We start from the raw sequence: 108120 nt of genomic DNA on the forward strand, positions 1-108120 counted from the left end.
CATTGCGCAATCTTTGTCTCTATCATTCTTGCGGTCAACCAATGGCCGAAAGTTGCATTTTGTCAAAGAGTCAAGTGCTCAACACATTGAGCACGATAGACTGCAAGCGACATCTGTCAAACATTAAAATATAAACGTTCTTAGGGACACAGTTATGTAGTTGTGAAGCTGCCTCAATACCTGTATCCCTAAGAACGTGTGTATTCTAATATCTGTCGCGGCTCATTGGTTCAGCACTTGTGTGATGATAGAAAATCCAAGCTGTGCCGAAAAAAATAAACGAATGGCCGCCTATTGACCGCTTCCCTTGCCGCTGTAACAGCTTCGCATACAAACTAGTGGAAATATGTGCGCATATGTATGAGCTTGCATACATATCGACGCAGACAAATGCGGCGAATTCCTTACTTTGAATCTAACAAATGTTCGACATCGAACCTGCACCTTCTCTATACTTTACATTCTCTGGCTGATAACCAGACATTGAGATTACGGCCCTATGAAACTAAATTAAGCACATATTATGCGTCTATATACATTTGTAGTTGTCTACATATGAATGTGTGGAAATATTATGATACCTCATTTAATATTAAAACGATTATTTATTAAAGAGATCTTAAGCACTTATATTATTGACGGCGTCTGTACAGAAAGTGACGCTTCTTAAAACTGTAAACTAAGAATAGGAATTTAGTTGGAAACTGTAAATTTCCAAGAATATACAGAGAATGAAGTAATAGAAAAAATAATAAAATAACTGGCAAACAGTGCTGCTAGATGTGATGCATCTTGTTAGTGTGCCCACAGTACTCCCCCTTAAAATAAAGTCATGCTGGACTTTTTAAGGTGTTGGTTGTGAGTTGTCTGTTAACTCAATGTATGCTGGCTTCAGCCTGTCGAATGAGACTGTTTTGTCTGCTCCATTGATCCTGATGATGTAGGTTTTGTCGTCTACACGCTGGATGACTTCATGGGGGCCAGTGTATAGTTGTTGCAGAGGCTTCTTGATGGAGTCTACTCTCTTGAAGACGTGGGTGCACGTGTCAAGGTTTTTGAGTAGGAACAGCTTGTGTTTGGTGTGATGAGCTGTTGGTGTTGGCCTGATTGCTTGGATGATTTGCCTGTATTTTCTCACGAATGTTTGTGGATCACCTGGTGTGCTTGCTGTATCAAAGAAATCACCGGATATACGTAGTGTAGTCCCGAAAAGCATTTCAGCAGGAGATGCTTTCAGATCTGGTTTGTATGCGGTTGAGAGTCCTGGTAGAACTGACGGAAGCATGTCCGGCCAAGGTGTCTCATTATTGCACATGAGAGCCGCCTTGAGTGTGCGGTGCCACCGTTCCACCAGACCATTCGAGTGGGGATAATACGGCGTCGTTCTGATACGATGAATGCCCAGCATTCGTGAGAGTGAGGTGAACAGTGCTGATTCGAACTGCAGACCTTGATCAGTGGTGATTGTCAATGGTGTACCGAATTGACAAATCTACTGAGTGTAGAAGGCGTGTGCAACTGTCTCAGCTGTCATGTTGTTGAGTGGTATGGCGTGTGGCCATCTGCTGAAGCGCTCAATGATCGTCAGACAGTAGCGAAGGTCCTTGACTCTGGGCAGCTCTATGAGATCCAGGTGGATATGCTCGAAGCGATTGTCTGGTACGTCAATGTGGTTTGGTGCGATTGTGACGATGGACCTTGGAACGTTGACATGGTATGCAGTGTCTGGACCAGAGGAGTGTGCCTTTTCTAATACCTGGCCAGACGAATCTTCCGGTGAGTTCCTTGACTGTGGCCCTGCCACTAGGATGAGAAAAACCATGGATGATGTCAAAGGACTGGCGTCTCAGTGGCTGTGGAAGATAAGGTCGCACAATATTATTGGTTACATCACATCAGCGTTTGAAAAACTACGCTACTCTTGTAGCATTTCATTTTACTATTGCTACCGCTCTCACTTTGTTGGGAGCCATAGCATAGCCATAGCATAACAATGTAAAGTATGTGTTCTACTCTGCTCCGAGTTTTGTTAGGTAAAAAACTATAGCTGGAGCGGGAGCAAAAAATTAAATTCTGCGCTATGCTCTGGCGTAGCGGTAGCAAAAAATTGGGAGCGGTAGCACAGCGGAGCTAATGAAAATTTTCATGTGCTACAGCTCCCGCATGTGTTTGTTGTTTTTTTTTTCTTTTTTGCTATTTTCTGTCATTTACAAGAATGGTACAAGTTGGTATATAAAAGAAAGTCGTTTATAACTCAAGAACGGCTGAACCGATTTGGCTTAAAATTGGTGGGGATGTAGCATAGAAGCAGGGTAAGGACATAGGATCTATCTCTTTATGCTAAAATTCAATACAACTCATAAATACAAAAATTTTATTTCAAATCATAAGCATTTGTTCAAAATTTATGTAAGAATCATTTGAAAATTTTAGTAATTCAAAAATAGAAAGAAATACATAAGTAAAAATTTTCATATCCAAACATGCTTAGTATATGGGTTATACTGCTTTTGCTCCTTACCCAGGTAGTTTTTTTTTAAGACGAACCCGTCCGATATACAGTCAAACCTGTATAAGCGAGAGTTCAAGGGAGCACAATTTTATTCTCGCTTATAGAGGTTTCTCACTAACCCGATAAATTAACAACAAATAAAATCTATTGAGAAGAAAACAATACAAAATCAATGATAAGAAGTTCCACGAAATTAAGAATGGGTAATAAAATAGCAGATGTTAAATTTGTTATTTGTTTTGTCATTTGTTACTGTATATATGTATCTTCTATGTATGTATGTATTTTTATTGTAGCTATAGTTCCTCATATATAATATTCATAAATAAATAAAGCTCGACTGTCGCTTATAGAGGTATAGATAAGTAGCAGTCTCACTTACGGAGGTCTATGAGGCAAAAACGACTCTCTCTTATAGAGGTTTTTGTTTCTCACTATTAGAGGTTTAGGAAGCTTAAAATGACGGGTCCTAGCTATTACTCTCACTTATAGAGTTTTCTCACTAATCCAGTTCTCACTTATCCAGGTTTGACTGTATTTAATATCACAACAAAAAATGGCATTGCAATTTTCATCGTCAAGGCACTGCAGATACTTTGCTGGATTATTGGTCAAGGACGCAAATGCATTCATAACAAACCAAACGTGATATCTAACATAAAGATATAGCGGAATAATTGGAGTGTCTTTTTATCAACACTTTATTATAATTTTAGATATACAGAAATCTTTTCGATTCTTTGCAATATACATTGAAGTATGTATATGTGTACAAATATTTTCTGTTATGTCGAAAAGGTCGATTTGCTTTGAGTACTCAATGTGCGATGCCATAAAATACCTCTGATATGTAGGAATTTAAAGATAAAAAATCAGGGTTGTAGTGTATTTTCTATGGAAAAATTTTACATGCCTCGGTCCAGTTCTTAATGTTAATATTTGGGGCTAAAACTTTCAGGGAATTTTTTTTTTGGGGTATTTCCAAGGAAATTTCGTGACGGGACTGAAAAAAATTAATAGTTCAAAAAAAAACACCCAATGTATATAAAAAGGGGGAAAGTATATGTAGTTAAAATTAATTTCGAAAATTCATAGTAATTGAGTATTGTAATACATTTGGAATAGATGATGTTTTTGGTAATATAAAAATGGTAAATATTTTACATAATAAAAAAAAATTGTATACTTTATTCAATTATTATTTAATTCACTTTATTAATATATTTCTTAAAATATTTGATTTTAGATTTATAAAGTCACTTGACGCAACAAGTGCCAAAATGATTTGCATAACATTTTTTTTTTGAATTATTCAATTAATTCAAATACTATGACAGAAAATAGCAAAATAGTAAAAAAGAAAAAAAAAAACAACAAACACATGCGGGAGCTGTAGCACATGAAAATTTTCATTAGCTCCGCTGTGCTACCGCTCCCAATTTTTTGCTACCGCTACGCCAGAGCATAGTGCAGAATTTAATATTTTGCTCCCGCTCCAGCTATAGTTTTTTACCTAACAAAACTCGGAGCAGAGTAGAGCACATACTTTACATTGTTATGCTAAGGCTATGCTATGGCTCCCAACAAAGTGAGAGCGGTAGCGTTAGCATAGCAATAATTTTAGAAACTTTGCTGCTACGGAGTAGTAAATGAGAACCCTGCATCACATAGTATATCATGACCTTCAATGTTCAGCAGGTGCAGCTTGAGAGATGTGCTTGATTGGAGATCATTAAGCTGGTCATCTTGGAATTGTGCCAGTGCAATGTTTGGTTGGCATGGTTATGGCATTAATTCTCGAAAGCGCATCAGCTACGACGTTTTCTGTGCCCTTGGTATGGAAAATCTGAGTTGAGAACTGTGAGATTGACGTAGTTGGCGAGGTGATGCCTTGTCTTGTGGTCGGTGAAGATGCTGAAGTTTCTTCCCTCGAGAATGTGCTTGAAAAACTTGATGGCAGCAAAGATGGCTAGAAGTTCACGATCGTACGTGGAGTATCTGGTCTCTGCTGGACTGATCTTGCGGGAGAAAAAGGCCAGTGGTTGCCATGAGGCTTTGTGTCGCTGTTCAAGAACGCCCCCAATGGCTGTATCCGAGGCGTCGGATCTCAATGAGAGGATGGCGTTTGGTGCGAGGAAAGCCAGGCGCGTGGCTTGGATGACACTTGAGGTCAAAGTCATATTTAGCTATTTGCAGTTTCTCGCCGGTGAGACGTCGTGGGCGCTCAAATACTGGTGGCCCAGTTGTCTCAATGTGATGAGCGACTTGACTGTCAGTGGCTGTGACAGGATTGGTGCTGGGATGAGTTATGTCGATGAATTGATTGAGTAATTGCAGGTATTGGGCGTCATGTGCACCAGGACAGATTGAGCGATCGATTGTTGAAATGCTGTGTACCGTGGCCTCAGATAGTGTGCCCTGAGTTGTGCATGACGAGGATGTATCGATGAGACATCGTCCTTTGAGATCTAGAAGCAATGCAAAGTGGACCAGGAAGTCTGCACCGAGAATGGCTGACTTGACATCTTCGATTATAAAAGACCAATTAAATGTACGGCGAAGATTGAAATCAAGGGTGATGACTTTTCGACCGTATGTTCGGATAACGGTCCCGTTGGCTGCGAAGAGAATCAGATCATCTTCTGTGAGAGTGTGATTGATGGCGAACTTGGGCATGAGAGAGATCACTGATCCAGAATCGACAAGAAATCTCATGTTTGAGGTGCGATCATGAATGTGAAGGCTATGCTCTCTGGCCTCTATGCTGCCGCCTGAATGGTCGACAGCGAAGTTAGTTTTCCGCCGATGAGTCGAAGGTGCAAGGACGCTCGCACTTGTTGGCTCTGAACCCATAGAGACGGTGATAGTAGCAGAACTTCTTCTTGTCTGAGGCTTGCTCTTCCTTCGATGATGACTGCTGGAAACGGCCAGATGCAGGTTGGGGTCGGTCTCGAGTAATTCCCTGGTCCTTGATACAGGTCACCAGGTCGGCTATGGCAAGTTTAAGGCCTGACAAGTCCTTTGCCGTACTGGTGAGCAGAGTATTTGTCGCCCCTGTGTGCTGCCTGGGCAGGCTGGTGATGTGTAGCCAAAACGGAATGGCCAGCCTGGTTTTCCACTAGCTCATCTGCAACTTCAGCAAGCTCATCTGGAGGGGCATCTCTGAGTAGTTTGAGACACCGGCTGGTCGTCCATGAGAATTCTAAGCTGGCGCAGGAGCTGGCTAGGTTTTTTATCATCGAGTTGAACCTCCGTAAGCGCTCGGTGAAGCTGGCGGTCGCTGGATTCTGAAAACCGCTTCAATATCTCGTCCTTCAACTTCGCGTACTTGTCGGTCTCTGGTGCATTCTGCAGGAAGTCCGCTAGCTGTAACATTGCATCAGTGTCCAAGGCACTAAAGATTTGATTGTAACGTGATGCGTCATTTGTGATACGGGCCACCTGTAACACTGCTTCAACCTGAACAAACCACAAACGAGGCTCGATGGCCCAGAACTGCGGGAGTTTGCAACTGGACACAGCTACAATTGATGCAGTGTTCTGGGCTTCATCGACGGCGTCACCGATGGTCAGAGTTGGGTCGTTTGTGGTCATGTTCGAGGAGATTGATGTCAAGACGTTTGAATTACTGGTGGACGTGTTTGGCGAATGCTCTAATGGCATGTCAATGAATCGATTGAGAGCACGTGGTCACTGGTTTGCACAAATTTTTGGACACTGATGAGTGAGAAATTGCAACGAGCGTGAATTTGCAGTTAATATTAACGATTGCACTCATTTGTACTTTAACGCGTGTAGAGACAAAGTTTGATCCAATTTAATCACGTCGGGGTCACCATAATGTGGAAATATTATGACCCCACATTTAATAATAAAACGATTATTTATTAAAGAGATCTTAAACACTTGTATTCTTGACGGCGTCTGTACAAAAAGTGACGCTTCTTAAAACTGTAAGCTAAGAATAGGAATTTAGTTGGAAACTATAAATTTCCAAGAATAGACAGAGAATGAAGTAATAGAAAAATAACAAAACAACTGGCAAACAGTGCTGCCAGATGTGATGCATCTTGTTAGTGTGCCCACATATGTATGTACATATTAATCTACACTAATATTATAAAGAGTAAAGATTTGTACCTATTTTTGTATGTTTGTAATGAATAGGCTCAAAAAGTACTGGGCCGATTTAAAAGATTCTTTCACCAATAGAATGCTACATTCTTCCAATTTGACACAGGATACATTTCATTTTGAAAAAAGTTAGGGATGCTTGGTAAAATTTGAACAATGTAACCGAAGATGTAGAAAAATGAGTCTTAAAACGTCATTCGTCGAATGCGCTGCCGAAACTATTAGCGATAGAACAAAATAATGTACAACAATATTGAAGAACATCATAATGTCTACAAAAATTTCCCCGGTAGCATATGTCCAACTATTGTAGTTATGTCACTACCACAACTTTTTTCATTTTAAACATTAATGAAAATGCTAACCAAATACAAACCATGCTATTTAAGTGAGAGACTCCGTCGCCGAGTACTATCATTCACTCCGGTGAATGAACGTCTAGCCACAATCCGCATCAAAAACAAGTTCATCAACATATCGCTGATTTGCGCCCACGCCCCGACGGAAGAGAAGGACGATGTGACCAAAGATGCCTTCTATGAGCGCTTGGAGCACACCTATGAGCGCTGCCCCCGCCACGATGTCAAAATCGTGCTTAGCGACTTTAACGCCAGGGTGGGCAAAGAAAGTATCTTTGGCACGACGGTCGGTAAATTCGGCCTCCTCGAAGAAACATCCCCAAATGGGTTGAGGCTGATCGACTTCGCCGGGGCCCGAAATATGGTTATCTGTAGCACTAGATTCTAGCACAACTACCAACCAGATCGATCATGTTGTGATAGACGGAAGACACGTCTCCAGTAGTTTAGATGTGCTTGCACTCCGAGGTCCTAATATCGACTCGGACCACCAAAAAACGTACGTCAACAACTCGACTTGCACTCCTGCTCTCTGAGAGCACTCGTCAACAATTCGGTATAAGGGAACTGTGGGACGGCATTACAAACTCCTTATGTACAGCTGCAACCGAAACTGTTGGATTTCGGAAAATGCAAAAGAACAGCTGGTACGACGAGAAGAGCCGTACTGCAGCGGAGAGAAAACAGGCTGCCTACCTCGCAACGTTACGATAGACCACAACACGTGCGGGATGGGATAGATACCGAGAGTTAAGGAGGGAAGCAAGACGCATTTGCAGACAGAAAAAGAAAGAGGCCGAAATGCGTGAGTATGAAGAGCTTGATAAGCCGGCCGACAGGGGTAATGCTCCAAAATTCTACGACAAAATTCGGCAGCTAACTGAAGGTTTCAAGACCGGAGCATACTCTTGTAGAACATCCAAAGGTGATATAGTGTCCGATGCCCAGAGTATACTTAATTATGGAGGGAACACTTCTCCAGCCTGCTGAATGGCAGTGAACGCAAAACGCCGGGAGAAAGCGAACCCTATTCGCCAATCGATGACGATAGAGCAGACATTCCATTGCCCGACCATGAAGAAGTTGGAATAGCAATTACCCGCCTTAAGAACAGCAAAGCAGCGGGGCCGATGGAGTACCGCCCGAGCTATTCAAACACGGCGGCGAAGAATTGATAAGGAGCATGCACCAGCTTCTTTGCAAAATATGGTCGGATGAAAGCATGCCCAATGATTGGAGTTTAAGTGTGCTCTGCACAATTCACAAAAGGCGAGACCCCACAATCTGCGCCAACTACCGTGGGATAAGCTTCCTCCACATCGCGTATAGGGTTCTATCGAGCGTATTGTGTGAAAGATTAAAGCCCACCCTCAACAAATTGATTGGACCTTATCAGTGTGGCTTTAGACCTGGAAAATCAACAACCGACCAGATATTCACAACGCATCAAATTTTGGAAAAGACCTGTGAAAAGAGAATCGAGACACACCACCTCTTCGTCGATTTCAAAGCTGCTTTCGACAGCACGAAAAGGAGCTGCCTCTAAGCCGCGATGTCGGAATTTGGTATCCCCGAAAAACTAATACGGTTGTGTAAACTGACGTTGAGCAACACTAAAAGCTCCGTCAGGATCGGGAAGGACCCCTCCGAGCCGTTCTATACTAAACGAGGTTTCAGACAAGGCCCTATCGTGCGACTTCTTCAACCTCCTGCTGGAGAAAATAATTCGAGCTGCAGAACTTAATCAAACAGGTACAATTCTTTACAAGAGTGTACAGCTGCTGCCATATGCCGATGATATCAATATCATCGGCTTCAACACCCGCGCCGTTAGTTCTGCTTTCTGCAGACTGGACAAGGAAGCAAGGCAAATGGGTCTGGCAGTGAACGAGGGCAAGACGAAATATCTCCTGTCATCAAACAAACAGTCGTCGCACTCGCGAGTTGTCTCTCACGTCACTGTTGACAGTCATAACTTTGAAGTCGTAGATAATTTCGTCGATCTTGGAACCAGCGTAAACACCACCAACAATGTCAGCCTAGAAATCCAACGCAGGATAACTCTTTCCGATAGGTGCTACTTCGGACTGAGTAGGCAATTGAGAAGCAAAGTCCTCTCTCGACGAAGAAAACCAAACTCTATAAGTCACTCATTATTCCCAACCTGTTGTATGGTGCAGAGTCTTGTACGATGACAACAACTGATGAGTCGACGTTGCGAGTTTTCGAGAGAAAAGTTCTGCGAAAGATTTATGGTCCTTTGCCCGTGGGCCACGGCGAATATCGCATTCGATGGAACAGTGAGCTGTATGGAATAAATGACGACATTGACATAGTTCAACGAATTAAAAGACAGCGGCTATGCTGGCTATGTCATGTTGTCCGAAGGGACGAAAATACTCCAGCTCTGAAAGTATTCGACGCTGTACCCGCCGGCAGAAGCAGAGGAAGAGGAAGACCTCCACTCCGTTGGAAGGACCAGGTGGAGAAAGGCCTGGCTACGCTTGGAATATCCAATTGGCGCCACGTAGCGAAAAGTAGAAACGACTGGCGCGCTGTTGTTAACTCGGCTATAATCGCGTAAGCAGTGTTTACGCCAATTAAGAAGAAGAAGAAGATGTATGTAATATTATTATATATTATTATATAGTATTACTTATTTGTTTAATAAATTTAAAAAAGAAGATATCCATATGCATGGATAGAGCAATTTTTGTGAAAAAGGGGAATTTCAGCGAATTGCCTTATCATCACATGGCAGCGCTCCATTTCGTCGTAATTTTTTGTACACAAATGATGTTCACTACGAGCGTAGAATGTAATTTTTAAAATAAAGATTTCATAGGTAAAAAACCTTTAAAAGTGTAAAATGTGGATTTATTTAAAAGTTTATAGTTTAATTTAATTAATTTGAAGTGAAAAATGTAAGTAAAGTGTGTTTAATGTGGTGAAATAGCTTTTTGAAATGTTCGAATTTTGCGAATCTATAACCCTATATATTTTTTAATCAGGAGGACTTCCTCTTTCCAACGGTTTCTTCAAATCAAAGAAATCGGAATTGTACCCACCGCTATGCATGGTTCTGGTCCCATCATCTTGGACGCTGCCGCAGAGCGGGCCAGTTCGTCGGCCCCCTCATTTCCTTTTATTCCTTTATATCCTGGCTCCCAGATTAGGTGCACCCGGTTGCACAAAGATAGGTGGTCTAGCCTTTCTATGAATTGCTCTACTAAAAGCGATTTGGTCTCATATGCTGAGATCGCTTTTAGTGCCGCTTGACTATCGCGATGCGCTGGTTGCGATAGTTGCGACGGAGGTTGACTTCTACGCTCTGACATATGGCAAAAACTTCAGCCTGAAAGATACTTGGGAAGCATCATATTGATATGGACAGCTGAGTGTGCGGTCCCGCAATACCTGCCCCAATACCTTCCGGTGTTTTTGAGCCGTCACTGTATCACTGGTTGGTACTGTTTTCCAGCAGCATTTCCAGCATGGAATCAATCCACTCCGTCTTGCTGCCCAGAGTAACTCTGAAGTTCTTTTTGAAATTTATCCTCTTCGTGGTGCCGTCCTTTGGGAGGACCGTCTGTCGAGAGGACGTTAGCTTCCCTCTTCCGCAGCCCTCTGCTGACATTAGCAGCATGGTATGTTTTGCAGCAGTGTGAGCTCCAGTGACACCGTGACACATCGTTAAGTCCAAATGCCTACTCCACCGTAAGAATGAGTCTAAAGTGAGGCCAAGGGATTTGACCTCCTTCGACATCTCCACCTCCATGCCTCCAATTGTTAGGAAATTCAATCCCCGAAGAGATCTACGCTTAGTGAAAGGAATCACGGTAGTTTTTGCTGGGTTGTTGTTTAACCCTACCGTGTTGCACCATCCTTTCGCTAGGTTTAAGCCCTTTTGAACAAAGTCGCAGAGAGTGTTCTCAAATCTACCTCACGTCATTATGACATGCTGGTGAGCAACTCAAGGAGCTCATCTACTACCAGGCTCCATAGCAGAGAGGTTAGTACTCCACCCTGTGAGCAGCTCCTTGTGGTGCCAAGACGGATCTTGTTTTCCCCCACCGTTGTTTCCGCTACCCTAGTGCGCGGTAGAGCTTCTATCCATCTGCATACCGGAGCTGTTACGTTCCTTCTCTCAAGTGCCTTGATCACGCAAGTGTGAGACGCGTTATCAAAAGCACCCTCAATGTCTAGGAAAGCGCAAATCGCAACCTCGCCATTATCCAGCGAATCTTGCAACTCAGACGTGAGTTGGTACAGAGCAGTGTTAGTGGTTCTACCCGCTCTGTACGCGTGCCGTCTGGCATGTAGGGGTCCGATCTTCAACGCTTCCGATATGATGTGGTTATCTATTACTTTCTCCATCCCCTTTTGGATGAGAAGGATGTGAGACTTATAGGCCGGAATGATTTGGCTAACGAGTAGTCTCTCCTCCCTACCTTGGGGATGAAGATTACTGATTACGATTATAACAAATAGATACATACATATGTAACTTTACTTAAACGTTGGTAATCACTATGTGCATATGAACATATATATAAACTGATTTGGGTTAAATCGAATAGTTATCCCGCACATATGAAATAAAACATACCCGTTTATTGTGTAACACACTTGTATAAAATACAATGTAATTTATTTGGAAAATATTTAACTTTATATAATAGATATAATAATATATAGATAAAAGGGCTGGGAAGATGCCATCCACTCCCGATGACTTATAGTTCGAAAAGGAGACCAGTGCCCACCTGACTAAATCTGCAGTGAACAGATTCTTTGCAGTCAGCCAGTCCAAGCGATCCGGTCTGCGTGTGACCGATGCTGGAGTTAGGTCAGCCTGAACCGTCACCGGAAAGTGCGCTTGTAGGAGTATTTCTGCTCTCTCCTCCGCGCTAGTTGTATAGGTCCCATCCTGTCTTTTTATGGATAATACCGTGTCCGTCTTACCTCTCGACAACGCCTTGTGCAGCCGAGCTGCCTCTGGGGTCGAGGAGACGCTGTCACAGAATTTCCTAAAACTATTTGTCTTTGTAAGCCTAACCTCCTTGTTTTAGATTGGGGACCAACCCTTAATGAAAGGTTCCGGTCCTACCATGTTGGTTGACGCTGCAGAGCGGGCAAGCTCATCAGCCAGTTCATTCCGGCTATATCTTTGTGACCTGGTGCCCAAATAAGCTGCACATAGTAACGTTCTGCGAGACTATTGAATCGTGCCGTGCTCTGATTTTTCGCTTTGAGTGCCGCTTGGTTATCGCTTAGTATAGCTATTCGTTCATTGCGATAGTTGCGTTGGAGGTGCTTTCCTAAGCAGTGAGGGTAATCTTAAACTTCCTATTGAATTTTACCTTTTAGGTAATGCTATCTCTAGGGAGAAGAACCAGTGCTATGATCCCACTTAACTCATTCATACGTTGGGAAGAGATTACTTTCCCTTTGCCAAACCTCTATGCTGTCAATTGGAGCAGAATGTGTTTGACGACTTGACCGATTACTGGGTGTAGCGGGTTGAGCTCCAGCAAGACTTTAAGTGCCGCCGTTGGACATGTGCGCATGGCACTCGACATGCAGATAAGGGCGAGTCTTTGCAGCTTCGATAGTTGAAGTCCTACCGACATCTGCGAAACTTTTGAAGCCCAAGCCACCGCTGGATAAGTGATAATTGTTCGCACTATCATGGTATACAACCATCTTATAACCCTTGGTTTGCACCCGCACGATTTACCAGCAAGCCGATTCCACACCTTCAGTGTCTTCGTGGCTTTGACCATCATGGTCAGGTCAACATGGTGCTCCCACCGCAAAGTGGAATCCAGCGAGAGGCGAAGGTAATTGACCATATTAGACACCTTTATCTCTCTGTCAGGCAGAGACCTGCTTCTCGTAAAAAGGGCAATGGTCGTCTTCAACGGGTTTAATCCGACACACTTGCACCTTCCCTTGGCCAGGCCTAGTCCCCTTTGTACGATATCGTAGAGAGTGTCCTCAAATTTTTGTCTAGCTATGATAACAATGTCGTCCGCATATTATTGTCAGCGGCTTTCATTAATAGTTAGCAACAAAGTAGTTCGTCCACGACAAAGCTCTACAGCAGGAGGGATAGCACTACTCCCTGAAGGCAGCCCCTTGTAGTGCCTAGACGAATACTGGTATTACTTACTGTATGCTGGTGCGTAGTACGGCCTTTGTGTATTTGCGCACCGGTGGCACTACATTCTTTTTTTCCAGTGCCCTAGCCACGCTTGTGTAAGACGTGTTGAGAAAGGCATCTTCGATGTCTCCAGTTTCCAGCGAACTCTGTATCTCGGAGGTTAGAGGTACATAGAAGTGTGGATCGATCTGCCTGCTCCGTGAGCATGCTGATTCGCATATGACGTTATCAGCGTTTTCGATCTTATTTCGTCGTCCACGATCTTTTCCACATTCCTTAGTAGGAAGGAGGTTAGACTAATCGGTCCAAAGGATTTAGGCAGTGAGGCGTTCTTTCTTCCCATTTTTAGTATAAAGAGCATCAGCGCTTTCGACCTTATTTCGTCGTCCACGATCTTTTCCTCATTCCTTAGTAGGAAGGAAGTTAGACTAATCGGTCTAAAGAATTTAGGCAGTGAGGCGTCCTTTCTTCCCATTTTCGGTGTAAAGATCACCTTCGTTCGCCATCTTTTCGGCTTCCTCAAGAGTTCTTCCCTTCTGAAGGCGCCTTAGGTACCATTTTAAACACCACTCATTCATCGTCTTAGAGGGTCATTATGACCACCCGGACGACCTGTTGGTGGTGGAGGGGGTAGTCTACCCCTGCGTGTCCTCTTCATTTTGTCACCGCCTCCAGCAGTGCAAGTTCGTTGTGACTCCCCTGAGTCCAAGCAGCTGAACCTGCTCTAGGGAGTTGCGAAGTTTTTCGCTACGTTTTTAGCGGGTGCAGTTGATGTTGTTTGCTGAGCGCCGCTGCATGAGGGCATGTCGTCATCATCCTCCCTGGCGATAGGGCCTCCATCCCTTACCTGCATCAGTACCTCTGTTACTACCATTGTCCTTTATCATCTGCGTTTGTATTTGCCTGGTCATAGCTGTTGTTTTCGTTTTCGTTGTGTCGCTATTCATCATTTTCTTACGACATTTGGCTCAACGAGCTGAGCGGTCGGGTCAATGCAAATAAAGGGAAACTTAAAAGTCCGCCGCTCCAGAACCCCATGACGCGATAAGATCACCGATACTACCTCCTGGCTGAAAATCATCCAAAGGGCGCGGCAGTCGCATAACACCCTGGATTAGGAGGTCGTAGCTCTTTCTAGGTTTCCGCGCGCATACGGCATTCTGCCTGAGCAGTGCAAAGCAATACCTCCCACACCGGTTGGGAGTGTCGAGTAAGCTTTGCGACTTAAGCCCCTGCACCACGACACGTGTTTTACCATTCGCAGGGGTAAAACAGGAAAAGTAACACCTCGTCATTTGATGTTCAATGGTTTTCTCGCCCAACCAATTGCAAATATGGTACGCTGTCTTGTTCTAACTTACCCTTATATGCTACCTTGTTTTTTATGTTTAGGTTAACAGAATGACATACATTTGTTATTAAATATCTTACCAGTCTGTTAGGCGTAACAAATACTTTTGTTAGCGAATAAGTTACCCATATGTTACCCATAACATATACATCAGTTAGGGAATGGGCTACCCATGTGTTATACGTAAAAGTACACAAATTTCTGTTATACTATGTTCGGACCGACATTGAAAACACATTTGTGGGTTGTGGAATCTAAGTCGTTCGGACCGACAACCGATGGGTTTTCACTGACAGCAATCAATAGCGGCATTCTCTTGCTCTTGCAAGATTGCACGATGACACAAAATGCAAAAATCCTATACCGAAATATGCAAGGCCAAGAGAGCACCCATTGGAGTATCTAGTGACATATGACGGCACGAAAATAAACATGGGTTTTGGTCTGACATATTTTACAGACATTGCAAATAATTTTCTGTGTGTGTTTGTTGTTGTGCCGTTGCACCAAGAGGAAAGTTCTGCAATTCGTGCACCGTGCCAGGGTTTTGCAAGAGCAAGAGAATATCCCTAGTGACAATTTTGGGCCGGCATATATGTCTTCCAATAAAATCGATTAAACTAGAGCAGGCATCGATTATAATGAGTGGAATGTGAGTTTTCAAGAAGTTTTCAGCGAAAACTGGTTTTCAATGTGTATTCGTTTAACAGATTTTACATGGACAGAAACACAAGTTTTAGTGCGAAAACCAGTTTTTCCCACGAAAACATGTTCTCATTGTCGGTCCAAGCATAGTATTAGTTTTATTATTTTGGTTAGCAGTTTGTTACCTTTATGATATAAAAATGTTAGCGTGTTTGTTACCCATTTGTTAGCAGTAACAAGCATATCTGTTATCTCGGAATGTCATTATCAGCCCTATTCTCATACCCTCACAAAAACCACCACCCTCACTAATGTGAGGTTTTCGAATGCTGGGGTGATTTCAAAAGCACAAGTCTTAGAATTTCCTGACCAATTTGAAATGTCTGAAAGCAAACATCACAATAGGGGTATTCTCCTACTCTTTCAAAAACCCTGCATGGTGCACGAAATGCAGATTTTTCCACCTAATGCAACGACACAACAACAAACAAACGCAGAAGCTGGGCTGTAAAATATGTCAGACCAAAACCCATGTTTATTTTCGTGCAATGACACAAAAAATATAATTGCAACCCTGTTTTGGCTGTCATTTTACATAAAGACATATTTTGATGTTAAATTTTTTGAGGAAGGTAAATTTTAAATAGATTTTATAATTTCTATTTAAATTATAAAGATTTGTTACAGTTTTTTGTTAAGAATAATGCAGAAGATGCGCCAATTCACAATAGTCATTTACAATAAATTGACCGAATCAGCCGATCATATATCACTTGATTCTGCAATAGGTGCCCTCACGCCCTTTCAGTATAGGATTTTTGCTATCTGCAAACCTGCAAGATCAAGAGAATCCCCCTAATGCAAAACTTATGGTCTTTGTACATTTTACTTCCTTCTAAGTATGAATAAAAATGCATATGAATATATATTTATGTTTAAATAATCCGGACAATATTTTGTTTTTAAATATGTATGTATGTTTGTATGTATTTTATACATGCATGCAAATAAAAAGTTATTTATGTTTAAAAATTATGCTGTAATGCAGAACCTGCTACTGAGTTGTTCTTCGCTAAATTTAATAGAATTATCTGATTCACAGCAAAGTGCTTTTCACGTCATATTGTGAGTTTTCTGTGGCTTTTTCAAGTGAGGTTTGAGCAAGAACAACCTCACAAAACTTAAATGTTTTTTCTCACAAATCAGTTGTGAGGTTTTCTCAGAATAGGTCTGTATATTTATTACTTCTGACAAATTCAATTCGTTTAAATAAAATTCAGTATTTTATATATTATTTTTCTTTATTTAATTGTAAAATCATGCTTACTTAAACTAATTGTTAAAATTAATTAATACCATATATTTATGCATATACTATAAGTACATATACATAGCGCGTGAGGAAAAAACAATTTTCTAATTACGGGTTGTTAATACAGACTTTCAAAGTTATTAATAGATAACTGTCTTGTCATTTTTAACGCATATATACATACATTATTACAAGTTATATAAACAGAACACAAAACGCAGATATAGGTTTAACTTTAAACAATAGCGATATTAAATTTCTTTCTATAACTTTTGGCCCTTGCCACTACTGTGAGCTCTTTTTGTAAGTTTCAGTATTGCTTTTTTTAACACATTCGCGTAAATTGTGGGAATTCCCGCCATTCATGTTTCCTTCAATAAAACAATTGCGGGAATTCCCGCGCTATATTCCCGCAATTTCTTCCGCACATATAAAAATGCTCTTGAAAAATTAAATGCGGGAATTCCCTAATTTGTTCAGACTATTTAAAAAAATTAAATGGAAAAATTAAGTGATTATCTGGCAGCCACCCGCTAAATTTAAATGAACGCGAACGTGTTAATATTCTTCTTTCATACAGACATCCAAAAATCATCGCGATCCTTTGCCATCTTAGGCAACATAACATGACCATATATTTTCGCTGTAGCCGATATTCAAGATGAATTTAAATTTTCTGCAAATTAGAATACTTTTTATATTTATCTCTGTGTCATTTTTTCATTTGTAATAACTTACCGCTAATTTATCACACGCGCACGAAATGCTTGTACAAAAAACACTGACCCAGCGATACCTTGTCATTCAACTTTTATTAATTGCGATTGAAATAGCGCCTCAAAGCCTTTATCACACAACCATCGGGTAATTGTAGTAAAAACAAGTAAGGAAGAGCTAAGTTCGGGTGTCACCGAACATTTTATACTCTCGCATGATAAAGTGATAATCGAGATTTCATTATACGTCACTTACATATTTTTCAAATACCGTATTTGTGTAAAGTTTTATTCCGCTATCATCATTGGTTCCTAATGTATATACTCGTATTATACAGAGAAGGCATCAGATGGAATTCAAAATAGCGTTATATTGGAAGAAGGCGTGGTTGTGAACCGATTTCACCCATATTTCGTACATGTCATCAGGGTGTTAAGAAAATATTACATACCGAATTTCATTTAAATCGGTTGAGTAGTTCCTGAGACATGGTTTTTGGTCCATAAGTAAGCGACGCCACGCCCATTTTCAATTTCTAAAAAAGGCCTGGGTGCAACTTCCTTCTGCAATTCCTTCCGTAAAATTTAGTATTTCTGACGTTTTTTGTTAGTCGGTTAACGCACTTTTAGTGATTTTCAACATAACCTTTGTATGGGAGGTGGGCGTGGTTATTATCCGATTTCTTCCATTTTTGAACTGTATATGGAAATGCCTAAAGGAAACGACTCTGTAGAGTTTGGTTGACATAGCTGTAGTAGTTTCCGAGATATGTACAAAAAACTTAGTAGGGGGCGGGGCCACGCCCACTTTTCCAAAAAATTACGTCCAAATATGCCCCTTTCTAATGCGATCCTTTGTGCCAAATTTCACTTTAATATCTTTATCTATGGCTTAGTTATGACACTTTATAGGTTTTCGGTTTCCGCCATTTTGTGGGCGTGGCAGTGGGCCGAATTTGCCCATCTTCGAACTTAACCTTCTTATGGAGCCAAGAAATACGTGTACCAAGTTTCATCATGATATCTCAATTTTTACTCAAGTTACAGCTTGCACGGACGGACGGACGGACACACGGACGGACAGACAGACATCCGGATTTCAACTCTACTCGTCACCCTGATCACTTTGGTATATATAACCCTATATCTGACTCTTTTAGTTTTAGGACTTACAAACAACCGTTATGTGAACAAAACTATAATACTCTCCTTAGCAACTTTGTTGCGAGAGTATAAAAATATTACATTAGAAAAATACGTTAGATGAAAACTATTGGCGACAAACACAGTTGTTTCCAACGCTACTCACTGTTCCATCTCGGTGGTTTAAGTTATATAGCAAAGTTTCTCTTCCACCATGCACAATTTCAAAGATAGCGGTATGACTAAACGCATAACCACCAAACAGCTGCAACTATAAAAAAGTTATTTAATAATTTTATTAAGCTTCTTTTGTCTAACTTTAATATAATACTAATGTATGTACTAGCGTCACTAAACTTAAACAGATATCGGGGGATATCACGGCCAGGAATGTCCAGTCGCTTGTGGTAAACTTACTTCAATATTTTTTCTCGATTCTTTCGTCGGATGTCCTTTTAGCAGAATTTTGGTGTTCTTTACCACACCATTTTCCATTAGATAGGAATCTTTTAAAAGCGAGCGTAGATGTGAGGCTTCATCATCCATCATAAGGTTCTGTAAAAGTTTTATTGTGCGACATCAAAAATAGAAGTATTTAATTAACGAAGCATGCTAAAAATTAATCGCGAACCAATGGCCTATCGAAATCAATTTATTGTATAGAAAACTTTTGTATCTTAAAAGATATCTTCATAAAAAATTTAGAAATAATCAATGTACTAATTTACGAGTCTTTCCCGGTCGATAGTTTTATCTTTCTTACTTCCGCTTTCTCTCGTTCAATTGAAAATTGCACGAAATGTAGCAGTGTTGGTGAACAGTTGGAAATGTTTCAATGGGTTTGTGCAATCTGTTACCTGCGTCTTGAAAGTGGACTGTTAAATAAAAGTCCCAATTAAATTGTTATACACTTATTTTAATTTCTAATTGGAATCTGTTTTATTCTCTTATTGGTTTTCGTCACATTTGGTACAAAACAAATAGCATTTATGTCTTTCATTTCGTCTTTTAGGATGTACTTGGAGCATTGTGCAGCTCGCTCCTCAGGATTTAACCGTCGGAACAATCAGTCTTCTGACTGTTCTCTTTTTGTGATGCTAAATGCGTCCCGCGCGCCACAAACAGTGCAGATATGCGTGCATCTTGCGCTTACGTTGACAGCCGCTTATCCAACTGCGCCAAAATTTGTGATGAAACCACTGCCATTTGAGAAGTTGCGTAGAAATCTGCTACATTGCAGCCAAAATCTCCTTGAGAATTTGGAATTTATTTAACAATCCCTCTTTTGACACCAATTTTATCGACAAATCGTTTATCTTGTAACTCACTCTTCAGTTCGATTACTGGATTTTTAAAAACTATACACTTATTTATATTTCTAATTCCAACAATTTAGTGCTCATAATCTTAGCTTACAACTTTTTAATGCTTTACCTAGAGCTGTGTTTGTTGCATAATCCGGCAGCCGTCATAATGTGCATTAGATCGTTAACAAAGTTTCACTACTCGAACATTCTGGCAACTACGAATATCGCTGTCTAATAACTATAAAAATAGAAAATCTTGTAGAATCCCTGCAAGTCGTGGTTTTTTAAGCACGGGGAAGCATCAAAAGCCAGAGTGCAGAACTTCAATCCGCTAAACATGGCTTACTCCCAACTCTAGACTCCTACGGAACCACCTGATTAAGTATTACTTCGTGGAGTGATAGGAGCACGGGCAGACGGACGCTTAAGGGGGAGCCTGCTTTAGAGGCTTCAAAAAATCGATTTTTTTGGGAGGAAGAAATAATTGATTAAAGCGAAATTTCTAGGGTTTATAGTTATATATTTAAACATCATTTACAAATTTTTTAGATACGAAATCTTTGATAGTCTGCCTTTGGGAAGCAATTGTCTGATGCATCTCGCATGTGCATTTGTCGGACGGCGGACAGGATGCAAGTCGCAATTTCTATCGGAAACAAAAAATTCAAAGAGATTCAGATTTTTTAATAATTTATCTTCTAGTTAAACTAAGAAAATTCCAAAAAAAAAGTTTGTACCAATTTTTTTAAAATTGAAAAAAGTGGTTCCCACGGGTTATGAGAAACACACTCTCCTTTCTGTATAAATCCCTTCTTGAACGCATTTAGCTATTTATACTTTGCGGCGTGTGACTTTTCACCAGTTACAAATGCGCGAGCTGGTGCGTGACAAACAAAAAGCCTACCACTAAACTCTTTTAAATTCTGCCTAGATCCTACTTTAAATCCCTTTTCTTGCAAAAACTTTATTTCGTCAAAAAATTCCCTAATAAATTAATTTCATTTTCTGGTGTACTCATTCCTGAGAAGTAAGCGATTGTAAAAGGTCTTGTCTTAAAACATAAAAAAAAACTACGTTTTTGCCAAAATGTTACAACTAAGCGAAAAAACATCAAGATAAGGAAAAAATTTAAAAGGCCATAAAAAAACATACGAAACATACGAAAGCCAAACCCTTTGAGGGTTTCACTATACTGACCTAGTACCATCACCCTGACTTGGAATTTCTCACCCCCCAGATTAGCTGTTGTACTGAGTTATATCTGTACTATCTCGCAAGTCTTGGGGAGTCCGATTTAAAGCTTTTATAGCCTTCTTGTGAGACATTGTACTTTCATCCCACACTAAAAGCTGGCATTCTCGCAGCATCCTACCTCGTGAACTATTTTTATTAAAATTGCAGATGGGCGAATTTTCCTGTGCCAAATTCAATGGTAATTTTAAAACGGAATGTGCCGTACTATTGCCGTTTAATAGCGTCGCAGCAATACCTGACGAAGCTACACCAACTGGATGTAGAGCAGGTCGACTCCGCGCTGGTGCATCCTGGGTAACGCTAAATGGCCTGCGGCCTCCACGGCCTTACAACTCCTTTACGACTTTAGCATTGAACTGGTTTCTTTTTAGAGTAGGTAAACTTATTTGGATCTGGTAGAACCATGGGCTGGTGGTGGCGACATTCTGGCACCTGAGTATGATGGGGTGACACCCATCAGAAATGGCTGTTGGGCCAATGTCGCAACTGCCTCCGTCCCGTTAAAACCCTGGCAGGCCTCAGAGTACGTTCTCCCCCTGTCGTCGTTAAGTTGGCGTGGTAGGTGTAAGTTGAGAGGACTCCTTTACGCTGGTCGGCTCTGAACGTAATGCCTCATGAAGGTGTACGTCAACCCTCGCCTTGGCCTCCTCACTGAGATAACCTTGGGACCATAAAAGGCGGCTACTTTCCGGGGGACGGATAGCTGCTCTGAGGACCCTTTTAGCATGGACAAGTCTATAACAAACATCGACGGAAAGGCGACGAAGGGAGATGAAGGGATGCCGAATTCGACACCCAGATTCGTCCCAGGCGGGGCTGCTGCTCCTGTGGCGACGAAACCTTTGCTGAGTAGCTGCAGCGATAGGACAAAGAGCCGGCTCAAAACCGCCGACAAAAGAGGTAGTATTGGGTGGAGCCTTCGTGCACGGCGGAATCGCTAGCACCAGCAGAGGAACTTCTGCTAGAATTATGAAGGGATCCACAGGGGGCATTAACAGGGGAACTTTAGCTAGGAAGCTGAAGTCGGACCGTCGACTGGCGGCAAAAATCGTAGAGCGCTACGGTGGCAAGCATGCTGGTCAGGTAACTGAGCAGCCTGCCAATACTCTCGAGTGGGCTAAGAAGGTTCTGAGTGAGAGCGAACCCGATAGGGCACGACTCGAAACGAAGGGACCAGAACCAGCGGTTAAGCGGCAAATGTCGCATGAGGGAGAAACCTCCCTTGGTAAGAAACCGCGAACGGGGGCTGCGTCAACTTTTAGCGAAATCACTAAAAGCGCTGGCGCAAGAGTACTTGGTGTGCTCGACCGCAGTAGAGAAGACGGTGGCATCTCCCACGAAGAGTAGAAGAGAGTAGCGGCGGCTACCTCTTCAGTCTTCCTCAAGGTGGTTAAGGGAAACCCGGGGCCACCCCCAAAATGTGTAAGTGCTGGTTGGCACCATGGGTTGCACAAGCTGAAAAGGTGTGCCGATGAAAGATCGGTCATCTTATATAAGGAGGCAGTATCTCAGGTGGGGGAGGTTTGGAAGGGAGCCAGACTGGAAGCCGTGGACAAAGCGGACCTTCCACTGCAAATGAGATTGAGGAAATTCTCAAGTAGTGCAACCTCTCACTTCCCACGCATGACTGGAGGGTTATAAGGCTGGAGAAAACCGATGAACCATATCGGCAGGTGTCGATAATGCTTAACGAGGAGTCCATCGGTCCTCTCAGCAAAACTAAGGGAGCCATCAGCTATGGTTTCGAAATGGTGGTGCTAAAGGTACTCCCAACGGATACCAGGACTGATGGCACTCAAGCTGCAGATGCATGGGAGAAGGCAGACGGCGGTAGCGATGGTCAAACGACCATGGAAAACGACCTAAATCTCTCGGACGTGGCGGTAATTTTAGCAATGCTGACATGACAGCAAAACTGGAGTGCGATACCAGAAATGTCCGGATTACCTCCGCGTATATGCCGCACGATGATGCGGTGGAGCCGCCTTCCGTACTGCTAAGGAGAACCTTGGCTGAAGCGTCCCGGAATGGTGCCAACGTCATCATCGGCTCGGACGCCAAATCGCGACACTCGATCCGGGGCTGCTCGGATACAAACAATAGAGGTGAGTCGATTTTTTATTTTATTGTAAGCGAAAATCTTCGGGGTTCTTTCTCCTCTTCTATGGATCCTAGTCGTTAACGACCTTCTTAAGAAACTAGAAGATCTGGGCTGTCGGGTGATTGCCTATGCAGACGATGTAGCACTTATGGCCGAAGAAAAGCTTCTCAGCACCGTATACGAACTGACGCGGCGTTGTAACAAAGTGGGCGGTCGGAAGTGGACTCGCCATCAACCCGAATAAAACAGAAATGGTTTTATTTAGTAGAAGATATAAGATCGCAGTGGCACCGTTGCCGCGAATGGGAGGCATTCGCAGGAATAATGGAATGCCCAACTTATTCCAGTGTGAGAGCGCCTCAAAATAAGCGTTTTTTATAACATTTTCCATTGTGGCCACATCGAACAAAATAAGAATTTTTGGGCATTTAAATTAAAACGCACAACGTTTATTACGATTGCAAATTGTTATATATTGGACTTTTAATATACGGCGAAACCACTTAAATCCTTTTTTATGATTTTATGATATATTAAAACAACTGACTTTCGATCTTTCAATACTTAATAAGGTGAATTAAGCCTGTTAGTTGTCAATTAATGAATGTTTTTAATCATTTGTAATAGAAAACGATTTCTATTATGCATCAAATTACAAAACGTTTCATGAAATATGTTTAAATTTCGCATTTTCTTTGATTTTTATTGTTTTAAATTTTTATTTAACGATCTTGAACGGCGGCAACAAATTTCTCCGTTCACATATATTTTTGGTATAATTTCAATCTGGCCGTTCCAGTCATTCCAATTGCAAAACGTCAAAACCTACCCAATCCAGTCAACTGTCAAAGTTCGGTAGGTGAGCGGCTCTCACATTTCCAGTGACAGGAGAGTTGGGGATCTCTTTATCTCTGGGCATTCGCCTGCAACCGGCGGATACAGTGAAGTATCTAGGGCTCATCCTATATTAGAAGCTTTCATGGAAGCCGAATATCGAGGAGAGTGCCAAAAAGGCATCGATTGCCTTATACTGCTGTAGAGGAGCTATTGGCAAAAGGTGGGGCCTCTCACCGAAGGTAGTCCTCTGGCTCTATGACACCATAGTAAAGCTAACAATGTTCTATGGAGTCTTTATGTGGTGGAAGGCTTTACAGAGGACCACACTTGCTAAGAAACTCGAAAGCGTTCAACGGGCTGCGCTCATCAGCATGTGCGGTGCATTAAGGTCCGCCCCAACCATGGCACTTAATGCAATTCTGAACGTAACGCCTGTGGGCATTGCCGGAAGGTGCATGGCTGCAAGAGTGGCTATTAGGCTCAGGGATTCTGGGTTCCTAGAGGAGCGTGTTTTTGAACACTCAGATATCCTTAAAAGCTTTGACTGCATACCGGATCATCTGGATCATAGAGTCGCCATTTCGAACTCCCGCGGTTCCTTCTCTGCCCATATATCGAATAGGGAGTTATGGGTGGGAATAAGCTTCATTACGGATGGGTCAAAGCTTGGGGGAAGGTTGGTGGAGGGGTTTACTGTCGGGAGCTCTCTATCAGCTACAGTTTCAGACTTCCCGACTACTGCAGTGTCTTCTTGGCTGAGGTTGCAGCCATCAAAGTTGCAGCAGATCTGCTACTGCAGAGGGCATCCACCTTCAGGGAAGTGACCTTTCACTCAGACAGCAGAGCAGCGATACTAACCCTGAAATCATTCACAGTGCGTTCCGGGCTGGTTGAGGAGTGTCTGGCGGCACTGTCCCTGGCGGCGACAGTATTTATTATAAGACTTGTATGGGCGCCGGGCCACAGTGGAATAGCGGGTAACTGCAAAGCTGATGAGCTAGCAAAGAAGGGCACCCTAGAGTCACTATCGGTAGAATGGGAACGAGTCGGTGCTGCTGTGTCCTACTACTGGATAGTTGGGCCTCGCGGATGCTTGGCCAACCTGAGAAAGCATTGGTACTTGCGCGGTTGCAAAAGCATTCCTCTTGTGTCCTTCTACTGGATAGTTGGGCCTCGCGGATGCTTGGTCAACCTGGGACAGCATTGGTACTTGCACGGTCGCAAAAGCATTCTGGCCCAAGATAGATCACAGAAGATCTAACGATCTCTTTGCCCTCAGTAAGGCTAGCCTCTCTTTAATAGTGGGGCTCTTGACGGGCCATTGCCCTATTGGCACGCATGTTGTAAGACTGGGAATCTTACCGGATGCCGTATGCAGAAGCTGCTTAGAAGAAGATGCGGCCGAAACTAGCCAGTACTTCCTTCTTGACTGTCCCGCATTTGGGAGGTTAAGACTTAGACACTTACGGTACATACCTTGAGACATCCTACCGAACCTGTCGGTGTAGATATTAAGCGCCTTTGCAAATTTTTATTGGCTACTAAGCGATTTGCGGATCTGTAAATCCGAACACAGGAGTTCTATTTTCTATGGCATCACAAAGGGGTACGTATAGTCCACGCGCGATCTTTGATCAGCCATCTAACCTAACCTACAGCAACTGCTATTTTTGGTCTTTTCTGACGGACATTAATAATAAGTTAAGCAAAAACATTTTTCCAGTTCCTCCTCGTGCGTCGATAACGAATAGTCCACCACTGCCCGTGTCCACTTTACGTAAAACTTGATTGAAAACACCATTTTGCTCTGGAAGTAATTGAAGGGCTAATTCTGTCACTTGATAATGCAGTGCTATGACATCATAATCTAGCTCTCGTGCAATTTCATTATCAAAATCATCCATATTGTCTCGTCGAGGGCTCGACATTCCAAAATTATCTAATTTTTTTCCAACCATCGTAAAAACCTTGTTTTCGATTATAACTAACGTTTTATTGTAGACATGTTCATTGAAAGTAATATCTGTGTGTACTTGCTGCAGTTGATGAAAAATATCTTCCATGTATTCTTTGTACTTATTCCAAAGAGTTTGAGGGTTAGAAAGACCGCAAGAAGATAAAAGCGTAGCGTAAAGTTCCCTGACCATGAAGAAATTCGAATAGCAATTACCCGCCTTAAGAACAACAAAGCAGCGGGGGCCGATGGATTGCCGGCCGAGCTATTCAAACACGGCGGCGAAGAACTGATAAGGAGCATGCATCAACTTCTTTGTAAAATATGGTCGGACGAAAGCATGCCCAACGATTGGAATATAAGTGTGCTATGCAAAATCCATAAAAAGGGAGACCCCACAATCTGCGCCAACTATCGTGGGATAAGCCTCCTCAATATCGCATATAAGGTTCTATCGAGCGTATTGTGTGAAAGATTAAAGCCCACCGTCAACAAACTGATTGAACCATATTAGTGTGGCTTTAGACCTGGCAAATCAACAGCCGACCAGATATTCACCATGCGCCAAATCTTGGAGAAGACCCGTGAAAGGAGAATCGTCACACACCATCTCTTCGTCGATTTCAAAGCTGCTTTCGACAGCACGAAAAGGAGCTGCCTTTATACCGCGATGTCTGAATTTGGTATCCCCGCGAAACTAATACGGCTGTGTAAACTGACGTTGAGCAACACGAAAAGCTCCGTTAGGATCAGGAAGAACCTCTCCGAGCCATTCGATACCAAACAAGGTTTCAGACAAGGCGAAGATGATATTAATATCATCGGCCTCAATATCCGCGCCGTTAGTTCTGCTTTCTCCAGACTGGACAAGGAAGCATTGCAAATGGGTTTGGCAGTGAACGAGGGCAAGACGAAATATCATCAAACAAACAGTTGTCGCACTCGCGACTTGGCTCTCACGTCACTGTTGACAGTCATAACTTTGTAGATGATTTCGTCTATCTTGGAACCAGCGTAAGCACCATCAACAATGTCAGCCTAGAAATCCAACGCAGAATAACTCTTGCCTTCGGACTGAGTAGGCAATTGAGAAGCAAAGTCCTCTCTCGACAAACAAAAAAAAAACTCTATAAGTCGCTCATAATTCCGTCCTGCTATATGGTGCAGAGGCTTGGACGATGTCAACAACGGATGAGTCGACGTTGCGAGTTTTCGAGAGAAAAGTTCTGCGAAGGATTTATGGTCCTTTGCGGGTTGGCCACGGCGAATATCGCATTCGATGGAACGATGAGCTGTATGGAATATATGACGACATTGACATAGTTCAGCGAATTAAAAGACAGCGGCTAAAACACTCCAGCTCTGAAAGTATTCGACGCAGTACCCAGCGGGGGAAACAGAGGAAGACCTCCACTCTGTTGGAAGGACCAAGTGGAAAAGGACCTGGCTTCGCTTGGAATATCCAATTGGCGCCACGTAGCGAAAAGAAGAAACGACTGGCGCGCTTTTGTTAACTCCGCTATAATCGCGTAAGCGGTGTCTACGCCAATTAAGAAGAAGAAGAAATTGTTACTTGATATTTGTTTACATTTCATATACAAATACAGCTGTCGCTTGATATCCTCATATACAGGGGGATTCTCTTGCTTCCGGCATTATATGAAACATGTGTCGAAAAAGTGAAACTAAAAGTGGCGAATGGTGTTAAAGTCTGCATTACAACCGATTGTTGGACATCTCGCAATACAGTGAGTTACATAGCAATTACACTACATTTTGTTAGTGAAAATTTTGAATTTAACAATATTTTATTGGATTGCTGTCCGATGAGTGAGACACATACTGCCAAAAACTTAGCCGAGCAAATACAAAATGACACAACTGAGTGGGGGGTATTTGATAACATAATATTTGCAGTGTTTGATAACGTGAATAATATAAAGAGCGCCTTACAAAATGAGCTCAGACTACGCCACTTCGGCTGTTTTGCGCATACCTTAAATTTAATTGTTAAAGCAAGTATAAGTGGCCATTACGATAATACTGTTTTACAAAAAGTAAAACAAATTGTCGCTCATTTTAGAAAAAGTACATCTACAAACGAAAAATTTATGAGTTTTCAACGCAATGCTGGTACCGAACCTTTGAAACTAATTCAAAGCGTTGCAACTCGCTGCAATTCTACATTTTATATGATTGAACGCTTTATGAAAGTGGAAGATGCTATTAAAAGTACTGTCGCTGTCATAGATAAGGAATTACCCCGAATTAATCCTGACGAATGGTTGTTGCTAAAGGATTTACTTACTGTATTAAAACCTTTTGAGTACACCACGAAAGAAATAAGCGGCCAAAAATATTGCCCCGGATCAATGGTTATTCCTATTGTAAATGGTCTCAAAAGCGTGTTTACTAGGTGGACAAAAGCCAATACTTATGTAGATCCTGTAAAAGCAATGGCTTTTGAATTACTAAATGGTATAAATGAAAGATTAGGAAATACCGAAAGGAGCAACACTTCTTTCATCGTCGTTTCAAAAATTTCGCCTAACCCCACAATAGCCGACATATTTAAAAATCGTATCATTGCAGATGTAGGTTGAATAATTCAAGAAGCCCAAGCAAATGAACCCCAAGAACCACAAGTAGAAAGTTTTCAATATGGAGCTATATAGACTCCACTATTGTGTCAAACAAGTCGCGAGGTACTTGTAATTCAAGAGCCATTATCGAGGTTCAGCGTTATTTGGAAGAGGTAGTATTTGCTCGAAATGCGGACCCCTTCAAATGGTGGCAGCACAACAAATATAAATATCCATATCTGTCTCCCATAGCTCGGATAAAATTAGTATGTTTAGCGTCTTCGGTTCCCTGCGAACGGCTTTTTTCTCAAGCTGGACTTATTTTAAGTGAAAGGAGAATGCGCTTGGACGATGAAAAGACAAACATGTTGATTTTTTTAAATGCGAATCAGTAATAGTTAATAGTTTTTTTAAGTGTCGAGGAATTAAACACTAACACCGACCATCAACTCCTTACCTTTGCGGTGTCAGATCGCAACGTATACCCAAAAATAAAAAGGTGGAAAGCTTTCATAGAAGGATATAACGCAAAACTTCACTATAAGCCAGGGAAAGATATATTGGTAGCCGATGCTCTATCACGCCAATTTATAAATTCTTTAGATCCTGAACCTGAGTCAGATGCCGCCACTATTCACAGTGAGCAATCACTTACCATAGAAATAGAAACAGTCTCTAAACCGGTTAACGTCTATCGAAACCAATTAATTCTGTAATCAGGTGATCTTCCGTCGAAGAAAATATTTGTACTTTTTGGAAACAAATTACGTCACTTCCTTACATTTACTGATAATGAGACTTTGTTCGAAATGCTGCCAGAAGAAATAAAATCTGATGTAGTTAATGGTATCCATTGCGAGCTACCTCTGCTAGCACAGATTCAGCATTGGCTAATAATCACATTCCCAAACACCAAATAGACATTTTTGACCTTAACGCGCAAATGGAAATAATCCTACAGGAGCATAACAGAGCCCACCGTGCTTCTCAGGAAAACGTTAAGCAAATACTGCAAGATTATTTTTTCCCTAGAATGGAAAAGAAGGCCAGGGAAATGGCAGTAAATTGCAAAACCTGCGCAAAATCCAAATACGTAAAACACCCAGTTAAGCATCCTATAGGGAAAACTCCCAATCCAATTTTTCCCGGGGAAACTCTTCACATCGTCATCTTCTCCACAAATTCTACATACTTTCTTACCTGCGTGGACAAACTATCTAAATTTGCGGTTGTGCAATCAATCCCTTCCAGACCCATAATCGTTATTAAACCACGCATTTTGCAACTGGTCAACCTGTTTACTGGAACTAAAACCATATACTGCGATATTGAGAAATCGCTTAATGCAAACGCGATAAGACCTTGTCTTAGAGACTTCTTCAGCATTGATATCGTAAATGCTTCTCCCCTTCAGAGTACCTCCAATGGGCAGGTGGAGAGGTGTCATAGTACCATTGGAGAAATCGCTAGATGCCTGAAATTGGATAAGGGCGTTGAGGATACAACGGATGTCTTCCATTCGCAGGTAGAAAAAATCGAGCAGCAAAAAATAATGTGGAAATACAAGGTGCGTTCCAAAGTAAACAGGACTTAAAAAAAACAGAAAAAATGGTTTTTTCGGCAAAATCAATTTATTTTGTTCAAAATAGTCTCATTCTACTTCAATAGTTTTGGCCGGTATGGCCGCCAGTATGCCGGTGCAAGTCTTTTGAATGGTCTCTACGTCTGCATAACGCTTTCCTTTCATGGGCAAATGCACTTTTCCGAAAAGAAAGAAGTCGCACGGTGCCATATTAGGTGAATACGGGGAGTGGTTAATGGTTAAAATGTGATTCTGAACAATTTTTGGTCGTCAGTCAAGTTGTGCGGAACAAACCGTGCACACACCTTTCGTAAGACCAAATGTTCGGTCAAAATGCGATAAATCCATGTTTACCAATTTTAAAACAAAATTTAATGTTGACTCTTTGTTCAAAGCTCATTTTCACACCGATAACACAAACATACTGACACTTAAAACGCAATAACTTCATTTCCAATAGACGAAATGTCATGAAGTTCTAACGCACCAATCGACATATAGATGGCGCCACCAAGGGCGCTAGATTCAAAAAGTCCTGTTTACTTTGGAACAAACTTTGTATGTGGAATAATGTGAGAGGCAACACAAAGAATTCATAACAAGAACCGCGCAGAAAGAACATTCGGTGTAGGCGAAACAGTTCTCATTAAGTTAAATAATCGTCCAGGAAATAAACTCACTCCCTTGTGAGAAAATTTGGGCTCCACGGTTAGGGTAAATGGTAGGATAGTTCATAAGGATAATCTGCGTTAGTTTAAGCTAATAACTATAAGTTCTCTCCTCATCTCCACCCGCCTTTCTTTATCTAGAATCTTCCAATCCTTGCGCTCACTTTGGCTCCGACCCTTGCCATTGGCAAAATTGTGGACCACTCTCACTCGGACTGTTTACCGAATACGGATGGTGACATGGTCTTGTGGGACTCATACAGTTACATCAGGCACACAACAAATCTCACACAGTCACATGACAAAATTGATGAAGGCCGATCTCGAACGAATTGACAAGCTCCTCCAAACAGTAACTGGACCAACAAGACATCAACGAAGCTTGAACATCTTAGGAACTGCCCTCAAGGTAGTAGCAGTTACGCCTGACTTTGACGACTTTCAAAAGGTAACGATAGAACTTAATAAACTTAAAGACAATAACAATAGGCAATTAGAAATCAATTCCCAATTACAACAGCAAGTTAACAAGTTAACTAATACAGTAAATAGAACTTTGAATACAACAAAAATAAAAGAAATAGATATCTGGCATTTATGACATTCTCATCAAGCTGGACTTCCTTGGGCCAGTCAAATAAATATAATCGTGCACGACGATATAATGAGTTTACCTTACTTACGTCACCGCACTCTAGAAAATCGTCAACTAATGGACCATTTAACTTACGGTACAGGATGGGCAACAACATTATTGACCCTAAAAGCATTGACTGTCATTGCCGTGTCTCTGCCAACAAGAGGGTCCGCGGACGTACCCCACTTAGGAGGGGAGAAGTTATCATAAGACTGTTTAACAGTCTAATGTTACGGCCTAAGTCTGCAGAAGTTAATCAATGTTACGGAAAAAGTTGCGCGTGGCCTGCGACAGCAGAAGTTATCGTAATAATGTTTCCAAAGTTCAATGTTACGGCAAAAGTTGCGCGTAGCCCGAGTCAGCATTCTTACGTCGGTAAAAACAGGAAACTGAAGAGCAAAGATACTTGTGACTATAATATATATTTTCATTAAACATATTGCAGTTCCATTTAATGAAAATGCTTTTATAAATATATGATTTGTGATATTTTTCAGTTTGGTTATTTTACCAAAATATTCAAAGAATTGAGGTTTCTTCTATAATTGTTTTATTAAGTTGCCTCTTGAAATGTATTAAAATAATAATACGCACTTTAGAAAGGGAACTCATATTTTAAAAAAATAAAAAATCATCAAGTAAAAATATATTTGCGCGGTATGGCATTATTAATTGAGAGTGGCAAATAGAATACAAACGTTAATAGGTGTGTGCTGAGCGCTCATTTGTGCATATGTTTTTGAAAAAACAGTGGTTCATAAACTGAAGTTATTATAATTTAAATGTGCAGAAATGTTATCAGCGCGTGAAAACAGTGCCCAAAATTAAAAAAGAAAAATTAATTCATTTAATGTGGAATGGGAAGAAAAGTACTTATGTCAGGAAAGTTCTGGCAGTATACAATACATATATGCCATGTAAAAAACATGTTCAGATGAAGAAATACAAAATTCAAAGGCATTATGAAGTGCAACACGAATAATATGATCGGTATACAAGAGATTTCATTAAAGAATTCATTTTGGAAGCAGCTGGAACTTTAACCAAAGAACATTCTCCGAAATATTTTTTACAGTTTTTATTATTTGTCTTACATTTTATAAATTTATGGTATTTATAAAGAAACTTAAAATTGTTAGGCAATTTTACAATTGTTACCCACAGTGCAACTACCCATATATACGCGCGCCCTCATTAGTAAACAAGGAGTGGTAAAATACGTTGCTATCAATTCCCTCTTCATGTTTACACGCGGTGATCCCCTCATCTAGCGCTCAAAATTTGCTCGCGTGCCCGAACGGTGCAAAGTGCCACTGAGGGCTAATATGCCCACCTCTGGCTAATAACAATTGAAAACAAAACCTCATCAAGCCTGCATTTAAACGAAGTCATTGATTCTTTTACGAAAACTAAAGCTATTGAAAATTGTAAATACGATCGTATAATTGTTATTTAGTGTGTTGGTAGGCCCGACCTTTATATAATTAACTCTTGAATCTGCTCTATTTCGTTACACCTAGTTTTAATTGTAATTTATGTTGTTACTGTTTAATATTTTTATTATCTGTCACAAAAAAGAATAATAAATACTTGAATCTTTCATATTTTTATTTGTTAAAACCTAATCAGTTAACATAGCAGTGGGGCCTCATTTTTTAATTTGCCCCAGGGCCCTTGGCTGCCTAGCTACGCGACTGGGTGAAGCGCTGTCAAAAACGATGGGAAGGCAGCTGAAATGGAAATTCCGATTAGTCCCCACCATCGAACTATGACTAAATAGATCGCACGGTGAAGTAGATATTCATCTAACCCAAATTCTCACTGGACACGGCTGTTTCAAACCATATTTGAAGCGATTCAAACACGAAGACAACGATATATGCAATTATTGCAGAATCGAAATCATTGAGAACGTGGCGCACACATTGTGCAAAATACCTCGAAGAAAGCAAATTTTGGAAAAAGCTTTCGGGATAGACCCAACCCCAGAAAATGTAATGTTTGGTGGAATCACTAGATAAGTGGAAAGCCATGTGCGAAGTGGCAACCAAAATAATGAAAGACCGAAGAGCTGGAGAGCAACAAACAACTAAGACGCGACACACAAACCATGGCTGGAGCAGACAAGAAGGGTTGGGGGGGGTTATGAGACAAACCGAGGTAGGGCAAAGCAAATGCAGCTTGTTACTGACTGCATTAGGACCATCACGTACGTATGAGTAATACTCAACCCTCCTCCCGACGTAATATTTGACTGTGAGACCGGGGCACAAGACAGTAGGAGGTTTAGTTCGGATTAAGGTTCCACAGTGACATGGGGTTCAGGCTTTCGATACTTCCCCATCATAAAAAATATGTATATTTAGTTATTTAAGATAATTTGAAAAATTGTATGTATGTATATAAATTCTTGAAATATGAAAATAAAATCAGAATGAAATATTTCTCACTAGATAATGTGTCTATCAATTTTACTCCCTCAACAAAACTAACCGAAAATAATAATTTTTCATGAAACTTGATATGTGTTTCATTAATTTTGTGAATAAATGCTTATATATTACGTATATGCTCATGATTTAATGCCAGCCATACACATATAGTGGCCATACCCCTTAACTCATGTATATAATATTAGAAACCGATTTCAGACCCATAGTGGCTTAGACAAAGAAATATTTTCCGGTTTTTTGGCTCCCTTTAAATTAAAAATTAAATCTTAACGCATACCTACCATTTTAAATTAATAGCATTAAGCAAATGCTGTGTTATTCTAGACAAAACTATTCTTATGTATTCAATATATTGGCAGTCATCATTGGGCAATACCACAATTCAATAAAGAAATATTATATATTGTTTAACTGTTTCCAATGTTATGAAAAATAAATACGTAACAAAATCACATAATAGTTAAAAAATAACAAATATTTGTTCTATTGTACATAAAACAAATTTTATCTAATCAAACTTCTTAATATCAATTTATATTAATATAAAGCAGCCTAACTGAAAAAATACACAGAGTTCAAAACGTTTCGAAGATCAAAGTCCCCCTTTTTCGGCATCTCTCCCAAGGTTCTGTTGAGCCTCCGTTTTGAAAGGTCGTCCGCAGATCCATCATTAAGTAGGTCACTATATATATATGTTAAGAAATAAATGTTACACTAAAAAATAAAAATTTACATAATGTTTTTAGAACTCACCATTCTCGAAAGCTATATTTCGATCTCATAAATGCTGACAAATCTTCTAAAATAGGTTGAGAATGTAAAGAAACAAATTGTTCTCTGCAAATCTGATTCATTTCGGGGACTGTGCATGCATGGGTCCAAAAACAGTCATGTACAGAAACAAATGTAAGCCCCTTTTGTTCACAATTAAGGGAAGTGAGCATCATATGGGAAGAGTCTAGAGAATGTATGAAGTTGGGCGGAAATGCATTTTTTTGTTTCATAACATTCGGCTTTTCATACATATCCATAGCCATAGTTTCAGAAACTCGTGCACCTGTACGCATGGTCTGTTTAACTTCCTGTCGATTATATGGTTGCACGACTGGTAGACCAAGCGGAGTTACCCACTCTACATTTTGTCCACAAACGCCTGATATTAGTCGAGCGCATTCCGTAAACCAATCCTGTATTTCACGTGTTGATGTAAACATTTCTCGTAAGCTTTCGAAAGTCTTCGATGTTAAATATGTGGAAGCCGGCCATACCCATTCTTTAGGGAAACTTTCAATATCTTTTAACTGACGTGCTATTTGCAGTCGTGCACCATAGCGGGTAACTCCATACACAGTAGTCATAACAGTTTGCTTAATAACCTTGCGGCGGACAAAACCCTCTAATGCTTGCGCTACTTGGACTCCGTTTGATGCATCTGATTTGCGAGATTTCTCTACAAGTGCAGCAACAGCACTATAAACATCTTGCGGTAAAGGTGAAGGAAACAGATTAACACTTTTGGCTCCAGCTTCATCTCGTCCTAGCGCAGCATAGTGTTGCAGCCCATTACAAGAACCATCCTGATGAATTGGAAACCGGCTTAGGAAACCTAAGATATTTAATTTTATGGATTTACAACAAATTCAGTATTAATAAATGTAAAATGTATATGTATATTTAGCGGTATATTATTATCATTATTATTATTTTATTTGTAAATACATATATTTTTTCTTTAAGGTATTAATGGCGCTTTTACAAATACAATATCATAGCTTTAATAACAAAACGTTTACGAAATTCTTTATGATACAGATGATTCTAGCAGGGAAGAGCATTGTTTCCTTATGAAAAAATTTTGATTCGTGTTAGTTAAAAAGATTCTAAATATAATTTGAATCGTTTCACGATTTCGTCGAATAACGAGTCTCAACAATAATTTAACACTTTTTTTTAATATAATATCGACTTTAAACAACTGAAAATATAATATTTCCCCACAAATTGAGATAGTACCTACGTATTTGGTAAACTCTCTAGCCACGCTTGAGATAAACAACCTTAAAGTCGATTTAAGGTTTCTTAAAAAGAAAAAAAGTTCGTTTATGAAGAGCTTTATCTTTATTTGGATAAATTTCTTGATTTCGTGATATCTTGTCAAAAAAAAACGTTAGTTAAAAGGAATTGATTTTAATCGATCATTAAAAAAATACACCTAAAATAAAATTTCTAGCGTATGAAATATTGCCTCTTTATATGGCAACATTATAACGGGCTTTTTAATAAGAGCGCTTTTTTAAATAAAACAAAAACGGTTTGGGATATCAATGAAATTCTTTATTTCCTTGAAAGTACATTTGATGCCATTATGTATGGAACTCGATTTCTTTTGTATGGCAACCACAGGTACGCTTGCAGAAGTTCAGACGTTGGACCCAATTTCGACGGGTTTCAAGCATAAAACGCCCGATACTGCTGCAATTTCACGTTCGATATTCGAACAAAGTACATCAATCGTCGCTGGCTTGATGGCATAGAAAATAGACTTGACGTAGCCCCACAAAAACCCGCCCTCTCCCTATATAAGAGTTCTGTCGAAACTTCTAAAAGCTCGACAAATCAACAACTAAATGCGCCAGAGTCATTAAACTTTATAGCAAGGATTGGTCTATTTGTTGTCGCTAAAACTATAAGGCGCATCAAATACAAATTAACTAACTAACTTATGATTTATGTTCTGAAGCTATGAATGTGTGAAGAATATTTTCTCACCTTCGCGATTATTTGTGCGGTAAACTTTAGCTATTTCCATACAACAAGCTAATGTTTGCCATGGTTCATCTGACTGGGCCCACCACATTCTGCCAGTTAAAGGATTATCAGCAGAATCAATAATATCATCCATTATTTCCTCAGCAAAAAGTAAACGTTCATGGACTGAATCGCGCTTCATTAAGCCCGTTAAGTTAATACAATGCAATTTCAACCAGCTGAAACCATCATGTCCAAGAGGTTGTGCTTGATCAAAAACAAGCATGGACCGTGCTAAGTCTGATCCCAAATGATTAAGATGAGGTGGTATCGGATAAACTCGGCCGCGAAAGTCCATATTATGAGGCAGCCAAAAAACCCTATCTCGATACTAAAATTAAAAGCACAAATCAATAAATTTTAGAAATTTCAATTCTATTTAAGGATGCTTACGTGAGATGCTAAAGAAAGACGATATAAGGTATCACACCATAAACTATACATCTCTCCTTGTTTTCGGCGATGTGCTAGTTTGTCTTTAAAAAGTTTCGATCGTACGGCCGTACTTAATGCTGTGTTTTCTTCATGGTATAAAGGTAATGGAGGCAGTGAGCTTGGAGGTTGAGGTACATCAAGTTTATCGTCGCCACCATTTTGAAATACTTTTATAATAACGTCGAGAATCTAATTTAGAGGAATCAAAAGTTAAATTTTTTTTTTTTTATATCATACGCTGCACCATTTAATTTTAAATACCGATCAAGTGGCTAAAATAAATTTCCAATATTCAAAGCAATTTTTAACTAATTCCGAGCAACTATTGAAATAAAAATAACCATCGTCATTTTATAAAAATAACGAGCCATTAACATTTTCAAAACAAAGAAATGTAAATCAAAGTTAACAGATACACAAAGTCAGAGGAAATTTGATTACATATCTGAAAATTAAATTAATTCCTCGTTGTTGTTGTTGCAACAGGAACCTAACCCCCGTTAGGATGGTAAGGATTAGATAAGTTGTCATCTAACGGTAGGCCCAGGGAATGTGCTATTTCGACGAAGTCGGACCCTAGGGAGAGGGGTGTCAGATGTCTTCACATCTGAGGTGATTAGTGTCACGCGGGGACTCATTGTGCGCTGAACATATGTTTGATATGTCAGGGTAATTTTTGGATAAGTAGGAGTTTAACCTGCTACAGTAGCCAGAACGAAGCTGCGCAAGGGTCACTCTCGATTCTCGCGCTCTTCTTCTGCAAAGAGTCTGACTCCAAGTACGCCATTCACTGAGAGGGAGTCGGTTAATGGCTCCACTGTGAATGGCGGTCAGTGCATGTCTGAAGTTTGTTTCGTCCGAAGTCTGGTCGACGTATTGTTTTATGTCATCGACGAAGTTGGGGAGCATCACTCCTAGGAGGCGGTTATTAATATTATTAATTATATTGAAATAGTAAGGTCAAGTCGAAGAAGTATAGCCCAGTTACTGAATATGATCGCTGTAGATTTAGTGGCGGAGAGAGTTTCCGTGCAGCGAGGAAGCGAGAAAAGATTACTTTTGAGCACATGCACGTCATTATCGTGCATTCTTCGGCGTACGAGGTGACAGAAATTCCGTGTGATGATTGAGAAAGCTGCGGAATTTAGACAGTAACGGGGAGAGGGTATCACCCTGCGGAACTCCCCGTTTAATTCTTCTCAATTTAGAGTTGTTACGTCGAAACAGTACCGCTGATTGTCGACCGCTCAGGTAGTTCATGGTCCACTTCTTCAACCCTGGAGGGAGCGAAGATTTTTCGATGCCCTCAAGTAGCGTTGTGTGCTTAACTGTGTCAAAAACTTTTGAAAATTTCACCGCTACGAGGATCGTCGCAGGCTGGTTTTTGATAGGACTCCGCTTTTGTTGTTTCCCAGGTTTCAGTAGTGGCACCACTCTCCGATTTTCCACACATCGAGTACTTGAAGAGTGGTCAGCGACAGGTTGAAGACCTTGATGAGGAAGTTAACTCCCGCCGACCCTAGGTGTTTTAGCGTCAACATGTTTATTCCATCAGTTCCAATGGACTTGGAAGATTTTGCCTTACTTATGACACTCTTCTCATCGGTAAAAGTAAGTGGTGCGCCATCTTTCGGTATGTTGCGCAGCCGTCGGGTAACACACCGACTAAAATAGCTCGATTGTGTCCAAAGAGGTATGTACATTGAATTGAAATTCAACTCTGTCATCATATTTCTTCGGGTTAGATAGTCCAAAGCTCAAGGGCTTGGCCCAATGCTGGCTGGCTTTACTTGCTTTGCTGTGTCAAAACTGAATAGAACTATGCTAGAGCATATGAAACGAGACCAAATGTACTCTTGCTTCAAGTGCTTGAAGTTTCAAATAGCTGTACGTTCTATTTGCCAGCGCTTTTGACAATAGATTTTGTAACTATGGCCGCCAGTCGGTACTTTTTTTCTATTTGGCACACAACATTTTATCACATAACCATTTACGATAATTTAAAATATTTAATATATATATATGGGATTGCAACCCTGACCTGACCTGCGCAGGCATGCAACTCTTGACATACACCCTGAATAAACGGACTCAACGTATAATGACCTGACCTGCGCAATAATGCAACTTTTAACAGACACCCTGAATAAACAGACTTAACGAAAACAATGAACGCCAACAGAGACGATTCTGAGACTTCACACAATACGGACGCGCACTCTTAAAAGAATATAAAACAAATTGGTCAATAAACTAATTTTATAAACAAAACTAAGATGTTTAATTTCGATATAATAAATATATATATAATAAATTAACGTTTTATAAAAAATTAGTTAAAATTAAATTAAAAAAATACGATTACTCATGTTTTGTTTGGCGTTTTGTTCCACAAGATATTAAGTAAGTGGCAACCGTGCTTCGACAGCGTTCAAATCGCTTATTTGGTCATACAAATATTCAAAGTATGAAAAGGCAATGAAAGCAAGTAAAGCCAGTCAGCATTGGGCTTGGACCGTGACTCACGCCGTTGAAGAGGCTTCAAGATTTCAGATGCTCTATCCATTTTGTCCGCCAAATGGTAACCGAATCTTCAAATTGAGATCCCTTATTCGATGATTATAGGGATCGGCATGGCGTAAGGTGTCGCGCTCATTAGCTAAAACAGCTGCTTCGGCGGTGTTCCGCGATTCTTCCAACCGAAGGTGCGGTTGCCCACAGAAATAAAGTCGGGAGGTTTCTCGATCGAGATGCTTATAGGCAAATGGTGTGATGCGAGAGTTAGCATAGATCCCCAGGATATACTATTTGTCAGACCACCACAAGCAATAGTAATATCAGGTACCCATTATTCTAGTGGGGGCTACGCCATGCCTTTACGATCATTTCAAAGACAGGAATGCCAACGTGGTCGGATTATTATCGCTGTTATTTCCAAGGAAATTATCACATAGCACTACAAAACTCTTCCATACATCTTTCTCAGCACAGCTTAACTTGTTCACAAAGTTAACGTCGCTTTATTTTGCGATTTTTTGATTTTGAGGTCCAGTGAAATTACCTATGTATATACATATATTGTTCAAATTATTTGAACAATAATATACAGTCCACTATCAGTTGACTGCATACAAAAATGCAGCAAATAAAAGAAAAATATGTAATAAGAATACAATACAGAAAAACAACCCTTATGGTGGTATTCTTCATCATAAATATTTAAGTGCCTTAGTCACACACTCACACACACACACACATACACAAAAATTAACATTAAAAATTAACTCAGGGCTAGCTTGGGCTACTCTGGAGGTCAGCAGGTGGCGGATAGTTGAACGGCCTCCAGATATGAAGGTTAGCTGCGAATATTCAATAAGCAGTCCCCGACCAAAGCAGCAGAGGTGGAGGGTGTAGCCTAAAAAGCTACATCTGCCCGACGAAGTCTCTGTGATGGGGCGAATCGACACCGCCCATAAATAAGTGTCAAACCAACAAAAATCCCGGAAGCGTCTGACTTAGAGTGAGCGGCTTACTGGGCAGCGTCTGTCTCCAGGTTAGGAGCGGCAGAGCAAATCACCTCCCAGTAGGAACAACAAAACATGTCTGCGAGTACTAAATTGAGTAAAGTTACGGTGCAGGGTGTAAAAAGCCCAGTGCCGGCGGTTGTAGGGGGTGAGCAAGCAGGCTCCCGGCCGTCGATATCCAACGACTGCAATGATACGGTGGTGGCCCACTTGGCCAGCGTATCAGATAAGGCTACAAATATGGTTGATAGCGCAATAATAGACCCCTTTAAGCGAGGATCAAAGTTAGCTCGAACGCCAGAAAAGGTTCTTTCCATGGAATCATCGCCGCCCTCGCTAGAAATAGGTAGTACGCCTCCAATAAAAAGTGTGCAAGCGGGTAGGGACTATATGGCAGAGCTAGGGGACAGCATCAATAAACTCATAAGTTTGATGCGTCCACCTCAACGTTCCATAAGTAATGGCATGCGAGAGCTTATAAGTGCCATTTCGTGGCTGCATTCACGTGCACAAGAGCAAAATGCAAGCTCTAGAAAAGCAGATCGAGCAACTAACCTTGCTAAAAGCGTGACAGAAGTAACACCCAAAAGATTGCGGAAAGAAAAAAATGCCAATCGGAGAACGCCACCAAAAAAGGGCAAGACATCCGATCAATTGGAGACGGTGAAAACGGAATGAAAGGCAAAATAGAGATGGGCCCCTCCGTTGAAAAGAGAAAAGAAACGCCAAAAGATGGAAGCTGGATGACAGTCAGAAACAAAGGAAGGAAAGTCATCAAAGAGCAGAAGAAAGTTAATCGCAGGCCCCCTCCGAAACCGGATGCGCTGGTGATCACGAAAACTGGGTAAGACATGTCCCCAGCGAGTACAAGCGGTTAAAAAAGAAGAAACTATCCAAAATTTGGGCGAAAACGTGTCGCGTATCAAAAAAACAACCAAAGGAGAGATCTTGTTGGAGCTGGCGCGAGATCAAAGAGGAAACAGCAATGGATACAAGGAAAAAATTTGCAAAGTTCTAGGCAACAAGGTGGAAATTAGAGTTTTAACGCACGAGAAACTAATAGAAATTCGGGACTTAGACGATGTTACTACAAAGGACGTTGTAGTTCAAGCAATTCGGTCACAGCTAAAAGAACTCAATGTGGAGAAGAGTTCTATTCGAAATATTAAAAAAGCGTATGCAGGAACACAAACAGCAGTCTTAAGCCTCCCAGAGAAAGATGCAAGGCATCTACTGACGCAGGAAAAATCAAGATTGGCTGAGTCGTGTGCAGAATACGGGAAACTGCGAACCTTAAAAAATGCTACAGATGCCTCGAATATGGCAGGCAAGTGCACAAACCCAGAAGACAGAAGAAAATGCTGCATGAAGTGTGGAGAAAAGAGACATTTTGCTAAAGCATGTGTGAAGGAACCATTTTGTGTATCCTGCAAAATCAATGGAAGGCCGAATACCAACCATCAAATCGGCAGTAAAAGATGCCCAGTTTACCTAGCAGCAAGCAGCAATAGGAAATGAGAATCCTCCAAGTAAATTTAAACCATTGCGAAGCAGCGGAGGAACTGCTAAAACAAAAAGTGTACGAAAAGAAAATAGATGTTCCTATAATATGCGAGCAATACAAAGGTCTAAAGGCAGGAACATGGGTCTCAGATTGCACAGGTAAAGTGGCAATATGGGTCTGCGGCGATAAGGTGGTGCAAGAAAGAACACTGACTAGCCAATCGTTCTATGCCGGAGCAAAAGTTTGTGGTACCCACATCTATAGTTGCTACTTGCCACCAAGTTTATCGCCGGAAGTGTACGAAAAAATTCTTGACGAGATGCCCAAACAACAACTCCGAATCTAATTGCAGGAGATTTCAACGCCTGGGCCTTGGAATGGGGAAGCAGGAAAACAAATCTACGTGGGAATGCCTTGCTCAAAGCATTCTCGGTACTTGATGTGGTGCTGCTAAACACGGGAACCCAGAATACATTTGGAAAAAATGGATATGGTTCCATAATCGACATTGCATTTGTGAGTATATCCCTATCAGGAAAGACGAAGTGACAAATATGTGATATATACACACACAGTGACCACCAAGCGATAATAATAGACAATTGCAATAGTAATAAACGCCAAAAGAGAACTGGGTGGCCAAGAAAAGCCCAAAGTAGAGAATGGAAAGACGAATCAATAGATGAAGATTTATTTAAAATAGTGATGGACGAAAAATTAAGCAGGTGTCTCACGGAGCCGCAGGAGTGATTGCAGGCATAATGCCACCTGAAATAATGGCTAGTGAGTTAAAGAGAGTGTACAATAAAAGCTAAAATATCGGCAAGCCCCTAACAGCTAGAGAGCGCGAGGAAGAAAGACAGCAGAGTCTGAAAGAATGGCAATCAATGTGGGACTCAGCACCCAAAGGACGATGGACGCACAGGTTGATTGCAAATGTGGAAACCTGGGTTAGCAGAAAGCATGGCGACGTTGATTTTTGCTTGAAGCAGCTATTAAGTGGTCATGACTGTTTTAGGGAATACCTCCACAAATATGGCCATGATGAGATAGAAATATGCTCATCTTGTGGTTATGGAAAAGAGAATGCCGAACATATCTTTTTCCATTGCCCAAAATATGAGGAGGATAGGACATTTTTAAAAACGGAAATTTTTGAAAGAATAATGCTAGATAACATAGTGCCACACATGCTGCGGTCAAAGCAGGTATGGAACCATGTTAAGCACTGGGCTGCTAAGGTCTTCCAAGAGCAGCGAAGACTAGAGCGACTGCGATATAGCGAGGCAAACAGCCAAAACCAGCTCGAAAATCCCTGAGACGTTATAGTCAATAGACTTAGCTTGCTCTGCGATGTAATACTTAATCGGTAGTTTCGCAGGGCAATTCACCAAAGCTATGTGTCGGTAATGAGATGTTTTTTTAGTGAGTTAAAGTCCCACACTACTATTGTAAGGGCAACAGTGTCTTTTAATGATTTTTTTACATCTCGCCATAAAAAAAACACAAAAAATTAAAGAATTGGAGAGCATGATGGACGGCCAAAGGCATATTAACCAGGCGATGCGCGAACTTTTGAGCAACATTGTGACATTACACGCCAAAGCTGAAAGAGTGGAAATCCTATCGAAAAGAGTGATAATAGGAAAATCATCTCAAGCCCCAATTGGTAGAGATGATAATACCCCAAAAAGAATGAGGGACGCATCAGGCCTATTACCACCCACAAAAAAGCCAAAAAACACAACTGAAAATGCGCATCTATCGTATAGTGGAACAGCAAAAACAACCCAAAATTATACCACGACTCTTCAAAATGGGAAATGAAGGATGGGTAGACGTGGTTAAAAAGAGGAAACAGACGGAAAAGAAAATTAGAACAATGCCATGCCATCATTATTACGAAGAAGGAAGGAGCGTCGTATGCAGATATTCTGCGAAAAATAAAAAGTAACAGCAGTTCGAAAAACACTCAAAGGAGACCTGATTTTAGAATTGAAAAATGGAGCAGACACGAAAGCAGAATCTTTCCAAAGCGCCTTGGGGGGAGTGGTTGGAGAAATGGCTATGATACAGCCCAAAGCCCATTGTTTGCAAAGATCTGAACGAAATAACAACTCCCGAAGAAATCTGCGCAGCATTGAAAAGGGAGTGTGGAATCCAAAATCTGGAGATAACAAGTCTGCGAAAAACGCGAAGTGGCACACAAATAGCACTTGTATGCATGCGCGCTCAAGATGCTAAGGCTGCACTCAAACTGGGAAAAATAAAGATTGGGTGGTCGATCTGTCGCCTTCGAGAATACTCGCCTATTCTCAGGTGTTATAAGTGTTTCCATCTGGGTCACATGGCTCGTAAATTCTGCAGTTTAACAGACAGATCTTCCCTATTCACACGTTGTGGAACCGCAGGACATTTAGCAAAGTCGTGTACAAACGCTCCGAGCTGCATGCTCTGCAAAGGGGAGCACTCTGTATTGAGCACGACTTGCCCAAAGTACCTCGAGTCTCTGAAGTTTCTAAGTAAATGAGGATACTGCAGTTGAATCTAAACCATTGCGCAGCAGCACAAGATTTGCTAGATCAGACAACCATAGAAGAAAACATTGATGTCGCCATACTAAGTGAACAATACTCCCACCGTCCGGAAAGCACATGGATTGCAAACAAATCTGGTCCTGTAAAGGGCAAGCTTTTAAGGCCCGCCCCAGAGAAGCCCATAATTTTTTCACATGGGCGAATATTCAGGGGATTTATTTTGTAAGCTTCTATGCTCGTCCCAGCGCTTCAATCACAGAATTCGAAGACTTCCTCTTAAGGCTGTCTGTAGAAACCAGAGGCAAAACTATTATAATAGCGGGTGATTTTAATGCTTGGTCAACTGCTTGGGGCAGCAGATGTACAAACCACCGCGGGCGGCTAATTCATGAATATCTGAGTCAAACGCACCTAACAATAACGAACACCGGAACTCGAAACACTTACCAAAAAGGCAATAAAGGATCTATAATTGACATTATGCTTGCAAATGATTCGCTGAGCAGGCATATTAAGTGGGCGGTGTCTGACATATACACAAACAGTGATCATATGGCAATTTTTGCACAAATTTCGTACTCCCGAGAGCAGGCACCTCCTAGCAGAAATACTTCCTGAAAACGAAGCTGGAAGCAACATGAGTTCGACTCAGACCTGTTTGAGCTAGTCTGGGGTGCATCAAAGGCATCAGGTGACGACGCCGCCCACATGGTATCGGCAGTGCAAAAAGAACTGGTCGCAGCATGCGATGCAACAATGCGTAGAACGTCACATCACAACAAGCGGCAGCCTGTATATTGGTGGTATGAGGAAATTTCCACGCTGAGAAAACTCTGTCACTCAGCTAGAGGGCGTCTACAGCGTAACCGGGGCGAAAAGAACGAAAATCGCCTTAAGGAAGAATTTAAAAGCCACAAGAAGCTCCTGAAGTCGGCAATTACCCGAAGCAAGAAATCATGTTTTGAGAAGCTCTGTGAGGAAGCAAACATTGACCCTTGGAGTACTGCTTACAAAATATGTATGCCGAGATTTAAAAACAAGCAGCAGCAACCTAAAGATGCCTCTTTTATGGGGAAAGTCGTCGAAACCCGACGGTATTTCGAATGCCAAGCGACGAAACGAAGCTGCAGAGTCACCGTCGTTAGTCACGGAAGACGAACTATTGGCAATAGCAAAGAAAATCAAAAAAACCAAAGCGCCTGGATTGGATTGCATACCAAACAGAGCTCTGAAGGAAGCCATATGCTCAAAACCTCGAGTATTCGCTAAAATGTATAAAGCTTGTATAAAGGAAGAGGTATTCCCCTACTCTTGGAAAGTACGCGTTTGGTTCTGCTCCCAAAACCAAAGAAACCACCTGAAGAACCTTCATCGTACCGACCTCTGTGTATGCTCGACACGATGGGTAAAGTGTACGAGAATATAATAAGAAACCGCTTGGAGTTAGCAATCTAGAAAGCCGGCGGATTATCAGAGAGACAATAAGGCTTTGTAAAACAGAGATCCACTATTGACGCACTACGAAAAGTCGTCAATACTGCGAAATGTGCAGTAAGTGGCAAAAGATGGAAAGGTGGCACAAAAAAGTACTGCGCGCTGATTTCCCTGGATATCAAGAATGCATTCAACTCCGCAAAATGAGCAGACATAATCAAAGCCCTGGATGAAATAAGAGCCCCTGAATACCTCATAAACATAATAACGAGTTATTTTAAAAACAGATGGCTGATTTTTGACACGGAAGAAGGCACCAAGAGCTACTCTATCTCGAGTGGAGTACCCCAAGGCTCAGTGTTAGGCCCGCTATTATGGAACCTTATGTACGACGGGGTGCTAAGAAGACAGCAACCAGCAGACGTGAAACTAGTAGCATATGCGGATGATCTCGTGGTGGTAGCAGTGACCAAACAATTCGCCGACCTGAGAAATAAATGTAATGAGTGCTTAAATGGTCTACGCCAATGGTTCTCTTCTGTGAGTTTGAAACTAGCGGAGGAAAAAGCAGAAGTTTCACTCATAAGCACTAGGAAGATAGAAGAACGAATAGAGCTCACCATAGGGGAGTGCAAGATAATTTCACAGCCGCAACTGAAGTATCTGGGCGTAATATTGGATTCCAAATTAAAATTTAAAGAACACCTGGCGTATTCTTCCGCGAAGGCAAACAAAATTTATAATGCCCTATCGAGAATGATGACCAATAAAGGCTGCGTGCGTTCCAGCCGGCGATTCTTAATAGCGAGAGCAATGAGTTCCGTAATACTGTATGCGGCGCCTTTTCTACTTTCAGATTCCACAATGACATTAGTCCGAACTGTCCGACGTGTACAGAGCATATTAGGGTTTGTCATTCTGAGGCAACCTTTTTTTTCAACTGAAAAACAGGCTAAAAACTTTCGAAAATGTGAAAAAGAAAGTCACTCAAAAGATGAGCTCTTAATATTAATATTAAGAGGTGCCTATTTCAAATTTTCTGTTTTCCATATAAATTTCATGGAAAAAAAATCATTTTTTTTGTGGTGGTTATTGTGCGGAGGTTATTATATGTGCACGTGATGGCTGCCAGTAGGGATGGTAAACTCGATTCCGATTATACTCGAAAATCGAGTTTTCTCGTAAAATAATCGATTTTTCGGAATCGATCTTCAGTAGTCGAAGTCGATTAAAAATTGCCGCTGCACCCAGGCTCCTGCAATTTCTTCCGTAAAATTTAGTGTTTCTGACGTTTTTTGTTAGTCGGTTAACGCACTTTTAGTGATTTTCAACATAACCTTTGTATGGGAGGTGGGCGTGGTTATTATCCGATTTCTTCCATTTTTGAACTGTATGTGGAAATGCCTGAAGGAAACGACTCTATAGTGTTTGGTTGACATAGCTATAGTAGTTTCCGAGATATCTACAAAAAACTTAGTAGGGGGCGGGGCGACGCCCATTTTTCCAAAAAAATTACGTTCAAATATACCCCTCCCTAATGCGATGCTTTGTGCCAAATTTCACTTTAATATCTTTATTTATGGCTCAGTTATGACACTTTATACGTTTTCGGTTTCCGCCATTTTGTGGGCGTGGCAGTGGGCCGATTTTGCCCATCTTCGAACTCAACCTTTTTATGGAGCCAAGAAATACGTGTACCAAGTTTCATCATGATATCTCAATTTTTACTCAAGTTACAGCTTGCACGGACGGACGGACAGACAGACATCCGGATTTCAACTCTACTCTTCACCCTGATCACTTTGGTATATATAACCCTATATCTGACTCTTTTAGGTTTAGGACTTACAAACAACCGTTATGTGAACAAAACTATAATACTCTCCTTACCAACTTTGTTGCGAGAGTATAAAAAAACACACACATACTTACATAAACAAACAAATAGAAATGCAATAGCAAATGTATACAAATGCATTTGCTGATAAAATATGCGAGTACTTTTAGATAAGACCAACGTACTTATTATATGTTATGCGTTGGTCTGATAATTAATTTAAAAACGTAGGCTAAGAATTTTGTGTAAAAGGAGCTGCTCAACAAAAATAAAATCAGATTTGAAATACAATCTCCACATAAAGGATTCTTTTATTGATATATTTTACTTCTCCCCACCAGTGGTAAGGGGTAAAAGAACACATAAAAAAGCCTATCACTTACATCGAGCAGAAAATTGTTCCATCATTTCATACGTTTCTTTCTTGTTAACCCCATATGCGATTGGAACTGATGATAACAGATTTTCATTGTATATAACACAGCCTTTAAGCCTAAGGGTGACATTATAAACTATATTAGGGAAACACGAATTTATTTACTCTTTACTTTATTTTTCAAAAATGTTGTTATATTTTTACAACAATAATATTATTTTAAAGACCACGCCGATGATTTTAATCCATAAATAAGCCACAAATATAGCAATTTATAGTTTGTTGCACATTTTACTTTTACTTTATAACGATTTTTATCGAATTTAGCAGCAAGCACACAAAAGATAAACAACAAGTATACTTTATTGGTAAATTAAGTTCGTGGCAATTTTTTGCAAAAATTTTGTTTTTTAAAAAGTTGAATAAATTTGTCGATTTTTTACCGATTATTGAAAATAAACATTTGTTCAACTCGGCATTAAATGTACTCTTTCGTATTGTATCGGAAATATTGTCAAATTTAAAAAAAGGAGAAAAAGAGTAACAAAATTTAAGTTTGTTGCGGAAAAGTATGAAATATAGGTTTTTAAACTTAAGTAAAAATTTTGGGGGTGTTTGGCAAATTCCAAAATTGGCTTCTCGTTCTAATCGACAAGACCTACAAGAAAAATAACCCACATATTTCGGACTTCATTCTTTTTTCTAGCACTGTGTTATATATAAATAATAATGTTGGTTGATCGAAACCAAGGTAAAGACAATAGAACATCTGGTACGATGAGGAGTGCCGTGTCGCAGTGGAGAGAAAGCAGATTGCCTACCTCGCAACGTTACAATCGACCACAATGCGTGCGGGATGGGATAGATACCGAAAGTTGAAGAGAGAGGCCAAAATGCGTGAGAATGAAGAGCTTGACAAGCTGTCCAATAGGGATTATGCTCGAAAATTCTACGAAAAGATGCGGCAACTAGCAGAATGTTTCAAGACGTAAACATACTCTTGTAGAACCCCCAGATTGACTCTAGCGACTAATGCCCAGAGCGTATTAAAATTATGAACACTTCTCTAGCTTGCAGAATGGCAGTGAAATCAGAACACCAGGAGATGGTGAACACAATTTCCCAATCGATGACGATATACCTGAAGTTCCATTGCCCGAACATGAAGAAGTTCGAATAGAAATTACTGTCTGAAGAACAACAGAGCACGGGGGCCAATGGATTGCCGGCCGAACCATTCAAATACGTCGCGGAAGAACTGATAAGATGCTTGCATCAGCTTCTTCATAGAATATGGTCGGACGAAAAAATGCCAGACGATTGGAGTTTAAGTGTGCTCTGCACAATCCACAAAAAGGGAGACCCCACAATCTGCGCCAACTACCTTGGGATAAGGCTCCTCAACATCGCATATAAGGTTCTATCGAATGTATTGTGTGAAAGAGTAAAGTCCACCGTCAACAAACTTATTGGACCTTACCAGTGTGGCACTAGGCCTGGAAAATCAACAAATGAAGACCCTTGAAAAGATGATCGACACACACCACCTCTTCGTCGATTTCAAAGCTGCTTTTGACAGCACGAAAAGGAACTGCCTTTATGTCATTATGTCTGAATTTGGTATTCCCGCAAAACTAATACGGCTGTGTAAATACACGTCGAGCTCCGTTAGGATCGGGAACAACCTCTCCGAGCTTTTCGATACCAAACCAGCTTTCAGACAAGGCGATTCTCTATCGTGCGACATCTTCAATTTTTTCTTGAAGAAAATAATTCGAGTTGCAGAACTAAATAGAGAAGGTACCATGTTCTATAAGAGTGCAGAGCTGCTGACGTGATAAGGAAGCGAAGAAAATGGGTCTAGCGAGGACAAGACAAAATATATCCTGTCATGAAACAAACAGTCGTCGCACTTACTCAGGATCCGCCCCCCTCGTCATTGTTGACAGTCATAACTTCGAAGTCGTAGATAATTTAGTCTATATGGGAACTAGCATTAACACCAACAACAACGTCAGACTCGAAATCCACCGCAAAGCGGTTTCTAAGCCAATAAAGAAGAATAATCTCAATTTCGATATTCGTAGCCAAATATTTCAACTTCGAGAAAAGGATACCTTAGTAAGTAGTTTGTTGATCAGTATTGAATTGATATCTCACTTACCTCTGTGTTTACGCGCCATGGTACACTAGAGAGTTGATTCAGAGAATCAAGAGCAGGATAAATTTGCTGTTGGCTGCTTGAATTTATGCGATTCCATTGCTGAATGGCCTTTTTGTAGTTGTATGAAATTTTTGTATTTATTTAAATATACGAAATACATTTTAATGTGAATATTCAAAATACACACTTACCTGTTGAGGCAAACGTATCAGTTCTGATTTATTGAGTAAATAGCCTCCATTATTGGGTGTACTCCAAGGTTGTGGTGGGCATAGGATTGGTACCAGACTCGAATCAAATGTTAGTGTTTTCTGGCGTGACATGCGCAACAATCTTTTTAAAGAAATCATAAATGTAAAAATTTTCAAGTTGGAATTCAATTGATTTGAATAAAGATTTACTTCGCTAAAACAGGAAGAGGTTTAACTTCTTCTTTTACTAAGCGTCCTTGGTTTCGGAAAAGTGTATAGAAGGCGGGTAAAAGATTCTGTTGTTTGCTTTTGGTTTTTTGACGCATAATATGAGCATCTATTTTAATGTCACGCATCAAAATATTGTACAGAAAACGGCCAACACCAGACTGCACATTGGTAGGCCAACCTACATATTTCACATCCATGCTGGGCCCACTATTTCGGTGATTGTGCACCAGCCGTTGCCACATTTGCCGAGCATTATCTTTAGTATTTCTCTTGCTCAATATATCACAATAACAACTATATATTTCCCCAATTTTTTCCAATATACCATTTTTCTTTTTCATTTCAATTTGATATCTAAATGAAGATAAAATGCATTTTATTATATTTAGAATTTCTGAAGTGAACAAACTAGACTGAAAACGACTAAAATTTACCAATTACAAAACATTTTTTAATAAGCTAATTCAGCGATTAACTACACTACAAATATAAAAGCAATTAAATATGCAAAAGAAATTTGGTAACTTTGACGCGGAAAACATTGCTGAAATAAGCCCTATTTAGATATTTGTGAGCTGAGGTATCTTATATGTATGATTATCGAAAATGAAAGTTAATTGCATTTGAAATATGTCTGAAAGTTCATTTAAATAACTAAATACTTATACCGAAAGAAAATATTAATAAATATCATATAACATCATTTACAATAATACCGTAATACTATTATTACCTTTGCTGTACTTTTTGGCCAAGTTCTTTATAAAGTTGCCCTACTGTTGGGCTAAACGTTTCCGATCCTTCTGCCAACTTAAAGATTTCTTTTATTAAAATATCAGTATATATAGAGGTATTTAGAGCTTTAAGGTATGTGTAGTAATTCATGAAATTATTCGGTTTGTAACGGATTTGAGCTCGTAATGTATTTAAGTCTCGCGTGATAGCAGCATTTATTTGAACACGCCATAGCTCTTCAAGATCTTTAAGTTTTTCACGCTGAAATTTAAATTGAAATACCAAAACAAATTGATATATAAACAAAAACAAATTGATTGTATCTGCTAAGTGTAATATCTTACATATAAAAATGAAAAGCTATTTCGTTATTTACCATAAGAACGTCCGAACCACAGCGCGGTTGTTGTGTTTGTCAATATTGGCTGAACCGATTTAAATGAAAATTGATGAGGAGGTAGGTTACAACCAGAGGATGGGCATTCACTAGCTACTTTTTATAGTTTTATGTTAAAAGTTAAAATATTTCATTTATAAAAGAAATTAAATTTCAAATCATAATCAAGTGTTTAATGTTCGTATAAAAATCATTTGAATATTTTTTTACTTAAAAAAAGAAACAAAATAACATCACACAAGCTACTTATAGGGTATAGTAATTTTTGTTTATACATGTGAATAGTGATTATACGTATTGTTGTTATTGAATAAGACGGTTTGTTTACACACTATGTGAAACCGCCAAGACTTTCATAATATTACAACAGAAAACTGCATTGGCAGATGCATCACATCGCTCAATGACGGATGGAGCTATGTTTATGCAAGTGTGAAAAGTTCTCTGAGCGCTACTCACTTCGGAGTGTAAAAAAACGATTCTTTTACATATGGCTTAAGCAGCTCACGACGATTTTAGACCAAGTAGCCTCTGGATAGCCAAAGGAGGCGAAACATCACTTGCCACGTAAAAAACAGTCTAAGATCCACTTTTGATGACGACTACTGCAAACGTATTAAGGATTACGATTTGAGGGCATGCACCAGTAATGTCCGGTCCCTTAATAGAGAAGGTGCTGCTGCCCAGCTGGTTGATGTCCTCCTAAGAGTAAAGGCTGACATAATCGCCGATCAAGAAGTGCGATGTACGGGACAAGGACTGAGACGAGTAGATCATTGTGATATTTTCGCAAATTCGGTGAGGAATTCGTAGAGGGAGAGACGCTCAATCGCCTTGCCCTAGCATTCACTCCAGTGGATAACGTCTAGCCGCTTCGCTTCAAAGTGAAGGAACATCCCCAAATAGTTTTAGGCTGATCGGCTTCTCCCTATCGAAAAGCTACCGACCAGAACGATCATATTGTGATAGACGGAAGACACGTTTCCTGCATTTTAGACGGGCGTACGCTTCGAGGTCTTAGCATTGACTCGGACCACTATCTTGACTCAGCGAAGATGTGCAAAAAAAAATTCACGTCAAGAAGGACAAGGAATGTTGTACGTCCGTGAGCTGCAATCACAACATACAGCCGAACGATTTTCTACTCGACTTGCCCTCTTGCTCTCTATCGATTAAATATTTTTTACATATAAATACTAAGTACAAATTTTATTCCGACTGTTTATTTACATAGCGGTGCATCTTCACGACATACTTTAAGAATTTGACTATAAGCAAAAATGTAGGAAGTAAATGAAAGCGCTGAGGCAGCTCCGTGTGACTTCTGGCTATTCAGCAAACTCAAACGACCGCTCCGGAAAAACCGTTTTGCCCAATTGAAGACATTAAACGAATCACTACGCGCATTGAAGGCTATTCCGAAAATTGACTTTAACAACTGTATCGAGGATTGGAAAAAACATTGGCAACAAAATATATTGCCGCCAAGGGGGATTTTGAGTGGGAGGACATAGATATCTAAGAAAAATGTAGAATTTTAAAATTATGAACAAACCCTTATTAACAAATGTTTGTTCTTGTTCTTTCACAATGTCGCGCTTATCTGAATATAGATTTGTTGGACAGCACTTAGGGGCTTGCGGTCAAACCAGCTTCAGTTTTTACACTCTCTACAATAAAGATATACGAACATATAGGACTTTAATTTTAATCCGCTTTAATCTTCATATGGAATGTAAATAAAGCTCGACTTCACGCCGGGCATCCTTGATAACGCTAAATCACCTGCATTCTTCACGGCTCTTTTAAACTCATTGGCTTGACACGACAAAGCATGGACTATTAATTGGATCTGTCGCGGTTTTCATCCACCTAAATATGCAAGGATGACACCCTGCAGAAATGCCAAGGTTGCTTCCATCCTGTTAAATACCCGGCAGGCCTCCGAGTATGTTACGTTCGCTTCCCAACAATGACGCTAAATCACCTGCATTCTTCACGGCTCTTTTAAACCCATTGGCTTGACAAGGACATAGCATGGACCAAATGCCAGGGTTGCTTCCATCCTGTTAAAACCCTGGCAGGCCTTGGAGTATGTTACGTTCGCTTCCCGTCATTATTAAGTTGGTGTGGTAGGTGTAAATTGCGATGACTCCTCTTTGCGCTGGACAATAATGACGATGAAAACAAAGCAGTAGAGCATGCTGGCTCTCTTACCTCGAGTGTAATTCGTCAAGGTTTAAAGAAAGCAAATGATTTAGAAAATCACTTCTAATTCATGATACAAATGAAGAACACGCAAAGTTTCAGTGAAATATTAAGAAGCAATTGAATTCTATAGCAAATAAACTAAACAAAAGATGCCACAGTGTTTTGCACGAAATTTTCTTTTGCCCGCGATTTGTATAGAAATTGGATTTTTTATACTATATATATTTGATCCCGACAAACCGTGTAAAAATAGAATCACCTGTATATTATCTTCATATCCTTATACTCTTATACTTAAGGTGAATACATATCCACGAAACGATTTACGAAAGTGAAAAATAATTAAACTCTTTTCAATAGAGGTGACCAAAAATTTTAGCTTCGGTGCTACACGATTACAACATCAATCAAGTTATAACAGTAGATTCTCAGAATGACAAAACGTCCTTTTTAATTTTTTTAATCATAAATGCCTCTCTCCATCGTTTCTAACACTTGGTTTTATTTGATAAGAGTGAGTAGAAACTTATCTGTGAATTTTAGCCATTTTATAGAAAAATTTAATTGGCATTGACAAGCGAGATCCGAAATGCCAAAGAAAAATTACAAATAGTCCTTTACTTGGAAATGGAGCATGTTATATACATATGTATGTACTTTTAACAAAAGCGAATACATTTTCATCATAAATAAATCGCCAAAAACCACCTAAAGAGCGATAATATTCCTTGCAACAATAACTTGAATTATTATTTTTTATCAAGGATCAAATATTCCAAAATTATAATTGGAATATTACAACATATGAAATTAATTAGAAGTAATTTACATGCGGATTGATTAGTTTACTTGCTGTCTATTTAAGCTGTTAAATCTTGTTATTTATATATTGGCATAAGTACTTACACAATATTCAGCATTAGCAAATTCATTTGAACTTTCAATTGACTTTATTGTTATGCAGCCATCTAATTCAACTTTCAGTTGTTCACGTGCCATCCTTTCTAGTTCAGCACTATTATAAACATATTTTGATTTCATTACATTTGTAATTGATGAATGTACAACAGATTGGTTTAAGTTATTAAGGAGTTCGTTATTATAACTTAGAACTGGCGGTGTATATATAGGAGTAAAATCTGGTCGTATTCGTCGAATAGCATCTAAAGCAATATCTCTTTGATCAGCAATAAACACTGATCGATCCATTATTTGATTTAACGTTATTCCCTGTATAAAAAGAAGTTTTGAAGAACTATATAATAATTATTTCAATAATTCTTACATTTTGGTTTGCCATTTGTTCAAACTTTTTAATTTGATATATATTTTCTTCCGATGATTCAATGCGTCCCAGACATTCAAAAATAGCGGCATATGTTTGTTCATTAAATTTCAACTGATCTTCTTCGATCAATGCAAAAATATCGTTAAATCGCTCAAATGAAGCCTTTTCGGCTAGTCCATGTAATATAATATTGTAAAATTCAATTGTAATAAGACTCTGAGTTTCCAACTTTTTTTTTGCTCTTTGTCTATATGCTAACAATGTGGAGATTCCCCGATTAATCATCCCAGCTGAAACACATACATTAAGGTATGACTCCAAATTGATTCGAAGAGCTTTTTCCTTTGCAAAGCGTTCTTGCTCCTCGTCATTATGTATTTTAGACTTGAACCTAAAAATAGTCAAAAGGTTAAATATTTTAATAGCTGGAATAAATAAAAGGATAGAAATTACCTAGATTTTGGCTTTGTGATAACAATACTTTCCGTACTCTGAACGATGTGACATTTAGAAGCGTTAGTTTCAATATTCTCTGAAGAAATATAATGTTCGCCAGACTCTAAGGTACCCAAGGGCTCTTCCACGTCGTTTGCCTTTGGAACCATACAACTGTTAAATATATTAATTTCTTAGTTTGATTGCTAAATATAATGAAAATTGCCAGAAACTTATTATTATCACTGTTTACTAAGTAAAGCCAACCAGCAACGCTCGACGAGTTCGAAGACAACAGTCAGTCAGCGCAGTATAGCCGAAATGCTGCACTGGGTAGTCGAAAATTTACGTAAAAGTGTGGAGATATGCAAACGGAGCCGTGGTGACCATTTGGTCGAAATTTTGTTCATCATATATGGGCTTAAATTATCTGCATATAAAACAAACAAATCCATTCTGACTAAATTTTAGTTTTTTATTTCATTTGAACATCACTTCGTTCTTATTGGTAGACTATTTATATTAATTAAAATAAATGTAAATGAAAAAGTAGTGTATGCTCATGATATCGCACTTTTTAGTTGTGTTGAATTGATTAATAACACTATAAACCTCATCATGAAACGAACGGAAAACTATGAATTAACCGATCGCTTTTGGTCGTACATATTAACTAGTTGTTCTCGACTACCGTAAAAAAATTGATAACTTAGAATTTCTAATGTTTTCCCTCAAAATAGTAGGTTATAAGTCCTAAAGACGAGGCAGCAAATGACTAACTACAAGTATATCAAATAATTTACCTGAAAGTATCAATTGGTGTTTCAGATACTTCTTGACATTCATTTCCCATACTTTCAAGTATGTCGCGATAGCTGTTGAAACTTTTTATTATATTATTAATGTCTTCAGTATTATTTATAACATGTTTCGTATAGTTTTCCTTTCCGAAAAATATCAATGGCTTGTCATCATATATTCCCGATTCCAATATTGTACGATCCATTTCATCTATATTAATTTGTTTGTAAATTGCCGGTTCTATATTTATTTTGGGTATCTCAGCAACTGTTGCATTTTCTAATATAGGTGTCAGAGGAATTTTGGTTTTCAGTTGCTTGCTTTCCTTAGCCCATTTTTCAATTATTTGAGCCTGCGTTCTAGCAATAAACTCTTGTAATTTTTTCGCTTTCAGTCTTTTAACACGCGATTTTCGCTCACTGGCTGACATATCTGTCACTAAAAGGTAAAATAAAAAAATTATAATTATTTTATAACAAGTTGATGTAATTTTAACAATGTTAAAAAATTAAAAAAAAAAATACGACGTTTGTATAAAAAGTAAAAAATGTTGGTCCTCATTTCGAATGTTGAGTTAATTTTTAAACTCTTTCAACATGTTTCGACAGAGTATAAAAGTTTTGCTCACTTGATGGTTGTTTATATGTCCTAAAAAGAATCGAGTCCGTCTTGGTACACGTATTTCTTGGCAAAACAAAGTGAGGACGAGTAAATGAGGGTAATCGGTCCAGAGACACACCAAAACCCACCAAAAACCATTAATCGAAAACTTATAAAATGTCATAACTCGTCTCTAAAGTAGGTAATGAAACTGTAATTTTGCACAGGTAATTGCAGGAGGAAGGGACATCTGTAGGTTTAAAATTTAAAAAAGAAGTGTGGCCCCGTTACGTCCATATTATATTTTCTTTTTTCAGTACAACAACCATTCACTGATGAATATATTCGAACAAAACTTTGCGAAAATGTAAGATGAAATTAAGAACTATATTTACTTCGAAAAACCGTCTAATAAATATTTGGAAAACTATAAATTTACAGATATGCATTCAAATTGTATATTCATATGGCATTTTAATGAGCATTAAAACTTAAAATACATAATTCATACAGATGAAAAATTGGTAGATTAAGCAAAAAACAAAAGAAATATATAAAGTTAATCCAGAATTAAGAACAGAAAATTGGAATACATAGAAATAAAGAAAAAATATTTACATAGCTACATAATTATTTGTCACTACTTGATAACAAGCGCAATAGTTTGCGACGAACTGGACTAAAGTCGGTATCATCGCTGGAGATATCGATTTCAGCAATTTAAATATCATGCGAACAAAATGTGTAGGTAAGAATTATCGAATAAGGTTACTACTATGTATGTTCATTTCAGCAAAGGAGCTAAGTGTGGTAAAAACAATAATTACAAGACAGTGATTTCGAAACCGTACTAAATTAAAAATTTTTTACAAAAAAAAAAAGTATTTCAACCGTGTAAAAAAAAGAGTTGGGTGTACATGTTCTTTGATCCATTTTTTTGGAATAAGCAAAAATCGATGACGAACCAAAACGTTTCCAAGCAAACAACTGTAAACAAGTAAGGAAGTTCCAGTGTAACCGAACATTTCATACTCTTGCAACTTTGCCAAGATGAAAGCCTGGTAAATAGGGCTGAAAGAAATATTGAACGGATTTTTGATACAAGAGTGTACTATTATTGTAATTAATTCCAAGAAGAATTTTCTCCGAATTTCAATAACACATCTCACAGTAGATTGATACAGTCGGTGAAAAATTCAGAAATACGCACTGGGATCCACATATTCGGAATGTAAGGACTTGAATAGCAATGGTCCGATTTAGGCAATTTTTATACGATACTCGAAATTGCATAAGTACTATTTTCGCACGACCGACTGCTTATGTTGTCATAGATGCTCATAGATGATCTTCCTGATGAAGAGACAAATGACGATGTTGAATTTAAAGTCTTCAAAGATGGTGGAACAACAGCAGAAGATGATTGGCATAATTTTGGTACCGCAACCAAAAAAAGCGTTCTCGACATAGTGCTGATGGTAGACTAGGTAGACGTAAATCAATGACCGCAGCACACAAGTCAAGGAGAAGAAGTATCGATATTACAAGCAACAGAAAATAAATACAGACCACGAATTACAATTGTTTCCCTCGGCACGTTACTGTGAATGAGAATTGCTACCCCTCAATGATAACCGAATACTTTTGGCCCCGAATTGGATGATATGGACTTGGGCAATATGTGATTCCAACAGGACGGCGCCACAAGCCACACAGCGAATGTTACAATCGATTTATTGAAAAGCAAGTTAGGTGAACGTGTTATCTCTCGAAATGGCCCAGTCAATTACTTCACAGGAATAAAGAATTTCATTGATACCCAAACCATTTTTGTTTTATTTAAAAAAAAAAAAAAAACTTTTGTAGCGCTCTTATTGAAAAACCCGTAATAGCTAATATTGTACGTTTATATTATTTTGCTAAAACACATTGACCCATATAAACGGTTTAAATTAAACCGGAACTTGGAAATTAGTACATTATCTTCGTTGCTTCGTGCGAAAGTTGTAAAGCGAAAGTTTTAGATGAAATTCAAAATTGTGAGATACGGTAAAAAAGCCCATCCAATTTCGTAAATTTTCGTATTGGGACATAAGGATACGCCCCATTGTCTAATTTTTACATAAGCAGTTTTCTTAAAAATTCTAGGTGCCATCTTACCTATAAGATTTGATGCTTTCGACGCATTTATTAGTGCTTTATCGCACTTTTAGGGACCATTTTATAGTAATTGGGCAAGCTTATTATACTATTTCACTGATTTTCACTGTATTAGAAGATACTAAGGAAATCATTCTCATTAAGTGTGGTCGATAGACAATAGCTCGTTGGTTTCAAGTACTATATTACATTTAATATATTCACTACTCACTGCCGTTGGAGTTTTATAAAACAGATGACATAATAAAATCATATCGTTTAATTTGTATTACAAGAAAACATTGTAGTGTCGTATAAAATTATTGTTTTAAATATTTTCCATTTAATGGAGATATTGGACGCATTTTTTTGATATGGAGAGTGGATTGCCAGGTGAACTCAAATGCGTTGCCTTCAATTTATATATTTGCTCTTGTCTAATACCGGAATTCTGTAAGCAGTCTATAGTCAATATTTGAGAAATTTTTTCGTAAAGTCTCAATTCAAATTTGAGACAATATTTTGTGACTAAACACTAGAGATCGTGTTTACTATTCACAACATCATATAGTGTTTAGTCACAAAATATTGTCAAATTTGTCACCAGATAGTTAGCAGGTCACAAAACTAAAAATAACTCTTGTTTGCCATTTTGAACATACTGATACTTCACTTACAGAGATCATCATAGCTATTAATCGATATACAGTGTAAAGCAAAAGTCTGGATACCCTACCACTTCGAAAACATTTTATAAAATATATCACAAAATTTCTTGAATATTTCCATTTATTAATTAAAATTAAATAAATGCATTTTTTCTCATGTGAAAAATATAAAAAATTAGATGAAAAAGTATTTCATTATTTAAAAAAAATCAAAAAAAAAAACAAGGATATTCTAAAATTCGCACAGCAAAAGTGTTGATACTCCTGCAAAAAAGGAGGAAATGTATAAAAAAAAAGCTTAATAATAAGTTGACCAAAAATACCTTTAATGCCTAGTGGGGATCCTCGTAATCGAATAACTTCTTTTAATCGGTCAGGCATAGAGTGAATCAATTTTTTGTGTAATCTGAACTGATATTTTGCCATTCAACTTGGAGCAAGCTTTTAAGTTGATTTTTTGAAGTAATATGGTGTTTCCTTAAGCGGTTTTGTAAATGATCCTATAAATGCTCGATGGGATTGAGATCTGGACTCTGTGGAGGTGTTGGTGTTAATAACAAATGGGGTACCTTGTGTGTTAACTACAACTTCACTATGTGAGCAGTATGTTTTGATCGTTGTCCTGCTGGAAATAAAATCCGCCAGACAGTCCCATTTTTTCCGCACTTTGTAATAAATTTTCTTGAAGAACTTTCAAATATACTTCTTTTGTCATAATTTCACCGATAAAAACAAGGTTGCCAACACCCGATGTGGACATGCAGCCCCATACCATGACACCTCCATCTCCATGCTTGACCGTCTTAATTGTATTTTTTGGGTTTAACTCTTTGTTTGGCTTCCTCCACACTTTCAAGTCGCCCATCATATCCAAAAATATTGTATTTTGATTCGTCGGAAAAAATAATATTATCCCAGAAGTCAAATTCTTCGAGTTTATACGTTTTTGCAAAATCCAGCCGTTTATTTCTATTGACGTCACTGACACAGGGCTTTTTTCTAGCAATGCATGACTTAAATCCATTTCTATTTATTGATCTGCGAACTGTATCCGATGAAACAATGGTATTTCTGGATTGGAATGGAATGGATTTTTCTCTATTGTTCTCTTGATAAATCGTTCATCTCTCTCATTAAGCTTCCTAGGGCGTCGTGATCTTTGCTTATTTTCGACCCTTTTATCCTTTTTGAAACGTTGTATTACCTTTTGAACCGTTGCCTTACTTCTACCGATGTATTCTCCGATTTCGGGATATGATTTTCCATTTTTATGCATACGTACCACAATTTCTCTCCTCTAATGTCAATTCTTTTCGAAACATGATTGCACACGAAAAATATTTTACTTCGATGCGAATAAATGAACGTATGAAGTTATACTGAATATGGTCTGCAAGCAATATGTTTTTCCCACACAACACAAGTCAAATATACCGTTATTCTGCGCGCTAGCTACATCGGGGCTCGAGCGTATCAACACTCTTGCTGTATCAACTTAATACTTACAGTTACATTTTTGACTACCGTTATTGATGCAGCAGCCAAATTTTGCTGTTTCATTTCGATTAAGAATGAGTACAATGTAGATTTTTTAATTATTGTCGAAGTTGCCTAAACTATTTAAACTTGTTTGAAATATCTTAATAATAAACTGAAAAATGAAAGGGTATAAAGACTTATGCTCCATATTGTATATACTTAGATGTAAATCAATAAATTATTCTGAAACAAACTAAGCTTTTTGACTGTGATATAGAAAATTTAATATTTGTTATCGACATATTCATTTTCCTCAAGTTTATATACTTTTCTAAATAACGAAATGTAGCAACTGATTAGACCTGTTCGTTTTCAGTTGAGAGATTTTTGTGACTGTTACGTACTGAGTTGCAAAACCGTCTCAAGTTACAAAAATTGTATAAAATCTCAAATTTAGAGACTTGTGACTGTATCACAGTAAAGAATTCCGGTACAAATCAGCTGTGATAAAAAATGTGATAAATTTCCTTATTGATAAACAGATGGCGCTAAATCATAGGCGTACAGGGAGATTTCGAGTAGATCAGATTGAAATATCCTCGGGGACGAGTGTCATGGCGACATCTTGCTAAATCTAGTAGATTAGTGAAATAATCTACTTGACAGTGTAAATCTCCTGATTAAGTGTAGGTCGGAACATGGTATTAGTCATTGCACTTTATATGTTTTCGATTAACGACATCTTGTGGTGGGGCTTTATTTCACCCATCTGCAATGTTAACTTCCTGAGACATTTACCCGGAATTTAACTGGTTATCCTAATAATTTTTATACTCGATAATAGCCCTGACAGACGAGCAAAATTAATACGCATTAAGCAACGCTAATACGGATTGAAATTTTATGATGACAGGCGGCAGACTTGTGCATTTAGACAGCTTATTGTGAAACTTGTTTATTTATTACAAAAAAAAAGTGAACTAAAAATGAATAAGGGAAATTATTAATAGAAATTCTGGTATTTTTAGAAAATCAAACGAAAAAATTCGTTTATTATTACCTATGTTCAAAGATAATAGAGTGTAATTAAAAGCAATAATTGATAGTAATGCGAAAAAAGTGTGCGAAAAAGTTATGAATATTGGAAAAATGGTTAGCAAACTGTGCGCTGTTTGTTTTCTGCCATCTAAAAATATTCAAATTTGTTTTTGTTAATATACTTGCACATAATTTAATTAGCAATATAAAACTGCTTACCTCTGATGCTGTAAACGCAAAGGAGGCGGCAGACTTCAAGCGACATCTGTCAAAAAATAGTTGCCTACTTAAATTTGGTAAGTTCAGCTAAATGCACGAAATTCTTATGCATTACAAATTGGCATTAACATGGGTCAAATGCGGAAGTAAATGTAAATTAAGCCCACTAATGCAAATTAGCGCTGTCGTCTGTCAGAGCTATAACTATATCTGTTCATTAGTTTTAGTTGTCACAAAAACCGTTAGATGCACAAAACTAAATAGATGAACACACCTATTACACCCAATGCAACAATGTTGAGATACTATAAAAGAAAATGCAGACAAAGCGGTTTTTTATCGACACTCTAAACGTATAGACAGAAGAGTCATCGTTGGGCTGTATATCCAAAATAGTAAAGAAAAATTTAAAATAGTTGGAAAGTTAAAAGTACCACATTATATCTAATGAAAACAAATAATTCGAGTATATATTTTTTTAACAGCTGGGTAGCAGCCAAGCAAAAGGACGAACTTTATGACCTTACCGAGTTTATACCAAGTCATCCAGGTGGATCATTCTGGCTAGAATGGACAAAGGGCACCGATATAACCGAAGCATTTGAATCACATCATACATCAAAGACGCCAGAAAATATGCTAACCTAATTTCATGCTCGCATTTCCCCTTTTGTTTGCTGTGTAAAATTGTCGAATTTGTTTAAAGTCCGCTTTTACATAGGATTCATCGTCCATTACAACGCAGTTAAAATTAGGCAAGAACTTTTCATATAATTGTCGATCACGTCGTTTTGCCAAAAAAATGTTGGTTATCATTGCGGTTTGATGCTGCATTCACTTTGAAGAAACGTAATCCATTTCGTTTGCGTACTTTCTGTATACGTACATATGAAGGTGACATTTACACTTTTTTGGCGACATATCCTCTGGTAAGTCCAGGATTTCGTTTCGGGTCGGCTTTAGTATACGATCCCACGATTTCAGAGTTAAAAGTGGTATGGTTGGAAAGGGCTGATGCTCCAGATTAAGAAAATGTATAATTGTTGCCGCCGCAAACTTATAGTTTTCGAGATATTTGCATTTAAATTTGAAAATTTTGCAAATTTTATCTTGCAATTTCTCGATTGCTAGTAATTATTTAATTCATATTATGCACTTTTTATGCACTTACACTTCACTACATTGTTTCTACATATTTTTTTTCCAGTAGTTATTTAGTTATTTGCTTAAAATAAGCATTTTATATTTTACACAATTTTCATTTCATGCACAATAACAAAAGTATTCCGTGTTGACAGATAATAAGTGTTACACATTTATCAAACGAATAAAAATGAATAAAAAATAGGACTATACCCCAAATACAGAAATCATTGCCCTTTTTCTTGATATATCAAGATTTTTGATACACCTCGGTGTTGGATCGGCCAGAGCCGCCAACGCGAAAAGGAGTTTTACTTAAAAACAACTTAATACATCCCGGTGTTGGATCGGCCAGGGTTATTTTTTTGAAGCGCGGCCGAAGGCCGCCAACGCGAAAAGGAGTTTTACTTAAAAAAAACCTGATACACCCCGGTGTTGGATCGGCCAGGGTTATTTTTTTGAAGCGCGGCCGAAGGCCGCCAACGCGAAAAGGAGTTTTAATTTAAAAAAACCTGATACACCCCGGTGTTGGATCGGCCAGGGTTATTTTTTTGAAGCGCGGCCGAAGGCCGCCAATGCAGAAAGAAGTGGGACGGTTCCGTGTTTCCCATTTTTAAACTACATTTTCTATAACGGGTATTGTTACAACTAAACAAGGTACCGTTCCTTTTTTCCCGTTTTGAAATATTTATTAATTTCATATTTATTTCATTTGAATTCCGCGATTGGATGCAGCCATATATTCAGGATACAAATTTAAAGAGCATAAAATTTAAAATATATATAAATACATATATAAGTATTAAAAGTTGAATTTTAAAAAATGAGTGCAAATTCATCAGGTAAGTAACATAAGTTTTAAACTGAAAAAAATATAACTAAGGTATTTAAATAGATTGTGTCGGAGCGTCAACGAGCCGAGGTGGCATAAAGCGAGTGCGTGCAAATTCATCAGGTAAGTAATATAAGTTTTAAACTGAAAAAAAATAACTTAAGGTATTTAAATAGATTGTGTCGGAGCGTCAAACAGCCGAGGTGTTATAAAGCGAACCAATGTGCTTAAAGCGGCGGAAGTGAAGTCAATGTGGAATATTGTAAAAATATTCCAAACATTTGACACAAAAGAGAAATGTATTTCCTTTGCCGAAGAACAAGGTTTGATTTTAAAAGCCAAAATTTGCCGTACGCATAAAATGCCAATGACGCTGTCGTTAAAAAAAAGTAGCAGTGTTGGGGTGTTCCGATGCCGGAAAGGGGGTTGTCGGAACCGAAGTGCGTTGGCAAGGTCGAGCGATACCTGGTTCGAAAACGTCAAAATCCCACTTCCGCAGGTATTTTATCTAATGTAAGTATGCGTATGCGTCTCATTGGTCACATGCGGAAGTGAGGAAAAACAGTTTTATCAGGGAACCAGTTTTATCTAGCGCTACTATATGTGACCGCGAAGCCGTAGTATTATACCAGGTTGACCATCAGGTAGCGGTAGGTAAAATTGGTGGCCTTGGTAAAACTGTTCAAATAGATGAAAGTAAATTTGGGAAGAGAAAATACAACAAAGGTAATAATAAAAATATAATTTTTTTTTATGTAATTAATATATCTTTTCTTGTTTTAGGGCGGAGAGTCGAGGGCCACTGGGTTCTTGGGATGGTTGAGGATGGGAGTGACGACCTTAGGCTGGAAGTATGTCCCGGCAATGTCAGGTCTGCTGAGGTGCTCATACCTTTGATAGAAAAGCACGTGGCAAAAGGCAGTATTATATGTAATGATTGCTGGAGGGCATACGACTGTCTAGCCGCTCAAGGGTATGAGCACCGACGCGTTAATCACAGCGACCCCGATAATCCGTTCGTTGCCGAGGACGGGACGCATACTCAACGCATCGAGTCCCAGTGGCGAGTAATTAAACGTTTTTTTATTAAGGACAATTACAATAATAGCGAAGATTTTTCTAATTTAATTTATGAATATACTTGGAGAAAAAATATTGCAAATAATCATCACGATCCTTTTGTAAAATTATTAGATGCAATTAAATATACATATAAGCCTTAAAACTTTTTTTATTACAATGGAAAATTTATTTCAGATGGTATTTGTCTCTTGGTTTGAGTTTTTATATTCATTTTTATTCGTGTGATAAATGTGTAATTATGGCAACACTTATTATTTGTCAACAAGGAATACTTTTGTTTTTGTGCATGGAATGAATATTGTGTAAAATATAAAATGCTTATTTTAAGCAAATAACTAAATAATTACTGGAAAAAAAAAATATGTAGAAACAATGTAGTGAAGTGTAAGTGCATAAAAAAGGCATAATATGAATTAAATAATTACTAGCAATCGAGAAATTGCAAGATAAAATTTGAAAAATTTTCAACTTTAAATGCAAATATCTCGGAAACTATAAGTTTGCGGCGGCAACAATTATATATTTGCTTAATCTGGAGCATCAGCCCTATCCAACCATAACACTTTTAACCCTGAAATCGTGGGATCGTATACTAAAGTTTCCCCTTCGTTTCAAATAGGTCAACATTTTTTTGCTATAAGTGGAGATTCAAATCCTTGTTTTCTAAGAAAATAATTTTCTTATATTATATATCTTACAAAGTCAACTATAGGTATTGGCATAAACATACTCAGTACCTAGGGCCTTGAACAGTTTGGGTTCGATTTGGACAATTTTTGTTATAAGGTGGCATACTTCAAAGGCACTACTCGTGCAAAGTTTTTTCTCGTTGTATTAATAGTATTTTGATTTGTACATCAGAAAATGAAAGAATCAAAAGGAATTTAGAATTGTGTTACGTGGGTAATACGGGTCCGATTCCGCCCATTTTCACTCTGTGACATAGGAATGTTAAAATAATGTCATGAACCGAGTTTGGTTGAAATCGGTCTAGAGGTAGCTAGTCCTGAAAGTATTTAGTTACTGCTTTATCGCGCTTAAAATATGTCAGACCAAACCCCATGTTAAATTTCGTGCATCTACACTTAAAAATATAATTGCACGCCTGTGCCATCTGTCATACTACATATAAATAAATTTCGCAGAAAAATTGTTGAGTAAGGTAAGTTTTAAATAATTTTTGTAATTTCTACTTAAATTATAGAGATTTATTACAAATTTTAATAAAAATGAATGGAGAAGGTGCACCCCCAGCTAAAAAGGAAAGGCAGCATCCTAATAAGAAGTAGAAGGAGAGTGATTAGATAAGATAACTGTAAGACATTCATCCTCAATTTTTCAATAACTATCGAGGTCTAAAAAGTTCAAATATTTGATTTTTAAACAAGTAACAAGTAAGGAAGGGCTAAGTTCGGGTGTCACCGAACATTTTATACTCTCGCATGATAAAGTGATAATCGAAATTTCATTATACGTCATTTATATATTTTTCAAATACCGTATTTGTGTAAAGTTTTATTCCGCTATCATCATTGGTTCCTAATGTATACATATATGTATTATACAGAGAAGGCATCAGATGGAATTCGAAATAGCTTTATATTGGAAGAAGGCGTGGTTGTGAACCGATTTCACCCATATTTCGTACGTGTCATCAAGGTGTTAAGAAAATATTATATACCGAATTTCATTGAAATCGGTATAGTAGTTCCTGAGATATGGTTGTTGGTCCATAAGTGGGCGAGGCCACGCCCATTTTCAATTTTTAAAAAAAGCCTGGGTGCAGCTTTCTTCTGCCATTTCTTCTGTAAAATTTAGTGTTTCTGACGTTTTTTGTTAGTCGGTTAACGGACTTTTAGTGATTTTCAACATAACCTTTGTATGGGAGGTGGGCGTGGTTATTATCCGATTTCTTCCATTTTTGAACTGTATATAGAAATATCTGGAGAAAACGACTTTGTAGAGTTTGGTTGACATAGCTATAGAAGTTTCTGAGATATGTACAAAAAACTTAGTAGGGGGCGGGGCCACGCCCACTTTTCCAAAAAAACTACGTCCAAATATGTCCCTCCCTAATGCGATCCTTTGTGCCAAATTTCACTTTAATATCTTTATTTATGGCTTAGTTATGACACTTTATAGGTTTTCGGTTTCCGCCATTTTGTGGGCGTGGCAGTGGGCCGATTTTGCCCATCTTCGAACTTAACCTTCTTATGGAGCCAAGGAATACGTGTACCAAGTTTCATCATGATATCTCAATTTTTACTCAAGTTACAGCTTGCACGGACGGACGGACAGACGGACGGACGGACAGACAGACATCCGGATTTCGACTATACCCGTCGCCCTGATCACTTTGGTATATATAACCCTATATCTGACTCTTTTAGTTTTAGGACTTACAAACAACCCTTATGTGAACAAAACTATAATACTCTCCTTAGCAACATTGTTGCGAGAGTTTAAAAAAAGGAGGATGAAGTCACGTCTAGAAGTTCACGCAAGTGAGGAAAGTGATTGTCATTCACTTGGGAGTGGCCAGAAATGATTCTTGTACATATGGCTCAAGCAACTCAGTACTTCCAGTCCAAGACCAAGAATCCTCTGGGTATCCAAAGAACATACGTTTGAAGGCAAGCTAAAGTGACAATGCGAAACATCCCCTCCACAGGGTTGTACGCTGGATTTGGGACCCGCCACGTAAAAAACACCCCCAATGAAAAGGAACAAAAAGCTTCGGAAGATTACAACCATGGCAAACGAAATAAGGATTACGATTTGAGGGCATGCACCTGCAATGTCCGGTCCCTTGATTGGGAAGGTGCCGCTGCCCACCTGGTTGATGTCCTCGTGAAAATAAAGGCTGACATCACCGCCGTCCAAGAAATGCGATGGACGGGACAAGGACTGAGGAGAGTAGGTCCTTGTGGAATTTAATACAGTGGCCATATAAAGGAGCGCAAGTTCGGTGCGGGAGAGAAACTCAGAGAAGCGAGACGCATTTGCGTGGAGAAAAAGCTAGAGGCCGATATGCGTCAGTATGAAGAGCTTGACAAGCTGGCCGACAGGGTTAATGCTCGAGAATTCTACGAAAAGATATGGCGACTAACAGAAGGTTTCAAGACCGGAGGTACTCTTGTAGAACCTCCAGAGGTGATCTAGTGACTGATGTCAAGAGCATACTAAAATTATGGAGGGAACACTTCTGCCACCTGCTGAATGGCAGTAAAAGTATAACGACAGGGGAAGATGAACCCTTTTCTCTAATCGATGACGATGGAGCAGACGTCCCATTGCCCAACTATGAAAAAGTTCGAATAGCAATTGCCCGTCTGAAGAACAACAAAGCGGCGGTCGCCGATGGATTACCGGCCGAGCTATTCAAACACGGCGACGAAGAACTGATAAGGAGCATGCATCAGCTTCTTTGTAAAATATGGTCGGTCGAAAGCATGCCCAACGATTGGAGTTTAAGTGTGCTATGCTCAATCCATAAAAAAGGAGACCCCACAATTTGCGCCAACTATCGTGGGATTAGCCTCCTCAACATCGCGTTCCGTAGAGTGTATTGTGTAAAAGATTAAAGCCCACCGTCAACAAACTGATTGGACCTTACCAGTGTAGCTTTAGATTTAGCAAATCAACAACCGACCAGACGCCAAGTCTTGCAAAACACCAGTGAAAAGAGAATCGACACTCATCACCTTTTCGTCGATTTCAAAACTGCCTTTGACGAAAAGGCGCTGCCTTTATGGCACGATTTCTGAGTTTGGTATCCTCGTAAAACTAATACGGTTGTGCAAGCTGGCGTTGGGCAACACCAAAAGCTCCGTGAGGATCGGGAAGGACCTCTCCGAGCCGTTCGATACCAAACGAGGTTTCAGACAAGGCGATTCCCTATCGTGCGACTTCTTCAACCTGCTGCTGGAGAAAATAGTTCGAGCTGCAGAACTAAATAGAGAAGGTACCATCTCCTATAAGAGTGTACAGTTGCTGGCGTATGCTGATGATATTGATATCATCGGCCTTAACAACCGCACGGTTAGTTCTGTTTTCTCCAGAATGGAAAAGTCAGCGAAGCAAATGGGTCTGGTAGTGGACGAGGACAAGACGAAAGATCTCCTGTTATCAAACAAATTTAATTTTGATTTCAAAGATAATTTCACCAACACCAACAACAATGTGTGCCTAGAAATCCAACGCAGGATATCTCTTGCAACAGATGCTACTTCGTAGGCAATTGAAAAGTAAAGTTCTCTCTCGATGAACAAAAACAAAGCTCTATAGGTCACTCATTATTCCCGTCCTGCTATATGGTGCAGAGGCATGGACGATGACAACATTTGATGAGTTGACGTTGCGAGTTTTCGAGAGAAAAGTTCTGCGAAAGTTCGCATTCCATTGAACGATGATCTGTATGAGATATACGACGACATTAACATAGTTCGGCGAATTAAAGGACAGCGGCTACGCTGGCTAGGTCATGTCGTCTGAATGGATGAAAACACTCTAACTCTGAAAGCATTCGACGCAGTAACCGCCGGGGGAAGCAGAGGAAGAGGAAGACCTCCACTCCTTTGGAAGGACCAGGTGGAGAAGGACCTGGAATCGCTTAGGATCTCCAATTGGCGCCACCTTGCGAAAAGAAACGACTGGCGCGCTGGAGTTAACTCGGCTATAACTGCATAAGCGGTTTCTACGCCAGTAAAGACGAAGAAAAATACAATTAATCTTGAGTGAATTTGGTTATTTTGGATTGAATGGTTTGAGACGACTAGTGCATTTAACCTACATACATATGTACAACATGTTGCGAGCGAATAATAAAGATAGACCTTTCACATCCTTATTGAGTAAGGCTACTGATAATTGGAGATTGATGATATAGTAGTCAATCTACATGTCCTGAATCTCCTCCGATTTAAGCATATAAACCTTATTTCATAAAATGCTTATATATTTATATAATACTCACCTTCAAGAAGCTCTACATATTTAGAATAACGAGGTTTTACTATACGTTTTTTCTTTCTCCTAAGAACTTCATTTACAGTTGTCGATTGAGAACGAACTCCTGCATTGACAAGCAATTTTTCCCTCTTATGTACGCTAATATCTGGAATGATAAATTTTTTTAAATAAATAATTAAGTGTTTAATGCACTTGCAGAGATTTAGAATAAATATCCCCCAATTCAGGGTTAATATATACATTATAACACTAAATACTTATACTCATATAGTGTATCTCCCACTGGAGCCCAAAGCCTCATATATGTATACTTATTTATAAATATTATAGAGGAAATTTTCCAGGTAATGATATCTATTTTTAGTTTAGCTTATAAATTTTTAAATGTATGTTAATAAGGTTCGTAAATATTACAATTTTGAGAAACTTAATGAACTTAACTCTTATACTGTGTACTTTTTATCCGTTAACCATAGCGGAAGATTAATCAACTTTTGTCGTCCTAAACTTTTATGTTGTATTTTCTATCAGTAAAACTCACTCTAAAATTATTACAGTAAATATATTAGTTATTATAATATGAAAAATGTAAAGTTTGTTCCCGTGGATATATACTATTTTTATTATTACTCATGCAGTTTAAAAAGAGTACATGTTCAAATATCATTAAACATGCTTACTTATTTAGTTTTGCTTTTTCGAAATATTCAGGGGTGTTGTGGAATCCAAGATAGAATTGCTTAGCTGTCAGAATTGCAAACCAATTCTGATTTTCAATGGTGTCACAGAATCTGATTGGATTTTCGTCTTTTCGAACATACGCAAAACCAATATTCGAATCAGCTGTTTACTAATGTGACAAAATCTGCAAATGAATATATATGGAAGCAATCCTATTAAAGTTTTTAATCCGACTTAAAGAAAGATTTTAAGAGACAAAATTTATCGAATGAATAAAGACGCATTTGGATGCTAAATTACGTTTATTACGTTTTGTAAATCTTTTTTAAGGGGGAACCTGCTTTAAAAGTTTCAAAAAATTTAATTTTTTTTTTTGCTTAATTCTTTTTAAAAATTATTTAAATATAAAATAGAATATTTCCCAAAAGTTATAGCTGGGAACTCGAAATATTGTCGAAGCTAGAAGGGAAATAGGGACCGAGCGTCTAGCAAATATATGAGCGCTTGGGCAGAAAGCGAAAACTTTGGTGCGCGATTTCTCGGTTTTTCAGTTCTACGATTTTTCTTAATAGGCGGGCAGGATAGAGAAAACTAAACGTCGTATGGAATTGCGGCAAATCTTTGACATTAAATTATCTTCTATTTAAACTAAAAAAACTAAGAAAAGTTAAGTTTGAACATATGTTCAAGTAAAATTTTTTGAGTCAAAAACTACTTTTTTTCAAATTTTAGAATTTTTCATTTTTTTTATTAGTTTAGCTTGAACATAAGTTATTAAAAACTATGAATATCTTTGAATTTTTTGTTTCCGATAGAAATCGCGACCTGCATCTTGCCCGGCATATGTATATGCGAAAAGCATCTGGCAATTGCTTCCCAAAGAAAAGCGTTTAAAGGTTTCGTATAAAACAAATTTGCAAATGATGTTTAAATATATAATTATAAATCCAAGAAACTTGGCTTTAATCAATTATTTTTTCCCTCCCAAAAAAAAATCAAAAAAAAATCAATTTTTTAAGCCTCTAAGGTAGGCTCCCCTCTTAAATATCCGCATTTTTTCCAAAACTCAATAATTAAGACATTTCACGTTTTATTCTTAATAAGATAAATCAATTCGTAACAATAAAATAACTTGATTTCTTAACTTACATTTCAAATCTGTGTGCGACTATCTTCTTGATTTGTTTCTGACAGCAAAACCGACAAAATTGGTTTCCGTGACACCGAAAACCGATACAAATTCTGTTTCGAATATCAAACCAATAATATCTGAATTCATGACACCTACTGCTTTTTTTGATCGGTTTCAATTCTGATTCCGACAACCATCAGATTCCACAACACCCCTGATTAACTTTTCCAAAGGGTTTTGAATTTGAAAAAAAAACACGGAAATTAACATAAATTTGCAATGATTTTTTCTGCTTTGGCTACGTTATTAACACAATAACTATTAAAAACTCACAAGTTCAAACGTTGATGACACCGAGACGATCTTTTACATAAAAATTCGGGAAATACATAGCAATTGTTTTTTTTGCAACAGTTAGGTTTAAAAAAATAAGCTCAAAAAAGTTAACCAATAGTTAACTTTTTAGAGCGGTACGTGGACGCTCAAGATCGATCAACTTAGCCGAAGGTTTAACTTCCAAGTTAACTTTGGCGCGATTCTACTGTATATTGAACATACATACTATATATGTATGTATGTATATGTATGCATCCAATAATAATAAAAATGCATGGAAAAGGCATAAAGTTACAGATCAGATAACATTAAACCCACACACATGTATTGAATTGTACACTTAAAAACCACCCATACAAACATATACACATACACACATATTTAGTTATTTAAGGTAGTTTCCGAAAATAGTATATATGTAATGAAAATATAAAATAAAAATTAGAATGAATGTATTCTCATTCAAAAAAGATCTTTGCTTTTCCCCTACAAGCGGTAAGAATTTAAAAATTCTTTTTTGAGTTCAATGTTTGATTTGTAAGAGATAAAGAGTTCGGCCAAATTAAAAAGTGTTGTATTAATAAAAAAAAATATATAAAAAAGTCCCGTTCAAAATACAGGCAAATTAAAACAAAAAAATTGTAAGTCGGGTGTATTTTCCCGCATATTAACAATTAAAACAAATTGAGAATACATAATGCTTTCTTTTAATTTCCCCCACCATTGGTAAGGTTTGATAGAATCTTCATTGAGTTTATAAAATTTTTGGTCCTTCGAGTCGGATAAAGAACTCGGCTAAAATTAAAGTCCTGTATTAATAAAACAGGCAATATATAAAAAAGTCCTCTTCAAAATATAGGCAAATTAAAACAAAAACAATTGTAAGACGGGTGTATACTTGCGCATATTATACTGATCACATAAGCCGTTTTAGCAGAGACTAAACGCAGTCATCTAACTGCCATCCAAAGGAATATTCTGCAGCAAAGTCAACAAGGCGACCAAATCAATATACCTACAACGATTTCTTTGGAGAACACCCAGCAGTTACACAAATACGAAAGGTGTTGCGGAAAAAATCATGGGAATAACCAAAAATAACAAATTTTTGTTGCCCAGGCAGATTTATCCGAAACGGTGTTGCACACGTCCAAGCCATTGCAGAATGTCATGACAAATGGCCGAATAAATTCAGATACACTTGATTTTGATCGTGGAATCTCCATATTCAAGAGGAAAATTCAACAAAGTAATGGATGATTTCCACAAAACCATTACAATAAAAAGTGATGACATAAAACTTTTGAAATTTGTGTTTCTTCAAATGCACAATTTCCACACAAAGAAATTTCTCTTGAAGTTGACAATTGATACAATTTGTACTTTGAAATAACGGCGAGTATTTCAAGAATCTGGAACATAGTAAAACGAGATTACAAGAAGAAGAGCCCGAAATTACTTATAGTTCTCTTCAGCGTGATGTGCTGTTAGAAGATTTTACTATAGAAGAACCAGAAAATTTTTGGTTGGCTGGGATTTAAAAAATATACAAAAATTCCAATCTTTTATCTAATATCTATACATCTATCTTCTGAAACTAAGGAAGAAACAGCAGAAGTATTAGAGGAAGACAGAAAAGAAAATGAAGTTGGAGAATAAACCTTTGAAGAATTTCATGAATCTTCAATAGCTGAGGAAAAACCAACTGAATTGGTACCTTGGCATTTATCTCTTCCGGCAGGCTCACATTTTGGAGAAACGTGGGAAAGTGAAGACCAGGTTAATTCTCTTAAAGATAAGGACGAAGCTGAAGTAATCGACCACATTTTAGAAGATGATGCTGAAGCATGTGTGAAGAAAGAGGAAGTTCAGGTTATGGACAAACCAACACAATTGCCGAAAAAGTCCAAAGATATTTTAGTTGAGCCAAATCCTAATCTCACCAAAAAAGGAAAAGATTTTGTAAATTTGGAAAGCAGCCCTGATGACATGTACGAAATATGGGTGAAATCGCTTAACAACCACGCCTTCTTCCAATATAACGCTATTTTGAAATGAAAATACAATTCAATACTCAAAGTACACAAATTGATCTAATCTAATTAATTTTACAGCAAAATAAAAAAAAATATGTAAATGACGGATAATGAAATCTCGATTATCACTTTATCATGCGAGAGTATAAAATTTTCGGTGACGCCCGAACTTAGCCCTTCCTTACTTGTTTTAAATTATAATTGTTTTCCCTCGGCAATATGTTCAAATATAATAAATCATGCTTACTTATTTAGTATTAGCAAAGCTGAAATACTATTAAAAATAAATATGTACATATTTTCAACTATATTGAACATACTTGTACATATGTACATATCAGAGATCTGCAACGATCACAATTTTTTCAATCATACCCGATCATTGACTCGGATTTTTTGTGACGAAAAACTTTGCTTCAACAAAAATGAATGATCGTAAGCGAGCGTGCTCAAAGCGAACATTCAGTTCCAATCACTGTTGCTTGTTTCGTAATGATTTTGTTCGATCGAACGCCTTGTGTGAGCAGTGAAGAATAGTCGAGAATGTTGTTTGCATTCAGCTCGATCACAATCATACCGTTTGGTCGTTTCGGGTGGTTCCTGCCAGCAGCGCAGCCGCTGAGCGTTCTTTTTCTTTAGCTGGAAATATTATAACCGAAAAAAGAAATAGGCTCGGACCATGTTCAGTTGATAGCTTATTGTTTTTAAATTCATTTTATAAAAGTTTTAGCGATTAAGATTGAAACCAGAAAATAAACCTTTTTTTAATTTTAAGTTTTTGTTGATTTCAATGAAGAAGTAATTAAAATTTGAAATTTGTGTTCCCTAATATTTTAAGCATTACCTTTGTTTATTAATTTTAAGCATAAATTGAAATTTAGTTTTAAACGTTAAAAATGAAGAAATACATATATGCAGTAATGTTTTGGTTAATTTTATGCATCGCAACTTGTTTTCGTTAAAACACACAAATATGTACATACAAACTATGCACATACATATTCGCAGAGCAATTCTCGATCTGATTGGTTCCATCACAATTCAAACGCACACTTGATCGATGTCTGAGTTTTCGTGCATCGTTGGACTCGATCGTCTTTTTCTGTATAATCATTTCCAATCATCATACCGGAACCAAAGAATCAGTTTGAATCAGTAAGCAAAACAATCAAACCAATTGATCGAACTCGTTCGCTTTGAGCACGAAACTCGATAGAACAATTTTGTAGCAAACCGCTGTGTTGAGTAGTGACCGTTTTGAGCGAGGCTGATCAGACCGAATCGATCATACTCAATGCTACATGCATACACATTGTGAAGTAGACGTGTTTTTTGTGTTCTTCAAATTTCTGAGTATATTGTTGTTTATTGGGGGAAAATTAGTTTATTTTTTCGTGTGAGACATTCAGAGAAATTGGAAATATAAGTACACTTTGATTTTTAATAATATATAACCATTCGCACTTACCTTTTGTGTTTTTTCCGCGCCAATTTGTAAAAATAAATACAATTGTTTCCGCTTACAGGAGCGTTCAGTTAATTTGTATTTTTTTTTATTATTCTGCATTTTTTAGTTTGTCATCGATAAGCTGTTCCCTTTTTTCTTTTGGCATTGCAAACTATTTTAGTTTTATGTTAGACAGTAAAGCTAGGGACTGAACGTACACATCCTTATATAACCCTTTTCGAAGGATTTCTAAAATTATAAGAACGCCGCCTAATGGTAAAAATAAGGAATCCGCCGCGACCAAATAAAATGTGATACCGCTAAACAAACTGGGCAAAAAAATTAAAGAATTGGAGAGCATGGTGGCGGGCCAATGGCACATTAACCAAGCTATGCGCGAAATTGTAAGCAATATAGTGACGTTACATGCAAAATCGGAAAAAACCCATCGAGAAGAGTGATGATAGGAAAATCATCTCAAATCCCTATTGGTAGAGATGATACCCCAAAAAGAATACGAGAAGCATCAGGCCTTTTACCACCAACAAAAAAAAAACAAAAGACGTTATTGAAAAGGCGCAATTACTGTATAGTGGTGCAGCTAAAACACTTGTTCGACATGCTTTTGGACCGTGAAAAAAGCTGTATTGAAGCAGAAGGAGGCTATTTTGAATAAAAGAATAAAATAAATTGATTTTCCCGAAAAATCCATTTGTTCTGTTTTTTTTTTTTATTCCTGATCACTTTGAAACGCATCTTGTATATACACAAATAGTGAATAAGTAATGAAAATACAAAATAAAAATATAAAATAAAAATTAGAATGAATATCTCACTCAAGAAAGATTTTTTTCTTTTCCCCCCCAGCGCACAGTGGGAGAAATGGTCAATCTAGCGGCTGTCTGTTTTATTGAAAATTTATTTCCTAACGGGGTCTTTTCTGTTTTCGTTTTTGTTTTGTTCCAAATATTCGCATATCTGTGAGCTTTCGAATTTAACACATGTTTTATCAAGTGCAATAATTACTATTTACCTATTTTTAAGTGCAATTTTTGTTGAACTGAAAAACTTAAATATAAAATTTTGTAATAAGATTTGTGACTAAATTATTATTACTTGGTATGTGTTAAATAAAAAAAAAAGTCATTGTGGTCTGTTAATATATGTTTTAGATCTTTACAATGGAAAAAGAAATTGTCCTATATCAAAGTGTTTTTATATGTGTAATCCAATGTTCCGTAGAAAATAAGTGTGGTGGATTCGATGGGATTCGATTCAATGTTTGTATAATTTGTTAAAATATGTTGTGGTCTACGTCTTGTCCAAAAATTGGCTGCAAGTATTTGCAAGTTACTGATTTTTTTCCTTTTTTAGATACTATGGCAGAGTCTAAACTCACGTTTTTTTTAATATGGCACAGTGAACCAGTACCAACAAAAAAATTTCTAATGGTTGAAAATCATATATTTTCTAACGTCATTGATCGCTCAAAGTATAGTGAAGAGCAAACTCGCAAAATTCAAAAACAATTGCGAAATAGAATAGAAAAGTGGAAAGAATGGCATAGGGTTATGTCAGTGTTCGAAGAGCGAAATAAGAAATGGTTGGATGAAAATATAATTTTTTCTAAGCCAACTGTTCATCACCGTATACAAAAACCTTTTTCAGAGTGTACAATGAAAACTCAAAAAAAAATTGCATCAGTTGTTAACGAAACACCTAACCAAGAGTTAATGGTAGCGGCAAGCGTAAGTCTTTACAAAGCTGGAAAAAGAAATGCTTCACAGGTTGTTTCAAAATTGTTTGAAGAAAGTTCGACTGCTTCGAAAATGCTTAAGTCTGTAAGCTCTGAACAAAAAACCCCAATTCCGTATACACCTGAGGAAGCTTTATCTCTTTATATAGATGGCGGATACTCAAAAAGGTCATACAAAATAATGCAATATGGTGCCAAAGAACGAAACTGCAATATGCGTATAGTACAAGGACTTTCCAAATCTTTTGAAGGTGTTTTGACTGCAGGCAATATTAATGACAGCATAGAAGCAATATTTAAATGGGGCTGTGACGGCAGCAGTGGTCACTCCACTTACCGTCAACGTTTTAGTGCTTCTGATTGTGAAATAACTGATGAGTATTTATTTACTGTATGTATTGTGCCTTTACAAATTAAAAAAGAAGACGCTGTTCTATGGCAAAATAACAGGCCTTCTTCAACTCGGTTCTGCAGACCCATTAAAATAATTTTTGAAAAAAAGTCAGCGGAGTTAGTTAAGGTTGAGATAGATAATATTAAAAGGCAAATTGTAAGCATTGTTCCGACAAAGTTGAGTTTTTTCGAAGTAGTACATGAATTCCATTTAACAATTATTGATGGGAAAGTTTTTAACACTTTAGCGGGCTCATCATCGCAGGCCTGTGGAATTTGTGGAGCAACACCAAAATTCATGAATAGTCTAAATAATGTTCAAATGAGACAACCACAGAAGCGCTTGTATGAGTACGGATTGTCAACACTCCATGCTTGGATACGGTGCTTTGAGTGTATAATTCATATCGCCTATAGAATACCCATGCAAAATTGGCAAATTCGTGGAGAACATAAAGAAATCGCTCAGCAAACCAAAAGAAAGATTCAACTTGAGCTAAAAGAAAAAATGGGTATATTGGTGGACATTCCCACGAAAGGATCAGGCAATACAAACACTGGGAACACTGCAAGAATATTTTCCAGCATCCAATTTTAGCCTCTACAGGACTTGGCGTAAAAGTAGAACTTATAAAAAGATTTGGTATAATTTTGTGTACTATGGCATATGGGTATGCAGTTAACATAAAGGCTTTTCGCATATATGCTTGGAAAACAGCATAATTATTTGTTTCCGAATATCCTTGGTTTTATATGCCTCCATCTGTACATAAAATATTAATACACGGAGCAGATATTATTGAAAAAGTTTCGCTACCAATAGGAATGATGTCAGAAGAGGCACTTGAGACAAGAAATAAAGATTTTCGCAGTTATAGAAGGAATCATACGCGAAAAAACTCGAGGTTGAATACAATGGAAGACTTAATACACACTCTTTTAGTTTCTTCAGATCCTATTATTACATCTAAGTCTAAAAGCACCTCCAAGTACTCCAAAAATCTCATTGAAATAGATGATGTCAAAAACCTTCTTTTACATATAAATGATTTACCTGACGGCAGTAATTCTGAGAGCTTCGACTCTGAATAGTTTTTTTTTTTCTAATAAAGCATAAAAACATATAAATAAATAATTAACACATATTTTTAGTATTTTTTCATTGTATTTAAGAAGCTATTAAGAAAGCGCCGCTAGATTGACCATTTCTCCCACTGTGCAGCGGTAAGAATTTTAAGATTATTTTTTGAGTTCAATGTGTAATCTTACAAATCAAACAGTACAAGAACAGAACAGTACGAGACTTTAAATTCGTAAAATCATTTACGACCACTATCGTAAGAAATTTTGTTCATTAGTACTAACTTTATGCAAAAGGCATAGCTTTTCTTGACTAAACGTACATCTTTACACTTTTAGCAAAAAAGGCTTCTTTCACTTGAGCAATTTTTGGTGTACATACTTGTATAGCCATACGATGTTGGAAAAACGTATACTAGATTATGTTCTTGCAGGAATAAACACAAACTTTCAGAAGAAATATAGCTTTGAAAATGTACGCATTCCTGAACTAAGTCTGTTTCGAAATCGTTATAATAAATATTTTCTAAAAAAAACACTGAATTGTTCCGTCAGAACTGATCCGTTGCTAGCCTCTTGCCTCTTGCAACTCTTATTGCATAAGAGTTATTAAAAACTCATCGTATAACTATTATTCTGTAAGCAATAAATAAAAGTTATGAAATACATAACTCTTATTTTGTAAGCGGAAACTATAAATCAAAATATAAAGATTATTTGGAGGAAAAAAATTATATTTTAAAGTTTTTGACATTTTTGTATACTCCGCAAAACAACAAAAATCCGGCTCTTTTCTCATAATTATTTTAGTCAAAACTAATGCAATAACTTATTTTCTATTCCTTGTTTTTACCGTTGATTAGACCTCAAGGCAAACTTGCTTAAGAAAAAATTATAACAAGTTGTCGGAAGCTGTACAATGTATGACGTACGCTATTTCTCGTACGTCTCTATTTATCATATACAGTAGGGTGGGTCGATTCCGGACTTTTTTCGATTCGGGATTTCTAATAGTGCGGAAAAGTTGCCTTAGTACTTCCTGATTCCAATGCAACTAAAATCAGATTTTGTACTAAACTTTGGCACTTGTTGCCTAGATTTCAGTGTAGAGCGTATACAACGATCACGAGATTGGGGGCCAATAACTTTAGAAGATGCCTCTGTCACCAGTTTGACGGTTCTCTCGACTGTCACGGTGTGAGAGGGGAATTCACTAAATTTCCATACCTCTGCAGTGTCTCCCGACAGCCCTTTTATGAGTTCTTCGTTAGAAACTGAACAAAGAACTGGTGGAACAGTCAAGGTAATAGTCTTCCAGTTAATCATATCGTAATAATTATTACCTTTGAAATTCAGCTTTGGCACTTTATTACATCTAACCATTCCATTAACAGTGTCATACTCTGCTTCTCTGGCTGCCAGAAGACGGTCAAGGGCCAACTTTCTGTCTTCTATCCGTTCGTCAGTCATCATACTAAGGAGAATGTTTTCTGGAAGAGCAAAAAAAAGCATTCTGTTGAATGGATGAATCGACAACCTTGCGCAGTTTAGCAGGTAAGTATCTCGACCTTTGAATTGCAGCATAGAAATGGCGCAAGCCATCTTTGATTGAACTGTTGAATCTTATTGAGAACCACAATGGTGAGTAAACTGTAAGTATGTACTTGACCAAAATCATTATTTCCTTTGTTGGTTTGTCAGTAGAAATGTATAATCTCAGAATCCTATTTGCACAGGTGAGCCAGCGAGATTTGCACATGTTACCTGGATCGACGCTAAATCTGAGGAACATTGACCGGAAATAACAGCTTCTGATATTTTATAGAGATAAGCTTGGTCTGTGCTAAGTTGGGTCGGATTAATAACCTCAAAGGTAATTGGCAGGATGGAAAACTTTCAAATTTGACAACAGGCAACTTCTCACAATCAGGGAGCAGTTTACCTATGTCGCCAGAGAATGTATTTGGACTCTTTCAGACACCATCTATGTGTTCGAAAAGAGCACGAAATGGAAGTTCGTTGAAATGTAGAAGACAAACAACCCACTGTAATGGCCTACCTATTCTTTCTTCTAGTTTCCGAATGATTCCACCTTTCCAACCTGTGTTCGTGTTGGTGCCATCAGCACCGACAACTTCTAGATGTTCCACATCAATTGAATTGTCTTGTAAATGTTGCCATATAGCTTGCGTCTCATCCTCAGCTGACCCGGAAGGAGAGGTGACGTGGCCAGAGTAATGACAATCAGGTTCCGCTATAAGAGAAATATGTTCCTCTTTGACAGTGTCGCGGTAGTACTTTTCACCTTCGCTGACTTGTGTAAGGGTATTGTCTTAGCGGCCGTCAAAAGTCGGAGTCGCCCTATACGAAATATTTCAAACTGATAACACAAAAGAACATCCTGGTAAGTAGGTAACTGGGACTCAGAGAGATTGTACGGATATATGCTAAACACAGGACATTTCTGTCTAAATTTAAATTTAGATACAGACATTTTGAGTTCTGTGTTCTGTTGAGAGAATATAAGTGATAGCACTTGGCGAAATCAACGACAAGAGTGAAGGAACTCGATGAAAAAATATTTATGTAGAGACCAGTCCGAACGTGTCGTATGGCGCAGGGAAATGAATGTAAGTGATAGAACTCGGCGAAATCACCGACAAGAGTGAAGGAACTCGATGAAAAAATATTTGTGTGGAGACCTATCCGAACGTGTCCTTTGGCGTAGGTGAATGAATGTGAGTGATAGCACTCGTCGAAATCAACGTCAAGAAGTGTGGTCGCAAGCCGATTTTCATCTTGCGCTGTGGCGCGCCGTCTTTTCGCTCGTATCTCGGGAACGGTTCGTCCTACGGCCATGATCACATGTACCATTTCGGTAGCAAATGACGTGACAAATAACTTTTGTTTTATACATTTTGCCATGAGATGCGTATTTCAGGCGCTAGGTAGACAATTTCGCGATTTTAGGCGAATTTCCGAAATTTCAAGGCCGGAGTTGGGGTTGAAGATGCAATTCGATCTCAAAATAAAAAGTTGCATTGGAATCAGGAAGTACTAAGGCAACTTTTCCCCACTATTAGAAATCCCGAATCGAAAAAAGTCCGGAATCGACCCACTCTCTTGTGGGTTAGCGGCCCCTTTGTAGGGTGATCCGGGGTAGCCTCGAAACAAATTTTCTACTTGTAATAAATTTTTAATGAAAAGAGATATTAAACTTAATCTTTTTTTATTTTATTACAAAAGGCTTTACTGTTAGAAATATAAAATTATATTTAAGGTAATGTAGAATAAAGCGTATTCTACAAAAACTGAGCTAAGGTTATTTTTGCGCCTCACATTGAAAGTCGGGCTAGACTTTTACAATTACTCAAAAGTTTTGAAACAAAAAATTATTTTACATATTTTTCCGCAGCATCTTTTTGATTTTCTAGTGCTTGCAGTTTTCTCGGCATTGATTCAACCAGATGTTTGGATACATTCGGACTTGTTCCACTCTTGCTTTCTTCAAATGGTGCTTCGATGTGCATATCCTGTTCTGTTTTATGCGTCCTAATTCGTACCACAAATACTAAATTGCATTAAGGTCGGGACTTTGGGAAGGCGTTTTGATAACTTTTGGCCAGTTATATAGCAACCAACTTCTTACATCAAGTGTTGAATTCTTGGGGTCGTTGTCCCGATATAACTTAAATCTATAAAATGGAAATTCCCAACTCCTAACGTTGCCATACACCCCCATGCAATAACTGAGCCACCGCCGTACTTCACTATTTTCCATATATTTTTGGAATTAAGACTTCTGTTCCATCCAAATAAATTTAATTTACTCTCGTCTTTAAATAATACCTTTGAATCATAGAAGTGTTCATATTTTCAAATATTTACCGTTCTTGTTACTTTTTAATTTTTTTGATAATCAGGGGTTTTTTCCTTGAAACCATTTTTTTCGTAAAAATCTTCTTATAATTTCAAGGTTAACCTTGGTACCAGAAGATTTATCGACCATTGCAACAAGTTTAGGTACAGAAGTAAAATGTCTTTGCTTAATTTATATTAAAACAAAATTTTCATCTCTGGTGAACAATTTCTTAGGTTTGGATTCGCGCTGCTTATTTGAAAACAATAATAGTATCGTGAACTGTGAATGTGCTTTTCTTTACCATAATCGCTTTTATAACAAATATTCAGGTTTAAAATTGAACTTCGAATAGATATAACAAAATATTAAATTCACTAGAAATACGCTTTGATCGACTTTCAATCTGAGGAGAAGAAGTGGCGTTAGCTCAGTTTTTACTTCATGCGCTTGATTTTCGTTAATTCGAATGTATATTTGGTTACAGAATAATTTCTAATAATATATTCTATGAAAATTGAATTGTGTAAGCGAATTTCAAAATATTTAGGTACATCGAGGAAAAATTAAAATAATTATCAGAGACGAAATTATGGAAAATTTCGTAAATTTCATTTCTAAAAATTCATAATCATTGAATTATTCGATTTAGGTGAAATATGCAAGGTTTGTTCGAAAACTTTTGGCATTTTGAATGTAATTTTATATTTTCACTGTCATAAAATCTTCTTCCTTATTGGCAATAAACTGGGACGTTCGATATTCATAAGGATCTATTGAAGTAAATTTTGCACCTTTCTTCAGTAATGTGGTCTGACGTTGTCCCAATGAAACACAATTACACTTCTATTAACAAAAGCTGACTGCTTCTGGGCGATTACTTACTTCAGACGGTCCAATGGTTGACAGTACAGATCTAAATTAGGGATTTGGTCGTAGGGAAAGAACTCATAGTAGATGATCATAGAAGTCATGTTTACTTGGCCACCTTGTTCGTCGGCTCACCTCAATTCGTTGACATTTAATTGTTTAACTGACGTTGTGGTAAGTGACCCAATCTTCATCATCTGTAACCATTCGCTTTAGAAATTGATCGAATGTGTAGCGATTCAGCAGGGATTCACAGATGGAAGTTCGGTTTATGAGGTTCTTTACGTTTACAGCGCACGTAGAAAACGCGAACACTCAAAAACGTGAATACGCTTTTGCGCTCGCCAATTTCCAATTATTATGCGGTGTTTTAGGCGACATCCACTGCACCCGCAAAAAACGCAGCGAACATCTCCCCAACTCCCCAAAGCAGGATCAGCTGCTCGGACTCAGGGGAGTCGCAACGAGTTTGCGCTGCAGGAGGCGCAGGCAGAAGAAGGAGGAGGCGCAGAGGAAAACTGCCCCCTCTACCACCAACAGGTCGTCCAGGTGGTCGTGATGACCCTTGCACAAAGGGAATGAGTGGTGCCAGCCTAAAATGGTACCTAAGGCACCTCCAGGAGGGAAGAACTCCTAAAGAAGCCGAAAGAATGGCGAGGAACAGGGTCAGAGTGCCTCTCCGGCTTCGAAGGTGCGTAAAGGCGCAAATACCGCATCCAGCAGTAAACAGAGCAGAGGGGTTCGCACCGGCGGACTAGTCAACGCAAATCCAACTGGGAGGACTGGAAGCGTGAAAACGGCGCCTCCGACAGCCAAGCACAGGAGCAACCAAACTCCAAAAGGCAACGAGATAACTATGCCCAGGTAGCTGAAGGCCATCTCTCCGTACCGAATCCTCTTCGGGCAGCTGAGGGACAGCGCAGATATGCGGACGCCTTAAAAGACCTCTGAACTACCCGTCGGAGACTCTGAGGGCAGAGGAGCTCACCGCTCTGCAAGATCTTCTCATGGAAGAGGTGTACAGGGGATATAAGGACCTGGTAGCCTTCCATGGGGTGTACTTCAAGGACGGATTTATGCAGGTCGATTGCAAGGATGAGGAAAGCATTAACTGGCTACGGGCGATCGCTTCCAACCTAGTGGGCTGGGAAGGCCCCATCCTATGCGGGAAGAAGGGGAGGATATTCCGATCATGCACTATATGACGGTACTCCTTCCAATATGTGCGGGGAAAACCGTACGAGTTTGCTTTGAGGGCTCATCACTAACCAAAACAGAGGGATTAATACCTCGGCCTGGCGAGTAGCCGATAGCAAAGTGGAGGGTTCCGGATGGATGTTGAACTTGTGTGTGTACGACGAGTCCTACAAATTCATCCGTCTGAGCTATCGGTTTAGCACGGTAATCATGAGGCCCTACAAGCCGAAAGGAAGGACTAGAAGATGCAGGTAGACGAGGTGGCCACTCGTCCAAGCACCAGTCTGGCCGAGCAGGTTGCAACTGCGGAGGCCACAGTGGAAGTCTCAGCGGTGGAGCCGACCGTAAAGAGAGGGACTTCAGGACCTAAATGGTAATGCAAGGGACGGGGCAGATGAGAACCAGTTCCTCATTGAACCGATCCTATAGTGCTCGCAGGTATGGAAGTTGCACAGGTGAACCTGCATCACGCAGCGTCAGCATCCGCAGTAATCGCGAGCAGGCTCTCGGCGGATAACCTGGGCATCCTGTTAATACAGGAGCAAAGGATCCACAAAGGAGAGGTCAGGGGCCTCAACTTGGACTGCAATAAGGTCATTTGGAATCTCTCCAGTGTGAGACCACGAGCTTATATAGCAGCTAGGAGAAATATTGATTTCTTTTGTATTTTGGAAATCCTAACACAGGACCTGGTCCCCCCGAGATTGCGCAGGGCCTGGTGAATAACTGCAGGAGGAACAAACTGCGCACCACACTGAATGGGGGGGAGTACGGACTGCAATGCACGTGGTGGACATCACCCTGAGTAACGAACTCATGTCCGGGGTAGTCTCAGAGTGGAGGGTGTTGTCAGAACTTTAACTGTCAGACCACAGAATCTTGAGATTCGGGCTAGGGGCAGAGGTCACGCAAATCTTCAAAAGTATTCCCAAAAACACAAATTGGGCCACATATCGGAATACGTTAGAGCTAAATCTGAAAGGGGAAGCTATTCAGAGGTACAACGGCCTTGGGACTGGAGAGCAGGCTATCTGCTATGAATCAGGCCGTCACAAGCGCGTATCACTGCAGCTACCCCCTAAAGACGATCACCAAAGGACGCAACTGCCCCTGGTGGTCATGAAAACTCTCGGAACTTAGATGAAAAGTACGTAAGCTCTTCAACAAAGCCAAGCATACTAGGGACTGGGAAGAGTACAGAAGCAACATAACTGCCTTTAATAAGGAGATTAGGTCTGCAATTAGGTAGACCAAACTGCTCTATACCAGCTAACCTCCCAGACAAAAGGAATGTGGTGGCACCGGTACGCAGATGGAATGAGGCCGTACTGCGCACCAGCATAGCTGAGACCACAGTAGGAGATACCAGTATTCGTCTCGGCACTCCAAGGGGCTGCCCGAAGGGAGTAGTGCTATCCCTCCTGCTGTAGAGCCTTGTCGTGGACGAACTACTTCGTTGCTAACTTTTAATGAAAGCCGCTGTCAACGATATGCGGACGACATTGTTATCATAGCCAGAGGAAAATTTGAGGGTACTCTCTGCGATATCGTACAAAGGGGACTAGGCCTGGCCATGGGCTGGTGCAGTAGCGTTGTACTAAACATCAACCCCTTGAAGATGACTCAGGAACCTAACACTCGGGTTGAGAGAGATTGATATAACAAATATGGTCAAATACCTGTGTCTCACACTGGATTCCATGTTGTGGTGGAAGCAGAATGTTGACCTGACCATGGTCAAACCCACAAAGGCACTGATGGTATGCAATCGGCTGGCTGGTAAATCCTGGGGGTGTTAACCAAAGCACCATGGTAGTACGAGCAATTATCAGTTATGGAGTGGTGGCTTGGGCTTCGAAAGCATTGCAGACGCCGGTAAGACTTCAACTATCAAAGCTGCAAAGACTCGCCTGCGCCTGTATGTCGGGAGCTGCGCGCATGTCCGACAGCGGCATTTGAAGTCTTGCTGGAACTTACTCCGCTACACCTAGTAATTGGTCAAGTCACCAAACACACAACAGATGGGACTGGCAAAGGTAAGGTAATCTCTTCCCAACGTATGGAAGAACTAAGTGGCGTCATACCACTGGCTCTTCTCCCTAGGGATAGCATTACCAAAAAGGTCAACTTCACTAGGAAGTTTAAGATCACCCTCGGCAGCAAGGCCGAATGGAGTGACTCTGCTCTCGAGCTACTGCGTAGGGACAGTACAATCAGGTGCAACTCCGACGGCTCGAAAACGTCGGAGGGAAATGGCGGAGGGGTCACAGGACCACGCGCAAAACTCTCCATACCTATGGGTAGATTTCCGAGCATATTCCAAGCAGAGGTATTTGCTATAAGTCGGTGCGTAGAGTTAAACCTTCAACGCAATCATGGCAATGAACGTATAGCTATAGTAAGCGATAGCCAAGCGATTGGTGCAGGAGTGTATAGAACGACTGAATAGTCTATCAGAATGTAACCAAGTGCACCTGTGTGGGTGCCAGGTCACAGAGGTATAGCCGGGAATGAACTGGCTGATGAGCTTGCCGGCTCTGCAGCATCCACCAACATGGTAGGAGCGGAACCTTTCTTAGCGGTTGGTTCCCACACCATTAAGGAGCTGTTCCGTAAGGGTGAAGCAGTGGATAGGGAGAGGCATTGACAACAACTCCCAGGCATGCGCCATGCAAAGTTGCTAATGAATGGTTACAACCTCAAAAGGTTGAAATATGCAATCAATCTCCCGAAGGAGAAACTCAGGCAACTGGTCGCATTTTACACTGACCATTGCAAGCTCAAGAAGCACTTATTTAATATGGGCCTAGCTTCTTGTGCAAATTGCCGGTTCTGCGACTTGGAGTCTGAACCAGCAGAACACCTGCTAATGGTCTAGACAGCAGTCTGTAGACGCAGGATTAAGGTCCTTGGATCTATGTTTCCAAATAGGAATCACATCGCCTCAATAGCACCTAGCAGTATACTGGATCTCATCAATTTGCTGAGGCTAGTTGAGACGTTGTGAATTAGGAGAGGGCACAATAGACCATAGGTCGCGGTGCAACCTCATTTATTTATCTAATCTGGCATCCGTTGGCCCGTAAGTTAGTGTTCCGGTCGATACAAACTCACACTCCGTTTCTTGATCTGCCTGGAATAAGTCTCGCCCTTTAGCTGTCGATAGGCGCGATACACAGTAAACATGCTTCGCATTAAAGACGACATAACAAATTTGTGTAGGTGCGTATTGAAAAGTTCTTTATATTCTTCAATGAGGATTTTGTATCTCGGAGGGCAATATATTGCAGTAATTAACAAGGGTTGGTTCATTTCTTTAATGTAATAGTTTTAACTTGAATATTGTGAGTATTGATTTAATTCATTATCCTTATAATGTTTAATGCTGTTTTTTACAATAACAGCAGTGCATTCCCTATGGAAACTTTTTGTTTTTTCAAGGCTTTGTTACGGATGCTTTGAAGCCCCTTGGCAACAATGCATCCTCTGTAGTTTGCCGGATGGTTATCGCCACAGTTGCAAGATTTTGGTTTTTGGCATTCGATCGTTTTCTGCTTACCACCACATTCAACGCACTTTGACATTTTGCCGCAGAAGTTCTTGGTGTGTCCAAATGCCAGGAAGTTTTTACATTGCGGAATAAGTTAAGAATTCCTAATAGGCTCAATGAGAACAACGGTGTGAAGAATGTGTTTGATTTCATATATTTTCTTGATGTCTTGATTAGGGCTTTAAGCCTTCTTCTGCAAATTGCTGTACAGCCCAGAATTTGGTGTGCTGGTGTTTTCTGTTCCAAGTCGCAGAACCGGCATTTAGCTCAGAAGACTATGCCCATGTTGGACAAGTGCTTCCTGAGGATGCAGTGCCCTATGTAAAGCGCGACGAGGAGGCGGACTTTTGGAGAGGTTGTACCCCCCTATAAGCAGCTTGGCAGGGCGCATTCCTGCTGCCTGCTGTCAGTGCTGATCTCTCCCTGCTTTCTCCTCCGTGCGGAGCAGCTCCTTAAGAATATGCGATCCCACCGCGATGCATGGTTCTGGTTCCAGCATCTTGGACGCTGCCGTAGAGCGGGCTAGTTCGTCGGCCCTCTCATTTCCTTCTACCCCTTTATGCCCTGACACCCAGATTAGGTGCGCCCGGTTGCACAAAGATACGCGTTTCAACCTTTCTATGCATTCTTCTACTAAAAGTGATCTGATATGCTGTGATCGCTTTTAGTTCCGCTTGACTATCGCTGAGTATGGCGATGTGTTGGTTGTGGGGAAGGTTGATTTCTACGAACAAGCTTATAGCAACACCTTCAGCCTGAAAAATACTTGGGAAGCGTCCCATTGGTATGGACAGCTTGGTGCAATGTCTGCACCAATTCCTTCCGGTGTCTCTCAGCAGCATTTCAAGCATGGAAACCTTCCACTCTGTCTTGTTGCCTAGAGTAACTCTGAAGTTCTTCTTCTGAAATTAATCCTCTTTGTAGCGCCGTCCCTTGGGGGAAGGGCTAGCTGTGTGCTTTCCGCTAGTGCTTTCATCTGTTGAGACGACATTAGTTTTTCTCTTCCTCTGCTGACATTAGCAGCATGGTATGTTTTGCTATCTGTTTGATCACCAGATAGGTGGAGGCCAAGAATCATACTTCGGTTTATCATTTTTAGTTGTGTGGTTTCCACCGTTCTTTGATAAAGTATTTGCTTTTCGGTCACTTCTGGTGAAGCTTCGGCTTTACATTTTTTGTTAGGCATTTTGTTTTTCTTTAAAATCCGGTATGTTTTCACAGCCAATTCTTCTTCATCAGTTTCGTATTGTATTAGGCATAAGTGGGCGATTATTTTGTTCTGTAAGCTTTTGATTTTTACTTTTTAATCATTTGCATAATTGTTCTAATTCTCTCAACTTTTGTTTCAACTCATCTGTTTCGGAAACAAATCTTTTCGGTTGGCTTGTTGGTATTTCTTGACAAGCTGACTAAAGACTAGAAACCCCATTAAACACTTTCTTTTAAAGAACAGTCATTCTGACTGGTTTGGTATAAATAGGTATACTTCAATCGCTGGTATATCTAGTGCTAAATCCCAAAGAAAATGTTTTTATACTTACACACATAAGTATATTTTCTTTGTTTGTTTTCTCTTGCTCTTCTAATGTGCATCATTCACAATGCGTAACCTGCTGTCAAATTTACTTGACTACAGCTCAAGATATAAGTAATTTTTTATTGAGCATTTACTTGAGAGCTGGAAACCAACCTTAAGCTTAGTACGCAGCTCGCAAGAAACGTAAAAACTTCATATAAAAAAACGCTTAAGAAACGGTCAAGATACTTTCCTGCGACAAACTTACTTGTGCTAGTACGCAGCTCTCAAGAAATCTAGTACAAATTTTTGATACTTTTTTTCAGTAAAATGTGAATATGGCAAACCTTGTTTTGCGAAGAAACATCAAATCAACAATTGTTTCTTGAAGGAAATTCGAAGTAATCGTCAAATTCATCCTAAATTAGTTGAAATCATTATTATGAAGTATATTCCATTTTGAAATGTTGTATAAAACCTACCAATCATCAACAACATTTCTTAAATCTCAATGAAAATATTTATGTTACCATATACATACACACATACATATTACGCACAAAATTTGTTTTCTTTGTTTATTCTCTCTTGCTCTTCTAATGTAGATCATTCACAATGCGTAACCAGCTGCCAAAATTACTTGAGAAATAATGTATTTTTTTCCTTGAGCAATTACTTAAGAGCTGCGTACCAACCTTTAAATCGGAGAAACACGCGTTTTAAATAGTTGAATTTTTGAATATTAAATGCAAATATCTCAAAAACCATAAGTCAGTGGCATCTATATATATATATTTTTTCTTGATCTGGAGGACCTCCTCTATGCGTACATACCTATTTTAACCGCGGATCGGGGGATGATATTTTAAAAATTATTCTAGTTGAATTCTTTAACATTAAATGCAAATATTATAAAAACCAGCGACAAATCTACATATATATGGAGGTCCACCTTTATCCGTAGATACCAATTTTAACCCCGAAATCGGGGGATGCTATTCTAACACTCCTATTCTGTGCACTAGACAAATTCAACATATTTCTTATTTATCAAAGTTTGAAAATTATCAAGCATTTCGTCTTCTGTGTCTGAAATAAAAAGCTCTTTTTTTTGATAAGTTGTTAAGATGTCAAATGCTCTTGACAGTGCTCGCTATGAATTAAATGTCTGTGCATCTTTTTGTGAAAATGGAAGATATTTTACTTTTGTCATTATTGTTAAACGAAGATGAGAATTGTGAGAATAGGAATCGCTCGCGGCATTTAAAATGTTTACGTGACGATAGTAATCCATTTTTTTTAGAGAGAATACCTTTGAGCAAGATGAAACTTTTATAAAAACGGGGCAAGTATTAATCATATACTAATTTAAACTAATTTATTTTAAATATATTCCAGATTTTTTAGAAAATTCGGGGGTCGGCTTTAGTATACCAACCCACGATTTCAGGATTTAAAGTGGTATGGTTGGATAGTGCTGATGTTCCAGATTAAGAATATATATAATTATTGCCGCCGCAAACTTATAGTTTTCGAGATATTTGCATTTAAAGTTGAAAATTTTGCAAATTTTATCTTGCAATTTCTCGATTGCTAGTAATTATTTAATTCATATTATGCACTTTTTATGCACTTGCACTTCACTAAATTGTTTCTACATATTTTTTTTCCAGTAATTATTTAGTTATTTGCTTAAAATAAGCATTTTATATTTTACACAATATTCATTCCATGCACAAAAACAAAAGTATTCCTTGTTGACAAATAATAAGTGTTGCTATAATTACACATTTATCAAACGAATAAAAATGAATAAAAAATTGGACTATACCCAACATACATAAATCATTGCCCTTTTTCTTGATATATCAAGATTTTTGATACACCTCGGTGTTGGATCGGCCAGGGTTATTTTTTTTGAAGCGCGGCCGAAGGCCGCCAACGCGAAAAGGAGTTTTACTTAAAAAAAACCTGATACACCCCGGTGTTGGATCGGCCAGGGTTATTTTTTTGAAGCGCGGCCGAAGGCCGTCCAACGCGACAAGGAGTTTTACTTAAAAAAAAACTTGATACACCCCGGTGTTGGATCGGCCAGGGTTATTTTTTGAAGCGCGACCGAAGGCCGCCAACGCGAAAAGGAGTTTAACTTAAAAAAAACCTGATACATCTCGGTGTTGGATCGGCCAGGGTTATTTTTTTGAAGCGCGGCCGAAGGCCGTCCAACGCGACAAGGAGTTTTACTTAAAAAAAAAAAACCTGAGACACCCCGGTGTTGGATCGGCCAGGGTTATTTTTTTGAAGCGCGGCCGAAGGCCGCCAACGCGAAACCGAGTTTTACTTAAAAAAAACTTGATACACATGGAATATTGTGTAAAATATAAAATACTTATTTTAAGCAAATAACTAAATAATTACTGGAAAAAAATATGCAGAAACAATGTACTGAAGTGTAAGTGCATAAAAAAGGCATAATATGAATTAAATAATTACTAGCAATCGAGAAATTGCAAGATAAAATTTGCAAAATTTTCAACTTTAAATGCAAATATCTCGGAAACTATAAGTTTGCGGCGGCAACAATTACATATTTTCTTAATCCAACCATAGCACTTTTAACCCTGAAATCGTGGGATGGTATACTAAAGTTTCCCCAAATTTGGAATAAAAAGCACCATTGGAGCAATTGACTGCACGCATATTGCTATCAATATAATTTGAATAGAAATCGCTGTTTCTATTTACATTATTTTATTCACCACACGTGTGGAGAAAAGCTTTGCGAATTTAAGCTTTTACTTTTGTCAAGACCGTCCCAGAATATAAAAATATTTCTCGCTTGATAAATATTTGAGTTCATTTTCAATATTTTATTAATTTGTCAAATGCACAGAATAGGGGTGTAAACTTTACCCAAATATTTGATTAGTTTCACATAACTCAACACAGGTATTTGTCATAAATGGAAACACAAACTGTGAATGTTTATTTCTTTTATGAAATTGAAATACAATTATCTCAAAAACTAGAAATCTGTGATGGGTATATGTGTATTCAATTTTTCATCCTGAGGATCTCCTTTATCTGCCCATACCCTTAGATTGCGGCGACAAAAGAAGCGTAATCGTGCCTTGCAACTTACCAAATGCTTTACTTTCAATCGCTATTGTAAGTAAGGAATATTTTCTGGAAATCTCAGTTTTCTGTACACACTTTGTAAACATCAATTGGAAATTCTGTGAACTTGTCCACTTTGTTGGGCAAATCCGGTACATTTCTTACTTAAAAATACGAATTGCCGTAAACACGATTATTTAAAATACTACAATATCAAAAAACTTCTTGCATAATTGAGTACATGCGAAACTCCTAAGTTAACGTTAGACAGAATCACATGTAATAATATACTGCACTTAGCTGCAGTTATAACAATAATCTGGTTGGATTAAAAATTATCGATAATTAATTGTGATACCCACATGTAACAACCGGTAACAAAAACCGGTAATAACAGCCCTATTCTGAAAAAACCTCTCAACTGAGTTGAGAGGAATAATTTGAGAGATTTCTTGTGAGGCATATTTTGTGAGGCTATTCTTGCTCAAACCTCATAAGAAAAAAGCTTAAAAATGTCACCACGTGAGGTAAAAAGCTTTTCGCTGTCAAACAGCTGTTTTAATAAAAATAAGCATACAAAAAGCCACCTACTACGTACATTGCTTATCATCTACATATGCATATCGCTGATAACCAATAAATAAAAATAAATCCAATATTTGTTTATGCATTCATAAAAATAGATGGAAAGAATTGTTGCAAACAGTATAAGCGATAGTAGAAAATCCTAAAATTGAACTCTGGTGCCTAATGAAATATTTTATTTAATTTTTGTTCAATTACCAGATGCAGTATATTTGAAAATGCTTTCTAAAATTTAAATATTTTTGCTTTAATTAGGCAGAGTTTGATATTATATTTCACACGCTGTTCTAATTAACTTATTTCACATCACATTACATTTTGTTATTGATGAAATTATACCTAATCAAACTAGATATATGTATGTATATGTTGGCTTTATTTTAAACATATGTATTAATAGAAAGATTGGTAAATAGTTTGTATAATATAGAACATTACATACTGCTTCTACATTAAAGCGCCCATACACGAGCACACAAGTGCGTTCGATCGGTATGTGTGCGCTTGCGGTTTATCGTGTATGGGCTTGTTCGCGTACCGATCCATGTTCGCGAAAATGTTTGATTTTTTACGATCGGTGCGCGAACATGTTTATCGTGTATGGCGTTGTCGGCGCACAAAATCTCATTTCTCTCGTGTCGCCGAACAGTGAAGATCGCGGACAATGCCAAGAGTAAAGGGGAGAGCCTCGAAAAATCGAGGCTTCAAAAATCGATTTTTTTGAGGATTTTTTTGGGAGGGAAACAAATTATTGATTCAAGCGAAATTTCTAGGCTTTATAGTTACATATTTGAACACCTTTCACAAATTTTTTGGATACGAAATCTTTGATATTCTGCCTTTGGGAAGCAATTACCCGATGCATTTCGCAAGAACATTTTTCGGACGGAGGCCAGGATGCAGGTCGCAATTTCCATCGGAAACCAAAAATTCAAAGAGTTTCATATTTTTTATTAATTTATCTTCTAGTTAAACTAAGAAAATTCCAAAAAAAAGTGTAAATTTAAAATTTTATTAAAAATTTAATAAGTAGTGGCTTTTGATCAAAAGAATTTTACTTTATGCTGTTTAAAAATATGTTAAAACTTGACTTTTCTTAATATTTTTTTTTTTTGAGTTTAAATATAAGATAATTTTATGTCAATGATAATAAACTTTGCCCTAGTTCCATACGACGTTTAGTTTTTTTTCTATCCTGCCCGCCAATTAAGAATAATCGTAAAAATGAAAAACCGAGAAATCACGCTTCAAAGTTTTCGCTTTTTGCCTAAGCGCTAATATATATGCATACATAGTGTAAGAAAAATTAAAGTTGGAATAACTTATTAACGAAATAGAAGAATAAACAAAGCATACATGACCTACTATACTTGTAAGAAAATCGTCAACAAGAATTGGGGCCTTAAACCAAGTATAATCATGTGGATGTATACGGCTGTCATAAGACCTATACTTACATATGGAGCTCTGGTATGGTGGCAAAGAGCAGCATGTGCGGGTGTTACGGGTGCAATCAGGTCATGTCCGACTGATGCGCTCAATGTGATCCTGCATCAACTGCCAATGGACATTTTTATTCACAAAACAGCAGCTATTGCGGCGATAAGAATAAAAGAATTGGGAGGTTGGAATCAGCAGAACTACGGACATAGTGTAATTCTAAAGAAGTTCACTATTAATAAATCAGACTACATTCTCCCAAAGCTGCATTTCAATAGACACTTCCAGGTGAGGATACCATCTAGACGAGAATGGAGAAGAGGTTCAATGGTAGAGGAAGATACCACCTCAATCTGTACCGACGGGTCCAAAATGGACTGTGGAGTAGGCACGGGGGTATTCTCCGCTGATCTAGGCATATCTCTCTCTATACGTCTACCGAACTCGGCTAGCATCTTCCAAGCAGAAGTACTAGGCATAGAAAAATCCTGCGAAGTTCTATTAGAAAACCACGGGAATATACATAAAGCAACTATATTTACGGACAGCCAGGCGGCCCTCCTGGCACTGCAAGAGAGCACTAAGCTCAATAAAAGACAAGCTCCAGCTAAACTTGATTTGGGTTCCCGGCCACAGGAACATTTTCGGTAACGAAAAAGCAGACGAGTTGGCAAAGGCAGGAGCTTTCCTCAATGAATCCAAGGCGGAGCTAATACCAAGCCCGCTAGGATCGATAAAAGGAGAGATCAATACACAATTTCAGCAAATTGCAAACAACAGGTGGAAAAACATTACAAAATGCGTCATAACTAAACAATTATGGCCAACATATGACAGGAAAAGAACCAATGACCTATTAAATAGGTCAAGAAAAAGTATTTACAGAATAACAGCTACCACAACAGGGCACTGGCCATTTGGGGAACATGCGTCCAAAATGGGATTGCCCTACAACGACATCTGCCGTGGCTGCGGAGTAGCAGGGAACAAGGAAACAATCTTCCACTTTCTCTGCGAATGCCCAGCTCTAGCACAGATCTGACACAAAACACTCGGAATCCACCAAGCACCAAACCTTGAATGGATTTCCACCAAAAGCATATCGGACATAAGTAGTTTCATCGAAACCTCAAAATGGTTTGAGAGAGAAGGTGAAACGTAATAGCAGATACAGGAGGTTCTACGAATAGTGTATCAAAATGGCACATCAAGTGCTAATTGAGCCCGATAGGGCTGCACTCCTACCTACCTACCTATTAACGAAATTCCATGAAATAGATAAAAATGCTACATTAGAAATAAATTCCAAGAAATGTTCCGCTTGCCTGTCGCACATGTTAACTCTGTGAAGAACGGACGCAAAATGGATTTGTGTGTCGTGTATGGGCAAACGAATTCATACCGATCGAACGCACTTGTGTGCTCGTGTATGGGCACTATTAAGGCTGTAAAATCCTTTCCGTTTCATGAAAAGTGAGAGAGGAGTAGTAGCGTCTTTGCTTGAAAGTGAAACAATACCAATATGGGTACAATCGATTGCGCCGATTGTGCCCTTGAACCCAAAGCATATAACTATTACCAACGTATTTTTTGTAAGAGCCATGCCCGTAAAAATACAAACACGCCAGGAAACGCAGATCAAAAGATATCCTCGACTTCTGCACATCATGCGGCACCTATTCACCTATAGGTACTTTACATAGCGATTTTGGGAATCGAAATGTATTAATAAATGTTGTGTCCTGCATACTAAAAGGATCGCTTTGTCTCGCAAACTCTTTAACACTTTCCTCCTACCGCCCGATTCCTCCTCCTCAACAATTGCCGCATATTCAAATAATAGTTCCTCCATGCTAATTATAACACTCAATTCTCAATTTTTTAAAAGATGTAAAATATTGATTTAAAACAAAACAAACACAGATGTTTTCTATTATGATGGCTGCTTTCACACGTCACAGATATTTGTGATAATAGTGAGCATTTGAGCTTTTGAATTTTGGCCAGAATATGGTAACCCTCACTATAGTGAGAAACATTACTGTAGTGAGGTTGGTGACTTTTGTGAGGGCATGAGAATAGGGCTGTAAAATATAAACATTTATTTTGGATTAGTTTAAAATAACAACACCCTGATTCGTGGATAGGTATATGTTCAGGAGAGCGGCTTTTCCGAAAACGTGAACCAATTTTCACCGAAAATGTCTTAAAATTCGTGATTTTAATTCCAATTTACGAATATATATAGCGCGATACCTACTTTTATGTTTTTTTGTAATAAAAACATCAAAAAAATATCAATATTTTGCACGATATTTACGCTATAATGGCATCGCTGTTCGCAATTCAATTGGGTACTAGTGATACAAGCAGTGATCGGTTTCGAAATATGGATACTCTCGATATTTAAGGCTAAACAAGAATTGATAAAAATGAGAAATATATAATAGGAAAATAAAAATAATTGGAAAAATAAAAAGAAATTAAAATATCGATTTTCTCAATATTCTTGTCTGAAAGAGAATTGGTAAAAATGATAAATACATAATAGAAAAATTTATAATTCATTATTATTTCGAGCGCTCGAAAAAAAAATAACCCTATTCGGTCCAACACCCTGGCCTTCATAATTCTTCTGTGTCCAACTTCTTCTTCTGGTAAATGTTCAGCAGAGCGGCTTTTCCGAAAACGTGCACCAATTTTCACGGGAAATTACTTAAAAAATTCGTTTTTAATTCCGATTCACGAATATATATGGCGCGTTATCCATTTTTATGTTTTTTTGTAATACGCACGAAAAATCATAATTCTAGCGCATCAGTTCGATTTTCGATCTAACCATTCTACGATTGATCAAATCCACAGAATTACACATATTATTGAAAAGGCATTTGAGGAAAAACTCTGTTCTACCGTGTTTTTGGATAATGCAAAAACGTTCGATAAAGTTTGTCACAAAGGACTGCTTTCGAAATATCATAAAATTATATTTACTAGGTCGCTACTTCCGCGCTAAACAAAGAGACAAATCAGTGTTATTAATCGAAAACAGGTTACTTATCTACAAACAAATACTCAGACCGATATGGAGCTATGGTGCACAACTCTGGGGATGTACTAACGCAAATAATAAAAAAGTCATTAAATAATTTCAAAACAAAGTACTAAGACTAATTGTCAAAGCGTCTTGGTATTGTAGATGTGCTGATATACAAGTAGATCGCGATCTAGGCGTAAACTCGTCTAACGCAGAAATATTAAAAATTGCAGCAGCACACAGCGCATGATTGCTACGGCATTGTAACGAAGATGTAGCAGTGAGTTTTTCGTAAATTTTGCAAACAAACTTAAAAGGCCGCTTCGGGGAACCCGTATTGAGTCAATTGACTGCATTAAACGTGTATTCGTACGCGCATTAAAGGTTATTCCGGAAATTGATTTAACAACTTTGAAGACAACGTCATAGAAGAATTAATAAAGAGTTTCAAAATTATGAACAAAGTCTAACTATTTTTTGATCTTAGTGTATACACCCAACTCTTTTTTTACACGGATTTGAAGTTACACGGTTTAAAATTTTTTTTTTTTTGTAAAAAACTTTTAATCTAGTACGTTTTCAAAATCCCTGTCCTGTAATTATGTTTGTTTTTAACACACTTAGCATCATTGCTGAAAGGAACATACATAGCAGTAACTGAGAAGTCCCCTTATTCGATAAATCTTATCTACACATTTTGTTCGCATGATATTTACGAGTACATTGCTAAAATGGATTTCTCTAGGGATGATACCGACTTTAGTCTAGTTCGTTGCAAACAATTACTCTTGTTATCAAGTAGCGATGAATAATTATGTAGCTACGTAAATATATTTTCCTTATTTTTATACTCTCGCAACAAAGTTGCTAAGGAGAGTATTATAGTTTTGTTCACATAACGGTTGTTTGTAAGTCCTAAAACTAAAAGAGTTAGATATAGGGTTATATACACCAAAGTGATCAGGGTGACGAGTAGAGTTTAAATCCGGATGTCTGTCTGTCCGTCCGTCCGTCTGTCCGTCCGTCCGTCTGTCCGTCCGTATTTCTTGGCTCCATAAGAAGGTTAAGTTCGAAGATGGGCACAATCGGTCCACTGCCACGCCCACAAAATGGCGAAAACCGAAAACCTATAAAGTGTCATAACTAAATCTTAAATAAAGATATTAAAGTGAAATTTGGCTCAAAGGATCGCATTAGGGAGGGACATATTTGGATGTAATTTTTTTGGAAAAGTGGGCGTGGCCCCGCCCCTACTAATTTTTTTTGTACTTATCTCGGAAACTACTATAGCTATGTCAACCAAACTCTATAGAGTCGTTTCCTTCAGGCATTTCCATATACAGTTCAAAAATGGAAGAAATCGGATAATAACCACGCCCACCTCCCATACAAAGGTTATGTTGAAAATCACTAAAAGTGCGTTAACCGACTAACAAAAAATGTCAGAAACACTAAATTTTATGGAAGAAATGGCAGAAGGAAGCTGCTACCAGGTTTTTTTTTAATTGAAAATGGGCGTGGCGTCGCCCACTTATGGACCAAAAACCATATTTCAGAAACCACTTGACCGATTTCAATGAAATTCGGTGTACAATATTTTCTTAACATCCTGATGACATGTACGAAATATGGGTGAAATCGGTTCACAACCACGCCTTCTTCCAATATAACGCTATTTTGAATTCCATCTGATGCCTTTTCTGTATAATACGAGTATATACATTAGGAACCAAAGATGATAGCGGAATAAAACTTTACACAAATACGGTATTTGAAAAATATGTAAATGACGGATAAAGAAATCTAGATTATCACTTTATCATGCGAGAGTATAAAATGTTCGGTGACACCCGAACTTAGCCCTTCCTTACTTGTTATTCTAATTTTTCTGTTCTTAATTCTGGATTAACAGATTTCTTTTGTTTTTGCTTAATCTACCAATTTTTTACCTGTATGAATTAAATTTTTTAAGTTTTAATGCTCAATAAAATGCTATATGAACATACAATTTGTATGCTTATCTGAAATTGTATAGTTTTCAACATTTTTTTCACGGTTTTTCGAATAAATATAGTTCTTTATTTAATCTTACATGGTTTTCAGATGACATGAAACATTTTGCTAAGTATAGAAAACGCCTCTTTTTCACGTTTTTTTTACACGGATTTCTGAGGAACGTATCTATCGTATAAAAAAAGAGTTGGGAGTATATACATAAATGAATCAGGAAGACGAATTGAATCCGGATGCCTGATAATTGATATATCACAATGAAACGAGTATCAAATGTTCCTTAGCAAAAACAAGAAAAAACGTTAACTTCGGCTGGACCGAAGCTAATATACCCTTCACAGGCGCATTTTTTTTAGTAACTATGTGTTCAGTTTGTATGGAAGCTATATGCTATAGTAATCCGATCTGAACAATTTTTCAAAGATTATATTATTACCTCAAACAGTAATCCATGTCAAATTTCGTGAAGATACCACGTCAAATACGAAAGTTTTCCATACAAGCCCTTGATTCCGATCGTTCGGTTTGTATGGCAGCTATATGCTATAGTGAGCTGATCTGAACAATTTCTTCCGATAATACATTATTTCTATGAACGATAACTCATACCAAATTTCGTGAAGGTATATCGTCAAATGAGGAAGTTTCCCATGCAAGCATTTCATTACAATCATTCAGTTTGTATAGCAGCTACATGCTATAGTAAGCCGATCTGAATAATTTTTTCGTATATTACATTGTTGCCTTAGAAAATAACCTGTGGCCACTTTTGTGAAGATACATTGTCAAATGTGAAAGTTTTCCATACATACTTGTTTCCGATCGTTCAGTTTGTGCGGCAGCTATATGTTATAGAGGTCTGATATCGGCAGTTCCGACAAATAAGCAGCTTTTTGAAAAGAAAATGAGGTTTGCAAAATTTCAAAACGATATCTTAAAAACTGAGGGACTAGTTCGTATATATTCAGACAGACGGGCTTGGCTAAATCGACTGAGCTCAACATACTGATCATTTATATATATGTATACTTTATATGGTCTTCGACGCTTCATTCTGGGTGTTCATATACCCTGTTCAGGGAATAAGAATGGATTTCGTAAAAGCGTGTAATCGGACGCCACCTAATACAAAGTTTTGCGAACTTCCGATTTACCTTATATCTCATATATCCGTCAATATGTGATTCATCTCAGTGAAAATGAAAGATCTTCTTTTATCAATAACAGTGCATGTTTTTGGATGAAATGAATAAGATCGGCTTGAAAACTTGTACTAGCGCCTATAAAATCAATATTATATTTTACGCGCATACGGTTTTTTTCTCCTTTACAGGTTTAGAAACCGCTTACGCGGTTATAGCCGAATCAACAACGGCGCACCAGTCGTTTCTCCTTTTCGTAAGGTGGCGCCAATAGGAGATTCTAGACGAAGCCAGGCCCTTCTCCACCTGATCCTTCCAACGACGTGGAGCTTTTTCCTCTTCCTCCGCTTTCCCCGGACGACATGGCCTAGCCAGCGTAGCCGCAGTCTTTTAATTCGTGGAAGTATGTCAATGTCGTCGTATATGTCATAAAGCTCATCGTTCTATCGAATGCGATAATGAGGAACTTATAGAGTTTTGTTTTTGTTTGATGAGAAAGGACTTTACTTCTCAATTGCCTACTTAGTCCGAAGTAGCACCTGCTGGCATGAGTTATCCTGCGTTGGATTTCGAGTCCGACGTTGTAATTGGTGTTGATGCTGGTTCCAAGATAGACGAAATTATCTTCAACTTCGAAGTTATGACTGTCAACAGTGACGTGGGTACCTAGTCGCGAGTGCCACCACTGTTTGTTCACAGGAGAAAGCAGAACTGACAGCGCGGTTGTTGAGGCCAATTATATCAATATCATCAGCATACGCCAGCAGCTGTACACTCTTATAGAATATCTCTGTTTAGTTCTGCAGCTCGAATTATTTTCTCCAGAAGATGGTTGATGACGCCTTTACTCTATATAAATTGTACCTTTAAGAAACTTATTTTAATAGTTATAAGTTTCGTTGACACCATTCAAATATTAATGTAACTAAGGAAGTAAAAGACCTTCCACATTAATAAGATACCAAATTTGGTTGTAACATATTCATGGTTTTGTCGAATTATCATCTAATGGATAAAGTCATGTGTAGAAGAGCAAGTGAGGAAAGGTCTTTGATTGCCATTCAATTGGAAGTGGCCAGAAACAATTATTTTACATATGGCTCAAGCAGCTTCGGACTACTGGACTTTGACCAAGTATCCTCTGTTTAGCCAGAAAACATCCGTTTTAAGGTGAGCTAAAGAGAGGAGAAACATCCTCTGCACTGGGTTGTGCGCTGGGTTTGGGACCCGCCGTGTAAAAAACACTGCCAATGAAAAAGCGTAAACAGCCTCGGATTAGAGACCCACCATTTGATGACGACTATGCCAAGCCCACTAGTGATAACGATTTAAGGGCATGCACTTGGGATGTCCGGTCCCTTAATTGGAAAGATGCCGCTGCCCAAATGGTTGATGTCTTTGTTCGAGTGAAGGCTGACATTACCGCCGTCCAAGAAAAGCGATAGATGGGACAAGGACTAAGGCGAGTAGGTCATTGTGGCATTTACTACAGTGGCCATATAAAGGAGCGCAAATTTGGTGTGGGATTCGTGGTGGGAGTTCTTGGCAACTTCAACGCCAGGGTGGACAAGAAAGGTATCTTTGGCACAACATCGATAAATTCAGCTTCCACGAAGAAATATCCCCAAATGGGTTGATATGGTTATCTGTAGTACTAGATTCCAGCATAAAAAAATTTATCAAGCTACCATGCTCTCTCCGGATCGAAAAGCCACCAACCAGATCAATCATGTTATGGTAGACGGAAGACATGTCTCCAGTGTTTCAGACGTGCGTATGCTTTACTCTAACATCGACACGGTCCATTATCTTTTTACAGTCAAGATTCGCACCCGCCTCTGCGCAGCAAAAAACGCACGCCAACAAACACAAGGAAGCTTCGACGTCGACAAGCTGCAATCACAACAGACAGCCCCACGATTTTCTACTCGAATTTCACTCCTCCTCTCTGAGAGCAGTCGTCAATAACTGGGTATAAGGGAAAAGTAGGACGGCATTTCAAGCTTATTACGTACAGCTGCAAACGAAACCATTGGTTTTCGGAAAATGCACAAGAACAGCTGGTACGATGAGAAGTGCAGTGTCGCAGCGGAGAAAAAACAGACTTCTACCTCGCAACGTTGTAATCGACCAACAATGCGGGATGGGATAGATACCGAGAGTTGAAGAGAGAAGCGAGACGCATTTGCAGACAGAAAAAGAGAAAGGCAAAAAATGCGTGAGTATGATGAGCTTGGAAGGCTGGCCGACAGGGGTAATGCTCGAAAATTCTACGAAAAAATGCGGCTATTAACAGAAGGTTTCAAGACCGGAGCATTCTCTTGTTGAACCTCCAGAGATAACCGATGCTCAGATCATACTAAACTTATAGAGGCTTGCTGAATGACAGTGAAAGCCTAACACCAGGAGTAGGCGAACCCGATTCCCTAATCGATGACGTTGGGGCAGATGTTCCATTGCCCAAGCATGAAGAAGTTCGAATAGCAATTTCCCGTCTGAAGAACAGCAAAGCGACGAGATGAGATGGATTGCCGGTCGAGCTATCAGGCGGCGAAGAACTGATAAGGAACATGCATGCAAGCATGCCCAATGATTGGAATTTAGGTATGCTCTACCCAATCCACAAAAAGGGAGACCCCACCATCTGCGCCAACTACCGCGAGATAAGCCTCTCCAGCATCGCATATAAGGATTTATCGAACGTATTGTGGGAAAGATTAACACTGTCAACAAACTTATCAATGTGACTGTAGACCTGGAAATTCAAAATACCGACCAGCTATTCATCAGAATCGACACATGCCACCTCTTCCTTGATTTCAAAGCTGCTTTTGATAGCACGAAAAAGAACTGACTGGATTTGGAATCCCCGCAAAACTGATACGACTGTATAAACTGACGTTGATAAATACCAAAAGCTTGGTCAAACGAGGTTTTAGACAAGGCGACTCCTTTTCGTGTGACTTTTTCAACCTAATTCCGGAGAAAAGAATTCCAGCTGCAGAAATAAACAGAGAAGGTAAAAACTTCTATAAGAGTGTACAGTTGCTGGCGTACGCCGATGTTATTCATATCATTGGCCGCAACACCCGAGTCGCTAGTTCTATCTTTTCCATAATGGATAAGGCAGCAAAGCAAATGGGTATGGTGGTGAACGAGGGCAAGACGAAATGTCTCCTGTCATCACACAAACAGTCGTCGACGACGACATTGACATAGTTCAGAGAATTAAAAGATAGCGGATATGCTGGCTAGGTCATGTCGTTCGAATGGACTCAAACACTTCAGCTCTGAAAGTTTTCGACGTAGTTTCCGCCGGCTGGAGAAGTGATCCCTCCATAATTTTTGCATGCTCTGGGCATCACCTCAGGGGTTCTGCAAGAGTATGCTGCGGTCGTGAAACTTCTGTTATTCCCCTCATCTTTTTGTAGAATTTTCAAGCATTACAAAAACAGCTTTGAAATCGACCTTAAAGAGTCTCCCTTTTTGTGGATTGTGCAGAGTACACTTAAATCCTACTCAGCGGGCTTGCTTTTGTCCGACCATATTTCATCCATCTTTATCATTTCTTTGCCGCCGTATTTTAATAGCTCGGTCGGCTTTGTTGTTTTTCAGACGGGTAATTGCTATTCGAACTTCTTCATGGTCTGGTAATGAAACATGCTGCTCCATCGTCGTACCAGCTTTTCTTTTGCTCTTTCCGAAAACTAATGGTTTCGTTTGAAACTTGAAACATCAGCCCAGAGTTCCTTTATACCGAGTTGCTAGTGAGTGCTCGTAGAAAGCAGGGGTGCAAATCGATTAGAAAATCGTTCGACTGTCTGTTGTGATGTAAGCTTAACGTCGAATTTTTGCGTGCGTGTGTTTTTCGCTGCACAGAGGCGGGCGCGTATCTTGGCTGCAACAAGAAGTGGTCCGAGTCGACGTTCGAATCTCGGGTCGTACGCCCCTCTAAAATACCGCATAGGTGTTTTACGTACATCACAACACCATCAATCTAGTTGGTGCCTTTTAGATCCGGAGACAGCCAGGTAGTTTGATGAATTTTCTTATGCTGGAATCTAGTACTTCAAATAACCATGTTTCGGCGAAGTCAATCAGCCTCAATCCATTGGGGGATGTTTCATCATGGAGGCTGATTTTACCTTCTTTGTCCACCCTTGCGTTAAAGTTGCCAAGCACAATTTTGGTTTGCCTTCTCAATTTAGCTCGCTTAACTGATGTCCTTCGGATACCCAGAGGATACTTGGTCTAAGACCTTATGTAGTGAGCTGCTTGAGCCATATGTAAAATAATCGTTTCCGGCCACTTTAAAGTTAATGCCGCAGCTGCGTGAACTCTTCCAACCTGCAACACGTCAGAACCCTTATATTACATATACGGATAATGGAATTTGCATAAAATTTGGTCAATTTGCGTGGCACCTTTATTTAATTTTCTATATCTCAGAAAGTTCACAACGGATTACAGTACTTTTCGGATTTAAGCCCCCCGGTTAAAAGATTTCCCCGCTTATAAGGAAATAAAATCAGGTCACAAAAAATTCCACATAAGCAATATACAGAACAATCCCCGGTTAATGTGTTCCCCGTCTAAAAGGTCTCCCCGCTTATAATATTGAAAATGTGCGAGCCATTTAAAGAAATCCATACAAAAATCCCCGGATATAAGAATGAAAAATCTGACAACACTTAACACCAAGACTTCGTTTTTAAAAAAAATGTAATTTTTTAAGACTTCGTTCTGTGCAAAATTTTTTCAAGCATGGGTGACAAAGATCTCATTTCTTCCTTAAATTTTTATGTTTTGTTTTTTATATGAAGTTTACTTTTGTTTTTTTCTGTTCGCTATGTAGTGATGAATACATATACTTAAGTACTTTTAAAAAGTATTAAATAAATATTTACATACTCGTAGCTTAAAAAAGTAGTTGTTTCATATGTGCACTTTTATATAAGCCTCAAAAGGTACATAAAGCGGGATTTTCATATAAGCCCCAAAAGTGCTATTAACCGGGGTTTTCATATAAGACTTCCGCGGATAAAGTGTTCCAATTTTGAGCATTTCGCTCGGCTCTTATATCCGAAAAATACTGTATATACAAATTTAGTGCATCCTTGTATTATGATGTTAAAATTTCGGTCAATGTGTGAGATATATAATTGGAATTAGAAATAAATTCTTTGGATGGCGTTAAAATGTTTCAGTGGAATTCGTGCATTGAACAATAGGCGTAACGCTGGCTACCTTTACTTAAAATTCTATATCTCAGAAAGTTCTCAACGGATTGCACTCAAATTTGGAGGTAGGAGTAGGGTTGTAGTTTGCAACTATGTATTATGATGTGAAAATGAGTAAAATTGGTCTATAGCCACCCCTAATTCCCATATAACGCAAGGTTAAATGAAATTAATTTGTATCACTCTACTGTAGTATAAATAAAACACCAATAAATTTATTGGAATAAAATTTTTGCACGAGTAGTGTCTTGACGGTATACCATCTCATGTCTATAAATGAGTGATCTCGGATAGTAACTTTTTAAGCCTCAAGATCATTAGTGACATTTGTTGATTATATCAAGGGTATAACTGTTCCGGAAATTTAAGCTTGGAAAAGTTTTATGTACGAGTAGTTAGTCAAAAATTTCAGTAACAACCACTTATTACGAAACAAAGTTTTAGTATTAAGTTGAATTATTTCAACTGGAAAGCAGTCCAGTTAAAGTCTAAATGTGATGGATTAAAGGTATGAATGTTGCTGGGATTGTTACATGATGGTAGATTACTGCTTGTTTTTAAAAAAGAGTTGTCGACTAGTCATTTATCAAAGAGAAGCTCATAAAAGCCGTTTTATTAAAATATAATATAAGCTTTCGATATTTGTCTTTCTATTTACTTCACTGAATTCTTATTTACAAATTACATTACAAATATTTCAGTTATTTTGTTTTATGTTTTCTGATTTTTTTAAAATAAAAATAAAGATTGCAAAATTATTGATAGTTTCATTAACTGTGGACAGAAATATAATTCTCCAAGAAATAGGAGGAAAAGGTGCAGGAGCACCACCATGAGAACAAGACGGCAAGATCTCCGAAATCACTCTGAAGAGCAAATGAGAAGGTTTTTTTTTTTTTTTTT

The 108120-nt window shown here is 38.6% G+C and overlaps 1 protein-coding gene and 1 pseudogene across 2 annotated transcripts; one reads left to right on the forward strand and one right to left on the reverse strand.

Moving 5' to 3' along the window:
* Positions 1-34187: 34187 nt before the first annotated feature.
* On the reverse strand, positions 34188-94031 carry LOC120769777 (DNA-directed RNA polymerase, mitochondrial). 2 transcript variants are annotated; one of them, XM_040096957.1, is made up of 15 exons: positions 93786-94031; positions 80998-81144; positions 70798-70938; positions 56624-57059; positions 55839-55994; positions 55383-55776; positions 55004-55327; positions 51488-51750; positions 50734-51108; positions 50524-50665; positions 50333-50440; positions 36915-37145; positions 36483-36852; positions 34467-35319; positions 34188-34395 (listed from the first exon to the last, which is right to left on the reverse strand). In XM_040096957.1, the coding sequence occupies exons 1-15, from the start codon at positions 93916-93918 to the stop codon at positions 34266-34268; spliced, it is 4203 nt and encodes a 1400-aa protein (XP_039952891.1). In that variant the 5' UTR covers positions 93919-94031; the 3' UTR covers positions 34188-34265. The 2 variants fall into 2 exon arrangements, with proteins under 2 accessions (XP_039952891.1, XP_039952892.1); XM_040096958.1 differs by lacking the exon at positions 80998-81144.
* On the forward strand, positions 64612-66092 carry LOC120769778 (annotated as a pseudogene).
* Positions 94032-108120: the final 14089 nt, after the last annotated feature.

Source organism: Bactrocera tryoni, chromosome 2, assembly GCF_016617805.1.
Source record: "Bactrocera tryoni isolate S06 chromosome 2, CSIRO_BtryS06_freeze2, whole genome shotgun sequence".
Lineage (NCBI taxonomy): Eukaryota > Metazoa > Arthropoda > Insecta > Diptera > Tephritidae > Bactrocera > Bactrocera tryoni.

What these genes read in the sequence shown, in the direction of transcription:
- LOC120769777 (XM_040096957.1), bottom strand. Translation starts at nt 93,918, where the DNA reads ATGTACCGGATTTGCCCAACAAAGTGGACAAGTTCACAGAATTTCCAA. An exon ending in AACAAATGGCAAACCAAAAT is followed by an intron (nt 55,328 to 55,382) that starts GTAAGAATTATT and finishes CTTTTTATACAG; the next exon opens with GGAATAACGTTAAATCAAAT. An exon ending in GTCTTTCTTTAGCATCTCAC is followed by an intron (nt 36,853 to 36,914) that starts GTAAGCATCCTT and finishes TTTTAATTTTAG; the next exon opens with TATCGAGATAGGGTTTTTTG.